At 24.4% G+C, this 112,679-nt stretch overlaps 9 protein-coding genes and 1 long non-coding RNA gene across 11 annotated transcripts; 3 read left to right on the top strand and 7 right to left on the bottom strand.

Annotated features, from left to right (window-relative positions):
- Window positions 1-19,024: 19,024 nt before the first annotated feature.
- LOC122512598 (larval cuticle protein 65Ag1-like) lies at window positions 19,025-20,419 on the top strand. The gene is made up of 2 exons (XM_043628519.1): window positions 19,025-19,067; window positions 19,739-20,419. The coding sequence occupies exons 1-2, from the start codon at window positions 19,059-19,061 to the stop codon at window positions 20,222-20,224; spliced, it is 495 nt and encodes a 164-aa protein (XP_043484454.1). The 5' UTR covers window positions 19,025-19,058; the 3' UTR covers window positions 20,225-20,419.
- A 1,097-nt stretch (window positions 20,420-21,516) lies between these two features.
- LOC122512563 (protein PFC0760c-like) lies at window positions 21,517-26,106 on the bottom strand. Its single transcript, XM_043628462.1, has 10 exons — window positions 26,080-26,106; window positions 25,365-25,829; window positions 25,045-25,279; window positions 24,672-24,955; window positions 23,903-24,451; window positions 23,234-23,758; window positions 22,327-22,956; window positions 22,072-22,146; window positions 21,864-21,953; window positions 21,517-21,776 (listed from the first exon to the last, which is right to left on the bottom strand). Exons 1-10 carry the CDS (start codon window positions 26,104-26,106, stop codon window positions 21,528-21,530), a joined length of 3,129 nt encoding a protein of 1,042 aa, XP_043484397.1. The 3' UTR covers window positions 21,517-21,527.
- A 3,422-nt stretch (window positions 26,107-29,528) lies between these two features.
- On the top strand, window positions 29,529-30,919 carry LOC122512600 (larval cuticle protein 65Ag1-like). The gene is made up of 2 exons (XM_043628522.1): window positions 29,529-29,571; window positions 30,213-30,919. The coding sequence occupies exons 1-2, from the start codon at window positions 29,563-29,565 to the stop codon at window positions 30,696-30,698; spliced, it is 495 nt and encodes a 164-aa protein (XP_043484457.1). The 5' UTR covers window positions 29,529-29,562; the 3' UTR covers window positions 30,699-30,919.
- Window positions 30,920-33,249: 2,330 nt separating this feature from the next.
- Window positions 33,250-34,600, bottom strand: LOC122512601 (larval cuticle protein 65Ag1-like). Its single transcript, XM_043628523.1, has 2 exons — window positions 34,558-34,600; window positions 33,250-33,915 (listed from the first exon to the last, which is right to left on the bottom strand). Exons 1-2 carry the CDS (start codon window positions 34,564-34,566, stop codon window positions 33,430-33,432), a joined length of 495 nt encoding a protein of 164 aa, XP_043484458.1. The 5' UTR covers window positions 34,567-34,600; the 3' UTR covers window positions 33,250-33,429.
- A 2,684-nt stretch (window positions 34,601-37,284) lies between these two features.
- Window positions 37,285-38,486, top strand: LOC122512569. 2 transcript variants are annotated; one of them, XR_006302641.1, is made up of 3 exons: window positions 37,285-37,461; window positions 37,792-37,804; window positions 38,336-38,486. It is a non-coding gene; the product is annotated as an uncharacterized LOC122512569 (long non-coding RNA). The 2 variants fall into 2 exon arrangements; XR_006302640.1 differs by lacking the exon at window positions 37,792-37,804.
- A 7,154-nt stretch (window positions 38,487-45,640) lies between these two features.
- Window positions 45,641-47,196, bottom strand: LOC122512579 (larval cuticle protein 65Ag1-like). Its single transcript, XM_043628489.1, has 2 exons — window positions 47,154-47,196; window positions 45,641-46,172 (listed from the first exon to the last, which is right to left on the bottom strand). Exons 1-2 carry the CDS (start codon window positions 47,160-47,162, stop codon window positions 45,687-45,689), a joined length of 495 nt encoding a protein of 164 aa, XP_043484424.1. The 5' UTR covers window positions 47,163-47,196; the 3' UTR covers window positions 45,641-45,686.
- A 3,487-nt stretch (window positions 47,197-50,683) lies between these two features.
- Window positions 50,684-52,982, bottom strand: LOC122512524 (endocuticle structural protein SgAbd-6-like). The gene is made up of 2 exons (XM_043628413.1): window positions 52,863-52,982; window positions 50,684-51,059 (listed from the first exon to the last, which is right to left on the bottom strand). Exons 1-2 carry the CDS (start codon window positions 52,872-52,874, stop codon window positions 50,736-50,738), a joined length of 336 nt encoding a protein of 111 aa, XP_043484348.1. The 5' UTR covers window positions 52,875-52,982; the 3' UTR covers window positions 50,684-50,735.
- A 3,713-nt stretch (window positions 52,983-56,695) lies between these two features.
- LOC122512642 (mucin-5AC-like) lies at window positions 56,696-62,066 on the bottom strand. Its single transcript, XM_043628587.1, has 2 exons — window positions 61,952-62,066; window positions 56,696-61,333 (listed from the first exon to the last, which is right to left on the bottom strand). The coding sequence occupies exons 1-2, from the start codon at window positions 61,958-61,960 to the stop codon at window positions 56,777-56,779; spliced, it is 4,566 nt and encodes a 1,521-aa protein (XP_043484522.1). The 5' UTR covers window positions 61,961-62,066; the 3' UTR covers window positions 56,696-56,776.
- A 6,205-nt stretch (window positions 62,067-68,271) lies between these two features.
- Window positions 68,272-72,791, bottom strand: LOC122512567 (repetitive proline-rich cell wall protein 1-like). The gene is made up of 2 exons (XM_043628467.1): window positions 72,593-72,791; window positions 68,272-69,776 (listed from the first exon to the last, which is right to left on the bottom strand). Exons 1-2 carry the CDS (start codon window positions 72,599-72,601, stop codon window positions 68,454-68,456), a joined length of 1,332 nt encoding a protein of 443 aa, XP_043484402.1. The 5' UTR covers window positions 72,602-72,791; the 3' UTR covers window positions 68,272-68,453.
- Window positions 72,792-81,727: 8,936 nt separating this feature from the next.
- LOC122512498 (mucin-2-like) lies at window positions 81,728-85,794 on the bottom strand. Its single transcript, XM_043628364.1, has 2 exons — window positions 85,683-85,794; window positions 81,728-83,795 (listed from the first exon to the last, which is right to left on the bottom strand). Exons 1-2 carry the CDS (start codon window positions 85,689-85,691, stop codon window positions 82,095-82,097), a joined length of 1,710 nt encoding a protein of 569 aa, XP_043484299.1. The 5' UTR covers window positions 85,692-85,794; the 3' UTR covers window positions 81,728-82,094.
- Window positions 85,795-112,679: the final 26,885 nt, after the last annotated feature.

Here is a 112,679-nt window from a genome sequence, read left to right as displayed (position 1 = left end):
TTTTGAAAATAAAATTCTATCAAATAATTTTCTAAAATTACAAACATTTTTTAAAAAAATTTTTTTAAATCTGAAATTATTCAAAAATGAATAAAAGAAAAAAAAAAAAAAAAAAATAATAATAATAATAATAATAATAATAATAATAATATAATAATAATATTGAAAAGAAATTTTTCCTAGCAAATTAACCACTTTTGCTTCTAATTTGAATGCCATTGTTTCTTTCTATTTTTTCTGAGCTTCGTCAGTCATAAGAAGAATCTTTATTTTTAGCTCAACAAAGAAAAGTAAAGAAAAAAAAAAATCTTTTTTCTCTTCATTAAAATAATCGTTATCGATTTGTTTTAGTTACGTTAGCAGACATAAATAATTGTTTTCTTGAAAAAAAAAAATTTATTTCCGCTGCAATTTTTCTCTTGTCTTTATATATCGAAGGCTATCAATTAAATCTCAAGAATTTTGAAAAATATCTTCACCATTATTTATTGTAAATTAAAGAAAATTTTTTTTTCATATGAAATAAATTATTCGTTTTTTTAATATTTTCATATATTCACTTATTAACTACATAATTAATTATTATTGTTTATATTTAAAAAAAAATTTTAATATAATTCTTTGCAAGAATTCAATTATATTTATAAAAAATAATAACATTTCTTTGAAAGAATTCAATTATTTTTATAAATTTGCCAAAATTTCTTGCAAAAATTGAAATTATTTTCAACAAAATTTAAATAAAATTTCATGAATAAAGAATTGAATTATTTTTTTAATTTTGAATATTTTTCAAAAAAATTCCAACTATTTTTTTAAATAGTAAAATCTTTGCAAAAATTCAATTATTTTTCAATAAAATTTAACGAAAGAATTAAATTTTTTTCTTAATTCGTGGTAAGATTTTTTAAAAGAATTTAATAATTATTTTCTAAAATTTTAATAAATTCTTCGAAATAATTCAATTTTTTTATAATTTGTAATTAAATTTTTCGAAAGAATTTCATTATTTTTTGAAATTTTAATAAATTCTTCGAAATAATTCAATTATTTTCAATTCAATTTTAATAAACTTGAATAATCAAATATTTAATTATAATTATTAACATACATGATTATTTTAAAAAATTAAAAAAAATTCTTTGTTTATTTCAATTATTTAAAAAAATTTTCATTTAAAATTATTCAAAAAAAAACTTGAAGAAATTCTTCAAAGGAATTTAATTAGGATTTTTTAAAAATTTTAATAAAATTCTTCGTAATAAGAATTCAATTATTTTCAAAAATAATACAATTCTTCGAAGGAATTCAATTATTTTGCGAAAATTCAATGATTTTCTAAAAATTAATTTAAAAATGGAAAATATTTAAGGAGAAAAATTATTAAAAAAGCAAACAACAACTAACTTCAGACTGTTATTATTTTTTTCTCCTTATTTTTATTGTTACTATAATTAATATAATTATTTTTATTATTGTTATAGTTATTATTATTATTGTTATTAACAATAAATAGTTGAGTTATTTTTTCTTTTTTTTTAATAGTTGTTTAGTCTATTATATTGATTTCCATTACAATTAAAATAATTAAATTGTAATAAAAAAAGGAGTGCCATCTTGTTTGTAAATCTCTATAACAAATCAGAATCGGAATACTGTGCACATATATTTAGATACAGTAATTTCTTATTATCGCACATTTAAATGTTAATTGGTAACGCCTATTGCATAGAAATAAATCTTAAATTTTAATATATACATCTAATAATAATAATAATAATAATAACAATAATAATAATAATAAATTACAATAAATCACACTCTGTAAAGTTCTATCTTCATTTAACATAGAATCACACATATAAATAGAAGGGAAAGGGAGCGAATAGTGATAGATTAATTCTGACATTTTATAACTAATTGAAGAAAAATCACTTTTATTCTATATATAGTGAATGATTATCTTGAAATTTATTCAAGTTTTATTTTAATCAAATTGTCAATATAAATATATAATTAAATGTATGCATATATTTCTTTTCTATTTACACTGATTGAGAAGAGGAGAAATATTTTCTATCATATGTCGTTTAAAACGACTGCGTCCTTTTCTAATTGAATTGATAATAAATGTAAATTAAGTTGATTTTCATTCAATTCAATTTCATTTCTTTCAATTCAATTTCATTTCATTCTATTCAATTTCATTTTATTCAATTCAATTTCATTCAATTCAATTTCAATTCATTCAATTCAATTCAATCCAATTCAATTCAATTCAATTTAATTCAATTCAATTCAATTCAATTCAATTTCATTTCATTCAATTCAATTTCATTTCATTCTATTCAATTTCATTTCATTCTATTCAATTTCATTTTATTCAATTCAATTTCATTCAATTCAATTTCATTCAATTCAATTTCAATTCATTCAATTCAATTCAATTCAATTCAATTCAATTCAATTCAATTCAATTCAATTCAATTCAATTCAATTCAATTCAATTCAATTCAATTCAATTCAATTCAATTCAATTTCAATTCATTTCGTTCAATTCAATTCAATTCAATTTCATTTCATTCTATTCAATTTCATTTTATTCAATTCAATTTCATTCAATTCAATTTCAAATCAATTCAATTCAATTCAAATTCATTCCATTCAATTCAATTTTATTTCATTCAATTCAATTTCATTTTATCCAATTCAATTTTATTTCATTTAATTCAATTTTATTCAATTTCATTTCGTTCAATTCAATTTCAATTCATTCAATTCAATTTCAATTCATTTCGTTCAATTCAATTCAATTCAAATTTATTCCATTCAATTCAATTTTATTTCATTCAATTCAATTTCATTTTATTCAATTCAATTTCATTTTATTCAATTCAATTTTATTTCATTTCATTCAATTTAATTTCAAATGATTCCAATTTCCAGAAATTCAATTATTTTCAAAAATTATAAAAATTCTTCGCAAAAATTCAAATGTGTTCAAAAATTTTTTAAAAAATTCTGATCAAAATTTCAATTAACTTTATAATTAATAAAATTCTTCTTCAAAATTCAATTTTTAAAAATTTTAATAAAATTCTTGGCAAAATTTCACAGGAATTCAATTATTTACAAAATTTTTAATAAATTTCTTCGAAATAATTCAATTATTTTCATAAGTACCTATAATAAAATTTTCATTTTTTATAAAATTCGTTGCAAGAATTCAATTATTTAAAAAAAATTTAACAAAATTCTTTTCAAAAATTCAATTATTTTTATAAATAATAAAATTCTCCACCGAAATTCAATTATTCTTATAAACTTGAATAAAATTAATTGCAAGAATTCAATTATTTATATATACAATAAAATTCTTCACAGAAATTCAATTATGTTCAAAAATTAAAAAAAAAAATATTATTGTCAAAATTTCAAGTATCTTTATAAATATTTAAATTCTTCTTCAAATTTCAATTATTTTTAAAAATTTTAATAAAATTCTTGGTAAAATTTCACAGGAATTCAATTATTTACAACATTTTTAATAAATTTCTTCGAAATAATTCAATTATTTTCATAAGTATAATAAAATTTTCTCACAGGAATTTAATTACTTTAAATACAAAGTTCCATAAAATTTTCTAAAAATAATTGAATTTTTTTCGTTAAAATTTATAAAAATTGTATCGAAAATAATTGAATTCATTCCAAGAATTTTTTAAAAATCTTTTTAAAATAATTGAATTTCTTTTGGAAATTTTATTAAAACTGTAATTGAAAATAATTGAATTCATTCGAAAAATATGTTTTTTTAAATAATTCAATTCTTTTGAAATGTTTTATTAACAAATATTTGATAAATAATTGAATTCATTCGAAATATTTATTTGAATAATATTTTTTTAAAAAAATAATTCAATTCCTTTGACAAGTTTTATTAAAATTTTCTAAAAATAATTGAATTTTTTTTCGTTAAAATTTATGAAAATTGTATCGAAAATAATTGAATTCATTGCAAGAATTTTTTAAAATCTTTTCAAAATAATTGAATATCTTTTGGAAATTTTATTAAAATTGTAATTAAAAATAATTAAATTCATTGAAAAATTTGTGTTTTTAAAAAAATTCAATTCTTTTAAAATGTTTTATTAACATACTTGAAAAATAATTCAATTCTTTCGAGAATTTTTATTAAAATTGTATCGAAGAGAATTGAATTTCCGCAAAGTATTTTATTAATTTAGTATGAGAAATAATTGAATTCTTGCAAATTATTTCGACGAATTTAATAAAAATTGTATTGGAAAGAATTCAATTATTTTCAGAAGTAATAAAATTCTTCGTAGAAATTCAATTATGTTCAAAAATTGAAAAAAAAAATTATTGTCAAAATTCCAAGTATTTTTAGAAATAATAAAATTCTTCGCAGAAATTCAATTATTTTAGAAAAATTTTAATTATTTTTATAAATAATGAAACTCATCGCAGGATTTTAATTATTTTTGATACAATAATTTAATCGAATTTCTCGAAAAATGTACCTAATTATTCTTAAAATTTTTATTAAAATTTGTCAAAAGAATTCAATTATTTATAAATTTGTTGATAAAATTCTTTATGAGAATTTAATTTTAACAAACATTCAATTATTCAATAAATTATTTTTTTTAAATTTAAATAATTCAATTCTTCTAGAATTTTCTAATAAAAATTGATTTAAAAATGAATTACCGAATAATCGATTTATTGTTTATGAAAATAATTTAATTCTTGCAACGAATTTTATTTTATTTTTTTTTTAAATAATTGAATTTTTTTGAGAAATTTTACTATGTATCTAATAATTTTTAGAGTGAATCAGAATATTCTTTAGGGTCAGGGAAAAAGTGGAAATTTTGTCTGGAAATCAGGGAAAATTAAGGGAAAAATAAAATTAAATATTTGTCGTAAATATATTACTATTTATTATAGTAAAATTTACTTTTTGCTTTCGAGTTAGTAAATTTTACTAATAAATTAGTAGAAATTGCTATTTATTAGTAAACTTTACTTTTTGCTTCTGTATTAGTAAATTTTACTAAAAAACTAGTAATAATTACTATTTATTAGTAAAATTTACTAATTAGTAAATTTTACTAATTAGAAATTAGTAAATTTTACTAAAAAAATAGTAATAATTACTATTTATTAGAAAAATTTACTAATTAGTAAATTTTATTAATTACTAATTTACTAATTAGTAATTAGTAAATTTTAATAAAAAAACTAGTGATAATTACTATTTATTAGTAAAATTTACTAATTAGTAAATATTACTAATTACTAATTTACTAATAAGTAAATTTTACTAAAAAACTAGTAATAATTACTGTAGTAAAATTTACTATAATTCAAAAGCAAAAAGTTAGTCACTAATTCAAATTAGTAAACATTTTTAGTGTTTAATAATTTAAATTTAGAGTTTAATGTGACTTTAAGAGCGCAGTACTTTTAATTGATTAATTAATTAACCAATTAGAATGAAGAATCAATTATAAACAAATACACGAATCAATTATTTTGATAATTATAATATCCACTATAATACGATTACAGTGATCTATGTGTAATGATCTTAACATATAAAATCATAAGAATTAGCTTCGTCAGTTTAACGACGATATTATATATAAAAAAAAACTTAATGTCATTCTGGATCAAACGAAATGAAAGGTGAACTATCATAAATTAGAAATTTGGTCCCATTTCTACAAAAAAAAAAAAAAAAAAAAAAAGTATTTTGAATATGAATTAAAAGTTGTAGATGTTTAACGCTTCCTGGATCTGCTGGCCTTGTGAATAGATTATATCATTAAGACAAGGGCATTAGGATTATAATATTAAACTATCATTATCATCTTCATTTCAAAGATTCCTATCAAGGAAAACGAGTTAATAATTCTTTTTTCTAATCCTCTTTATTTGTTTATTTATTCATTCTTCATTTTTAATATTCAAAACATTTATTTGTTCTTGTGTCATTACAATTTTTTTTTTTTTTTTTTTTTTTTTTTTTTTTTAATATTATAATTATATTGTATATTATATTTTTTTAATTATTCTTTTTTTAATGTAAGGCCCCTGCCTTACGCGACTAAATAGTTGCATGTGGGTCAGAAAGTATCAACTTTTTGACCTTTTATTCACAACATAAAAATATTTTGCTACTATTTTTAAAAATTACTAATAACAGTTATTTCGTTAAAAAAAACCCACTAATTCTACTATTATTTTAACTGAGATTTTGAATATAAATTTTATTAAAGAAATTTCTTTTAAGACTAAAAATAAACATAAAAAGAATTAGAAAATAAAAAATGGCAAATTAAAGTGAATTTAAAAAATATTTAAATCCATTAAATCCATTTAAATTAATTTTCAAACTCTTCGCATGTTTCAAATATAAACTTCAAAATTTTTAATAATTTCAGATTTAAAATTTTAATAAATATTCAACTTTGATAAAAATTCTTCAAATCAAGTTCAATTATTTTCGATATAATTTTTATAAATTTTTTCACGAAAGAATTCAATTATTTCTAATAAATTTTAATAACATTTTTCAAAATAAGTGATTTAAAGTGGTATGAGTGTCGATGACAAACAGCAGACGACTACGGGAAGGGGAAGACCAACTGACTTGTCACGTGCGCTGAAGGAAGGGTCTACAGCTGTATGCAAGATTGACACATTCTTATTGAAATCATCGCCCTCAACTCAACGCAAACGAAAAATAGACGAACTAGCGACTTGTGACAATAAATCTAAACGTATAAGCATATCGAAAGATAAAGAATTGAGATTTGATATGGATTCGCAAGAGATATCATCTTTAGAAATAAGAGACCAGCTCAAGGATTACATGGATGACGGATTTAATAGAGTTATAAGTACATTGACTCAACGCATGGACGCTGACCGTGATGCTTTTCAGAAAGAAATTACGGGTATGAAACAAGAACTTTCAAAAACGAATGCGAGACTTGCTGCTCTTGAGGCGAGACCAATTAGCATTGTGGATGCGGACGCTCAGCAACGCCTTACTCATGTTGAATCCTGGATTGATCCAAGAAATCCTGACGGACTTTTTAAATCGATAAACCAGCAACTGAATAAACATGCGAACTTATTGAATATACAGGAGCGTCGCAACCGGGAAAACAATTTGTTGATCAGTGGACTTCACGTCTCGAGAACTAAAATGAAAGAAGAACTTAACGATTTTCTTCTTTCTAGATTTGGATTGAAGGATCAGATAGTCGACGCAAAGATGGTATCGAAATCTGAAAATAAACCAGTGATAGTGATGAAATTACTGTCACGAGAGTCAAGGATGTCAATTCTCAGAATGAAGAGAGAAAAAATCTTCGAAAAACATATTTTTATTAACCCCGACTTAACCCCAGAGGACGCTCGTCTTGATAAAAAGTTAAGAACCAAGGCTCGTGAAGCTAGGGACGATGGGAAGACTGCACGAGTTAGAAATGGTAAAATCCAAATAGAAAACATCTGGTATACCTTAAACGAACAAACCGGACACTTAGAGTGTCAAGGCCGACCTTCAGGTGGAACTCAAGAAGAAATGTCAAAAAACTACTAGCTTCTGGAGTGTCAGTTTTCTTCTGGAATGTCCATGGATTGGGAAACCTAAGAAATGCAGAGGATGGTGGGCAGAAACTTTCTGATAGAAAATCAATCTTGGCGCTATCTGAAACATGGGCAGTTGCGGAGAATATCAAACCACCTACTGGCTGGACATCGAGTACCTGTATTGTGTCACCTGCTTTGAAGGAGCGCAACATGGGGCGAGCTTCAGGCGGTCTTGCGGTGATGTTTAACTCTAATTTTAAAACAAAAATTTTAAATAAAACTATTCATTGGCTTTTTATCGAAATAAAAGTAGAAAATTTTAATTTTATTTTAGGAACTTTATATTTTAAACAGTCTTTTGAAATTGAAGTCTTATTAGAAATGCTTCAACCAGTAATTGATGATATAAATTGTAACTATAAAGATTCACCAATATTAATAGGAGGTGATTTTAATGCAAGGATTGGAACACTTTCGGATTTTGATCAAATTGCGATTTTTAATTCGGGGTTGTTCAGTAAGAGACGTACCTGTGATATTTTTGTTAATAAAAGAGGCTTAGAATTGAATGATTTTATGAGTTTAAACGGATTTATAGTTTTGAATGGTCGCTCAAGGAGTGATGCTGAGGCTGTATATACGTTTGTCGGAGGAAATGGATCCAGCGTCATAGATCTTGCTTGGATTGATGTAGCTCATGCGGAAGTGGTTTATGACTTTATAGTACATTCATCAGTAATTGATTCAGACCATTTCCCTATTGAAGTTATTTTTAAACCTATAAATCAATTAAAGTCGCGAGATAGAAGTGCTGGGCCCATTCCTGAAGATAGATGTATTAATCGCTTATGTTGGGATTCAAATAAAATAAATGATTATGTTAATATTTTGAATGGTCCTGAATTTGCTCCCCCTGACTCTGATCTGTCTTCTGACGAGCAGAACCGGATTCTGATTGATAGCATCACGAAAGTGGCGAATCTTTCGGGTATGATAAAAAGAACTAATTTGAATTTTAAATCTAGATACAAGAAACCATGGTTCGACAAGCAATTAATTAAACTACAAAAAGAAACAAAACAAAAAGCTAAGGAATGGAAAAAATCAGGGTTTAGTGCTGATGGTAGGCTCTCTTTATGCGCATCGAAGGCAAAATATAAAAATTTGTTAACTAAAAAACGAGTAGGTTACGAGCAAAGTATTCAAGAAAGATTTGCAAGTGTAAGAGATGCAAGATCCTTCTGGTCTGCGGTAGAGATTTGTCGGAGAAAGGGGGGATTTGAATTTAGAGAGAATCCAATAACAATTGAAGAATGGGAGGGCTTCTATGCGTGTATATATCCAGAAAGAGTGAACACAGATGTGAGATATTTTAGTAAAACAGTCCCTGAGTTGGATGGAGAAATCTTGATACAGGAAGTAATAGCAGCGTTAAATAAAAGTAAACCAGGTAAATCCCCGGGTACGGATGGCATTAATGCTGAATTCTATAAGAATTTGCCATTATCTTGGATATTTTTTTTACATTCATTTTTTAACAAAATTTTGGATGAAGGGCGAGCTCCTGAGGCTTGGTCTCAATCGATTATTACTCTAATACATAAAAAAGGTTTAAGAAATGATCCTCTTAATTATAGAGGAATTGCATTGTGCAATTACATCTTAAAAATTTTTACTTTGATACTCGCTAAAAGACTTTCCGAATGGTCTGAAAAAAACTCGCTTCTCCCGGAAACACAAAATGGTTTTAGGTCTGGAAGAAGCTGTGTTGATAATGTTTTCACATTGCAGTCTGCCCTGCATCTTCGACTGAGAATGAGTAAGACGTCAGCGTATGCACTGTTCATTGATTTTCGTCGAGCTTTTGATTCGGTATCACATGCTTTATTATGGCAAAAGTTATACGACATGGGAGTAAGCGACAAAATAATTAAAATTATAAAATCTATTTATGATTATGCATCTTTTACCATTAGAATTGCTAATGAGTTTTCAAACCCAGTCGAGGTAACAGAAGGCGTATTGCAAGGTGAAACGCTTAGTCCCATTTTGTTTATATTATTTATCGCAGATTTTGAAAGAAAACTCAGGGACGCTGGAAATGAGGGTCTGAATATAAATGGTTGTGTGGACTTGCTTGTTTCACTTTTTGCTGATGATGCGGTTGTTTTGGCGAGTACCTCAGTGAGGATGTGTAAATTAATAAAAGATATAGAAAATTACTGCAATGTAAATGGTCTGAAAATCAATACCTCAAAAACGCAAATCGTTCACTTTAGAAGAGGGGGTAAACCATCATCGAAAAAATTTTTTATTAACGGTGATTCTCTTAAAATTGTAAATTCTTACAATTATTTGGGAGTTGAGTTTTCTAGCTCCGCATTGGGCAAAAAGGCAACTGAGTATGCAATCTCAAAATCTAACCAGGCTTTTGGGACGATAAGACAGATTATAAATAAGGGAAAAATAGATTGCTGGGAGGCTCAAAGTAAACTATACTATAGTATTGACTCGGCAACACTTTTGTATTGCGGGCACATATGGGGATTAAGGTACTTACAAAAAATTGAATCTGCACACACAACACACTTTAAACAATTATTATCCCTTCCAAAATGTACCTTCAATGCTGCCCTGCGTCTTGAGTTGGGTCTTATTAGTTTAGAAATAAAAGTTTTCAAGTCAGCTTATCTTTACATTGTGAAAGTTTTGTCAATGGACAATTCTCGTTTACCTAAAATATGCTTCGAAAGACAGGTGGAATTGATGCGATGCTCTGAGCCAACCTGTGAATATAACTGGGTGGCTCAAGTAAATGTTCTGTTGGAAAAAATTAACATGACGGAATTATGGTCAACCCTTTGCCCCCTCATTTGGTCTGAAAAATTAAGTTTAGCCTTGGGTCGTTATGAGAGGTATTTGAGGTTTTCGGACCTAATTAGGTATGAACAATCCAATTCCAGATTATGTAATTTAACAAGGACGTTAGAAGATAAAGCGGCAATCTATCTGTCTAGGCGACGAAAATTGTATTTAACGAAAATATTTGTGCAGTTAAGATTAGCCTCAAAACACTATATCAGATTTTCATACAAAGGTAATTTGTACAGCTGGAATCAACATGAAGTTTGTACAATTTGCAATCTAAAAAAGATTGAAACTTTAAATCATTTTTTATTTGAGTGCCCGATTTATGAAGGGTATAGAAATTTTTATTTGAAGAAGCTAGAGTTTGGATACGACTTGAGCCAGCTGTGCAATGCGCCTGACGAGAAAAGTTTAAAGAATATTTGTCACTATATAATAAATAGTTTACTACTGCGAGCATTTATGTTAAATGAATGAATTACCAAATAATAATTGTATAAGCGGAAATTCCTGCTACAAAATGTATAATTTTTAAAAGCAGAAATAAATAAATAATAATAAATAATAATAATATATTATAAAAATAACATATTTTTCCAATGAATTCCATTATTTTCAATTCTAATTTTAATAAAATTTCTAAAAAATTCCATTATTTTAAAAAATTTTCTATTCCATTTTTAATAAACTTAAATATTTAAAAAAAATGGAAATAAAATTTTTCGAATGTATTCAATTATTTTGAAGAAATTTTAATAAAATTCTTAAAACGATTTCATATTATTTTCAATAAAATTTTAATTAAATAATTCTAAAAAATTCAATTATTTTCAATTCCATTTTTAATAAGATTTCCAAAAAAAAATTCAATTATTTTTAAACAATTTAAAAAAAATTATTGAAATAAATTCAATTATTTTCCATACAATTTTTATAAATTTTCTTGAAAAAATATTATTCTGATGCATTCAATTACTTTCAGTTCCATTTTTAATAAACTTTCTAAAAAAAATTAATTTTTATAAAAAAAATTGTGAAGAAATATTATTCGCATGAATTCAACTATTTCCAATTACATTTTTAATAAACTTTTCTAAAAAAATAAATTTTTATTAAAAAAAAAAAACGTTAAAAATTTTTTTTTTTTAATGAATTCAATTATTTTTGAAAAGAATTCAATTATTTTCATAAAAAAATACTCTTCAGATAAATTCAATTATTTTTTATACTTTTAATAAAATAGTTCGCAGAAGTTCAATTCTCTTCGATAGAATTTTAATTAAAATTCTCGAAAGAATTCAATTATTTTTCAAATATGTTAATAAAACATTTTAAAAGGATTGGAATATATTATAAAAAAAACATATTTTTCCAATAAATTCAATTATTTTCAATTCTAATTTTAATAAAATTTCTAAAAAATTCAATTATTTAAAAAAAAATTTTTTTAACTCTTGGAAAGAATTGAATTGTTTTCGATACAATTTCTATAAATTTTCTCGAAAAATTCAATTATTTTAGATACTTTTAATAAAACTTGTAAAATGAATTGAATTGTTTTTATAAAAAAAATTATTCTGATGAATTCAACTATTTTCAATTCCATTTTTAATAAACTTTGTAAAAAAATGAATTTTTATATATAAAAAAAATGGTAATAAAATTTTTCGAATGAATTCAATTATTTTCAATTAAATTTTTAATAAACTTTCTAAAAAGAGTTAAATATTTGAAAAAAAAATTGTAATCAAATTCTTCAAATGTATTCAAAATAATTATTTTGAAAAAATTTTAATAAAATTCTTTAAAACGATTTCAATTATTTGTTTATTAACATAATTTTAATAAAAGTTCTGAAAAAAATTCAATTATTTAAAAAAAAATTTTGATACAATTATTCCAAGAAATCCAATTATTTGAAAAAGAATTTAACATAATTTTCCAAAAGAATTGAATTATTTTCAATGAAAAAATATACTCTTTGAATGAATTTTAAATTATTTTTATTATAATTTTAATAAAATTTCTAAAAATAATTCAATTATTTTAAAAATATATTTTTATAAAATTATTCGTAATGCATGTAGTTTGAACAAATTTTTGCTTCAAAGGGATTCCAATTATTTTCAACAAATTTTAATAAAATTCTTCAAAAAAATTCAATTATTAAAAATTTAATAAACCTTAAAAAAAAATTGAATTATTTTCGTTAAAAAATACTCTTCGAATGAATTCAATTATTTGCATAAAAAAATACTCTTTGGATGAATTCAATTATTTTCAATATTAATTTTTAAAAAAATTTCAAAAAAAAATTCAGTTAATTTTGAATCCAATTTTAATAAAAAACTTTTGTAGAGTTCAATTATTTTTGAAAAATTTAATTGAATTCCTTGAAAGAATTTAATTATTCTCATAAAATTCATCAAAACGTTTATTTAAATTATTTTCAAAAATTTCCATAAAATTCATCAAAACTTTTAAATTATTTTCAAAAAAAATTTTTAATAAAATTTTATGAAAAATTTTAATTATTTGATAATCAAAATTTTGAAAAATTACAAAAATTACAAAAAGGAACTATAAAAATTTATCAAAAATTTCGTGTTTTTAAAGAGAAAAAGGCAAAATAGTGAAAAATAAATTAATTTCTAAATTTTATAACAATAATATTATCACAAAACTTTTTCTCTAAACTTGTATTAGTAAAAATTTTAACTAATTAGAACAAAAATGATATGAATTTTCTAAAAATTTATTTTTTAATTCTACATAGAACAAGACATGAAATTAAATTTTAAAATTCCGTTTTTTTATTTAATATTAATTAGTTTTTCGACTATAATTTATAAGTAATTATTTTTACATTTTAGAATTTTAAATTAATATTATTAATATAGATTGAATTTCAAAAAAATGTTTCAAATTATTCAAATTTCATGAAATTGAATTCTGAACAAATGGATTTGAGAAATATTTTACTTGAATATTTTTTTAAATATAAATAATTGAATTCTTGAAGAAATTTTTCAAAAATTATTAAAAATAATTGAATTAGAGAAGAATTTTAGTTAATAATTCTAGAAAATAATAATAATGATTAAATATTTATTTTAAAAACTGTCGACGTTCGAAATAATTTTACATTAAAGATATTGAAGAATAAATGTATTACAAAAATTTTTTGTCTGGTGTCTAATTATTTTTAGAGTGAATTAAAATATTCTTTAGATTCAGGAAAAAAGTGGAAATCAAGGAAAAATAAAATCAAATTTTTATTATTATTATATAAATAAATAAAAAAAATAAATAAATAAATAAATAAATAAATAAAAAAATAAAAATAAAAATAAAAAAAATAAAAAAAATAAAAAAAATAAAAAAATAAATAAATAATAAATAAATAAAATTAAATTACCACAATATTTGTATGTATATATATAAACGATATGTCGATTATAATTTTCGATATTGAAAAAAGAAAAAAAGAAAAAAAAGAAAAAAATAAAATAAATAAAAAAAAATTAAATTAAATTACCACAATATTTGTATGTATATATAAACGATATGTCGATTATAATTTTCGATATCGAAAAAAGAAAAAAAGAAAAAAAAGAAAAATAAAAAAATAAAATAAAAATAAAAAATAATAAAATAAAAATAAGTAAAAAAATAAAATAAAAATAAGTAAAAAAATAAAAATTAAAAAAATTAAAAAAATAAATAAATAAAAAATAAATTAAATTAAATTAACCACAATATTTGTATGTATATATAAACGATATGTCGATTATAATTTTCGATATTGAAAAAGAAAAAAGAAAAAAAAGAAAAAAATAAAATAAATAAAAAAAAATTGAATTAAATTAACCACAATATTTGTATGTATATATAAACGATATGTCGATTATAATTTTCGATATTGAAAAAAGAAAAAAAGAAAAAAAGAAAAAAATAAAAAAATGAAATAAATAAAAAAAAAATAAAATAAAAAATAAATAAAAAAATAAAAAAAATAAAAAAATAAATAAATAATAAATAAATTAAATTAAATTAACCACATTATTTGTATGTATGTATATATAAACGATAAGTCGATTATAATTTTCGATATTGAAAAAAAGAATATTATATTGGTTTCTTTATATATAATTTATAAAATATGATGCAATCTGGAATAATGTAGTTTTCAGACGAATTAAACTTGTGTTACGAAAGGAGCCCAAGCCCATCTTCTCTTTCATCATCGATGATCGGAATCCAGATATTAGGGAACCTGTTATTCTTCCTTCACACGCTTCGTGAACCATGTGAAATTTCTTTAAAAAAAAAGAGAGAAAAAAAAATTTAATTTAAATCAAATATATATATTTATCACAAGATCTTGAGAGATATTAAATGAAAAATCAACAAGACAATTGGCTCCCTTTTTTCCATCACCTATTACGTGCGTGTTAAATATTTACAACGTCTATTTCCTTTTTCTTTTCATATTGTATACCTTCTTTTGTGTATACTCTTATTGTTAATTTATTGTTTCCACTCAGAATTAAAACTCAAATTTTAAATCTGATTTTTAATTTCCGAATTTAAATTTTTTTGGATTCGTTTTTATTTTTTTTTTTTTTATGCTTATGATTAATAATTTATTTTGTTCAGTACAAAATGGGACTTGGCCTAAATAAACAATTATTTATTTATTTCGATACAAGCAAGAATTGTCTTAAATAAATAATAATAATGATAATATTATATTAATAATTAATAATTAATAATTAATAATTAATAATTAATAATTAATAATTAATAATTAATAATTAATAATTAATAATTAATAATTAATAATTAATAATTAATAATTAATAATTAATAATTAATAATTAATAATTAATAATTAATAATTAATAATTCATAATTAATAATTATAAAACTGACAAAAATTCCATTTTATATTTTTTATTTTCCTGACTTTTTCCTAATTTTCATCAAAAATATTCACTTCTTTCTTATCCTGCTAATAAATTGAATTTCTACATTGCAACGAATTTTATTATTCATTAAAAAATTTAAATATTTATGAAAATAATTTAGTTCTTGCCAAGAATTTTATAAAACTTTTTAAATAATTTTTTTTTTTCGACTAATTTTATTGCAAATTCTAATTTAAATAATTGAATTCCTGAGAAATTTTTATTATTCATGAAAAAAATTGAATTCTTACAAAGATTTTTACAAAAAATTTTTTAAATAATTGAATTCCAAAAAAAAAAACATTTTATTATTTATGAAAATAATTGAATTCTTATAAACGATTATATTAGAATTTTGAAAAACAATTGAATTTTCATGAAGAAATGTATTACTTTTAAAAATAATTGAATTCTTGTGATGAATATTGTTAATTATGAAATTAATTGAATTTTGCAAAGAATTTTATTAAAATTCCTGAAAATAATTGAATTTTCGGAAATAATTTTGTTATTTATCTTTAATAATTGAATTCTTTCGAAGAATTATTTATACGTAAATAATTAAATTCTTGGGAAGAATTTTATTAAAAATTTAAAAAAATAATTGAATTATTTTTTAAAAATTTAATTAAAATTGTATTTAAAATAATTGAAGTCTTTCGAACAATTTTATAAAAATATTTGAAAATAATTTGAATTCCTGTCTAAAATTCTAATATTTTTGTAAATAATTCAATTCTTCTAAACAATTTTTAAAAAAAATATTTTTTTAAATAATTGATTTTTTTTTGAAGAATTGAAATTCAATTTTTATGAATAATTATATTTTTTGAGAAATTCCTGTAAACTTGTATTAAAAATAATTGAAATCCTGCGTTAAATTTTATTATTTATGAAAATAATTGAGTAGTTGAAAAGAATTTTATTAAAATTTTCAAAAATAAAAATTGAATTATTGCAAAAATTTTTATTAAAATGTTTAACAAGAATTGAATTTCTTTGGGAAATTTTGTTATTTTTGAAAATAATTGAATTCGTCATAAGAATTTTATAAACATTGTTTTGAATAATTAATTGTTTCAAAATAGAATAAATATTATGAAAATTTTATTTTAAATAATTGAATTCTTGTGGAAAATTTTATTTGTGAAAATAATTGAAATTATCGTATAATTAATTGAAAAAAGTATTAAAAATAATTTATATTTTTCGATGAGTATTATTATTCATGAAAATAATTGAATTATTGGGAAGAGTTTTATTAACAATTTTTTTTTTTATAAAATTGAATTTTCACGAAAAATGTTATTATTAGTGAAAGTAATCGAATTATTGTTAAGAATTGTATGAAATATTTGTTAAATAATTGATTTTTTTGAAATTTTTTTGAAAACGCTATTTTAAACTATGTGAATTCCTGTGGAAATTTTATGAAAATAATTGAATTTTGGATGTATTTTATTGATTTTTTTTAAATAATTAAATTTTTTTGCGAAATCTAGCGAAAATGCGAGATGTTGAAAATAATTGAATTTCGAATATTTTTTCAAAATAATAATTGAATCTTTTTAAAGAATTTGATTATAATTTTTGAAAATATTTTTTTATATTAATAATATTATTAATATTAATAATAGTTCAAAGTCGATTTTCCATTTTTTTTTTAAAAAAGAAAAAAAAAATAATAAAAATGCGAAATAATGAAAAAAGGTTTTCGATTCAGTTGCCTAGGTGACGGTAAAGAAAAGGAAAAAAAGAGTTTGAAACGAAACCTTGATGATTGGATATCTAGTGCCTCTATCCGAAAGCGAGAGTGTCATCCAGTTGCATAAGAATTTACCTAACGAGATTCGTTTCCCAGAAATTCCCTCCATTAATGTCGTTCTCTTTTGACTCATCTCCAAAGGAGATCGAAATACTTGATTGGTTCTTACGAGATTTTTCGCATTTTCGAGGCCAATCTCCTACAGACACATGAGTGACTGAGAGAGAAAACGAAAAATCCCTATTAAAAAAAAAAAGTCACTTTAATGTGTCTCCTTCGTGTCTCGATTTTCAAGGAGAAAGTGTAAAATTGTAAAATCATAGGTCATCGTCGATAGCGTCATTATGGTGTGCGACATGTGGAAGGCAATCGTTTTGAATAATTTTATCACACGGAATTAATATCTAATTCGACATTTTTTTTCTAATTCTCATCTTCTATCAATCAGTTAATATTATTAGGAATTTTTTTTTTTTTTTTTTTTTTTTTTTTTTTTTTAATGTGACGCACCTTACGGGTCCAAAATTAGCGTCGAGGCTTTTAGAGACGCAAATGTGACTGAATTTTGTATTTTTTTTATTGTGACGCACTCCAGGTCCCCGAAATTAGAGTCGAAAACTATTATTCGAGGCTTTCTAAAAAAAAATTCTACGAGGATTCAATTATTTAAATACAAAAATAAAAATTTTTTGAATAGTTGAATGATTTTCAAAATTGAATTCTCATAAAGAATTTTATCAACAAATTTTTAAATAATTGAATTCTTTTGACAAATTTTAATATAATTTTTAAGAATAGTTACATTTTTCGTGGAATTTCATTGAAATTGTATATTAAAAATAATTGAAATTCTGCGATGAGTTTCATTATTTATTAAATTGAAATAATAATTGAATTCCTAAAAATAATTTTATTATTGATGAAAATAATTGAATTCCTCTGAAAAGTTATTTGTTATTTATAAAAATAGTTGAATTATTGCTAAGAAATATATTAAAAAAATTTTTTAAATAATTAAATTCCTGTAAACTTTTTATTTTTTGTAAAAATAATTAAATGTTTGCGTAGAATTTTATCAATTTCTTTAAATAATTGAATTTTTTTGGAAAAACTTATTAAAATTTTTGAAAATAATTAAATTTCTGAAATCGCAATTGTAATTTCTTCAAAATTCAAAATTTTTAAAATGTTTTATCAAAAATTATGCTATAAATCCATTATTCATTATATCCATTATTAATTTATGTTCTTTAAAATTTCTAATTAAAAAAAAGACAGTGTAAATATTAATATTAATAAAAAAAAAAAAAAAAATAATAATAATAATAATAATAATAATAATAATAATAATAATATAAATATAAATTATAATAAATAATATAATAATAAATATTTAAAAAAAATATATAATAATAAATATTAAAAAGAAAAATAATAATAATAGCGATTAGCGATAGTAGTGATAATAATTGTAGTATTAGTAGTAGTAGTAGTAGTAAAAATAATGACTATAATAGTAATAGTGGTAATAATGATAATTTTTATCATAAAAAGAATTATAAAGTCCCGCATATAATCCGAAAAGGGCTTTCAAAATTAAAATAAACAGTTGCGATATTTATGTAGTAATCAAAATGTTCTGTTCACGTAATACGAATATATGTCTCATTATTATTTAACTATCATCCTCTATTGACTAAATTTGGAAATTAATAATCTAAAGGGCATCCCAAAAAAAGTGGTATATAAGCCGAGGAACATCTTTAGCTAATCATCAGTTTCAGTTTCCTCAAATCGTGGAAAACATCTTCTCTCATTTCACCATGAAACAGGTGAGAGTCCTAACAAAATATTCATATTTCGTCATTTTCTATCTAAATATTCAATTTTCTCAAAATTTTACACATTATTGATGTTGAGTATTAATGTTTCTTTTCTTTTTTTACTTTTAAAGACTCTTTTTAATACGGAAGGTACGATTCACGAAATTTTCGCATTCACTGCAGAAGGAAGTAGCTTAAAATACACTGTAGTCATTTTTAAGATATTTAAAACGTCTTATTTTTAGATCCTTCAACTTAAAGATCAATGCATTTTAAGATGTTTTTGATAACTTTTTCGAAACAAGTTAAAAGTGACTGCAGTAGTGTTTTAAAATTAGATGCCTTCTTTGTACAGTGTTTGCAAAAATTTTAGTGTAGCAAAGGCAGTTTCAGTGAGATTTGCAACACTTTCGAGTAGAAATTCAAAACAGTAGTATTTTTTGCATGTAACTAAAAAAAGTGGGTTATTATTTGTGGCGAAGGCGGACTTTCGGGGAAGTCCCGTCCATTGGGAGTTGGCCCCAGTGGCGGGGACTTTGAAAGGAAGACCGCTTCGTTCTGCGCTGTTTTCGGCCGAAAGTGGCCGGAAGTGTTGCAAAGGCCGAAGTTTCGGCCGAAAACGAGGGAAAAGTTGTTTGGTGGAGTTTTAGTGGTTTTAATGGCCGTTGTTTGCCTTGCAGTTCGTAGTGTTGGCAGCGCTCGTGGCCGTGGCCTGCGCAGGCCTCCTGCCCCACCACAGCCACCACCAGCACCAGCACCGCGCCGCAGCCTCGAGGCGAGTGGACAACTCGTACTTGGCGCCGGCCGCCGAGTCCCGAGTGGACAACTCGTACTTGGCGCCAGTCGCCGAGTCCCGGGTGGAAAGCGCCTACTTGGCGCCCGCCGAGAGCCGCGTCGCCCCAGCCGCCGTCGAGGCCGTGCTCGTCAGCGAGAGGCTGCACGAGAACAACGGACTCGAGGGCTACTCGTACAGCTACGAAATCTCCGACGGACAGAAGAAGGAGGAGACCGCCGAACTGATCAACCAGGGAACCGACGAGGAGGCCATCGCCGTCCGCGGCAGCTTCGAGTGGGTCGACCCGCAGACCAACCAGCACTTCAAGGTCAACTACGTCGCCGACGAGAACGGCTTCCGCGCCGAGGGCGACCACATCCCCAGGGCCTAACTCTCACCAATCTGTAACCAATCTGCAACCAATCTGCAACCAAACGCCAAATGTCAATAAAACACCGCAAACTCTCCTCTTAAACCTATTTTGTTTCTGTTCGCCCTCTTCTCTTCTATTCCTCTTCATCCACTAACCAACTTTGACCATTTTACTCATTCTGACTTCAATTTTGAGGTTACTTGTCATTCCCAGCTTTTTAGGCCTAGAGCTTAAGGAATAAAATTAAGACATGATATTCAATTAAAAAGATATTTTTGTTTTTATTCCTTAAGTTTATTTAAAATTCAAATATATATAATTAATATAATTTAATTCTTACATCTGAATTAAAAACAGTTTAAAATTGTTTTGTTGAACTAATTGTTTTGATTAATCAATACACTTGATTAGTTGTTTTACATTAAAAATTATTTAAAATTTTCTTAAGTTGTTTAAATTATTTATAAAGATAAACATTTCAATGAAAATTAATTTTATTTTTAATAAAGAGAAAGAACAATGTCATTGAGTATATGTTTATTTTTTTGGAACACGTAAAATTTTATATTGGAAAATTAATCTTATTTTGCAAAATATGCAATATGGAATTTAAATAAAATGGATATTTTTATGAATGTATATTTTATTTATTTCTTGCAAAAAACATTACACTACATTAATTACCTGGTAGTTTAAAAATTAAAACCAGTTTACCAAATTTTCTTGGAATTATGAGATTAATTAAAGTCTGTGTCAATATAACAATAGAATATCTCCATTGTTAAGGATGGCTATACTATTTTGTGCAAGGGTATTTGCACAAATTTTATGTAATTAAATTAATTAATATTTTTAAAAATTTCATTGATTTCACATTTGCTAATGAAGACCTCGCAGCTAGAACAGAAAACTGTCAAGTGATGGAGGACTTCACAGGTATAGTGACCATCAATATATAAAGTTTAATGTAAGAAATATCCAGGCATCACAAAAACAAAACATAAAGGCATCAGAAAGGTGGAATATGGAAAAAATTAACTTTGAGGAACTAACCCTGGCTCTAAACCATAGACAATGTGCCGTAGAGAGAGCCTTAGGCAAACCGTTATCAACAGTAAGATCTGAAGTATTGACTGAGATTACAATGGGAATAATCTATAAGGCATGCGCTGATGTAATCCCTAAGAAGAAAGCTCCTAGCTCCTAGACCTGTTTATTGGTGGTCATCCTAAATTTATTATTATTATTGTTTTAGCGTTTTTGTCAAAATTTTTAAGTTTTGGTTAAATAAAATATTATGAATAGTATGCAGAATAGTAGCTTATAGCTTTATATCCCAATCGCTAAATGAATCTTCAGAAGACTCATAGTCGTATTCGTCATCATCAGAATCAGAATCACTATCGTCTTCTTCACTATCATCATCATCATCATCATCATCATCATCATCATCATCATCATCATCATCATCATCATCTTCTTCTTCTTCTTCTTCTTCATCTTCTTCATCGCTTGAAATACATTTTCCATAATAAATTTTCAAATAATTACAACTGGATGATATTTGATTCTGAAAAAATATTATTTGTTATTACAGTAGCCCCGGCGATATTATCAATTTTCTTGATCTAAAAATACGAAATCACTATAATCTTACATCTGTCATTGGTCTCTTCTCTATTTCTGACAAATTTGCCTCAATTATTTGGGTATCCGGCAGTCGATCTATTGTATCCAATGTCGGTGTCTGTTAATTATCAAAATTTTTAAATACAATATAGAAATCGGTTTCTGTTAATTTAAAAAAATTTCAAATAATAGAAATTAGAATAATATAAATATAATTTAATAATTAAAGTTCTTACATCTGGCGAGGGACTTTTCGTTATTTCTTCTGGTGCTTTGAAAACTTTTGGTGCTGGTTCAGAGTCACTTGGTTTCTGTTGATTTAAAAAAATGTTTGAAAATAAAACAATATCATTGTAATTGTAATAAAATAAATAAAATTTATTCCTATAAAAGTTCCTATAAAAGTTTAAAAAAAATAAAAATATAAGATTATAATTTTTTTATTTATACTTTATATATTTATTCACAAAATTATATAATAAAAATATTACTCTTCTTGTCGTTGTTTCTCCTGTCTCTTCTGGAATTTTATCAGTTTCTTTATGTTCAATTTGGTTAGAAATGTTTTTAGTTTGATTATAATCGGAAGTTGAAATCGTAATTATATCTTCCTTTTTAATAGTCTCAATAATAAGTATCATTTTACTTTGCACTTCTATTAAATATTTTAGAAATCTTTTAGCATTTTCTCTATTAGAACATCGCCATTTTTCTTTAAAGAGATCATTTTTCAGTTTTTCTTCTACGTATTTTGTAATGCGTTCAAGATCCTTACCAAATTTAACACTTAAATTATTGTCATTTGTTGTTATTTTGTCAGTATCACAATGTGCTGTTAATTTGGAAGTTATATTACGAATTTTATCATGAAGATCAGTTAGATTTTTTTTTAAATAATCAACTGTTTCTGGTGAATTTGTATCGATGATTGTATGTGATATTTTGAGACTGTCTAGCATTATAGTGAAGGATTGTAGAGAAGCTTCGTGAATATCCAAAAGACTATCATTTTTGTAAGTTGCATTGCAAATTAATCGTTCGTAAAAATTTTTGTTAATTATTTTCGCTTCATTTCCAATGTCTTGAACAATGTTGATAATCGAAATTGATTTATTAAACATCTGTTTAAAAGAAATGAACAATTACTTTCAATAATTTAATCATAATCTAACGATTTCCAGTATGAAGTTGTACACATATGCTGTCCTTCTGGTTTGACGGAATGTTGAAAAGTCGTGTAATTTCTATCAAATATTCTTAGTTCGTGACGTACGAATGTTTGACCGAAATGACACGTCTTTTCAAAATTATACGTCAGACAGGAAAAAGAGCATACAAGAGCGTTTGAGTGTATTTGAAAATTTTTTTAAAAAGTATGCTTAAAAACAAAAGAATTACCTCAATGTTTGTCAAATCTTCTTTTTCTAACCTACTTTTTTCACTCTTCAAAACATTCTCAAATGCTTTTATTTGAAGTGAACCAATGTTTTCTTCAGTAAAGTATTTTTTTCCGTTACCGCGCACTACGCTTGACAAGTGATTAATAAAATCATTGATATGATCAGTAGTAATATTTTTGTTGAATTCTTCCGGTAAAAGACAATTGTATGCATCGAAATTTACAAATAATAATTTACTTATTTTCGTATTTTTACTATTATTATCATTGCAATCTGTATTGTTTATCAGCTGATCAAGTGATTCTTTAATAGCATATTTGCTAGATTGATCAGCTCTCTTTAAACTCACAGTACGTTCGAAAATAAAATAAATTAAATTAAAATGATTTTTGTCTTTTAAATTCGGATTCGATATTTTTGCTTCTGAAATATTTCTATAACATTCAACTAAAAAATTTAAACCTTTCCTAATCATTAAATATAAATCGTTTTGTTTCTTAAGATTTTGTTTCACATCTTGTTTCTGAAATAAGTTAAGAGCAGAATGAAAAATTTAATGTAATGAAATGTTAATCATTGAGTTATTTAATTACTATATTTATTTATTATTTTCAAAAAATATTTTCTTTTTTCATAATTTAAAGATCTTATATATTTGTTCTCCTACCTTTGGTTCGTCAAATGTTATTGATGATACTATTGTAATACTACTCAGCGTTTCTTGTAAAATTCTCTCTAGTTCAACGTCTTCAACTTGGTTTAATTTGTCTTTTGAAACTTTTATAATAGATTCAAAGTTTTGAATGGAATCACTTAAATTTTTGTTCTTTGCTAAGCCATTTACGTTATTTTTTAAAAATCTTAGAATATTTTCATTAATTGAATTTGTAGTGTTCTTAATAGTCACACCAAGTTCATTATTTGAAGAATTGCAGTTTTGAGTTTGCCCACTTGACAATTGAGATTTAGATACATTTTCAGTATTTGCAAGAACTGATGTTAATGTCTCTTTAATATCTTCAATTTTATTTTCTTCTAAAATTTTTTCTATATCAAGTACATTTTCATGAACATATTCCATGTACTCTTGTATCGCTAAATGTCTATCACCGCAATTTTGTATATATATAGAAAGTTGAAAGTATTTGTCGTTAATCAAACTCATAATAATTTTAAACATCTTTCTTCTCATATCAAGAAACTGAATATTTTGCAACTGTAAATGAAATAATAATATTAATTGTTAATAAAAATAATTATAAAATATAAATAGTAAAAATAATTTTTTTTATACATTCTATAATAAAGAAGGGAGAATTTCCTCTTAATCGAAATTAGCTGACTTAGAAAATTGTGGTCTTTAAAATAACAATAAAATTGCCGCCAATTTGAGTTTTGATGAAATTCTCCTGATTCTATGTGGATTTATTATTTACCTGTTGATAAAGTTTGAGCATTTTCGCAGAATCGCCAAATTCCTTCGGAAACATGATTTTTATATTATCGTCCTTTAATAAATCTACAACAAAACCTATTTTTCGATTTAAATGCAAATAGTCAGGTTGATTGAAATATATTAATTCCGGACTATCTTGCAATAAATTTTTCTTTTCAACAATCATTTCTTTAATAAGTTCAAAAAACTTGTGTAAAGTTTTGGCAAATTTATATTGTGGATTATTTTCTGATGATGATGATTCGTTCATTTGACAATTATCACCTTTTGTTTTTTTAAATTAAAAAATAGTTGATTAATATTTTCTGTTAGTGCATTCCTACTTGTTACATCTTTAACATTTTCAACAATACTTTTTGTCCTTGGATCAATTAGAAAAGAACCTAAATTAGCTATGAAGTGAAGAATATTTGTGTTGTTACGATAAGAATCAAAATGGTTATTAATTAGTATTAAATTTTCAGCACTTATATTGTAACAATTAACGACTTCCTTATATAATTTCAGTGTATTTAAAATATTATCCATAATTTTCACTGAATTTTTAAGAAAATTGTTAATATTTTCTTTGCTTTTTATGTCCTCCACCTGGAAATTAAAATTTATTTAGAAACAAAATCTTCTTAACAAAAAAGGGCGGAAAAAATAATAAAGTTACTGCTATTTTACTTACAGTCTCTATAAATTCAATCAGTTGATAATTTATAGCTTTTAAAGATTCAAGGAAATTGGGATCGTTTACAGCTTTATTTGTGAAATTAGACACTTTCGATATTTTTACTTCAAAATTCTTAATATCCAGATTGGGCCAACTTTTAGTATTTTCTGATGTTTCTAAGTCGTCAATGAACTTTTGTATTAAGTAACGAATTAAAATAACAAATCCGAACATATTTTTCCTCTTTTCTAAATTTTTATCGTTATTTATACAATTATCGTACGTTAATTCACAATAATCCTTTGTACTTTCAGTTGACTTTAGATTATCTTGTATTGTCCTTTCCACTTTTGCGATACCATATCCATTTGATTTTATGGGATTATGTTCCAAATCCAATGTAATTAAATTCAAATTTTCAAATAAAGAAATGTCATCAGTGATATTAAGGTCAATTTTATTTACAGAACAACAAGCTTTCTCCAATTTTAGTTTCAATATTTTAACAATTTTATCAATAACTTCCAATTTTTTTTTACTATTTTGTATCGTTTTTTCATACCACTGAAATATTATTAATTACTATTAAAATATATATATATATATATATATATATATATATATATATATTAGTACATTTTTATAACTTATAAAATTAAAAAAGAAATTTCAATTTCAAAAAATTATAAATAATGAAAAAAAGCAATTTAATAATATTTTAATTTCTTACCTTTTCTTTTGTCACATTTTGAGCCATTGCGTTTACATCGTCAGCATCTTTATCATCAATTTTTATTATGTGCTCTTTTCGTGTTAATACACTTTGACATAATGTAAAAGTAAATAAATAACTGAAAAACAAGAAAAAAATGGACCAATTATTAATCGCCATTTTATAACACTTGTTTATAACTTTAGTCTTGCAATAGCTTTGACAAAAAAATTTTGTTAACCTTCTTATATATTGCCATGATAATATGACTATCAAATAATAAAGGTAATTTTAAAATTGATTAAAAATTGTATTTTCAAACTTTTTACTTTTTCTCTTATCAAAAAAATTGAATTTTTACTTTTAATGTATTATAAATAACGATAAATAGATGTCACGTTTCAAGATATTTTTTTTCACTCCTTAAGTTTATTTAAAATTCAAATTTAATTATCTTACATCTGAATTAAAAAAAATATTTTAAATTATTTTGTTGAACTACTTGTTTTACGATAATACATAATTGTATATTTTCAAAATATACAAGTTAATTTATCAGTATAAAGAAGAACGTGACTTTACTAAATTGAAAAAAAATTGTTAACGTTTTAATGAAAATTTATCTTTTTTTTTTATTAAAGAGAAAGAACAATGTCATTAACTATATGTATTTATTCGATTTAAATTATTGTATATTAAAAATAATTGATATCTGCCGATGATTTTTCTTACTCATAAAAATAATTAAATTACTAAAGAAAATTTTATTGTTTAAGAAAATCATTGAATTATTGCGAGAAGAAATTCATAAAATATTTGTAAATAATATTGAATTACTGTGAAATTTTTATTATTTATGAAAATAATTAAATGTTTGCTTACAATTTTATTAAAATTTTTGTAAAATAATTGAATTCTTTTGGGAAATTTCATTAAATTAGTAATATATTGAAAATCAGTTGAAATGTGGAAAATTTTTGAATATAATTTAAATCGAAACCTATAATTAAATTTTGGCCAGTAAGGCATTAACTCCACAAAAATGATTCCCTTAAACGGCATTAAAGTGAATTCAGACTCTGGTCACGTGGTTACAGAGAATTGAATTGGATAGAAATGATCAATTTAACAATAGAAAAGGAATTCATTAAGATTGCGGACAAAAACGGAATTGGTTTGGAATTTAAGGGCATAAAAGTACCAATCCACTTTAATTCACCCCTTATTACTGGGAATATAAGTAGTTGTCTATATTGTCTGCAAAAACCAAAAAAAAAATTTTTTTCAATTTAATATTAATAGTTTATTTAATATTAATATACTATGTGGTAAATAAGCTTTTAAATTGATGTTATTTAAAAATATTTGTAAAACTCTATCTTAATTAATGTTTATATTTATAAACATTAATTAAATATAAAGAATAAAATTTTGAAAAATAATGGAAAAATTCAAATTTCTTATTATTATAAATCAGGGACCATTACGAAAGTTTAGTTTCGTTTTAGTTTCTGAGTTGTCACAAAAGTAAATTAACAAGCTGAGTTTAGTTTTGTGACGACTCGAAACTAAATATTAATAAATGGAATATAGTTTCGTGTTAACTCAAAACTAAACTAAAAAATCTAAATTAAAATTTTAAAAAAATTTAAGTTTTTTGGACTTAATTTCCGAGCCGACACGACACGAAACGAAATGAAACTTAAATTTCAAAAACAAAATTTGCACAATTTAGCAGTTTTTTTATTTAAAATATTTAAAAAATATATTTTTTTTCCATTTTTTGAACAATGGAAATATTGGTGAATAATTTATAGTTTAGTAAAAAGGCACGAAATATAATCCTACATATTTCATAAAAAATAAAAACTGCATGTAATATGTTATTTAAAAATTAAAATTCAGTTTACATATATTAATGATTAAAAAAAAAAAATTAATTACACACAATTGATTTGCATTAAAAATTGTACTTTAATTTATAAATTAAATTTAACATTCCAAAATATATAAAAATGTCTACTAAATTTTCTATAATAAAAAAACGTATTAATAAGTATGATATAAACTTTAAACAAATAATGATAAGGATTATTAAAATGAGGATGCAATTTTTTTCTTTATTATTCTCAAACACCAACACCACAAAACACTAATTCAAAAATAAACATTCATTTCCACGTAATATATAAGCAATTGTAAAACTGACACTACAATTTTTAAATTAAAATTGATATGTAAATTAAAATTAGGATGTAAACATTTAACTATGACATAACCTCATTTACCAAAAAAACTGTTACTACAATTGGTAAAATAGAAATTAAACATACTTGGTAGAAAGAATCCAATAGGTAATGTGTATATTACATTTTCAAATCTGGATGCAAGTGGCGATTTGGTAGCCGACTTGATACCTTTAGACTTATCCATCAGGCTATACAAAGGTTCGAGTCTGCTCACCCTCGCACGTTTAAGATTATTATTTTCGTTTTTTTTCATTCAATACAATTTTTTATTTTAGGTCAATGAAAAATATGAAAATCTCTTAATTTTTTAAAACTTTTTAAACAATAAATTTATCTACAAAAAAATTAAAATAAGTTTTGGAAATTTCTAGATAATTTCCAAGAAACTACCTTTGGTAATTTCCAAGAAGTTTACACGGGTAAATAAAAAGAAGTTTCCAAAGAGAGTTTCCAGCAAACTTCCAGGAAGTTTCCAGGAAGCTTCCGAAGGAAGTTTCCAGAGGCGGACATTGTTGTATTCCGGAGAAGCTTCCAGGAAGTTACCAAAGGTAACTTCCGAAGTTGCCGTGGGAAACTTCCTGGAAATTTCCTGGAAGTTTTTGTGCTATCTGGAATACGGTTTTATAGCTATTCAAAAAATCGAAATTGAAAAGTGTCCGACTGCTGTCTGCTTTTCCCTAAATAATTATAATTATGAAAAAAATTAATTTATAGTTTTAAGTAAAATGTTTGCTTATCCAACTCGGACTGGTTATCTTTTTGTCAGTCCGTATTTTTGAATACTTTCACTGGTTTCAGCCCCGAAATTAAAATAAACAATATAATAATATAATATAACAAATATTAGAGAAAAATAATAATAATAATAATAATAGAAATAATAATAACGATTAGCGATAGTAGTAATTATAATTATAATAGTAGAAATAATGACCATAATAGTAATAGTGGTAATAATGACAATATTTATGATAAAAAGAATTATAAAGTCCCGCATATAATCCGAATAGGGCTTTCAAAATTAAAATAAACAGTTGCGATATTTATGTAGTAATCAAAATGTGCTGTTCACGTAATACGAATATGTCTCACATTATTATTTAAATATCGAATCTATTGACCAAATTGTGAAAAAAAATTAATAATCAAAAGGGCATCCCAAAAAAAGTGGTATATAAGCCGAGGAACATCTTCAGCTAATCATCAGTTTCAGTTTCCTTCAATCGTGGAAAACATCTTCTCTCATTTCACCATGAAACAGGTGAGAGTCCTAACAAAATATTCATATTTCGTCATTTTCTATCTAAATATTCAATTTTCTCAAAATTTTACACATTATTGATGTTGAGTATTAATGTTTCTTTTCTTTTTTACTTTTAAAGACTCTTTTTAATACGGAAGGTACGATTCACGAAATTTTCGCATTCACTGCAGAAGGAAGTATCTTAAAATACATTGTAGTCATTTTTAAGATATTTAAAACGTCTTATTTTTAGATCCTCCATCTTAAAGTTCAATGCATTTTAAGATGTTTTTGATAACTTTTGCGAAACAAGTTAAAAGTGACTGCAGTAGTGTTTTAAAATTAGATGCCTTCTTTGTACAGTGTTTGCAAAAATTTTAGTGTAGCAAAGGCAGTTTCAGTGAGATTTGCAACACTTTCGAGTAGAAATTCAAAACAGTAGTATTTTTTGCATGAAACTAAAAAAAGTGGGTTATTATTTGTGGCGAAGGCGGACTTTCGGGGAAGTCCCGTCCATTGGGAGTTGGCCCCCAGTGGCGGGGACTTTGAAAGGAAGACCGCTTCGTTCTGCGTCGTTTTCGGCCGAAAGTGGCCGAAAACGAGGGAAAAGTTGTTTGGTGGAGTTTTAGTGGTTTTAATGGCCGTTGTTTGCCTTGCAGTTCGTAGTGTTCGCAGCGCTCGTGGCCGTGGCCTGCGCAGGCCTCCTGCCCCACCACAGCCACCACCAGCACCAGCACCGCGCCGCAGCCTCGAGGCGAGTGGACAACTCGTACTTGGCGCCGGCCGCCGAGTCCCGAGTGGACAACTCGTACTTGGCGCCAGTCGCCGAGTCCCGGGTGGAAAGCGCCTACTTGGCGCCCGCCGAGAGCCGCGTCGCCCCAGCCGCCGTCGAGGCCGTGCTCGTCAGCGAGAGGCTGCACGAGAACAACGGACTCGAGGGCTACTCGTACAGCTACGAAATCTCCGACGGACAGAAGAAGGAGGAGACCGCCGAACTGATCAACCAGGGAACCGACGAGGAGGCCATCGCCGTCCGCGGCAGCTTCGAGTGGGTCGACCCGCAGACCAACCAGCACTTCAAGGTCAACTACGTCGCCGACGAGAACGGCTTCCGCGCCGAGGGCGACCACATCCCCAGGGCCTAACTCTCACCAATCTGTAACCAATCTGCAACCAATCTGCAACCAAACGCCAAATGTCAATAAAACACCGCAAACTCTCCTCTTAAACCTATTTTGTTTCTGTTCGCCCTCTTCTTTTCTATTCCTCTTCATCCACTAACCAACTTTGACCATTTTACTCATTCTGCCTTCAATTTTGAGGTTAATTATCATTCCCAGCTTTTTAGGCCTAGAGAATGAAAAATTAGTTAGTTCTAATTCAAAACCTTCCAATTTTTTATTTCTCATAATAATTTCTTTTTAAAGAACTATCAAAAAATTATTACTTACCTTTAAGGTATTTCTCCGGCTGCTACTCTTGTAAAAATTGATTTTCGATAAATAATAAATAATAAATAATTATAAATAATAATTATAATAAAATAAATTTTTATAACATTCAAATAATGAAACTCCTGTGAAATTATTTTTATTTATGAAAATAATTAAATGTTTATGTAGAATTTTATAAAAATTTTTTTATATAATTGAATTCTTTTGAAAACTTTTATTAAAATGGCAGATATTGAAAATCATTGAATTGATGGATACTTTTGAAAAAAAGTGAATTTCAGCGAAGAATTTCATTACTTTTAAAAATAATAGAATTTCTATTTATAACTTGTCCAAAAGTTAATTTTTTAAAATGTTTTTAAAATAAAATTCGGCTATAAATCTATTATTCTTGATAATTAATTTAATGTATTAACAAATTTAACTATAATTTCAGAATAAATTTAAATTATTCAGGGTTGCCACAAAAAATTAAATTTCGTTTTCCCTGACTTTTCCCTGATTTCCAGACAAAATTTTGACTTTCTCCCTAACCTAAAAGAATATTTTGATTCTCAAATTTAAACCTTTTGAAATTCAATAACTTTTAAGAATATTATTATAAAACATGAAGATATCGAGCACTCCGAGTCTTCGACTCAGAGTAATCGTTATCTTTATGTTTTATAATAATTTAAATTTCTATAAAATTTAAAAAAAAAAAAAATTAAATTATTAACAAAAATTTTAATAAAATCCTTCGCAAGAATTTAATTATTTTTATAAATAATACAATTTATCACATCAATTCAATTATTTAGAAAAATGAAATAAAATTCGTTGTAAGAATTCAATTATTATCATAAATAATAAAAATTTTTCCTAGGATTTAAATTATTTTCAATACAATTTTAAATTAATTCCTCGAAAAATGTAATTATTTTCAAACTTTTTTTTGCAAGAATTCAATCACATTTCACAAATAATGAATTTCTTTGCTGAAATTCAAATATTTTTAAAATCTACTATTTTAATAAAATTTCTCAAGAGACTTCAATTATTTTCCTAAATAAAAAAATTCTTCACAGGATTTCAATTATTTTTAATAAAATTTTAAGTAAATTCTTCGAAAAATGGAATTAATTAAAAAAATTTTATTAAAATTCTTCGAAAAAAATAGATAAACAATTATCAATTATTTAAAATTTTTTATCTGAAATTCATTTTTAAAACAATTTTTATTAGAAAATTCTATGAGAATTCAATTATTAAAATACAAAAATGAAAAAATTATTGAATAAATGAATTTTTTTCAAAATTGAATTCTCATAAAGAATTTTATCAACAAATTTTTTAATTATCGAATTTTTTCGATGAATTTTAATAAAATTTTCAAGAATAATTACATTTTTCGAGGAATTCAATTAAAATTGTATTAAAAATAATTGTAATTCTATGATTAGTTTTATTATTCATGAAAATAATTGAATCTACGTAAAAAATTTTATTATTTATGAAAATAATTTAATTATTGCAAAAAAATTTATAAAAAAATTTCTAAATAGTTGAATTTCTGTGAAATGTTTATTATTTATAAAAATTTATTGGATTTTGGAGAAGGATTTTATTATTTTTAAAGATAATTGAAATTTTGACTGGAATTTTTTTTAATTTTTGAACAAAATTGAATTTTTGCAAACATTTGTAACTTCTCTAAAATACAATTTTTTTTTTTTTAGTGTTTTTAACTAAAATTTTTCTATAAACCCATGATTTTTAATAATTAATTAAATGTAATATTGAAAAATAAAAAAAAACTAATTATGAATCGTGCACAATTATTTTTTTCCGCAGTATTTTAATAAAAATCCCTGACTTGCCTGACCCATTCAATTTTCCCTGACTTTTCCCTGAATTCCCTGATTTCCCTTACCTGTGGCAACCCTGTTATTAAAATGTTTCAAAAATGTAAGTTCTTTAAAATTTCTAATTAAATGCATTCTAAATTGAAACTTTAACAAATTTCAAACTAATTTCTTTTAAAGTTTTCATCTATTTATGAAAATTGTAAACGCAACTCTTTTAAAATTAAATTTGAAATATATATAAGTAAAATTATTCATTAAACAACTTAAAGGTAAGTAATAATTTTTTGATAGTTCTTTAAAAAGAAATTATTATGAGAAATAAAAAATTGGAAGGTTTTGAATTAGAACTAACTAATTTTTCATTCTCTAGGCCTAAAAAGCTGGGAATGATAATTAACCTCAAAATTGAAGGCAGAATGAGTAAAATGGTCAAAGTTGGTTAGTGGATGAAGAGGAATAGAAAAGAAGAGGGCGAACAGAAACAAAATAGGTTTAAGAGGAGAGTTTGCGGTGTTTTATTGACATTTGGCGTTTGGTTGCAGATTGGTTGCAGATTGGTTACAGATTGGTGAGAGTTAGGCCCTGGGGATGTGGTCGCCCTCGGCGCGGAAGCCGTTCTCGTCGGCGACGTAGTTGACCTTGAAGTGCTGGTTGGTCTGCGGGTCGACCCACTCGAAGCTGCCGCGGACGGCGATGGCCTCCTCGTCGGTTCCCTGGTTGATCAGTTCGGCGGTCTCCTCCTTCTTCTGTCCGTCGGAGATTTCGTAGCTGTACGAGTAGCCCTCGAGTCCGTTGTTCTCGTGCAGCCTCTCGCTGACGAGCACGGCCTCGACGGCGGCTGGGGCGACGCGGCTCTCGGCGGGCGCCAAGTAGGCGCTTTCCACCCGGGACTCGGCGACTGGCGCCAAGTACGAGTTGTCCACTCGGGACTCGGCGGCCGGCGCCAAGTACGAGTTGTCCACTCGCCTCGAGGCTGCGGCGCGGTGCTGGTGCTGGTGGTGGCTGTGGTGGGGCAGGAGGCCTGCGCAGGCCACGGCCACGAGCGCTGCCAACACTACGAACTGCAAGGCAAACAACGGCCATTAAAACCACTAAAACTCCACCAAACAACTTTTCCCTCGTTTTCGGCCACTTTCGGCCGAAAACGACGCAGAACGAAGCGGTCTTCCTTTCAAAGTCCCCGCCACTGGGGGCCAACTCCCAATGGACGGGACTTCCCCGAAAGTCCGCCTTCGCCACAAATAATAACCCACTTTTTTTAGTTTCATGCAAAAAATACTACTGTTTTGAATTTCTACTCGAAAGTGTTGCGAATCTCACTAAAACTGCCTTTGCTACACTAAAAGTTTTGCAAACACTGTACAAAGAAGGCATCTAATTTTAAAACACTACTGCAGTCACTTTTAACTTGTTTCGAAAAAGTTATCAAAAACATCTTAAAATGCATTGATCTTTAAGTTGAAGGATCCAAAAATAAGATGTTTTAAATATCTTAAAAATGACTACAGTGTATTTTAAGCTACTTCTTTTTGCAGTGATTGCGAAAATTTCGTGAATCGTACCTTTTGTGTTAAAAAGAGTCTTTAAAAGTAAAAAAAGAAAAGAAACATTAATACTCAACATCAATAATGTGTAAAATTTTGAGAAAATTGAATATTTAGATAGAAAATGACGAAATATGAATATTTTGTTAGGACTCTCACCTGTTTCATGGTGAAATGAGAGAAGATGTTTTCCACGATTGGAGGAAACTGAAACTGATGATTAGCTGAAGATGTTCCTCGGCTTATATACCACTTTTTTTGGGATGCCCTTTTGATTATTAATTTTTTTCACAATTTGGTCAATAAATTCGATATTTAAATAATAATGTGAGACATATTCGTATTACGTGAACAGCACATTTTGATTACTACATAAATATCGCAACTGTTTATTTTAATTTTGAAAGCCCTATTCGGATTATATGCGGGACTTTATAATTCTTTTTATCATAAAAATTATCATTATTACCACTATTACTATTATAGTCATTATTTCTACTATTATAATTATAATTAATACTATCGCTAATCGTTATTATTATTTCTATTACTATTATTATTATTTTTATTAAATTGAAAAGAAGATTCCCTTTCGAATGTGTAATTTGATAAAACAGAAATTCGATCAATAGGAAGGTATAAAACATAAAAAGACTTATGTGTTTCTTTATCATATTATTATTATTATTATTATTATTATTATTATTATTATTATTATTATTATTATTATTATTATTATTATTATTATTATTATTATTATTATTATTATTACTATTATTATTATTATTACTATTATTATTATTATTATTTAATATTACCAACATTGTAGAGCATTAAAAAATGCTTCGATTGACCTATCTTTGAACTTAATTCGATCATAAATTTTGAAATTATTGGTATTTTAAAACCCAAAAATATTGTGGAAAATGATATTTTCTCAACTTTTTTTGTATGAAAACTTTCCTTTAACTATTAAACTATTATAACTATCTTGTAGGGTATTAAAAAATACATTGATTTATCCAAAATTTAATCACTTTTACCATATTTATAAAAATTCTTTTAATATTTAATTATAATGTACAATTTTAACTGAAATTCATTTTTAAATAAATTTTTATGAAAAAATTCTATTAGAATTCAAATATTTAAATACAAAAAAAAAAAAAATTATTTAATAATTGAATGTTTCTTAAAATTCAATTCTAATAAAGAATTTTTTTTACGAATTTTAATAAAATTTTTAAAAATAATTAAATTTTTCTAGAAATTCGATTAAAATTTTATTAAAAATAATTGAAAGTCTGCGATGACTTTTATTATTTTTTAAAATAATTAAATTCCTAAAAAGAATTTTATTATTTATACAAAAATAATCGAATCTCTGTTAACATTTTATTATTTATGAAAATAATTAAATTTTTGCGTAGAATTTTATTAAAATTATTTTAAAAATTGAATTCTTTTGGAAAATTTTATTTAAAATAGTAGATATTGAAAATCATGGAATAAGAGCAAAAATTTTTTTTTGAAAATAATTGAAATTTTGTCAAGAATTGTATTAAAATTTTTAAAAATAATTGAATTTCTTCAATCAATCATTTGTCTTGGTAAAATTGCAATTATATTCAAAAATTTTTCTAAGTTCAATGATTTTCAGGTCTGTGAAGCTGGCCGAACCACTTTTATAAAAATGAATTTAAATTATACCATTATTTAGTGCTCAATTAGTGCTCAAAGATTAACAAAATAAAAAATTTGTTGATTAATTATTTATTTAAAAAAAAAAAAATTATTCAATTGAGTGAGTAATCCGCTAACCGCACCATTGCGACAGACGCGTCGAAAACAACGACAAAATATTTATCAATAGCCTATAATTTAGTGCTCAAATAGTGTTCGCAGATTAACGAAATAAAAATTTTTTTTTATTAATTATTTATTTAAAAGTTCTGATCAGAGTTTTGTGAACCCCCAATAGTGTTTGATAAAAAAACCCTAATAAGAATTTTTTCAAAACCTAAAAACTACAGAACTACAAGACTTTAAGGTTTGAAATGAATTTGTTTTTGAATAACAATTGAATGAGTTCAAGCACTCAGTCATGTAAAGTTGGCACTACTTTTTAAAAAAAATCAAAATTTTAACAAAAGTTCTGGGCACTTTAGCAATAGTTCTAGAGTTCTATAACGATTATTATTTAAATAGTTCTGATGATAGATAACAAAAAAAGCGACAATGAAAAAACTTAGTGTTAACTTTGCATAGCACTATTATCTATGCAAAAAAGAGTTTTGTCCTCATATTCTGAAAGAGAATAAAGAGTTCTACAGTTCTCTACCAAAAGAACAAGAGTTCTGCAAAATTTCGAAAGTTATTAACAAATTAAGCCCTTGGCTGTTCACTGTTGAAAAATTTTTTAATGGATTTTTATGAACTTTGGTACATTAGTTTTCCAAAATTCAAAATAGCGGATCTAATATGGCGGACAACGAAATAAAAAATTGATCATAGATTGACTTGAAACTGAATACTTGGGTATTTTCAGAGTCGCCGATTACGAATATTGCAGGTGTACAATTTTCTATATTTTTAGCAGAGGACAATTTTAAGTTTAAAGCAAGATAAAATTATGTATTAAAAAAATTTGTTTTCAATATCAACAAACGTTGGATTGTATTAAAATTCACATTAAAAAATAAACAGAAACTGTCACGAAGTAGTTATTTATATATTATCGTGTCATAATTATCTTATTTTTCCTATAATTTTCAACTTTTATCGTCTTCGAGAGCAATATTTGAAAAGCAGGCAAAAAAATAAATAAAAGAATCGAAACATAACTTTAATGACATTTTCATTTTACATTTTACAGTTATATATTAAAGTAGGACATAAAACTCAGTGGTATATTTAGAGAAGAAATTTTCCAAACTTTTTCATTGTGCAAGAATTATTGAAACTTGGTTCAAAATAAAAATGAATAATTTTCGTGTTTTTTTTATTTTAATTGCCATTAGCATTATTGCTGAGGTTTATTGTGAATCCGATTCTTGGCTAGAGGTAATAATATTATTGCAACGTTAGAAAAAACTTTTGTCATTTTAATTAACAATAAATTTTTCTTTCTTAATATTATTTATTAAAATAATTCACAAACTTAATTGTCGAATCATAAGTGAACAATATTTACAGTAAATTTGACCATATAATTGACAAAATTTTAATTCACATTCAATTGTAAATGTAAATAGCATATGAATTTAATTTTTTTTTTAGAATAAACTCTATCACATGTTTTACTTAATTATATTAACTTTCTAAATTATAACTCAAAAATTTAGCATTTGATTTAAAGATTTTATATTATTTTTTTCTTTTTCAAAAACTAAGTAAAATATTCGAAGTAAGTACCTAATTGAAATGGACTATCATTATTTGGATTATTTTCCAAAAATATTTCTCATGAAATTTTATTTTGTTCCTTCTCTTTTTGAAAAAAAGAGAAATGATAATTGTAAGTGTAACATAAGATAAGCAAAAAAGGTTTCCAAATATAATTTAAAACTTTCTTCTCACATTATTCGTTTTATTGAGACTATTATTTCGCATAAATATAGAAAAGCTAAGAAAATTGATTTTACCTACAAAAAAAGTGTTTTTAAAATTTAATTTTCATTCAGTGATTACTCCTCATTCGTGGGTAGTTAAGTAACTGTTTTTTTAAGTATTCCTCTTAAAAAAATTAAACTGTCGTTTTCAAGGAAAAAATATTAAATTTTGTTTCATGTGTCGCTATAAATGATATAAATAAAGCCACGACATTCTTTCTAAAGTTTGATATAAAATCAAAATCTGAATGTTTCTATATTTTTTTTCATGTTTTCACATACATCTAAGAAATATTTTTAAAACTTATTCTAAAATTTAATTCCAGGAATCAAATGAAGCAAACGTTGAGAACAATTATTGTTTAATTTAATGATATGACCACCTAATGGAATTGTTATAAATTGGTTTTATTTTATAACACATTTGTAAAGCCATTTTTTTTGTCAAAACCTCAATAAACATGTACAATTGAAAAATGACGTGTTTCTTTTTCTTTTTGCTCAACTTAAACCTTTAGTCACTGCAGTTACAATCAGCAATAAGGCAAGTAAAGGCACTGCTGCTGCGAAAAAAAAATGATCTATTAAACATAAACTCAACTGAAAATAATTTCATGATCTTTTGTGACTCGCTAAGTGTCATAAAAGCCATACAGAGCCACAAAAATATGACAAGATCGCACAAAAGATCCAAGAACTATTAACAAAACTAATAAAAAAAAAATCATCATTTCAATATTATTTTGAAAAATTTTTCTAATTTCAATCAATACTATTTTCATAAATAATAAAAATTCCACATGAATTCAATTATTTTTATAAATAATACAATTGGGACGTATGATTATTCCCCAAATGTCATTTTTCCGAAATGTCATTTTACCGAACTGCACTTTTGCGAATAGTCATTTTTGCGAAAAGCCATTTTTGCGAAATGTCATTTTTACGAATAGTCATTTTTGCGAAAAGCCATTTTTGCGAATAGTAATTTTTGCGAAAAATCATTTTTACGAATTTTCATTTTTGCGAATTGTCATTTTTGCGAATCGCCATTTTTACGAATTGACATTTTTGCGAATCGCCATTTTTACGAATTGTCACTTTTGCGAATTGACATTTTTACGAATTGTCACTTTTGCGAATTGACATTTTTACGAATCGCCATTTTTACGAATTGTCACTTTTGCGAATCGACATTTTTACGAAATGTCATTTTTGCGAAAAATCATTTTTACGAATTTTCATTTTTGCGAATTGTCATTTTTGCGAATCGCCATTTTTACGAATTGTCACTTTTGCGAATTGACATTTTTACGAATCGCCATTTTTACGAATTGTCACTTTTGCGAATCGACATTTTTACGAAATGTCATTTTTGCGAAAAATCATTTTTACGAAATTTCATTTTTGAGAAATGTCATTTATGCTAATTGTCACTTTTGCGAATCGCCATTTTTACGAATTGTCACTTTTCCGAAAAGTCTTTTTTGCGAATTGTCATTTTTGCGAAAAATACAATAGTGAATCTATATATACCTACAAGTTTACTATTGTATTTTTCGCAAAAATGACAATTCGCGAAAATGGCTTTTCGCAAAAATGACTATTCGTAAAAATGACATTTCGCAAAAATGGCTTTTCGCAAAAATGACTATTCGCAAAAGTGCAGTTCGGTAAAATGACATTTCGGAAAAATAACATTTGGGGAATAATCATGCGTCCCAATACAATTTTTTAAAGGAATTTCAAAAATAATTTATTATTTAAGAAAATAATTGAATTATTGAGAAGAAATTTATAAAATAATAATAAATAATTGAATTTCTGTTAAATTATTAATATTTACAAAAATAATTAAATGTTTGCTTACAATTTTATTAAAAAATTTTTTTAAATAATTAAATTCTTTTGGTAATATTTCATTAAAATTCATGCCTTTTTTAAAAAATAAAATTAGCAATTTTAAAAATAATAGAATTTAAAAATTTTCTAATTTAAAGTTTTGTTGAAAGCACTATAAAAAAAAATTCAATTTTGGAAAAATTACAAACATTTGCAGAAATTCAAATATAAAAAAATAAATAACATTCTTTTTATAAAATTCAACTATGTTCAAAATTTGAAAAAAAAATTCAATTATTTTTATAAAGAGCAAAAAAAAATTCTTTGCAATTATTTTCAAAAAATTTTCTAATTTCAATTATTTTCAATAAAATTTCCCAAAAAGAATTTAATTATTTCAAAAAAAAAAGAAATTTAATAAAATTGTATCCAAACAATTATTTATTTTTATAAATAATAAAAATTTCACCAAAAATAATTTTAAATTTTAGAAAATAATAATTGAATTAAAATGATGAAAATAATTTTGATGTAGTTACAGTAACAATATTCTTATAATAGAAAACAATGGATTTTATTACTTGGTCATCTTTAATTTATTATAGAAAACATGATGATAACGATTGCTCCAAGTCGAAGTTTAATAAAAAAAAAAAAAAAAAGTTTAAATTTGAAATTTTTGAATGTCTTAATTTCTGTGAAAAATCCTGTTCCAAAAATAAGAACAGAAATTGTGCAAATATTTTACTTCTTTTTTCTAAAAGGAAATAATAATTTTGTTAAAATAATTGTAATTTACAAACAAAAATAATGCAAAATAAATAAATTTTCTATTTCACAAAAATAAAAAAAAAAAAATAAATAAATAAAATAAAATAAAAATAAAAAAAAAATAAAAAATAAAAAAATAAAAAAATAAATTTTATTTTTAATAATAATAATAATAATAATAATAATAATAATAATAATAATAATTTTTTTTTTATTTTTAAAAAAATTTTTTTTTTAAATTTTTTTTATTTTTATTTTTTTTTTAATTTTTTTTTTTTTTTTTTTTTTAAATAAAAAATAAATTTTTTTTTATTTATTATCACAGTTGTCGAACAATTTTCTAATTTTCCTTAGAAGTAAAGAACAAAAATCTGCATAATTTCAATTTGACAAAACAAAATTTTAGACTTTTAATGAAAAAAAAAAAAAAAAAAATGAGGAAAATTCTGATGATTTCTATTTGTCATTACAACATTGAATTACTTATAAAATAAAAATAATTATAACATTAATAATAATAAAGTACATGTTCCGGTAATCTGTTCGCACTTCAAAGTTAGTTGTTTGCTTTTTTGTTTCGTAACTTTTTTTTATAATTTTTCTTTTCAAATATTTTCAATTTTAAAATTTAATGTATTGAAAATCATCGAAATTGTTGCATAGAATTTTATCAAAAAAATTTTGATAATAATAGAATTCTTTCAAAGAATTTTATTACTTAGAAAAATAACTGATATTCTCGCGAAGAATTTTATTCAAATTGCAAAAAATCTTAATTAAATTCTTTTGAAGAATTTCTTTGAATTTTTTTTAAACTAATGGGTGTTTCCTTAATAATTTTTAATTGAATATTTTGAAAGCAATTGAATTTTATGAAGAAGAATTTTATTTTAATTTTATTTTGCAAATAATTGAATTCTTGCGAAGAATTTTATTATTTATAAAAATAATAAAATTGAATATTGTTCCGAAGAATTTATTAAAATTTTTGAAAATAAATTAATTTTATGTTAATATTTGAAAAATTAAATTCTTTCCATAGAATTCTGTTGAAAATTTGTTTTGAAAAGAATTGAATTTCTGCAAAGGATTCTACTATATATAAAAAATTGAATTAAAATTGAAATATTGCGAAAAATTTTACTGTTTATAAAAATAATTGAAATGTTTCGAAGAATTTATTAAAAATTTTAAGAAATATAAAACTAAAATAAAAATAAATAATATAAAAATTTAAAATAATGAAATTTTTTACGAGAAATTCAATTAAAGTTATTACGAAAATAATTGAATTTCTTTAAAGAATTTTATTAAAATTAAAGTTATATATTCAAAATAATTGAATTATTCATCACAAGAATTTTATTATTTTTTGAAAATTAATTGAATTCTTTCAATTTTTTTAAAGAATATAATTATATATAAAAATTGCATTGAAAGTAATTGAATTTTTATATAGAATTTTTTTACAAATATTTTGAGAATAATTGAATTATTTTTGGAGAATTTTAAATTCTTGTTGAAATTGAATTTAATGGAATTTTTTGAAAATAATTAAATTCTTTCGTGTGATTTTATTTAAATTAGATTTTTAAATGTAAATAATTATATTGATTAATATAAGTTGTTTATTGACAAAATTTGACTTAAAAAAAAAATGAAAAAAAAATATTAAATTCATATGCTATTTACATTTACAATTGAATGTGAATTAAAATTTTGTCACTTATATGGTCAAATTTACTGTAAATATCGTTCATTTATGATTCGACAATTAAGTTTGTGAATTATTTTAATAAATAATATTAAGAAAGAAAAATTTATTGTTAATTAAAATGACAAAAGTTTTTTCTAACGATGCAATAATATTATTACCGTCCAAAAACCTTGTTCACAATAAACCTCAGCAATAATGCTAATGGCAATTAAAATAAAAAAAACACGAAAATTATTTTATTTCAATTCTTTTATTTATTTTTTGTCTATTTTTCAAATATTGCTCTCGAAGACGATGAAACTTGAAAATTATAGGAAAAATAAGATAATTATGACACGATACTATATAAATACTTCGTGACGGTTTCTGTTTATTTTTTAATGTGAATTTTAATACAATCCAACGTTTGTTGATATTGAAAAAATTTTTTTTAATACATAATTTTATCTTGCTTTAAACTTAAAATTGTCCTCTGCTAAAAATATAGAAAATTGTACACCTGCAATATTATTCTTATAAAGAATTTTATAAACAAATTTTTAAAAATACTTACATTTTTCGAGAAATTTGATTTAAATTATTTTATATATTAAAAATAATTGACATTTCCCCGATGATTTTTATTATTTATAAAAATAATTGAATTGCTAAAAAAAATGTATTCTTTAAGAAAATAATTGAATTATTGCGAAGAAATTTCTTTTAGGAATTTTTTTTTTAAAATAGTAGATATATTGAAAATCATTAAACTTAGAAAAATTTTTGAATATAATTGCAATTTTACCAAGACAAAAATAATTGATTGTAGAAATTCAATTATTTTTAAAAATTTTAATACAATTCTTGACAAAATTTCAATTATTTTCAAAAAAAAAAATTTTTTTTGCTCTTATTCCATGATTTTCAATATCTATACTATTTTAAATAAAATTTTCCAAAAGAATTCAATTTTTAAAAACATTTTAATAAAATTTTACGCAAAAATTTAATTATATTTTCATAAATAATAAAATGTTTACAGAGATTCGATTAGTTTTGTATAAATAATAAAATTCTTTTTAGGAATTTAATTGTTTTAAAAAATAATAAAAGTCATCGCAGAATTTCAATTGATTTTTAATAAAATTTGAATCGAATTTCTAGAAAAATTTAATTATTCTTAAAAATTTTATTAAAATTCGTAAAAAAAAATTCAATTGTTTAAAAATTCGTTGACAAAATTCTTTATTAGAATTGAATTTTAAGAAACATTCAATTATTAAATAATTCTTTTTTGTTTGTATTTAAATACTTGAATTCTAATAGAATTTTTTAATAAAAATTTATTTAAAAATTAATTTCAGTTAAAATTGTAGATTATAATTAAATATTAAAAGAATTTTTATAAATATGGTAAAAGTGATTAAATTTTGGATAAATCAATGTATTTTTTAATACCCTACAAGATAGTTATAATAGTTTAATAGTTAAAGGAAAGTTTTCATACAAAAAAAGTTGAGAAAATATCATTTTCCACAATATTTTTGGGTTTTAAAATACCAATAATTTCGAAATTTATGATCGAATTAAGTTCAAAGATAGGTCAATCGAAGCATTTTTTAATGCTCTACAATGTTGGTAACCATATTTTTATTAATTTTACTTAAGTTACTTTTACACTTTTCAACAAAATTTTCAAAAAAGTCATATTTTGCATAACATAATAATAAATTGAATATCACGTTCTGCGCGTAATCTTTGGTAGCAATAATAATACAATCTATCTAAAGATAACAAAAAAGAAAAGTATAAACAAAAGACAACTTCAGACTGTAAGGAACAGGAAAATGTGAATGAATGAAAGAATATTCAAATTATTATGTATAGTTAATTGTAAACGGAATAATTGTCTGCTCTGACTTGCTGGTTTCATTAAATTTTTATACGCTCCTTGCAGAACTTTAAGAGGTGTGTACCAATGTTTAAATTGGGTTTCCACAGAACGCAGAATGACGAAAATTCCCGAAAATTTTTTGATAAATAGAATTTGTAAGGAGGTTAATAATTTAGGAAATTCATTACATCTCCTCGCTGACATAATTCAAAAATTTAAAGCGGCTGATTTTTGACATATTAGCTATGAAATGTAAAAACAAAACTAAAAGAGCGAATGTGTGTTTTAAACGTTGCTGGTATCATCAGTTGAGGTCGATGATGGAATCACTGGTCGTTTTTTGCGACTTGTCGGTACCAACACTCTTTTATAATTTCGAACCATCTTTGAACACTAAAAACGAAATTAGGTGATTAAAACCAAAAGAAATTACGAAAAACTTACGTTTTGACAACACACTTTAGCAATCCGGAATAAATAATTGTGTTCCTTATACACCCGCCGTTTATTGTGAATTTTGGTTTTTGTTTCTAAAATCTTACTGTAAATACAAAATAAACGTATTTATTACTTAGTGAACTCAATAAAGTTTCCCATAAGAAATACCATTAATAAAAAACAATCACTTTGAGATGTTAAAAATGAAACAACTTACATCAGCAATCAAATGTTTTCTACGCGTTTGAAACTGCACTAAAACACATTAAGTCACTTACAAGCTACTGTTGTTCACAAAATATTTAATAATCACAATTATTTCATTGAAAAGTGTTGCCAGTTACCGCAGCAACAATTTTTCAATAGCAAGTAACACAATTTATCGATAAACGGCGCCGATAGCATCAACTCCAACCAAAAACAGAATTTTGTTCCTAATAGCCCCAGTTTACGGTACTAATTTTTTGTATTACTTTGTTAAAAGCTGATACTTTCGTACGATTAAATAACATAAAAACATCGTTTTTTCCTGTTTCAAATGCGCATCATATTAAAGTTTGAAATGAATTCTATTAATTTTTGAAACAAAAAGTTTTTTAGTGTAGTATTAAAATTGTTAAGTTAAGTACATTGTACGAAAGGGTCTTGAACTAATCGTGAAAATAAAAATATTTAACAGACTTAGTAGAGAGGCTATACTGAACTTCCTAATTGCATAGATTCTTTTGATGACAATTTTACTAGATTTACCTAGATGCAGCATCTTGATAGCATGTTGACTAAATAGAAAATCCCACTAGTGAGAAATGGATAGACGTTTCTTCGTTCTTTTCTTACTAATGGGATTTTCCAGTTGGGCCACATGCCACCAGGAGTCTTGCAAAATGTAGGTAAATTATCTTTGGTAAAATTGAGAAACAAGGAAAAATGGGTAAGGTTGAGTGCAAAATAGACAAATACAGGTTTAAGAGGAGAGTTTGCGGTGTTTTATTGACATTTGGCGTTTGGTTGCAGATTGGTTACAGATTGGTGAGAGTTAGGCCCTGGGGATGTGGTCGCCCTCGGCGCGGAAGCCGTTCTCGTCGGCGACGTAGTTGACCTTGAAGTGCTGGTTGGTCTGCGGGTCGACCCACTCGAAGCTGCCGCGGACGGCGATGGCCTCCTCGTCGGTTCCCTGGTTGATCAGTTCGGCGGTCTCCTCCTTCTTCTGTCCGTCGGAGATTTCGTAGCTGTACGAGTAGCCCTCGAGTCCGTTGTTCTCGTGCAGCCTCTCGCTGACGAGCACGGCCTCGACGGCGGCTGGGGCGACGCGGCTCTCGGCGGGCGCCAAGTAGGCGCTTTCCACCCGGGACTCGGCGACTGGCGCCAAGTACGAGTTGTCCACTCGGGACTCGGCGGCCGGCGCCAAGTACGAGTTGTCCACTCGCCTCGAGGCTGCGGCGCGGTGCTGGTGCTGGTGGTGGCTGTGGTGGGGCAGGAGGCCTGCGCAGGCCACGGCCACGAGCGCTGCGAACACTACGAACTGCAAGGCAAACAACGGCCATTAAAACCATTAAAACTCCACCAAACAACTTTTCCCTCGTTTTCGGCCGAGACTTCGGCCTTTGCAACACTTTCGGCCGAAAACGACTAATTTGAATTACTAACCGAATTTTCCCTTTTGAATTAGTAAAGTTTTCTAATAAATTAATAGAACTTAATATTTATAAGTAAAATTTACCAATTTTGAGAAGATGATGAAAATTTACTAATTTAAAAGCAAAAGGCCAGTCACTAATTTAAGTCAGTAAAATTTAATTTAAAAAATATGGAATTATTAAATACTTATAAATTAGTAGAAATTACTAAAATAATTATAGTAATAATATGAATTAACATTAATTTATAATTACAGTACAATTTATTTTATTTGAATATAAATTTGAATAGAAAAATTATGAAAGAATTAAAATATTAAAAGAAAGTTGAGTTTATAATGTGGTTTTTATAATTTTTTTATCATTTCTTTTCAATGCGCGTTAGTCACGAGCGTTAAGGCGCTTTTAGAGTAATTTATCGTCCTGCGTTCGAATCTTTCTAGATTTTAATTTTTTTTTTATAATAATAATAATAATAATAATAATAATAATAGTAATAATAATAATAGTAATAATAATAATAATCGTAATAATAATAATTAATAATAGTTTACAATTATTATTAATAAGTAAAATTAACTAATTTCGAGAAAAAGTTGAAAATTTACTAAGTAATTCAAAAGCAAAAAAGTCAGTAACAAATTTAAATTAATAAACATTGAACTTAAAAAATTTTGAATTAGTAAATGTTACTAATAAATTAGTAGTGAAAATAACTATTTACTGGACAAATTAACCAATTTAAGAGCAAAAAGTCAGCCACTAATTTAAATTAGTAAAGATTTTCAACTAATTCGAAATTTAGAGCAAATGTTGTAAAAACTTGGCAAAATTTGAAAAAAGATGATTATTTTTTAGACTCTCACCTGTTTCATGGTGAATTCAGAGAAGATGCTTTCCACGATTGGAGGAAACTGAAACTGATGATTAGCTGAAGATGTTCCTCGGTTTATATACCAATTTTTTTTCTTTTGGGATGCCCTTTTGATTATTAATTCTTTTTTTTCACAATTTGGTCAATAGATTTGATATTTAAATATAATAATGAGACAATATTCAAATGAAGTATTGATATTACCTAATAAAATTTCACATAATGCTATGACAACTTTTTCCTGCAAGTTTTTTCTTATTAGAGTTCTTTCTATCATTTTTTTTTTTTTTTGGAATCACGAAACATTTGGAAATTTTACATATAAAATAGTCAAATCGTCTTCCACTAATTATTCACGTTTACATTTTACAATATTAAGATGCAATTGGGTAAGAAATTTTAAATGTTATACTCTGTTAGGGAAAGGTCTTTATTTGATTTGAATTCGAAAAGGAAAATTGCATAATTGAAATTTAATATTTATCTGATTTGAATTTGTTTTATGTTTCTATATAAATATGTATTTTGTATATTTAATATTTGGATATATGAATTGAAAATATTTTCGCAAGAAGAATTTAAAAATTGTATTATTTTCCATAAGTGGTTCTTTTTCTATAATATTACATTTTTAAAAAAAAAGTTTTCTTGAAAGTATCAAATTGAAACATAAAGTGTTTTAATTTGATACAAAAATTTAGATCAATTTTTTATTTGACTCACAGTTTGATATCAAATTGATACACTTTTAGTATCATTTTGATACTTCCAAAAAGAAATTTGATTTTAAAAGCTGAAATTTTTGTTATAAAAAAAATGTTATAATTTTCTAACTTTAATTTTGAATCTGGAATAATTTAACTCTTGCAGTGGAATTTTATTAAAATTTAAAACAATTTAATTGTTTCAAATTAATTTTATGAAAAACTTTTGAAAATTTGAAATAAACTTTATAAATTGAAAATAATTGAAATTTTGCTAATAATTTTATTTTAATTTTTTGGAAAGAATTTATAATAATAATTTTGATAAATAATTAAATTACTTTAGAAAATTTCATTAAAATTGTACTCAAATTCATTTCCTGCAAAGAATTTTAATATTTATGAAAATAAATAAGTTTTTACTAAGAACTTTATTAAAAAATATTTTTAAATAAATTGAATTTTTCGAAAAATTTTATGAAACTTTTTATTGGAATATAATTGAATTCTTCGAAGAATTTTAATTTCAATTATTTTTTCAAATTCTTACTGGTTTTACAAATTTTAATTATTTTCTAGAACTTTTAACTCTCTAAATTTTTCTATAAGTCAATTATTTTTATTAATTTTGAGAAAATTTGTCGAAAATTAAATTACCAGTTTGTAAAACAACTACTTTTTAATTACATTTAAAATAAAATTCTTTGAAAAATTTAAACATATAGAAAAAAAAATTAAATTTGAAGCATTTTTAAATTTAATTTATTTACGAATATCAAAAATCTTAGGTATAACTCTTTCAAAATTTAATTATTAAAAAGAAAATTAAAATACAATTCTCTACTAATTCAACCATTTTTTTCAATTTAAATTTTTACGTTGATAGTTGAAATTTTGCAAATAACTTAAATTTAAATTTTTTTAAAAGAATTAATAATAATTAATTAATTAGTAAGTAAATTTATTTTTAACTGAAAATTTGCAATTAATTCAAAAATTCAAATTAATAATTAAAAATAAAAATTTTGTGGGGTATTTTGCATCTTCCGAATTCTTTTTTTGAGGTAAATTTTTTTAAATAAAATTTTTAATTAAATGAAGTGAAAAATTTTACAATTTATTTAATTTGAAATAAAAAAATTAAATAAGAATTGAAATATTAAAAAAAAAGTTGAGTTTATAATGTGTTTTTTATCATTTTTTTCATTTCTTTTCAATGCGCGTTAGTCACGAGCGTTAAGGCGCTTTTAGTGTAATTATTCGTCCTGCGTTCGAATCTTTCTAGATTTTTTTTTTATTATTTATTAATCAAATTCTTTACTTTTTAACTCAAATTTTTGTTTAAATAAAGCGAATATTGTACAAATTATCTTATTTAAAAATAGATTTAAATAAAAGAATTTAAATAGAAAATTTGAATTTAAATTCGAGAATAAAAATTAAAATTTAGCGAATAATTTTATTTGGATTTTTTTACACAATACAATAATATTTAATTAATTAGTAAGTAAATTTATTTTCAATTTCAAATTTGCAATTTATTCAAATAATTGAAGTTGATATTAAAAATAAAAAATTTTCTAATATTTGCTTCTTCCTAAATTCTCTTTTTTCAATTTATTATTTTCTTACTTAAATTTTTAATTAAATAAAATAAAAAATTGTATAATTTATTTTATTTGAATAGTAAAATGAAATAGAAATCAGAATATTTTTTTAAAAAAAGTTGAGTTTTTAATGTGTTTTTTATAATTTTCTTTTCATTTTTTTAATGCGCGTTGGTCGCAAGCGTTAAGGCGCCATAAATATAATTATTCGTCCTAGGTTCGAATCTTCCTAAATTTGATTTTTTTATTATTTATTACTCAAATTTTTTACTGTTTTACTCAAAATTTTTATTTAACTAAATCGTAAATTATACAATTTATCATTATTGTAATATAAATTTGAATAAAAAAATTAAATAGAAAAATTAAAATGAAATTAAAAAATTAAAAATGATTGATTGAAATTTTGCGAATAATTTTATTTTAATTTTTTTAAAAACATTAATAATAATAATTAATTAGTAAATATTATTTTTAATTACAAATTTGGAATTGATTTCAAATTTAAAAATTTAAAAATTAATGTTGATATTATTAAAAAATAAAATTTTTTTGTAAATTGCTTGTTTCTAAATCTTTTTTTTTATTTTATTAGTTTCTCTCTCAAATTTTTAATTAAATAACATAAAAAATTATATAATTTATTTGATTTTAATAGTAAAATGAAATAGAAATCGAAATTTTTAAAAAAAAGTTTAGTTTATAATTTATTTGAAAAAAAATTTTTAAATTTCTTTTTAATGCACGTTGGTCACAAGCGTTAAGGCGCTCTAAATGTAACTATTCGTCCTGCGTTCGAATCTTTCTAGATTTTTATTTTATTTTTTTTTTTTTTTATTATTTATTAATGAAATTTTTTCCTTTTTTATTTAAGTAAATCGTATATTATACAATTTATCATTATTTTTAATATAGATTTGAATAAAAAAATTAAATAGATGAATTAAAGTTTATAAATTGAAAATAATTGAAAATAATTAAAATTTTGCGAGTAATTTTCATTTATATTTTTTGAAAAGAATTAATAATAACTAATTCACTAATTAATTAGTAAGTAACATTATTTTTAATTGCAACTAAATTTAATATTGCAATTTTATTTTTGATAAAAGCAATTGATTTTAAATTTAATTTGAAATTTAAATTGAAGTTGGTATTATTAAGAATAAATAATGTCATTGTTTGGGCAAAGAAAATAAAAAACGACAGAATTAGCAATTTTTTTTTTTTTTTTTTTTTTTTATTCAAGAAGATATAATTAATTTAGACACTGGGAATGTGAGCGCCCTCTGGATGAAAACCATTTTCGTCGGCAACGTAATTGACAGTGTAGAGTTGATTTGTTGCCGGATCAACCCAGGAGTAACTTCCTCGGACAACAATTGCCGCGTGTTCCGTTCCTGGATTTATCAAATGAGCCGATTCTTCACGTTGTTGTCCATCGGATAATTGAAAATTGTATTGATATTTGTCGAGTCCAATATTGTCGTGTAAAAGTTCCTTGACAAGAACAACGTCATCGGATCTTTTTTGCAAATTTTGTGGCGCACCAAAAGCAAGGGCCACGACGGCAGCAAGAACAATTGCCTGTAAAAAAGAAAAAAAAATAATTAAGAATTTTTTTTTTTTGAAAAATATTTTTATTTTTTTGTTAAATTTTATTTGGAAATTGTTTCATTTTCGAAAATTCGTCATTTGTTGTCAATTTCTAGATTTAATTATTCATGTTTCGGCAATAAATATTAGTTTTTAGGGGCGAATATTAAAATTTGGTTTGCTTTCTTTTTTAATGCGCGTTGGTCACAGGCGTTAAGACACTACGTGTAGAATTATTCGTCCTGCGTTCGAATCTTCACAATTTTTTTTTTTTTTTTATTTAAACTCGAATGTTTATTTAATGTAGTTTCTTCTTTTATTTTTACACTAATTTTTATTTAAATAAACCATAAATTATACAATTTATTTTTTTTGAAAAGAAAAATGAGAAATACAAGAGAAATTATTCGTCCACTGTTCGAATCTTCCTAATTTCACTTTTTTCGTTTACTTTTTTTTTATTTTTTACTGAAATACTTATTTATATTTTGTTTCTTTTTTTCAATGCGCGCTGGTCACGGGCGTTAAGACACTACGTGTAGAATTATTCGTCCTGCGTTCGAATCTTCACAATTTTTTTTTTTTTTTTTATTTAAACTCGAATTTTATTTAATGTACTTTCTTCTTTTATTTTTACACTAATTTTTATTTAAATGAAGTATAAATTATACAATTCATTTTGTTTGAAAAGAAAAATGAGTTAAAAATATAAATATTTAAAAAAATATTGTTCATTGTCTTTTATAATTTTTTTGTTTTATTCTTTTTATTATTTTATTTAAAAAAAAAAAATGTCAATTCGAATCTTCCTAAATTCTCTTTTTTTAATTTTATATTTTACTCCAATTTTTAATTAAATAAAATAAAAAATACAATTTATTTTACAGAAAATACTAAAATAGAAATAAAAATTGAAATATTTGGAAAAAAAATGTTGAGTTAATAATATATTTTTTATAATTTTCTTTCTATTTCTTTTCAATGCGCGTTGGTCGCGAGCGTTAAGGCACTATAAGTGTAATTAATCGTCCTGCGTTCGAATCCTTGTAAATTTTTTTTTTATCAAAATTTTTTCTTTAGTTTTTTTTCTTAATGTTTTTATTATTATTTACTTTTTATTTTACTTTATTTATTTTTATTTAAATAAAGCGCAAATCGTACAATTTATCTTATTTAAATATTAATTAGAAGTAGAAAAATTAAATAAAAATTGAAATATTAAAAAAAAGTTGAGTTTCGATTGTATTTTTTATAATTTTTTTTCATTTGTTTTCAGTGCGTGTTGGTCGCGAGCGTTAAGGCGCTATGAGTGTAATTATTCGTCCTGCGTTCGAATCTTTCTAGAAATTTTTTTTTTTTATTTATTATTTATTTATTTATTTATTATTATTTAAATAAAACAAAAATCGTACAATTTGTCTTATTTAAATATAAATTTGAACAAGAAAAATTTAATAGAAATCGAAAGGTTTAAACAAATGTAGTTTATAATTTTTTGATTTCATTTATAATATAATTTCTTAAGTAAATAAAAATAAATAAATAAATAATAAAAGAAGAAACTAGAGATAGAAGAAAAAATAATAATAAATGATAAAATTTAATTCTGCAGTTAATAGTAAATTTTTTATAATTTAAAAAAAAAATTTTTTTTTTTAAATTTAAAAAAAAGTTTTTTTGTTAATTTTTTGAGTACTCAATTTTTTTTCTTTGTAAATAAAAAAGATAATTTAATTTGTTAAATTAGTATTTTTGTGTTGAAAAAAAATATTTAGTAGCACTTTTTTTACACACCAATTTCATCATGATGAGTCTTTTTTTTAATTCTTTGTTTTTAAAATAAAACAAAAAAAAAAAATGTTTCACTTTATTTTTTGTTTGGTACAACAACAGTTGAAGAATGACTGATTTTTGGAGAAGATTCGCACGTTTATATACTATTTTTTTATTCAAATTTTTCTACCCCCCTACCCAATCATAAATTTTTTCCCACAAATGTCAAAGTCTTCTTTTTACCTTTTTTCTTCCAATATACCAAAAATTAAGTAAATATTTTGCATATATCCATATTACAACATAGTTTCGATTCTTCTTAATTAAAATTTCATAATCTTTCGTGTTTCACGATAAAAAAAAAAAAATTTTGTCACATAAGTGTATTCGGCGAAAAGAAGGAATCTCTATTTTTCTTGAAAAAACATTTTCGATTTTTATTCTACATTTAGAAATTCTTAAAGTATTTTGTAGATAAATCGTTTTTTTAAATTAAAAAAATTTTTTTTTAATTTTTAATTTTTTTTTTTTTTTGTTTTGAGCGAAATGATTTTAAGATTTAATTAAATAAAAGTTTTCTGATATTATTTCAAAATAATGATGAAAAACTTTTGTTTACGTTTTTTTCTCAGGTTATTTCTCTTTGAAAATAAAAGTTTGTGCGAATTGAGTGAATCTGCAAATTTTTTCTCATCAAGGTCAGTGGGAGATGTTGGCAAAAATTCTCACCATTTTACAAACTGACGTAACTGAAAGTCATTATCGTTGCCTAATTTTATCGATCATTTCTTTGACATTTTATATTAGAGAGAAATATAAAAAAAGAACCTTTAGGCTATCATAAAATTGATGTGAATTATCAAAAAAATAATTCTAATTATTAAAAAAAAAAAAAAAAAAAAAAAAAAAAAAATTATAGTAAATTACGATTGGCATTAATGTTTCAAATTTTTTTCTTTACTTCTTTCATTGTTCTACACTTTGATTTTTTTATTAATATTCTGTTTAATATACAAAAATTACTTTCAATTTTTTTTCAAATTTCTATTTTTTTTTCATTTCTTATTAAAATTCTATTTAATTTACAAAAAAAAAATTCCTTTTTTATATTTCAAACTAAAACAAGATTTTGATTTTATTAGACAATTAGTATTAATTATTCATTTACGTTCTTTATTTACATTTGAAAAAAAAAAAAAAAAAAATTTCAATAAGAAGATTCGATCGCACGACGAATTCTTCTCGCTAGTGGCCTAACGACCGCAACTAACGCGCATTGAAAAGAAATATTTAAATTTAATACATATTCTCCCGTTAAAAATTACTTTCAATAAAAAAAATTGTAATATTCATTTTAAAAATTGTCTTTAGAACCTAAATCCTCCCCCCCCTCGCTGTAAAAAAAAATTCTTAATTAAAAATTGATAGAAAAAAATAAATATTTTGAAAAAATTATTATAATCAAATTCTTTAAAAAACAATTCAATTATTTTCAAAAAATATTCAAAATTCAAATTTTCAAAATCTAGTATTTTCATGAAATTTCGCAAAACATTTCAATTATTTAAAAAATAAAACTCATTCAAAATTCAATTTTTTTTATTTATGGAAATAATAAAAAATAATAAAGATAAAATTCATCCTAAAATTCAATTTATTATTTTCATAAATAGGTAATAAAAATTTCGAAAAAATCAATTACTTAACATAATTTTTATAAAAATTCTTCGCAATAATTCAATTATTTTCATAAACAATCAAATTATTTGCAGAAATTCAATTATTTTTAAAAAATAATAAAATCCTTCTTAAAAATTCAATTATTTTTTTGAAGACAATATAATTTTTCGTAGAATATTAATTATTTTGGAAACTTTTATTAAAATTTTTAGCAGAAATTCAATTATTTTTAAAAATTTATAAAATCTTCACAGGAATTAAATTATTTACCAAAAGTAATTGAATTCTTTACATCAATTCAATTATTTTAAAAAAATAATAAAATTCTTTACAAGAATTCAATTATTTTCATAAATTATTAAAATTTTTCAAAAATTCAATTATTTTTAAAAATTTATAAAATCTTCACAGGAATTAAATTATTTACCAAAAGTAATTGAATTCTTTACATCAATTCAATTATTTTAAAAAAAAATAATAAAATTCTTTCCAGGAATTCAATTATTTTAAAAAAAAATAATAAAAATTCTTTACATAAATTCAATTATTTTCAGAATTTATTAAAAATTTTCGCCGAAATTCAATTATTTTCAAAAAACAATAAAATTCTTCGAAAGAATTCAATTATTTTTCAAATTTGTTAAAATTCTTCGCCGAAATTCAATTATTTTTAAAAAATAATAAAAATTCTTTACATGAATTCAATTATTTTTAAAAAATAATAAAATTCTTCACATGAATTGAATTATTTTCAGAAATTATTAAAATTTTTCGCAGGAATTCAATTATTTTTAAAAATTTATAAAATCTTCACAGGAATTAAATTATTTACCAAAAGTAATTAAATTCTTTACAGGAATTAAATTATTTAAAAAAAAAAAAAAATTCTTGCGTAATATTCTTCCCAATAATTCAATTATTTTCATAAATAGTAAAATTCATCGCAGGATTTCAACTATTTTTAATACAATTTTACAGGAATTTCTCGAAAAATTTAATTATTCTTAAAAATTTAATTTCAATTTCTTGAAAAAATCAATTATTTAAAAAAGTTATTTTTTAAATTTTTTGGAAAAATTCAATTATTTACAAAAATATTAGAATTTTTACAGAAATTCAATTATTTTCAAATATTTTAATAAAAATGTTTAAAAGAAATCAATTATTTGTAATACAATTTTAATTAATTTTTTTTTTAATAATTCAATTATTTATTTAGATTTTAATAAAATTCTTCCCAAGAATTCAATTATTTACATAAATAATTCTTCGAAAGAATTCAATTATTAAAGATAAATAACAAAATTATTCCCGAAAATTCAATTATTTTGAGGCATTTTAATAAAATTCTTTAACAAAATTCAATTATTTTCATAACTAACAATATTTATCATAAGAATTCAATTATTTTTAAAAGTAGTAAATTTCTTCTTGGAAATTCAATTATTTTTAAAAGTCCATTTAAAATTGTTCGCAAAAATTCAATTATTTTCATAAATAATAAAATGCTTTCTAGGAATTCAATTATTTAAAAAAAAATTGAATAATTACCACACAAATATTCAATTATTGTCAAAAATTTTTAATGAATTCTTTTGTTAAATTTAATAATTTTAAAAAAATTTTCGCAATTCAATGATTTTCAATATCTACTATATTTTCATAAAATTTCCAATCAGAATTCAATTATTTAATAAATTTTTTGTAAAAATCTTCCTAATAATTCAATTATTTTCATGAATAATAAAAATTTCTCATGAATTCAATTATTAAAATTAGAATTATTATTATTAATTATTAATTTATATTAGAATTTGCATAAAATTAGTCAAACCCCCGAGTCATAAATTTTTTAAGTAAATTGAATCAATTTTAAATTCCATCGTCCGCCATATTGTATCCGCCATTTTGAATTTGTGATTTAACGAAAAAACGGCTATTGAATTTTAGTTTAGCAAATAAAAGACGAAATAGTTCAATAAGAATTTATGAAAACTTCAAAAAAGTGAAAATACGGAATAGTGGAATAGAAAAAGGAAAAGTAGTCAAAAAGGAAATTTGAAAAAAAGGAAACAATAAAATATTTTTAAAATTTTTATTTATAACTTGAGTCTTGTATCACAGAATTTCAGTTGTAGAAATTAACTGAAATCATAAGTTTTATCAGACTTTAACAAAAATGGTAACAATAATTCGTAAAGATAACCTAAAAAATAGAAAACAAATTAACATTTTAGTTTATTTCTTTTTTTTGTTCAAACGCGAGGAATATGTTCACCTTCCGCGTGAAAACCATTTTCATCGGCGACATAATTCACCGTGTACCTCTTCTTTGACAGTGGATCGAACCACGAGTAGCTCCCTTTAACAACAATCGATTCACTCTTGGTACCTTGATTTATTAATTTCGCCGATTCCTCCTTCTTCTGGCCATCGGAGAGTGCATACTGATACTCGTAGCCATCGACACCGATGTTGTCCTGCAATGTTTCACTGACGACAGAAACTTGCTGATGATCAGAATCGTTCGCGATTTCTTCAATTGACGATATGCCGGAATTTATCTGCACTGGTGACAAGTTTGATGATTGGGGAAATGCCTCGGTTGGTGTGTAGGAGGTTTCGATTTTTTGTTCTTGTGATGGTGGTACATAGGAGCTTTCCACTTTTTGTTTTGGTGATGGTGGTACGTAGGAATTGTCGATTTTTTGTTTTGGTGATGGTGGTACGTAGGAATTGATGATTTTTTGTTTTGGTGATGGTGGTACGTAGGAATTATCCACTTTCTGCTTTGGCGATGATGGCACGTAGGAAGTATCCACTTTTTGTTTTGACGATGGAGCTAGGTAGGAGTTTTCCAATTGTTTTTTGGGGGCTACTGACGAATGGGAGTTCTGTTTGGATGACACCGACATCGAGGAGGATGTTCGGACCCTATTTGTTGACTTTGTCGCCACTGGGTCCAAGTAGGAGTTATCAATGTTCGCTGATGGTGTTTGTTTTGACGACACTGGAGCCAAGTAGGAATTCGGAATCTGTTTCGTCAGTTCAGGTGCCAAGTAAGAACTTCCAATTGACTCTGTTTGCTCCGGCACTCCGTAGAATTTATCAGATTGTTTTAATGACACTGGTGCTAGGTAGGAATTATCGAGAGTTGTTGTCTGTTTCGGGGCTGGAACTCCGTAGAATTTATCAGCTTGTTTTGATGACCCCGGAGCCAGATAGGAATTATCAGGAGTCGTTGTCTGTTTTGGGGCTGGAACTCCGTAAAATTTATCAGCTTGTTTTGATGACACTGGAGCCAAATAGGAATCATCAAGCGTTGTTGTCTGTTTTGGCGCTGGTACTCCATAGAATTCATCAGCTTGTTTTGATGACACTGGAGCCAAGTAGGAATTATCAATATTCGTCGATGGTCTGGGTGTTGTATGCTTTAACGCAGGTACTCCATAGAAATTATCGACTTGTTTCGATGACCCCGGAGCCAAATAGGAATTCGAAATCTGTTTCTCCACTAAAGATGCCACATAAGAACTCCGAATCTCTTCTTGTTGCTCCGGTGCTTTCTGGATATTCTCCTCCTGCTTTTGTCCTCCTGCAACTGAATCTAAATTGTGATTTTCCGATTCGGGTGCTCCGTACAATTGCTCAAACTGTTTGGTTGAAACTGGTGATCCGGGTGCCAAGTACGAATTTTGAACATTTCTCCTCGGTTGTGGAAGGAAATATTTATCTACATTCGCCACCGGAGTCGGTGGATTGTAGAAGACCTGCTCAAACCCAATTTGTTCCGGAACAAAGTAGGAATCTGCGATTGCATCTCTTGACGGAAATAGAAGATGAGAATTTTCGTCTGTTGGTGCGACTTCCTCTCTAGGGTCGAAGGAATATTTCTCGAAATCAGAGGGAAGGTAGAAATTTTCGACAATTGGTGCCGATGTACTGGTGGTAACTTTTTCGGTTGTCGTGGTAGTGACTATTTTCGTGGTAGGTGGCAAATAGTCCTGAACTGGGTGAAGTTTTTGAATAGGTGCTGGTGTGGTGGTACGAGATCTCTGCCTCTTTTGAACAGGTGGCAAGTACGAATCATCAATTGTCGGTGCTGCCGTTGTTCGTGCTTCTTGTTTCCTCGCCGTCGTCGTCGAAAACTGCGAAACTGATTTTTCAGTTGTTGCCGGTGGAAGATAGGAGTCGTCAACACTACCAGCAGTTGTCGTCCGGATTCTTTGGATTCGCCTCCGCTTTTGATTTCCGTTCGTCCTGGTACGTGGACGTGAAGTCTGTCTTGTTTCCACCGGAGTTGAATGAATTTTTTGCGATTCGAAATTTGTTGGAACTTCGGTTTCTGTTGGCAAATAATTTGGCGCAGGGGTTGAGTGACTTTTTCGTGAGTCGACAATTTCTGCTTCGGTTCCAGCCGGTAAGTAACTTGGCGCAGGAGTTGAATTCGTTTTCGTAGATGCAGAAACTTGTTTGCCAGTATCGACAGTTTTTCCTGATTCGGAAGATGTTAGCGAATCTTTTGTCGATGCTGGTGCCAAGTAGGTATTCGTCTTCGTTGGTTCAGATCCGAAATCTGAAGTTTTAGCTATCTTCGACTCTTCTGTCTTTATTGTCCTCGGTGGCAAATAGGAATTCTGGACCCTCTTTCTTGGAGCAGCAGCGATTTTTGTTGTCACAGGAGCCAAGTAAGAATTATCAAGCGTTTTAGTTTGTTCGGTTGCAGGTTTCTCAATCTTCGGCGTTGGTGTCGAATTGGAATCCTTTGTTGTCGGTGGCAAATAAGAATTCTGGACCTTCTTCCTCGGTGCAGGTGCCTTTATCGACACTGGATCCAAATAGGAAGTCTGGATCTTATATCTAGGCGAAGGAACAAAGTAAGAATTATCAACTGCCTTCGGTGGTTCAGGTGCATAGTAAGAATTCACTGGACCCAAGTAATAATTATCCAAAGTCTTCGTGCTATCCGGAGGTAAATAGGAATTCTGCCCCCTGGTTTTTTGTGTACTCTCAGTTCTCGTAGGCGAAAAATAAGTCGTTGGTGACAAATAAGATTGTTCGATAGACTTCTCCGTCGTTGGTGCAAAGTAAGAATTCTCATTCCGAGAGTTGATATTTGCTAGTACTGAATCAAGAGACTCAGGATTCTCAAAAGTTTGTGTTTGTTTTGACGCCATGTGTTTGTGACTCTTTCCCGAAGTTGCAGTCTCTGCATCACCCAGCTGAAAACTGTGGAATTCATTAGACTGTATAGCCGCCATATATTGAGGTTCAATTGAAACAGTTGGTTCAATAGGCGCAAAGTTTTTGTCACTCGTTCCACTCTTTCCTGGTGCCGAATACTGTTCTGACGCTGTAGATACTGGAGTCTGGCGAAATCGATCCATTGTTGCAGGTGCTGCATAATTAGCTGCTGGTGCGTAATTAGCCGAATTTGTCTTTGTCACTGGTGCATAGTTCGTATTTTTTGTTGGGGCATAGTTGCCATTGACAGCATTAGCAGAATTTGTATTAGCAAAATTCGTGTTTGTAGTTGATGCATAGTTTGTATTTGCTGATGGCGAATAATTATTGTTAGCATCAATTGCAGAATTCGTCTTCGTTACAGTGTTTCTCGTTACTGCCGAATTAAAATTTGATTCAAAATTCGTGGTTACAGTTGGGGTATAATTATTATTAGCATCATTGGCAGTATTTGTCGTTGTTGCTGGTGCGAAATTTCTGTTAGCATTTCCCGCGTAAGTTGTTTTGGCATCACTGGCAAAATTGGTCCTTGTTACTGGTGCAAAATTCGAGTTCCCATTTGTTGCAAAAGTAGTTTTGGCATTACTACCAGAATTTGTATTGAAAGTTGATGCAAAATTTGCGTTTACAGTTGGTGCATAATTCGTATTTGTTGCTGGTGCATAATTCGTATTTGTTGCTGGTGCATAGTTTGTATTTGTCACTGATGCATAGTTTGTATTTGTCACTGGTGCATAATTCGTATTTGTTGCTGGTGCATAGTTCGTACTTGTCACTGGAGCATAATTCGTATTTGTTACTGGAGCATAATTCGTATTTGCAACTGCTGCATAACTATTTTTCGGTACTGCTGAATTTGTCTTAATGTTTGCTCCCGAATTTGTTGTTGTTCCTGGTGCATAACTATTTTTCGCTACTGCTGAATTTGTTTTAATGTTTGCTCCCGAATTCCCACTCGCTACTGGTGCATAATTCGATTTCACAACCGACGCATAATTATTTTTAGATACTATCGAATTAGCATTAAAGTTTGATGCAAAATTCGTTGGTGCATAATTTTGTGTTGGTGCCGATTTTGTGTTGGTCCCAGATGCAAAATTCGCATTCCCTGCTGGTGCATAATTACCATTAGCATCATTAGCCGATTTTGTCTTGGTGACTGGTGCAAAATTCGTGTTCACTGCTGATGAATATGTAGCACTGACATCATTTCCGGAATTCACTTTCGTTGTTGTTCCAAAATTGTTATTTAATGCTGCATAGTTGCTGTTATAGTTTCTTGTTGCTGCAGGAAAATTTGTGCTTCCTGAGTTTGGCGGTGGCACTGGTAGATAAAAACGATCATTTTTCACACTGTGCTGAGGTGACGTGAAGGATTCGAGGATCATAAACGTTTCCGATGCCAAAGTAGGTCGTTTCAAAGCAGATGTTGCTGTATGAACTGGTTTCACAATAATCGGTTTGGTGTAATCGTAATTCACCGATGGATTTTGATGAGCATTGAAACCATTGTTGTGAGGAAGGAGCCCGGCACTGGCGAGGGCCACAAACGTACCGAATGCAATCAGCTGAAAAAGAATTTTAAAAATTTGTTAATCCGTTTCGAGAAGTGTAGTGAAAAAGTTTTTTTTTAAACTAAACGAATAATTTTATTTACTACATAGGTTAGTGAATAGTAGTAGCAGTAACAGTAGGAGTAGTAGTAGTAGAAATAGTAGTAATACTTGTAGCAGTACTGAATAGTAAATAAAGTTATTTGTCCCACTCTTTGTTTGGTGTCTAAAAATACGAATGTTTGACAAATGTTTTACAGAATTTTTATAGTTTTTATTTATTGTTTACAGTCAGTTTACTTAGGTACATCCACAATAGGCCCTTTTTACCCCTTTTTGTCGAACCCAACACAAAAATACAAAAGATTTCTTTGTATTCTTCCATTATTGTTCATGCAACAGACATAAAAAGAGCCAATTAAGAACACAACCTTTCTGTTAGTTAAGTTTCCTGTCAATTTCTTTCTTTTTGCTAAAAATTTCTCCTTTGTCAGTATTTTCGACCCAAAACGAACTTTTAACCTGTTGATGCTTTAACATTAAACATAAAAAAAAAAAAAAAAAAAAAAAAAAAAATTAACACAAAATTAACACAAAATTAACACTCGTTGAAAAAACAAAATCATTACACACCACTTTCATTGTTCTCGATACTTCTGCCCTCGTCAAAAAATTGGCGACGACAAGAAGTCACTTTCTTCCTTCGGTTCCAAAAATCGGAAACGCTCCTAAACTAATGACATGTTACTTTCCTGACCACTGGTATTTATATATGTTCTATTTGGAAATGCAGTAAAATCTAAATCCCCTACTACCAACTAATGAAAAAAGAGAAAAATAAAATAGGGCTTGGAAAAAAAAATTTCTAATTTGAATTATTGGAATTTCACTTGATGTATATAATATCATAAAGATGATCGAGAAAGTTGTGTGTTTATATATGTATTTTTTATTGCGTAACAACAAAACGCAGTTCCGCTGCCGAAAACTATGTCGAGAAATTGGAAAGCAAATAATAAAAAAAAAAATTTTCATATTTGAATATCAATGATGATTGGGAGACACCTCGGGTCATGTTTTTTTTCCTTCTTCTTGATACACACAAGTGCATTTGAAAAAAAAAAAAATTTTTTGAAAAAATAACGTTAAAGCAACATGAGTTTTGAAAAATGAAATACCTGGGTACAAGAAATTGTAGTGAGAGGGTTTCAAAAGGAATGATTCGTTTCGAAATTGGATTCTTTAAAAATTGAATCAGAATGTAATGAGTAGATGATGAATGTATTTTTAATTGGCTGCATGATTAATTATCTTGTTAGATTATTGCTCTCTAAATTCGAATTAGTCGAGAAAATAATAAAGTGATCAGTAAAAATTTGACTGAATTTTTTTGCTTTAGGAATTAGTGGAAAATAAATCATTTTTAGTAGAAAGTAACTAATGGTAGACAATAACTAACTATTAGAAGAAAATAACTAATTTTTAGTACAAAATAAATAACTATTAGTAGAAAATAACTAATTATTAGTAGAAAATATCTTGTGATAGAAAACATTTTGAAGTAGAAAATAACTCAAAATTTTTTTTTCAACTAATTATTAGTTATATTCTACTAATAATTAATAACATTCTATATTAATAATTAATTACATTTTGCTAATAATTAGTTATTTTCTACTAATACTAGTTATTATAGTAGAAAATAATTAATAAAAACAATTAGTAGATTATAATCATTAATTTCTACTGTTAGTAGAAAATAAATAAATATTAGTAAAATCTTGGTTGAATAAAAATGCAATTAGTAAATTTGTCAATTATTAAAAAAGAAATAATTATTAATTGAAAGTAATTAATATTAGAAAATAACTAATTAATAGTAGAAAATAACTAATAATAAATTATATTCTACTAGTAATTAATTACATTTCACTAATAATAAGATAATTTCTACTAATATTAGTTATTTTCTACTAATATTAGTTATTTTCTGCTAATAAATGGCCATTTTCTACTAATATTAGTTATAGTAGAAAATAACTAATATTAGTAGAAAATGACTATTTATTGGCAGAAAATAAGTAATATTAGTAGGAAATAACTAATTATTAGTAGAAAATAACCAATTACTAGTAGTACTAATAACTAGTAGGTAATATCTAGTAGTAAAAAATAACTAATAATTAGTTATTTTCTACTACTATTTATTTTCTACTAATAATATTTTTTCACTAATACATATTTTCTGCAAATAAATAGACAATTTCGACTAATATTAGTTATAGTAGAAAATAACTATCTAACTATTAGTAGAATATAACTAATTTTATTAGTAGAAAATATCTTGTTATAGAAAACAATTTAAAGTAGAAAATAACTTATAATAAAATATTTTCAACTATAATAACTAGGTTATATTCTACTAATACTAGTTATTATAGTAGAAAATAATTAGTAAAAACAATTAGCAAAAAATAATTATTAATTTCTACTATTAATAGAAAATGCCTAATTATTAGTAGAGCATACTAATAACTAGTAGATAATATCTAATAGTAAAAAATAACTAATAATTAGTTTTCTACAAATGATTAGTTATTTTCTACTAAACATCATCTATTAGTAGAAAATAAATAATTATTAGTAAATCCTCGGTTAATTTTTTTGTCTATGCAATTAGTAAAAAATAAATAATTGTTTATAAAAAGTAATTAATATTAAAAAATAACTTTATAATTAATTATATTCTACTAATAATTATTTATTTTCTACTAATTGCTAAAGCAAAAAATCAACCATAATTTTACTAATAAATATTTATTTTCCACTAAAAGTTAGGTAGTTATTTTCTACTATAACCAATATTAATAGGAAAAAATAATTATTTTTTAGAAAATATCTAGTAGTAGAAAATCTAATAATTATTTATTTTCTACTAATAGTTTGGTAATTATTTTCTACTGTAACTGATATTAGTAGAAAAGAACTAATATTAGTAGAAAATAACTAATTATTAGTAGAAAATAACTAATTTTAAGAGTAGTAAATATCTTTTAGAAATTTTTTTGTAGTAGAAAATAATTCATAATTATTTTCTACTAAAAATTAGTTTTATTCTACAAAGATTAGTAAATTTTGCAAATAATCAGTAGTTTCTACTAATTCAGAACAAAAAAGTTAATTACTAATTTTAAATTTTAAATTAATAAACATTTTTACTGATTCAAATCTTCAGAGTATAGTAGGCAATATCTACTATTATTTAACTAATTATTAGTAGAAAATATCTAGTTGTAAACAAAAATAAAAAAATATTTATTTTCTACTAATAGGTAGAAAATAACTATTTTCTACTATAACTAATATTATGTGGAAAATATTTATTTATTAGCGGAAAAAATCTATTAGTAGGAAAAAATAATTATTATAGTAGAAAATAAATAATTATTAGTAGTAATTAATTAATTATTAGTAGAAAACAAGTAATTATTAGTAGTAATTAATTAATTATTAGTAGAAAACAAGTAATTATTAGTAAAATCTGTTTTGAATTTTTTATTAAGCAACTAGTAGAATTTAACGAATTATTGCTAAAAAAAATTACATTATTAGTGAGATGTAACTAATTAATAATAGAATATAACTAATTATTAGTAAAAAAAACTAATAATTATTAAACAAATAACTACGAAAATAGTCAAATTTAACTAATTTAACTAATTTAGTTTTAATTTAGTCTTAATTAGTCTTTAGAAATTTTAGTGTTTTGGACAAAAACTAAATGTTGAATTTAAGTAATAATTAGTAATTATTATCTATATTTAATTAAGAGAAAAATTATTTTTTTAATCAGTGAATGATTTTTAGTATAAGAATAAGAATAATAATAATAATAACAATATTAATAATAATATTAATAATAATAATTTTAATACTAATAATAAAATTGATATTATTCGAAAAAATTGCGCTTTCGATTTCAAAAGCCGAACGGATCGAGGAATTTTTGGATCGTAATGTCGAAAATTAATCAATTTGAAATTTTCGGGAAAAAGGGAAAGTTAATTTACATTTACGAAGGGTGATCTAATTATGCTTTAATGTGCATAATAAAACTATAAATTATGATATTATTATTATAATGATATTATTATTTCTATATACATAGATATTATAAAATAAAATTAAAAAAAAAAATAAAAGTAACAATAAAAGTGAAAATTAAATAAAAAATTGTTTTTATTTTAATTAATTAGTTTATATCTCTTATATGAAAAGAAAATTTAATTAATTAAAAAAAATAAGTAAAATTTATTATTGTGTCAGAACAAATTTAAATATTGCTAGAACAACAAAATAAATATTTGTTTATTAGAATTAATTTATTATTATTAAATAATACCTATAAATAAATATATTAAATAATAAATAAAACAATAAATTCAATTGTTGAAATAACAATTATTTTTTTCCTTTTATAAATATGGTAATTAATATAATAATAATAATAATAATAATAATAATAATAATAATAATAATAATAAATAAAAAATAGTAAAATATGTATAAAACTCATATTCAAGAGTAAAAAAAAATTGTTTCTTTAAATAAAAAAACAAGTTAGATATTTATACAGAAAATCCAAATTTTATTTGAAATATACATAGAAAATATTTTAAAGAATCAGTTTAGAATTCTAAAAAGTGATAAAAATGATAATTTTGAATATATCCAGTTTTTTTCCTTATTTAGGATTATGAAATTACGTGAATGTGATTTAAATATTCATAAAGTAAATTTTATCTTCCAAAAAAAAAAAAAAAAAAATGATACAGGAAGATGATTTTAAATTATAGGAAAACATGCTTTTATAATCCAAAATGTTATAATATATTATCTTAAAAAAAAAAAAAAAATGCATATCGTAAACAATTTTTTTTGTTGAACGTTTTAGTATTTTATTTTTGTTATAACTTAAAAAAAAAATTTTTTTTTAATTAAAAAAATAAATTAAAAAAAAAATAATAATAATAAGTAATAATAATAAAATGACATAAAAAAAATGTTTTTGAAATTTTTTAATTCAGTTTTTTTAAATAATTGAACTTTTATACAGAAACGTAATTGAAAATATTTGAAATAATTGAAAATTCCCCTAAATTTTTTATTTTTATCAGATTCTATTTAATTTTTTAATTTTTTACTTAATTTTTTATCATTAATTTCCTCAATTTCTAAAAAAAAAATAATTGAATTTTTTAAGAAATTTAACGATCCTCTTGAAAATAATTGATTCAATATCAAAATATTTTCAATTAAAATTATTATTAATTATAGTTAATTTTAAAAAAGACTTAAAGTTAAAATTTTTTTAAAAAATTAAATTTTAAAAAGTTCTATTCAAAATTTTGCAAAATTAATTGAATATTTTAATTCTAGTTTTAAGAAGTAATCAAATTTTTATAAAAAAGATATAATGAAAATGTTCGGAATTAAAATTTTCTGAAATTCTAAAAATAATATATCAACTTTTTAGGAATTTTATGGAAAATTTTGAAAATAATCAAAGAATTATTAAATTTAATAAAAAATTCAATTAAAACTTTGTATTAATTAATTAATTAATTTCAACAAAAATTTAAAAATAACATTTTTTTTTTTGAAACATTAAAGTTTCGAAATATTTTTATTAAATTCTAAATATTTTTTTAAATTCTGAAAAATTAGGTTTTTCAAAATATTTCAATTCTACTTTTTTAAAAATAATTGAATTGTTTATAAATAATTGACTAATTACACAAAAATTGATAATTGAATGGATATGAACAGAAAATTTAAAAAATTAAAAAAATTTCCTTCGAATTCTGAAAAAAAATTTAATTGAATTTTTAAAGAAATTTATGGATCGTTTGGAAAATTGATTCAATTTCAAAAGATTTTCAATTAAAATTATTATTAATTATAGTTAGGTAATTTTGCAACGATTATAAGTTAAAGTTTTTGTTAAAAATATTAAATTTTCTAAAATTTTTATTCAAAATTTTGCAAAAATGAGGTTTTGTGAATATTTAAATTCTATTTTTAAAAAGTAATTGAATTTTTATAAACAAGTAATTAAAAGTAATTGAAATTTTCTGCGATTTAAAAAAAAATAATTGAATTTTTATAAGCAAATATTTGAAATTTTCTGAATTTTTAAAACAATAATTGAATTTTTATAACCAAGTAATTGAAAATAATTGGGATTTTTTGAAATTTTATAAACAAGTAATTGAAAATAATTGAAATTTTTTGAAATTCTAAAAAAATATTTGAATTTTTATAAACAAGTAATTGAAAATAATTGAAATTTTCTGAAATTCTGAAAAAAATAATTGAAATTTCATAAACAAGTAATTAAAATTTTCTGAAATGTAAAAAAAATAAACAAATAATTCAAAATAATTGAAATTTTCTGAAATTTAAAAAAAAAATTGAATTTTCATTAGCAAATAATTGAAATTAATTGAAATTTTCTGAAATTTAAAAAAAATAATTGATTTTTTATAAACAAGTAATTGAAAATAATTAAAATTTTCTGAATTTCTAAAAAAAAATAATTAAATTAAAAAAAATTTTTTGAAGTTTAGAAAATAATCGAGAAATTATTCAATTTCGAAAGATTATTGAATAATAAATTTTTTTATTAATTTGTATTATTAATTGATTAATTTTTATTAATAATAAATGAACGTCGTAAAAAGTATTCGCTAAAAATAGAAAAACGAAAATTGCAAAAAAAAAAAAAAAAAAAAAAAATCGAATGGTAAGGTTTTTGAAAAAAATTAATGCTGATATTTTTAATTTCTAAAAAAACATTTATTTTCATTCAATTTCCAAACAACTATAGATTACAAAAAAGAAAAACTTTTTCTAATTAATACAAATACTTTTTTGCATTATATAAATGGCACTAGTAATTAATCTTGACAATTTTATCAAAAAAGAAATATACATGACCAATATTTATCATTTCGTTTTTCGATAATTTCTATTTATTTATTTACTAATTTTGAAATTTAGAAAAAAAAATCATGTTCTTTAAAAAAAATTTTTGTTTCACTATTTTAAAATTTTTTATTTACACAATTTGCAATTAAAAATCAAATGACAGCGATGGTTTTGGATATTGATAACCGTCTGGTTTCACTACTTTCGGTTTCGTTTCGGTTGGCAAAACAAGTGGTTGAGCTGGTTTCGGGTACTGGTAACCGTCTGGTTTCACTACTTTCGGTTTCGTTTCGGTTGGGAGAACCAAAGGAGCCGATGGTTTCGGATACTGGTAACCGTCGGTTTTCACAACTTTCGGTTTCGTTTCGGTTGGCAATACCAATGGAGCAGAAGGTTTCGGGTACTGGTAACCGTCGGGTTTGATTACTTTTGGTTTCGTTTCGGTTGGCAAAACCAAAGGAGCCGATGGTTTCGGATACTGGTAACCGTCGGTTTTCACAACTTTCGGTTTCGTTTCAGTTGGTAGAACCAAAGGAGCAGAAGGTTTCGGGTATTGGTAACCGTCGGCTTTAACCACTTTCGGTTTCGTTTCGGTTGGCAAAACCAATGGAGCCGCTGGTTTCGGATACTGATAACCGTCTGTTTTGATTACTTTCGGTTTCGTTTCGGTTGGTAAAACCAAAGGAGCTGATGGTTTTGGATACTGGTAACCGTCTGCTTTAACCACTTTCGGTTTCGTTTCGGTTGGCAAAACCAATGGAGCCGCTGGTTTCGGATACTGATAACCGTCTGTTTTGATTACTTTCGGTTTCGTTTCGGTTGGTAAAACCAAAGGAGCTGATGGTTTTGGATACTGGTAACCGTCAGCTTTAACCACTTTCGGTTTCGTTTCGGTTGGCAAAACCAATGGAGCCGCTGGTTTCGGATACTGATAACCGTCTGTTTTGATTACTTTCGGTTTCGTTTCGGTTGGTAAAACCAAAGGAGCTGATGGTTTTGGATACTGGTAACCGTCAGCTTTAACCACTTTCGGTTTCGTTTCGGTTGGCAAAACCAAAGGAGCAGAAGGTTTCGGGTATTGGTAACCGTCAGCTTTAACCACTTTCGGTTTCGTTTCGGTTGGCAAAACCAATGGAGCTGAAGGTTTCGGATACTGGTAACCGTCGGGTTTGATTACTTTTCGTTTCGTTTCGGTTGGCAATACCAAAGGAGCCGATGGTTTTGGATATTCATAACCAGATTTTTTCACTTCCGGTTTCGTCTCAGTTGGCAAAGGCAAGGAATTTTTTGGTTTTTGATATTGATATCCACTGAAAGACTGCTTCACATCGTTGATGTTGTTGTTGTTGTTGTTGTTCGTTTCTTTCACCTCATTGGTTGTTTCGTAATGAGGTGGTAATGGAATTTCGTTGATGTCACTGAACAGTTGGCCACTGGCCACGGCCACGAGAGCCGCAAATGCGAAGAACTGGAATTAAAATAAAAGGAAATTAATTAGCTACTTAATGACACTCGTTAAAGTTAATTTTTAAAATTAAAATTAAAACTAAAACTAAAAAAAAAAAAAAAAAAAAAAAAAATACCTAAATATAAAAATAAAAATAAAAAATTGAATCGAAAAAAATTAAAATAAAAAGGATAACAAAAATTAAACTAAAAAGGACTAAAAAATAAAACTAAAAAGGACTAAAAATAAAACTAAAAGAAACTAAAATTACTAAAACTAGAAAAAAATATTAAAAAAACTAAAAAACTAAACCAAAAACAAAAAAAACTAAAAAAACCAAAACTAAAAAGTACTGAAAAGAATAAAACTAAAAAAAAAACTAGAAATTAAAATGACTAAAACCAGACAAAAATAAAACTAAAAAAACTAAAAATAAAAAACATTACCGAAAAAAAATAAAACTAATAAAAACCAAAACTAAAAAGGACTAAGAAAAACTAAAAAGACTAAAATTAGACAAATGTGAAACTAAAAAAACTAAAAATAAAAAACGTAACCGAAAAAAAATAAAACTAATAAAAACCAAAAGTTAAAATGACTAAAACTAGACAAAACTAAAACTAAAAAAATTAAAAAATAAAACTAAAAAACTTAATTTTTAAAAAAATTTAACTATAACTAAAAAGGACTAAAAAATACTAAAATGACTAAAACTAGACAAAAATAAAACTAAATAAACTAAAAATAAAAAAACTACAAATAAAAAACTTAACTGAAAAAAAAATAAAACTAATGAAAACCAAAACTAAAAAATTAAAATGACTAAAACTAGACAAAACTAAAACTAAAAAATTTAACTAAAACCATCAAAACTGAATAAACTAAAACTGAAAGAGTAGAACTAAAAAAATGAAAACTAAAAAAACTAAAATAAAAATAAGTAAAACTAGACAAAAATAAAACTAAAAATACTAAAAAGAAACCTAAAATTAAAAAAAAATAAAAATAAAAAAACCAAAAGTAAAAAACACTAAAAAATAAAACTAAAAAAACTAAAATGATTTAATGTAGACAAAAATAAAACTAAAAATAAAAAAAAGTAAAACTATAAAATGAAACTAAAAAACATAAAAATTAAAAAAAAAACTAAAAACTAAATTTTAAAAATAAAACTAAAACAACCAAAACTAAATAAACTAAAACTGAAAGAATAAAACTAAAAAAATAAAAACAAAAAAACAAAAATTAAAATAAATAAAACTAGACAAAAATAAAACTGAAATATAAATGAAACTAAAAAACTAACACAAAAATACAAATAAAACTAAAAAATTAAAAATAAAACTAAAAAACTAAATCTTAAAAAAATATAACTAAATCAACCAAAACTAAAAAAATAAAACTAAAGAAACCAAAACTAAAAAAATAAAACTAAAGAAACCAAAACTAAAAAAATAAAACTAAAGAAACCAAAACTAAAAAAATAAAACTAAAGAAACTAAAACTAAAAAAACGAAAACTAAAAAAAAATTTAAATAACTAAAACAATAGAACTAAAAATAAAAACCTAAAACTTAAAAAAACATTAAATTAAAAAAAAACTAAAACTAAAAAAGGACTAAATAAAATAAAAAATAGAAAAAAATAAAACTTAAAAAAACCAAAACTAAATGAAACTAAAATAAAAATGACTAAAACTAGACAAAAATAAAACTAAAATATAATTGAAATTGAAAAACCAAAAAAAAAAAAAAAAATACAAATAAAACTAAAGAAACCAAAAATAAAACTAAAAAACAAAAATAACTAAAACTAAAACAACTAAAACTAAAACAACTAAAAAAACTAAAAGAAACTAAAACTATAACAACTATAAATAAAACTAAAATATAAATGAAACTAAAAAACCAAAAAGAAAAATACAAGTAAAACTAAAAAATAAAACTATAACACAAAAAAACTAAAACTAAGAAAACTAAAAAGACTACAGTTAAAATAACTGATACTATACAAAAAGAAGACTCAAAATAATATAAAAGAAGGAAAAATAAAAAACTAAAACTAAAAACAAATTAAAAGAAAAAAAACTAAAACTAAAAACAAATTAGAATAAAAAAAACTAACACTAAAAAGGACTAAAAAAACTTAATAAAATAAAAATACAAAAAACTAAAAATGAAACTAAAAACTAAAACTTAAAAAAATCTAATTAAAACAAGCAAAGCTAAAAAAACTAAAATTAAAGAAACTAAATCTAAAAAAATTAAACTAAAAAAAAATAAAATAAAAAACCAATACTAACAAAAATTAAAATAAAAAAAACAAAACTAAAAAGGACTAAAAAACTAAAATAAAAAACAAAAAATAAAACTAAAATAAAAATGAAACTAAAAGAATAAAGCTAAAAGAAATTAGTATACAGAAACTAAAACTAAATCAAAATTTAAATAAAAGAACCTAAACTTAAGAGGACTCAATAACTAATAATTTAAAATAAAACTAATAAACTAAAATTTAAAAAAGTTAAAAAAAAAAAGTAAAACAACCAAAACTGAAAAAACTAAAACTAAAGAAACTAAAACTAAAAAAATTAAACTAAAAAAAAAATAAAATAAAAACTAAAATAAAAAAACTAAAACTAAAAATTACAACTAAAATAAAAATGAAACTAAAAAAACTAAATCTAAAAAAAAATTAAAACTAAAAAACTAAAAATAAAAAAAAATAAAACTAAAAAAACTAAATCTAAAAAAAATTAAAACTAAAAAACTAAAAATAAAAAAAATAAAACTAAAGAAATAAAACTAAAAAACTAAATTAGTATTTTTTGCACGCACCACTTTCATGTTTATTTTGTCCGGGAGAAAAATCACTTTTTTCTCTCTTGTTGTAAAAATAAACTTTTGTTTATGTTTTTTTTCCTTTGATTTTTTTTTGTTTTGTTTTGTTTATTTGTTTATTTTTTTATTTTTTTTTTTTTTGCTTTTTTTATCACCACACCAAAAAAAAAAAAAACTGGGTGATGTTTAACCGGAATTGGAAGTTGAGAAAATGACTAATTACCTAAACTGTGTTTGGGGTTTATATACCTGTTCGAATTCTAGTGATCTAGGTGTCCCTTCCAGATATAATATGGATACATAAAAAAAAATTATTCCAAATTTCCAAATTTTTTTGACCATGAAATTCACGACGATCGCACGATGACGCCTTTTTTCGTTCTTTTTAATATACAAAAAAGTTGCTTCTTGGACATCATTAAGCAAGCCAATTTTGTTTTTTTTCCCTTTCATCGTCAAAATGTATGCGCAAGAGAAATATTATTTAAAGATATATTCAGAAAAGTGCAAATTTTTATGGAAATCGTTAAAATATTTATTGAAAGAAAAAAGAAAGGAAAAGGAAGTAATAGATTTAGATTTTAATTTATATATCTTATTGTATTTGTTAATTAGAAAAATGTAATATTTTATTAAGAAAAAAGACCTTTTCATAAAATGTTTCAAATAATTATAAGGAAATAAAATCAAAATATTAAAATTAAAATGAAACTAATATTAAAATTAAATTAAAATAATATTAAAATTAAATAAAATTGAAATTAAAATTATATTAAAATTAAATAAAATTGAAATTAAAATTAATAATAACAATTAGAATAAATTTAACACCAAAACAACAAAGACACTAATTTTATTATTTGCATTGTACGTTATTCAAACTTTTTCTTTAAAAAAAAATCTTTTTTTTAAACTCTTTTTTTTAATTAATAATATTTTTCACATTATCAATAAAATGAGTAATTTTTTATTATAAAAAAATTATACAAATAATTTATAATTTTTTTTTTTAATAATTTTAGTGAAATGTATATATTATAAAACTATTTATAAAGGTTTGGTAATATGGCTGCAGGGCGTAAGGCGCGCGTCACTCTGAAATAAGAGCGCAGCGTTCGAATCCTGCCTCGAGTGGATTTTTTATTTGAGTGAGTAAATGAGAGAGGGGAGGGGGGCAGTAATTAAATTTAATAAATAAATTTTAAATTTTATAAATAAATATAAATTTAATAAATAATTAACAATAAATGATATAAACTATTATATAAACTAAAAATAAAAATAAATTATAAAAATATAAAAATGACTATTTATGAGGGAACGAAATGATGATTAAAAATTAATTACAAATATTTGATAAATTATAAAACATACGTAAATTAATTATTATAATAATAATATAACAAAAGCAACAACAACAACAATAATAATAATAATAATAATAATAATAATAATAATAATAATAATAATAATAATAATAATAATAAACATAATAATTATAATAATTATAATAAAATAATAATTTAACACTCATTCAAATTAATTTTAAAAACTAAAATAACTAAAAATCAAAAAAAAAAAAAAACTGAAACTTAGAAAAATAAAAAAATATTACTAAAAAAATAAAACTAAAAATAATAATAATACAAAAATAAAATTAAATTTAAAAAAACCGAAAGCAGGACTTGAACCCTGGACCTTATGCAGGAGAGTCAGGAAATAAACCAACGCGACAAACTTAATTGTTAAATTAAAAATAATTCTTGGAAATTTGAAACAAAATTTAACAAAACTTTTAAAACAAATTTATTAGAATATTCTTTAATAGAAATTATTATTTGTTTTTATTTCTTTATTTTTTCGACAATAATTCTAATTTAAAGTATTTTTTCCTCTTTTTGTTTCAGGTGAGTTACAAATATTACATTTCCTGGTGGACTTTATTTCGTGAGTAAATATAATATATTGAAATATATTTTCTTAATAATAATAATTATGTATTATAAGAAAAAAATTATCAAAGGAATAATCAGAAAATTCTAAATCGTTTATTAAACAAAAAAAAAAAAATTTTTTTTAGAATTGCAAAAAAATTAATTAAATTTAAAAAAAATATTTCGGAAAATACATTTATTGCTTTTGCAAAATTTCTTGAGTTTCTAAATTATAAATTTTAATTATAAAAATTGAATAATTATAATAATAATAATAATTAAATAATTAATCGAGAAAATCTGTCCTCATGTGAAATTAGTGTTTTTTTATTCTAATTTTTTTTTTACAGTTCGAATTGTTATGTCAAAAGTTTAACAGTTAATTTGTAAATAAATAAAATAAGTCAAAAGTAAGAAAATTCCCGAAAATAATTTTTAAAAAATTGAAACAATTAAATTTTTGTTAAAATTTTACAAAAAAAAAATTTTTTATATTTTAATGAATTTAATTTCTTTATCGTTTAAAAATTATTATCTATAAATAAAATTGTATTTTTAAAAATACATTATTTTATAAATTTACAAAAATTGTATTCCATTTAAATAATTCAATTCTCGTTGGTGAATTCATAGTTGAATATTAAATTTTAAAAAAATTTTATTCAAAATTTTGCAAAAATTAGGTTCTTTGAATATTTAAATTCTATTTTTAAAAAGTAATTGAATTTTTATAAACAAGTAATTGAAAATAATTGGAATTTTCTTTAATTTTTATAAACAAGTAATTGAAAATAATTGAAATTTTCTGAAATTTAAAAAAAATAATTGAATTTTTATAAACAAGTCATCGAAAATAATTGAAATTTTCTTAAATTTTAAAACAATAATTGAATTTTCATAAACAAGTCATTGAAAATAATTGAAATTTTCTGAAATTTAAAAAAAATAATTGAATTTTTATAATTATATTTATTTTTATGTAATATATAATTTTTAAAAAATTGAAACAATTAAAAATTTTGTAAAATTTTACAAAAAAAAATTTTTTATATTTTAATGAATTTAATTTTTTTATCGTTAAAAATTATATTATCTATAAATAAAATTGTATTTTTGAAAATACATTATTTTATGAATTTACAAAAATTGAATTCCATTTAAATAAATTCAATAATTCTAGTAGTTAAATTCCGATAGAAATTGATTTTAAAAAAAATTTTCAGTTAAAATTTTAGAAAATAATTGAATTTTTAAAGCATTACAACAGAAATTTTAGGAATTATAATTATATTTTAAAAGATTTTTAGGTATTAAATTAAATTTTTTTGAAAATTTAAGGGAAGCAAAAATATAAAAATATTTAAATTTTTATTTTAAAAAATTATTAATTACATTATTTTTCTTTAACACTACTTATTCTCTTAAAGTTTTGAATAATTTTATTAAAAAAATTCTTTAAAAAAATAATTGAATTTTGGAAGAATAATTACAGTTGCAATTTTTAGAAATAATTAAATTTCAAAAGGTTTTTCATTGCGAAAATTATTTTGAAATTTTAATTCCTGTGGAAAAAAATAAATAAGAATATAAGTTTTTAAATTTTTGTTTGAGAAAAAGTATTGAATTTTTTAATAATTTAATTTAGAAATTCCAAAAAAATTTGTTTCTTGAAAAAATGTAATTAAAATTTTTTGAAAATAATCTTATTTCCGAAAATAATTTTAAAAAAATTGAAACAATTGAAAAAATTTTGTCAAATTTCATTGAATTAAATTTTATATATTTTAATGAATTTTATTTGTTTACTTTCAAAAATTATTTTAAAACACAATTGCATTTTTTTATTTTTATTAAGTATTTATTATTAACTTGTATTTTTTTATTTTTATTATTTATTATTTTTTTTTTATTTTATTTATTTTTTTTTATTTATTTTTTTTACTTTTTTTTATTTTATTATTTTTTTTAATTGTATTTTTTTTGTTTTCTTTTTTTTAATTTATTTTTTATTTATTTTTTCTATTTATTTTTTATTTTTTTTTTATTTTTTTTTTTTTTGTTTACAATAGAAAAAAATTAAAATTTTTTTTAAATTCCGGTAAAAATAACGTCAAAAAATGCTAATTTTCGATAAATTTGGAAAAATTGATTACTTTTGTTTCTATGTGAATGAAGTTGATTTTAAAAAATTTAGAAGGAATGTCAAGGTTTGTATTTAGAGTCGAACTTGAAATTTATATGTTGCATATGAAGGTCGCAACATTGAAAACTATTTTACTTATCTTCTTTGGTACTACATATGTATATGCATATTTGAATACTAGAGGTTAAAGCTCTCTCGTAACTATTTCTATTTTTGCTTTTATAATTTTGCAATTGCCCTTAAGTGTCTTCATAAATTATTTAATTATTTAAAAAAGAAACTAACGATTATTTGATTATTCGATATTTATTTAATCAAAATTTATTCTATTTGTGACATTTATTAATATTTATATATAGGTACCATATGGTGTTTTTATTATTTTTGATTTTTTTCACTTTATTTCATAATAGTTAGTATTATAATAATATAATATAATATTTAATATATAATATTAGAGTTTGTTTATAATATAATTATTTTTTTTATTTTATTGTTATATTTTCAAATGAATAATAATTGTTCATTTACCAAATTTAAAAAAGGTTCAAGACAAAAATATTAAATTTTTATTTATTACTTTTATTACCTAATTATTACACAATAATTCAATTACTTCGACTAATAATAAAATTTTTTATAAAATACAATTTAAAATACAATTAAAAAAAAAAAAAAAAAAAAAAAAAAAAAATTTGATAAAATTTTAAGCAAGAATTTAATTATTTTCATAAATAATAAAACTCATCAAAGAATTTCAATATTATTTTTAATACTATTTTCAATTAATTAATCAAAATTCAATTATTTTCACAAATAAAGATTTCCACATAAGAATTCAATTATTTAAAATAAAATTTTCATAATATTTATTATATTTCGAAAAAATTAATTATTTAAAACAGTTGTTCATAAAATTCTTATGAAGAATTCAATTATTTAAAAAAAAATTTTTTTTTACAGAAATACAATACTTTTTTTTAAAACATTTTTATTAAAATATTATTATATATATTTATTAAAATAATTCAATTATTTTCAAAAATAATAAAATTTTTTGCAGGAATTCAATTATTTTCAAATATTTTATAAAATTGTTCGAAAGAAATCAATGATTTTAAATATAATTTTAATTGAATTTTTTTTTTTAAATAATTCAATTACTTTTTTAAATTTTATTAAAGTTCTTCCCAGGAATTAAATTATTCACATAAATAATTCTTTGAAAGAATTTAATTATTAAAAATAAATAACAAAATTATTTCCAAAAATTCAATTATTTTCAGGCGTTTTAATAAAATTCTTTGCAAAATTCAATTATTTTCAGAAAATAACAATATTTATCACAAGAATTCAATTATTTTTAAAAACAATAAATTTCTTATTGGAAATTCAATTATTTTAAAAAATTCGAATAATTTTTTTTGTTGTAATTTAATTATTTTCATAAGTATAATAAAATTTCTACAACAATTCAATTATAATTTAGAATAACATTTTTAAAAACATTTTGAAAAAAAATCAATTATTTAACAAAATTTTTATAAAATTTTCCATGGAAATTCAATTATTTAAAAAATTTGTTAATAAAATTCTAAGCATGATTTCAATTATTTTCATAAATAATAAAACTCATTGCTGAATTTCAATTATTTTTGCTACTATTTTTAATTAATTGACTGAAAAATCCAATTATTTTCACAAATAAAATTTTCCTCAAGAATTTAATTATTTAAAGTAAAATTTTCATAATATTTATTATATTTCGGAAAAATTAATTACTTAAAATAATTGCTTATAAAATTATTATAAAGAATTTAATTTAATTAAAAAATTTGTTGCAAAATTCGTAAGAATTCAATTTTTTTTCCATGAATAATAAAAATTTATCAGGAATTCAATTATTTTAATTAGAATTTGCATAAAATTAGTCGAAAGAAATTAATTATTTAAAAATTCTTATAAAATTCTTGTCAAGAATTAAATTATTTTTATAAATATTTAAATTGTTTTATGAATAATAAAATTCGTTGGTAAAAAAATACACAGGACAATAAATAAATATTTAGATACAATTTATTAAGTATTTTCTATTTACAACAACGGATTCAAATACATTTTTTTTATTTATTAAATTTTTTTTTGTAAAAAAAACTTATGAATTATGAATTAAAAAAATTCTTCTCTTGACACTTTTTCTCAAATTATATAGTAAAAGAAATTTTACTAAAATCTATTTTTTTTTTATTCGAATAGAAAAATAAAATTTTGATCGAAGTTTTCACTTGAAAGAAAAATGAATTTATTCTCACAGTAACATTTTTTCTTTTGATTAAAAAAAATTGTTTGAGGGATAAAATAATGGTGGTTTAATCTCTCCACTTGAGAACGCCGAAGGTCATCACCAGGTGGCGTGGAATTTGATTTTATCGACTCAACTGCCATCTGGCGGTGACCTTGGCGTTCGCAGGTGGAGAACAGCAACTCCATTGTTAATTCTCAAAAATTTTGGACAATATTTATTATTTTTATTATTATTTACAATCAGACATTGAATCTAGAGAGTTTGACAATATTAATTTAAATGGATTTAAATTTTCAATTCACTTTAATTTGACATTTTTGATTTTCTAATTCGATTTTAGGTTTATCTTCAGTCTTCGAATTCATTTGTTTACTAAATAAATTACAATTGTCATTTATTTTATTAATATTAATATTGAAATTATTTTATTAATATTAATATTGAAATTATTTTATTAATATTAATATTGAAATTATTTACTATTTTTCTCAATTTAAATATTTTTTTACTTTGAAAAAATTCTGCCCTCCGCTGGGGATCGAACCTCGGCCTTCTCTTTACAAGTTGGACGCCTTGACCACGTTGCTACGAACCCTTGTTCGTATTAATTTTTATTTATTTATTTTTTAAAATAATAATAATATAATTCAAATTAATAAAAATTAATAAAAATATCATTCAAATTAGTACAAATTAATAAAAATATAATTTAAATTAATAATAATTAATAAAAAAATATAATTCGAATTAATAAAAATGAATAAAAATATAATTTAAATTAATAAAAATCTTATACAACCTAAAAATTATTTTTAAATTCTGAAGGGTTGCGGTTATATTATATATAATGTTATACAACATTCCTTCATAGAAACCGAGAGTGTGTTATAGATTTATTGGCGCATTCCTTTAGAAGGAAAAAAAATAACTTCAAAATTTCTTCGTTAGCTGTTTATTTTAATTAAATATGCCCATAAATTATTATTTAATGGTTCAATTTTTAGAAACCTGCTCTAAAATTATCCAATCGTTAATAAATTTATGCGACGGAAAAGGTGAATAATATATGTAAAAAAAATTAAAAAGAAGAAGAAGAAGAAGGTTAACTTCTTGGGACCAAAGAAATTAGAGGTTATTTTTTAAGTATCTTTTTTATGCAAAATATGTTATTTAACTTTACAAAGAAAATTTTTTAATTTAAATTAACTAAATAATATTATTATTATTTTTATTATTATTATTATTATTATTATTATTATTATTATTATTATTTCAAAATTTTTTGACAAGTTTTCAAATTAATAAGTACTCCAGATTATTATTATTATTATTAACTAAATATTATTTTTAGAAATAAAAAAGTAATAACAAAAAATTTACACTGAAAAAAACTTTACTTGATTCAAATAAATTCCATTTAAATCAAATTTTCAACTAAATTTAATTAATTTATATTAATTTTATTAAATTTATTTTCTCATTATTTATTTATTATATTTATTTGCTTTATCAATACATTTATTAAAAATGTATTTTACAAAACGTAAAAATGAAAATTTTTTTTTTATTTATTTTATTTTATTAAAAATTGGATAATAAATATTTATTTATTTTATCGCTGTGATGATAAAAGGAAATTATTTAAAGTCGAATTAAATTCAAATAAAAGAAAAGACAGAATTTTATTAAAATAATTGTTTTTTTTTTGTTCTTTTATTTTTTGTTATATATTGTTTTTTATACAGTCATTTGTTTATTTATTTTGTATATACAGTTTTTTCTATTTAAAAAATGTTGCAAACAAATTTCACATTCATTATTTTTTTTGTATTTTCTTTGTAGTACAAACAACAAAATTTCTCTTAATTTGCTATTGGTTTTTCTTAGTACAAAAAACAAAGAGATTTCTTTTTCTATTGATTTTTGTTTAGTAGCAAGGATAGTTTGTAAAAACAAAAAAAAATATTTATTTTGCTATTGATTTTTTTTTGTACAACAAAATTATTTTTTTTTAGTTCAAACACAAAAAATTTTTTTTGCTACTGATTTTATTTTTGCACAAACAACAAAATTGCTTTTGCTACTGTTCTTTTTTAGTACGAATAAAAAAAATTGCTTTACTACAATTTTTTAGTACAAAAAAAAATTCTTGTAGTACAAACAAAAAAATTTTCTTTTTTGCTGATTTTTTTTTAGTACTAACAAAAAATTGCTTTTGCTACTGTTTATTTTAGAACAAACAAAAAAATTGTTTTTGCTATTGTTTTTTTGTACAAACAAACAAATTTCTTTTGCTACAAAATTCTTTTAATATAAACAAAAAAAATTTTTTTTGCTACTAATTCTTTTAGTAGTAACAAAAAATTTGCTTTTGATACTGTTTTTTTAGTACAAACAATATAATTTTTTGTGCCACTGATTTTTTTAGAACAAAAAAATTGTTTTTGCTATTATTTTTTTGTACAAACATAAAATTGTTTTTGCTATTGTTTCTTTGTGCAAACAAAAAAATTGCTTTTGCTATTGTTTTTTTGTACAAACAAAATTGTTTTTGCTATTGTTTTTTTGTACAAACAAAATTGTTTTTGCTATTGTTTTTTTGTGCAAACAAAATTGTTTTTGCTATTGTTTTTTTGTACAAACAAAATTGTTTTTGCTATTGTTTTTTGTACAAACAAAAAAATTTCTCTTGCTAATAATAATTTTTTTAGTACAAAAAAAAAATTGTCTTTGCTATTGATTTTTACTTTTTGTAACGAAAAAAAAAACATTTCATTTGCTTTAAATATTTTTTAGTACAAATAAATTGTCTTTGCTGTTGATATTTCATACTAACAAACAGATTTTTCTTTTTTTTTGCTTCTAATTTTTTTAGTACAAAAAAAATTTCTTTTGCTCTTGACTTTTTCTTTTCGTAACAACAAATTTATTTTTTTTTTGGTTCTATTTTACGGAGAGGATTTTTTTTGTCATTCTAAATAACACAAAAAATTTAGTTTTGTTTCTTTTTTTTTCTAAAAAATTATTTTTTAAAAAATTATTTTTTTCTTTTTTGCTCTTGCGGAAAAAAAATAAAAAGATTTTTTAAAAACAGTTGTGTGTACAATTATTATTTAATTAAGCACGTGGTAAATGATCTCCCTCGGCTTGAAAACCATTTTCATCGGCAGTATAATTAACTTTATATTCCTGTCCGGTTGTTGGATCAATCCACTGGAAACTACCGCGAACAGCAACAGATTCATTTTCCTCGCCAGGATTCACAATTTCAGCTGTTTCCTCTTTCTTCTGTCCGTCGGATAATTCATAACTGTACTGATAACCCTCCAAACCATTATTCTCGTGTAATTTCTCTCTCACAAGGACAATTTCACTATTATCAACATTGGCGTATCTATTTTCGACATTTTCACTCGCAGCTGGTTCCAAGTAGGAGTTATCGATTTTCTCACTGGCAGCAGGTGTCAAGTAGGAGTTATCAATTTTTTCACTACTAGCAGGTGCCAAGTAGGAGTTATCGATTTTTTCACTAGCTGCAGGAGCTAAGTAGGAGTTATCGACTCTCCTACTAGCAACAGGTGTCAAGTAGGAGTTATCAATTTGTTCACTGCTAGCAGGTGCCAAGTAGGAATTATCAACGGCGCTCGGTGAGTGATAATCATTATCTATTCTAGCGTCAATAGGCGGTAAGTAGGCGTTGTAAGCCCTCTCCGAAGTCGTTGGCCTCCTAGTAGTAGTAGTTGGCTTCCTAGTAGTCACAGGGGGCAAATAATTAGGTTGTTCTACAATCTTGATAACAGGCCTCTGCGTTGTAGTAGTAGGTGGCAAGTAGGTACTCTCAATTCTCCTAGTTGTTGGTCTCCTAGTAGTGGTAGTGGTAGTAGGTGGCAAGTAGGTACTCTCTATCCTTCTGGTAGTAGTAGGCCTCCTAGTAGTGGTAGTAGTAGTAGGTGGTAAGTAGGTACTCTCTATCCTCCTGGCAGTAGTAGGTCTCCTAGTAGTGGTAGTAGTAACAGGCGGCAAGTAGGTATTTTCAATTCTCCTAGCGGTAGTAGGTCTCCTAGTAGTTGTAGTGGTAGTAGTAGGCCTCCTAGTAGTAGTGGTAGTAGTAGTAGGTGGCAAGTATGTACTCTCTATTCTCCTAGTAGTAGTAGGTCTCCTAGTAGTGGTAGTAGTAACAGGCGGCAAGTAGGTATTTTCAATTTTCCTAGCAGTAGTAGGTCTCCTAGTAGTAGTAGTAGGCCTCCTAGTAGCACTAACAGGTGGCAAGTAGGTGGTCTCTATCCTCCTGGCAGTAGTAGGCCTCCTAGTAGTAGTGGTAGTAGGTCTTCTAGTAGTAGTAGGTCTCCTAGTAGTGGTGGTAGTAGTCACAGGCGGCAAGTAGGTAGGAGGCAGATAAGTAGGTTCGACTTTCTTAGTAACAGGCCTTTGAGTAGTGGTGGTAGTAGTAGTAGTAGTAGGTGGCAAGTAGGTGCTCTCAATTCTCCTAGTTGTTGGTCTTCTAGTAGTGGTCGTGACTCGCCTAGTAGTTATCGGCCTCGCAGTAGTCGATGGGGGCAAGTATTCACTTTCAATATGTCTAGAGGGCGCGATTATTGGTCTCCTAGTAGTAGTAGGTCTAGCAGTGGTTGGCCTCCTAGTAGTTGTCGGTCGCCTTGTTGTCGTCGGGGGTAAATAGGGATTCGCCGGTTTTGGATAAAAATAACCCTGCGGTTCGGAACGTTCCTCCACAGAATAGTAATTTCCAGTTATGTCTGCTATGCTCTGCGGAAATTGTGCGGCACTAGCGACCGCCACTAGGGCCGCTATTACGACGAACTGCAAAAAAAAAATTTGTTGACTCCTTTTGATTTTGTTTCAATATTTTTTTTTTATTTTATTACTTTTTTTTATTTTATTATCTTGTTACTTTTATTATTTTCTATTTTTAACAAATTTTTTACAAACATTTTTATATTTTAATGCGAAAATAATTTTTTCTTTTTTGAATTTCCCGCCAGAATTTGCGAAAGGAGGGGAATTCCCTAAATTATTATTGCAAATGGAACTTTTAATACTTTAATGAGAAAAAAAATATTTTTTAATTATTCAATTTTTTTTTTTTTTTTTTTTTTTGAAAGGAAATAAGGGGAAAAAATACTTTTACTTTTTCTTTTTTATTTGCAAAAATATTTGTTAAAATTAAAATTTTTGGAAAAAAATTGCAGTATAAAGGTGAATTCACAACTTCACAGATAAAATTCGTTTAATTGTATAATTTATGTTTGCAAGAAAAAAAAACGAAAAAAATATTTTTCTTTGCAAAAGAAATTTGTTAAAAATAAAATTATTGCAAAAATAGAAATATTAAGGTGTATTCATAACAAAAATTAATAAAACAAAATTAGGAAAAAAAATTCTTTAAAAGTACAATTTAGTTTTTCACGAAAAAAAAATATTTTTCTTTGCAAAAAAAAGTTGTAAAAAATAAAATTAACGTAAAAATTGAAAAATAAAGGTGAATTCACAACAAGAATTTCAAAAGAAAAAATGCTTTTAATTGTATAAATTGTTTGCAAAGAAAAAAAGGAAGAACACATTTTTCTTATTTTTATGTTTTTGAAAAAAGAATTTGGAAAAATTAAAATTAACGCAAAAAGCAAATATTAAGGTGAATTCACAACAATAATTTGGGAGAGAAACTTCTTTTATTTGTATACTTTGTGTGTAAAAGAAAACCGAAAAATATTTTTTTTTTCGCAAAAAAAAAAAATTTGTTATAATTAAACTTATTGCAAAAAAAAAAGAAATATTAAGGTGAATTCACAACAATAATTTGTGAGATAAATTTTTTTTCATTGTATACTTTGTGAAAGAAAAAATATTTTCTTTTCTTCGCAAAAAAAATTTGTCATAACAAAAATTATTGCGAAAAAATAAATATTAAGGTGAATCCATAACAAGAGAAAAAATGTTGTTGATTGTATAATTTGTTTGCAAAGCAAAAAAAATATTTTTCTTTTTTTCTTCACAAAATAAGTGTTGAAAAACAAATTTGTAAAAATGTTAAATTTTAAAATCGTAAAAAAAAATGAAAACGAATTCACAATAAAAAATTTCAAAGAAAAAACCGCTTTTAATTCTACAATTTGTTCGCGATGGAAAAAAGGCAAAAAAAATATTTTTCTTTTTCTTTCATTGCAAAAAAAAATTTGTAAAAATAAATATCGCGAAAAACACAAATATTATGGTGAATTCACAACAAAAGTTTCAAAGAAAAAATTCTTTTAATTTAACATTTGTAAAATTTTGTTTACTAAAGAAAAAAAAAAATAAAATATTTTTCTTTGCAAAAAAAAAAAATTTTGTTAAATTAAAATTTATTGCGAATAAAGAAATATTAAGGTTATTTCACAACAAAAATTTCTTTTAACTTCCAAAATATTTTTGTTTTCAATAAAAATTTTTTTTTCTTTGCAAAAAAAAGTTGTAAAAATAAAAATTAACGCGATATGCAAATATTAAGGTGAATTCACAACAAAAACTTCTTGCGCAAAATTTTTTTCAGTTATAAATTCCTTTCTTTCTCGCTCTTCAATTTTATGAAACTATTTTTTCTTTTGTCCCATTCACAAAACACAGAAAAAAAATAAAAAAAAAATTTGTAATTTGCTGCTGAAAATAAAAAATCACAAAAATAACACTTTTCTTATTTTGCACACGCACCATTCGCATGATGTTCGTCGGCGCGAAACTTAATTTTTTTTTTTGAAGGTAAAGTTATTCGTGAATCCTGATCTTGACTAGAATTGGGAAAAGGTGAAGACTGATTTTTTTCATCGCGGTCCAAGCGTTTATATATGCCACACATATATTGAATTGCAGTAATCAATTCCCCTTCATTAGGGACCATTGGACCAAAATGGAAAAAAAAATTGTGATGACACTTTTTTCCATTTTTTAATTCACCTTTTGGATTTTTTTCTCCTTCCATCTTTTACTCTTTTCTTTTTTTTTGAAATTAAGCATAATCATGTTTCTAAACAGATTTTATAATGAAGAAAAAATAAAATAAAAATGACGAATAATAAAATAAAATTAACGAAATATTACATATATAGATATTTATGTATATTAAAATCGGCACCTTGAATTACGAGGAGAGGCAAAATTAACAATCGCGATGCCTCTCCAATTATACATTAATTTGCATTTATTAGAATGATTCAGAAAATTTATTTCTCCATAGTAAATAAAAAAAAAAATTCTATTTGATTTATCGCATTAGTTTTTATTTTTTTTTATTTTAATTTTTGTTAATGTAAATACATTTTTGGTTAATTTTTAATTTATTTTTATTACCATTTTTAGTTTTTTTTTACTATTCCCTTTGATTTTGATTTTGATTTTTATATTAATTTTGGTTAATGTTAATTTTTTTTAGTTTATTTTTACTACTATTTTTAGTTTTTTTTACTATTACCTTTGATTTTTATTTTTTTATATTAATTTTTGTTAATGTTAATTTTTTAGTTTATTTTTACTAAAACTTTTTTTGTTTTTACATTTGTTTATTTATTTTTACTACAATTTTTGTTGTTTTTATTACATTTGTTACAGTTATACATTTGTTTATTACATTTTTATCGTTTTTCCCCTTTTCTCTAATTTTTATTTTTAAATATAAAGTTTTTATAATTTTTTTTATTTATTTTTTATTAATTTTTTTTTTATAATTATTTTAATAATAAATTATTATATATTACTCTTATTTTTTAATTCATTTCTCCTTCTTTCTTTATTTTTTAATTTCTTTTTTCAATATTAAATTTTAATAATTTTTTTATTAATATTTATTCTAATAATAAATTATTATTTATTTCTTATTTTTAATCGTTCTTTCTCTGTTTTTTAATTTTTTTCAATATTAAATTTTAATAATTTTTTGGAATATTTATAAGTAATTCTTAAGTAATTATTAATTATTTATAATTTATTATTCTATAAACAATTATAAATTATTTAATTTAATTTTATAAATTATTTATTACTCTGATTTTTAATAGTTTTTTCTTCTTTTTCTGTTTTTCAATATTAAATTTTCATAATTTTTTTAATATTTATAAATAATTCTATAAACAATTATAATTTTTTAAAATTTAATTTTATAAATTATTTATTACTCATATTTTTAATCGTTTTTCCTTCTTTCTCTGTTTTTCAAATTTTTTTTTAATATTAAATTTTAATAATTTTTTTAATATTTATAAATAATTCTATGAACAATTATAATTTTCTTAAATTTAATTTTATAAATTATTTATTACTCATATTTTTAATCGTTTTTCCTTCTTTCTCTGTTTTTTAATTTTTTTTTATTCTAAAATTTTAATAATTTTTTTAATATTTATAAATAATTTACAATTATAATTTTTTTAAATTAAATTTTATAAATTATTCATTACTCTTATTTTTAATTAGTTTTTTAAAGCAAAAAGTAATATTAAAAAAGTTAAAAATAAACAAAATTATTTAATTTCACTTCATTGGGATTTATTCTTATTAAAGTTTAAAGTTTTTGAATAATAAATTAAATTATTATGTAAAATAGATAAAAATAAAACAAAATGTGGACAAAAAAAATTTTTTTATTTTATATTTATTATAATTTTTTATTTGTTATAACAATTATTTATATTTCTCATTTATATTTATAGTCACTCTTTTATTTTTTTTCTTTTATTTTTGTATTATTTGTTTGCAATTTAAATTATTTTTATTATTTATTTGTTTATTTAGTTATTTATAACTTCATTTGTAACAATTAATTATTTTATATTATTGTTTTTATTGCTTTTTATTTATTGTTTCATTTATAATATTTATTTTCTACTATTTTTTATTTAAATATTTATTTATGTATTAAGAAAAATCTCAACCGTGCGGGGATTCGAACACCTTCTCTCTTCTCTCCCATTGATTACGAACCGTGCAACTAACCAACTGAGCAAATTCATCATTCATACTTTGTTATATTTTTATTACATTTCTATTGTTTTATATTTATTATTTTAATTATTTTAATGATTTTTTTGCTTATTTTTGATTATTTTTTATCACTCCTTATTTATTTTTTTACAATAATCAATTATTTTTTACTATTTTTAAAATTATTTTTATTATCACTATTTATTGCTTTATTTTCAGTAATTAATTATTTTCTACTACTTTTCTTTATTATTTTCTTCATTATTTATTTATTTATCCAAAAGTTTATTTATATAATAATTTAGTAGAAATAAAAAAAATCATTAATAAATACTTTTTAAATTTTTTATTTATTATTATATTTTTTCAATTTTAATTATTTATTAAATAAATTATTTCGTCCATAAATAAACAAAGGAAAATGAAAAATAAAATCACTAAATTATAAAAAATTATAATGCAAAACTATTTCAAATGAAAATTATAAATTGCAAAAAAAAATTGTAGTGTAAAACTCTTTATGAAACAGAATTTTTTTAGTCGAATTTTTATTCGATAGAATTTTATTGTTTAAACAAATTCGAAAATTAACCCGAATTTCTACTTAACAAAAATTTTTTTTTTTTTATTGTTATTTTTGTAATTGAATTATTTATTCGACAAAATTTTAATTAAAAGTTAATATTTTTTTATTTTTAAGTTTTTACAAATTAAAATAATTGCTATTTTTTATTAATTATAAGGCCGTTTTTTTTAATTTTATAAAGTATTCAATAATAATAATCATAGTAATTATTATAATAACAAGTTGTTAATTATTATAACAATAAATTGTTAATTACAAATTGTTAATTATTATAACAATAAATTGTTAATTACAAATTGTTAATTATTTTAACAATAAATTGTTAATCACAAATTGTTAATTATTATAATAACAAATAAGACTAATAATAATCTGAATTACTTAACATTAAAAAAAATCCACTTGAGGCAGGATTCGAACGCTGCACCTTGATATATCAAAGTGATGCCTTACGCCCCGCAGCCAATACCAAATGTAAAAATAATGCTATTAATACTAATAATGGTAATAGTCAAAAAATATTATTATTATTATTATATTATCATTACTAATCTCGGAGAGGTCTTATAAATAAATAAAATGAAAACAAATTAAAATTTTCTTTTTCTTTTTTTATTGCAAAAAATTAAAAAACATCTTTTGGTCGAATAACAAAATTAGAAAAAAAAAATTTTTTTTCTCTTTTTTTCCCTGGTTTTTTTTTATTAAACAGTTGGAATGTGAGCACCCTCAGCGTGGAAGCCATTTTCATCGGCGACATAATTAATTCTATATTCCTGTCCAGTTGTTGCATCAGTCCACGAGTAGCTACCTCTAACGACAATAGCCTCATTTTCAGTTCCAGCGTTAATTAATTCGGCGGATTCCTCTTTTTGTTGTCCATCGGAGAGTTGATAGTTGTATTGATAGCCATCGGTGCCAATATTGTCGTGTAATCGTTCAGCGAGAACAACAGTCGACGACTGATCGCCATTTTGTTGTTGTTGACGATTAATATGATGATAGTGATGATTATTGTTGTTTCGTTGATGATGATGACTGTGTGGCAGTAGGCCAGCACTGGCAGCGGCCACGACAACGGCTAATACAATCAACTGTGAAAAAAAAATTTTTTTTTAAATTTTTTTTTATTTTTTTTTTTAATTTTTTTTTTATTTTTTTTTATTTATTTCTATTATTTTTAGTCTTATTTATTATTACTCTTAATTATTATTATTACTACTTTCTATTGTTATTGATATTATTTATTACTATTTGCAACTATTATCATTAATTTGTTTATTAACAAAAAAAAAGAAATTTAATTATTATTATTACTACTTTCTATTATTATTGATATTATTTATTATTATTTGCAACTATTATTATTTATTAATTTGTACATTAAAAAAAAAAAAAAAAAAAAAAAAAAAAAAAATACTATTATTAATATTATTTATTATGGTTTAGTATTATTCCTATCATAACTATTATTTTAATTTTTATTATTTTTACTAAAAATACTGAATAACAAATACAATTTATAAACATCAGAAATTTTTTTTACCACTTTCATGATGAGGAATGAAAAAAAGAGCCGAATATTCAATTATTCGCTGGAATTGAAGAATTGGAACTGATGATTTGAAGATGAGTTCAGTGGGTTTATATACTTGATTCGAATTAGAATAAATAATAAATATTGACCTTTTCGATAATGAAAATTTGTGTAAAAAAGGAAAAAAGTTTCCAAATTTTAACTTTTACAGTCAATATAATATTATATTTCTGTTGACGTAATTTCTAATGCAACATTATCCGTTGGTGTCTTTCACGCGTTTTTTATGAATAATTTAAAATGTAACACATGACAATTTTTATATCATTAACATATTCTTAGTTTACGTGAATTTATAACGAATCTTCTTTTTTTAAACTTAGTGCTAAAAATTTTATTGATAAAAAATTAATAATAATAATAATCATAATAAAATAATTATAATAATAATAATAATAATAATAATAATAATAATAAACTATTAATAATTAATATTAATAATTAATAATAAAATAATTATAATAAAATTTTTACAATTTTTTTTAATTTGTCCTTATTTACTATTTATTTATTCAGATTTCAGAAGTTTATTTATAATAATTTAGTAGAAAGAAAATAAATTAATTAATAAATATGTACTATTTAAATTTCAGATTGATAAATTAACAAAATATTTAAATTATTCCAAAAAAATAGAATAGGAGATATTGGAGACTTGTAGACCACCTGCATTATTTATTTATATAATATTTACAAGTTTGATCATCCAATTTTATTTTATTTTCTTTTGTTCGTCCAAGGCAAATTTTTCATTAGCATTTCATGAATTTACAACGCCTTACAATTATCTAAAAACTGTAAACAAAAATCACCTGAAAAATTGCATTCAAATATTTATTTTGGGCATTCATGTTTTTATTGTTTGTACAAGGAATTTCAAGAATTAATTATGGAAAATATTTTTTTTAATTATTGTGTCTTATTGGTACTTTGACTTTAAAAAAGAAATTTTCCATTAAATTAAAGTGAATAAATAATACAAAGCTTTTTGTAAAATGAAGCATTTGAGGAATTGTGGGACACTTTTTGGGTAAGTATTTGTTGCTTGCGTTTGGTAAAATTTGTTGACTAACAATTGTTAGTTAGCAGAAGATAAAAATGGCTCAAAAAATAATTTTCCATCTTCTGCTGATTATCGGCTAAGGTTACTTTTTACGAATTGTAAGTTAAATTAATTTTGATGACCTGGATATTAATTGGAATTGTTCTTGCAATAGTTTGGTACCAGTATAAAAGTTTTTGACTAACAATTGTTAGTAAACAGAAGATAAAGTTTGATAAAACTAATTTTTCATCTTCTGCTGATTATCGGCTGTGGTTACTTATTACGAATTGTAAATTAAATTAATTTTGATGACCTGGATATTAATTGGAATTGTTCTAGTAATAAGCTAGGACCAGTAAAAAAATTATTGAATAAGAATTGTAAGTAAACAGATGATAAAGTTCATTAAAAAAAATTTTTTCATCTTCTGCTGATTATCGGCTGTGGTTACTTTTTACGAATTGTAAAATAAACTAACTTTGATGACCCAGATATTAATTGAAATTGTTTTAGCAATAGTTTGGTACCAGTATAAAAGTTTTTGACTAACAATTGTCAGTAAACAGAAGATAAAGTTTTATAAAACTAATTTTTCATCTTCTGCTGATTATCGGCTGTGGTTACTTTTTACGAATTGTAAAATAAACTAACTTTGATGACCCAGATATTAATTGAAATTGTTTTAGCAATAGTTTGGTACCAGTATAAAAGTTTTTGACTAACAATTGTCAGTAAACAGAAGATAAAGTTTTATAAAACTAATTTTTCATCTTCTGCTGATTATCGGCTGTGGTTACTTTTTACGAATTGTAAAATAAACTAACTTTGATGACCCAGATATTAATTGAAATTGTTTTAGCAATAGTTTGGTACCAGTATAAAAGTTTTTGACTAACAATTGTCAGTAAACAGAAGATAAAGTTTTATAAAACTAATTTTTCATCTTCTGCTGATTATCGGCTGTGGTTACTTTTTACGAATTGTAAAATAAACTAACTTTGATGACCCAGATATTAATTGGAATTGTTCTTGCAATAGTTTGGTACCAGTATAAAAGTTTTTGACTAACAATTGTTAGTAAACAGAAGATAAAGTTTTATAAAACTAATTTTTCATCTTCTGCTGATTATCGGCTGTGGTTACTTATTACGAATTGTAAATTAAATTAATTTTGATGACCTGGATATTAATTGGAATTGTTCTAGTAATAAGCTAGGACCAGTAAAAAAATTATTGAATAAGAATTGTAAGTAAACAGATGATAAAGTTCATTAAAAAAAATTTTTTCATCTTCTGCTAATTATCGGCTGTGGTTACTTTTTACGAATTGTAAGTTAAATTAATTTTGATGACCCAGATATTAATTGGAATTGTTCTTGCAATAGTTTGGTACCAGTATAAAAGTTTTTGACTAACAATTGTTAGTAAACAGAAGATAAAGTTTTATAAAACTAATTTTTCATCTTCTGCTGATTATGGACTGTGGTTACTTTTTACGAATTGTAAAATAAACTAACATTGATGACCCAGATATTAATTGGAATTGTTCTTACAATAGTTTGGTACCAGTATAAAAGTTTTTGACTAACAATTGTTAGTAAACAGAAGATAAAGTTTTATAAAACTAATTTTTCATCTTCTGCTGATTATGGACTGTGGTTACTTTTTACGAATTGTAAATTAAATGAATTTCGATGACACAGATATTAATTGGAATTGTTCTAGTAATAGTTTGGGACCAGTATACAATTTTTTGAATAAGAATTGTTAGTAAAAAGCTGATAGAGTTCACTTAGAAAATAATTTTTTAACTTCTTCTGATTATCGGCTATGGTTACTTTTCATGAATTGTAAATTAAATTAGTTTTGATGACACAGATATTAATTGGAATATTGTTCCAGTAATAAGTTAGGACCAGTTAATAATATTAAGTTAGGTTACATAAATCTGGAAAGCGAAGGAAGGGTATGTCGATAAAACTTGATTAAAATCGGGCTTGGTGCTCTATTCGGAACTTTATCCTTTTTAATGTCTTTCAACAACTGTCAGAAGGGAGCTATTTCTATTTTTTTTATTTATCGCGACGCCAAATAAATTCGCATAAATGATCAGCTAAGTTGCTCTTACAAATCACAAGTCTGATTTCATTAAAGTCCTAGGCCTATAATAAAATCACTTCTCGGGGCATGGCTGTAAAATGTGACTTGTGATGTTTCGTGAACAGGTTTTTATAGAGTATTTTTTACTCTTCGAAATAATTCGAACTCTTTAATTAATATTTAACTATTTGCAATAATATGTATTTGAGTCGTTTAGTGTAAGTTATAAAAATTCGTCTTACTTTCTTTGCCGTCGTACAAACACTGATTTTCTTATGAGCAGTTTGCGCTCATAACTGTTTGTTCCTACAATTTTTCCTTAATTTGTTGGGGAAATACCCTTGTGTCCCTTTTCTACTCTAATCGACTATATTCGTCAAAATATAAATATGAAGAATCGCGCATTCAAAATATATTGGAATTATTATAACGTTAGAGATACTCGACATGATATTAAAGGTACATTTTCAGTCCGTGAAATAACACTTTTAGTGCCCACGCGATGCTAAAAAAGAAATGAAACACTTTATCCATAAAGAGGACGAATAATTGTGAAAGAAGAAGTGTTTCGACTATTTAAAGAATGTTTTCATTCTTTATAAATATACGGAAAAAAGTGATCCCGGTAGATGAACGATTAGAGATAAAGTAATCTATTACTCAATGGCATTATTTCTACAGTCGGTGTTTGTAGCCCCACACAACATAGTTATGTATGGTATCTTGTCGCCTTCGCGACGTGGTCGGCGATCAAAAAGAAAGATTTCCTTGCGTAAGTGGCATCAAAGAGTAAATATATATTTGTATTGGTTTGTATGTATCTGCGACTAAGAGAGGAGGTCGTGCTTCTTTCATGCGCCTAAATGCCACCACTGTCGGCACTAAGTAAGTCTCGGTGCTAAGTGCGCACTGTCTTTATATATTGTATCCACAAAGAAACACACATAGACAAATGCACAATTCGAATGATAAAGTAGGGTGGGGGAGAAAAATTACAGGATTACGAATTTGCCCTTTCGGCCCGACCCAACCGTGTGGTGTGGTGTGGTGTGTTGTGTTGACCGACCGATCCGCGATGTCAGACGTTGATTTATCTTCCGGTTGTCAGGACACAAAAAGAGAAAGAGATAAAACAAACAGAGAACATCGATTCTCAATCATATGTTAAACACATTTACAATTGTACATTTGCGTGGAATATCACCTTTGCGAATTATTTCGTCAAAATTACCTCTCTCTCTCTCTGATAGTTTCTGCAATTTTTAATGTCAGTGACAATTTTTTTAAAATTTAAAATAAAAAAAACGTGATTTAGTTACAATGAAAACGGACCTTGGGTAGAATAACAATTCAGAGAAATAAAAGATTTTGTGATTTTAGGGATATTTTTGTAATGCATTACAAAAATATAATAAAAATCATCATGATGAGACAATAATTTAAGAAGTAGAAGAAATAGTGGTGGAGAAGGAGAAATAATGAATAAAACTGAACAAGATTTCGATGAATTCATATAAAAGTTGGGATTTGAAGTTAAAGGAGTAAAAAAGGATTTTGAAAAAGTATGAGAAAAAGGATATATCAGGCTTTGCACTCATCTACTAAAACTTACTATTTAGTACCTTTTTTTTAAGTTATGCTACTGTTTGGGTACTTTTTTTACATTTCAGCCACTAAAAGCTACTATTTCTGTTTTTTTAGGAGAATTTCCACTACTTATATCGCTAATACTAAAAAAAAAAAAAAAAAATTTCGAAAAAATTTTAATCAAATTCTTTAAAACGATTTAATTATTTTAAAAAAATATTCGAATTTCAATTATTTTCAAAAAAAATATTCAAATTTCAATTATTTTCAATATCTACTATTTTCATCAAATTTCGCAATAGAATTCAATTATTTAAAAAAAAAAAAAATTTGATGAAATCCATCCTAAATTTAATTACTTTCGTAAATAATAAAAAATTTCCACAGGAATTTAATTAAAAAAGTTTTCAAAAAAATTTCGATAAAATCAATTATTTAACAAACTTTTTATACAATTCTTCACAATAATTCAATTATTTTTACTAATAATAACATTTTTCATGGAAATTTAATTATTTAAAAAAAATTTCATATAATTCTAAAAGCGAGAATTCAATTATTTTCAAAAATAATAAAACTCATAGATTAAATTCAATTATTTATTATATTATTTTACATAAATTAATCGAAAAAAATTCAATTATTTTCACAAATGGAATTTTTCAGAAAAAATTTAATTATTTAAAATAAAATTTTCAGAATATTTATTATATTTCGAAAAAATTAATTAGTTATAAAAAAAATGTTTATAAAATTCTTATGAAGAATTCAATTATTTTTAAAAAAAAACAAAATTTTTTACAGAAATACAATTCTTTTTCAACATTTTTAATAAAGTTTTACGGAAAAAATCAATTATTTTCATAAATAATAAAATTCTTCTCAGAAATTCAATTATTTTTGAAACATTTTTAAAAATTCTTTGATACTATTTAATTTTTTTCATAAATAATAAAATTCATCTCACAATTTCAATTATTTTCAATACAATTTTACAGGAATTACTCGAAATATGCAATTATTCTTAAAAAAAATTAAAATTCAATTTTTTTTTTTTTTTTTATTTGCAAAATTATCAAACCCACGGTCAATTTCTCAAAAAAAGAAATTATTTAAAAAAATGTTTTTTAAAATTCATTGGAAGAATATAATTATTTACAAAAATATTAGAATTTTTCACAAGAATTCAATTATTTTCAAATATTTAATAAAATTGTTCGAAAGAAGTCAATTAATTCAAATACAATTTTAATTAAATTTTTTTTAAATAGTTTAATTATTATTTTAGTTTTTAATAAAATTCTTCTCAAGAAGTCAATTATTTATATAAATAATTCTTCTTAAGAATTCAATTATGTGAATAAATAACAAAAATTTTCCCGAAAATTCAATTATTTTGAGGCATTTTAATAAAATTCTTTGCAAAATTCAATTATTTTCACAAAATGACAATATTCATCACAAGAATTCAATTATTTTTAAAAGTAATAAATTTTTTTCTCGAAAATTCAATTATTTAAAAAAATTCTAATAAAATCGTTCGCAAAAATTCAATTATTTTCAAAAAAAATTTATTAAAATACAATAGACATTCAATTATTGTCAAAAAATTTAATAGAATTATATGTAAAATTTAATTATTTTTAAAAACTTTTCGTAATTTAATGATTTTTAATATTTACTATTTTAATAAAATTTTTAATAAGAATTCAATTATTTAAAAAAATTTTTGTAAAAATCTTTGTAAGAATTCAATTTGTTTCATGAATAATAAAAATTTCTCTGGAATTCAATTTTTTAAATTAGAATTGACATAAAATTAATCAAAAGAAATGAATTATTTAAAAATTTTACTAAAATTCTTCGCAAGAATTAAATTATTTTTATAAATTTTGAAATTCTCTGATGAATAATAAAATTCGTTGCAGGAATTAAATTTATTAGCAGTAGGATAAGAAAGAAGTAAATATTTTTTATGGAAATTAGGAAAAAGTGAGGAAAATAAGAAATATGGAATGGAATTTTTGTCACTTTTGAGAAGTGTCTAAAACGAATTTTTTTTTGGTCTTCAAGTTTAATTTTTCGATAGCTACTTTTTTACTACTTTTTTTTAGTTTGAAATCTTTTTTTTTGATAATTTTTTTTTGTTTGGAAGATACTTTTTGCTAATTTTTTTAGTTTGAAAATTACTTTTTGATACTTTTTTTAAATCCAATTATCGAGTGCGAAGTCTGATATTCAGAAAAATCTTTATGCTACTGGATACCGTCGAAGATGGTACAATAGATGTTGTAATAGTTCACATACCAAATAGGTCGAATTCTATCTACAATATTTATGCCCGCAGCCCATAATGTTGATAAATATAAATAGGTATCTATGTTTAGAAAAGGGTTCAAATCCGCACTGACAGGTCACATTGTAGTTAGTATTTAATCATTTTAATCCAAATATATTTATTTTATACCAAACCGACATTAACATTAACATTAACATTAACATTAACATTAACATTAACATTAACATTAACATTAACATTAACATTAACATTAACATTAACATTAACATTAACATTAACATTAACATTAACATTAACATTAACATTAACATTAACATTAACATTAACATTAACATTAACATTAACATTAACATTAACATTAACATTAACATTAACATTAACATTAACATTAACATTAACATTAACATTAACATTAACATTAACATTAACATTAACATTAACATTAACATTAACATTAACATTAACATGAAGTATAGTATCCAAGGTAGGAATAGCAGATTTTTCAAAAGTCCCTAAGCACGAAATAATAATAATAATAATAATAATATAAAAAAGAGAATTAGGGGTCTATAGTCTTATGACACCTTGCAATTTATAAATACATGCCATAATACTCATTCATACCTTTCGGTGCAATAGGAATATTATACAACTCATTAATTTCATCATCTGCCGCAACATGTGAAATTAGATATGCACCACAACCATGATTAGTAATAATGTGTATGCATTCCGAATATATATAATATGTCAGGTCTTTTTTATAAAGTTTATAATCTACCTATATATACAGAAAGAGAAAAGATGAAGAAAAAAAATTTCTAATTATAATCCCTCGTAGCGTGCGTCAAAAAAGTGTCAATCATATTATATGTATATAGAAATCTCCAAAGTTTGTGATATAATGAAAAGTTGACAGCTAGGTTACATGTGTATGAGTATATATATTGTGTATATGCGAATTTGAAGAGATCTGAAACATGCGGAGAAGGTTAAAAATCTTGAGCTATGTGAACCTGCTTGAATAAGTCAAAGGTCCCCTAAGTAAATGTCGTGCTTTCACCGATAGGATACTTGGAGAGTGCGGCGTCGGCGGTCCACAGTTGAATCCACATTCTCCATGATTGTCATGTTAAAATATAAAATCGCTTTTCGGATCATGACTTGTTATTACAAGTCATCTTCCCGTATTGTTGTTTTTAGATTTTAATTATTTTCAGTTAGTTTTTCAAGATGCTGCATCTCAGAAATACATCTGGTTTTTGTCAATTGTCAATTGGCAGTCAAAAAATACTATTTTTGACTAAAAATCGGGTTTTTTGTCCGTACCCCCAAGGTAATGTAGCTTCAGCTAAAATTTGTTTAGCCTAAGTCTCGATCCATCCACTAGAACCCATTCCGAATTTTTGGTTTCTAAAATCAAGACTTTTCAACTAAAATTTTGTTAGGCTAAGTCTCGATCGACCTACTAGAATCCACTTTCAATTTTTGGGACCAAAAATCAAGACCTTTCGGCTAAAATTCTTTTAGCCTAAGTCTCGATCGACCTACTAGAATCCACTTTCAATTTTTTGGACCAAAAATCAAGGCATTGAACTTGGAAAAATAAAAATCGTTGGTATTAGAATACTTAGATGTACGCGGACCACTTAGGGTACTTAGGATACTTGGGGCACCTGTATGTCATTTCTAATTACCAATAGGTTCGCGATAAATCATTGTTGTATTGGAAAGGTGATATGCTGTCGATCCAAATGGTATACAGCATAAGAGCATATTATCGGAGGATTTATTTCATTCTCGGCGAAGCAGGCACGATCGACAATTAATATACAAGCGCCGCACTTTCATTCATGATCGCGGTTCAATGTATATATATTGTGTGGATATATTATTAAACTTACCAGACGGCGCAAAAATTGTTGCAACACACGGAACACTTTTGCGTCTGCAATTATTGTATCGGGACAACTTGTGACGTTGCGAATTATTGCAAGGCATAAAAGTATTCTCTTCTTCTGGTGTAATTATAACTTCCTTCTTTGTTCATCTTCGATTCATACCCTTTTGTATTTTTTGTCATTAGTCGTTGTTCTGCCATACCACTCGACTATCATAATATGATACAGTATAGATATTGTTATACACAAGTAATCTTGAATACCAAAAAACTTTCATATTTACATGAAAAATTTATTTTTAAAAACAATGTTGCTTCTAGAGTTGTGATGTGTATCCTAATTTACTTATGATACCATCACATTGAACTGAACGATATAATAATTCTTTCATAATAACTATAATTAATTAGAGCTCTTCCTAGCTCTATTACTGCTTTTGAAAGTACAAAAACTTTAAAGCTTAACTATTTTTATTAGATGAGTAGAATCTAATCTTGTCATTGATAAATTTTTGATGATTTGTAATATTGCAGATTATTTATCCTTTGACATTTCCTTAAGTTTCACATAGAATAAGGACAAAAGCATTTTGCATCGTCACTGATATATTTATAGAAAATTTCTAAAATGACAGACACAGGTGTTAATTTCAATGACGGTAATAATCATCATAATGATCATAGTACCATGTTTGCAAAGAATAAGAAAAAGTATTTCTTTCTTTTAGATAAAAATCAAGTGACATTGTAATTTGTATCGTAATTCACGCTTTTATATAGAGAAACAAATAAAATGTTGCGGAGATGTTGGATGATGATAAGAAAGAGGGAAATAATATTCCAGAATCCATACTTTACTTATCGCACTGGATTCATCAAAAGAGCATCACGGGAGCCGTGATGCATTTCTATATATTTATAAGCATAAGTACAACATTTACCAGTGCGTGGGCAATGTGGGTCATGACCCTCACGACTTCTTCACATTCTAAATCGTTAGGAAGGCCGTATGAAGGTAAAATTGACAATATAATTACTGTAGGTTTGAGTAATGTTTATAAACTATTATAACCTAACATAATTTTGCTTGACATAACGTGCAGCTTAACAGCATAGGAAGTAGGGAAGTTAAGCAGTTCCTCGAAGAATAAATTTTAAAGATAAAGGTTTGCAAATTACAAAAATTATTTATGTCACTGCTGGAGCTCGTAAACATTTCAAAAATAGATTTAACATTGTAAATCCATATAATTACAAACAAGCCTCAAGTTTATTAGCCATAGTGTTTAAAATCTTTTGATAAGAGTTATTTCTTATTATATTTATTTTAAACTAGACTGCCAATCATTGTGGTATGGCCAATCATTGTACCGATTACCCTAATTTTTTTTATTTCATGCATTGTAATAGAAATAATAGCATTTTGAAAATAGAGTTTTTTCCATTAGAAGTATGAGGTTGTCCATTTAACGTAGAATGCCCCACATATCATTTTCGTCCAACAACACGCAACAAATATAACACATATTTTTTCTACGCATTAAATAAAGGTCGTTAAAGAAACAATTTTATCAACAAAAAAAGTAATATACTTGGCTAATAAACAAATTAACTTGAATGCCCTATTAAACTATATATCACGTCCCTTCGAAAATAAAAAAGGTTTCTTAAAATAATGAAACTATAATCAACTAGAAAAAATACTTTCGATTTTGGTTCAATACTCGGCAGTAATTTCTTGTCAGTCCTAGTAAATGGTTGTTAATATGAAGTTTATTGGGTATTTTATTATTTTTATTTTGTGGAAGGAAATTCTTGCAGAGCGTTCAGCAATTAGTCTGGAAAAACCTGCAAGAACAGATTACTTCGATGGACTTGTGAATTATCTAAAACACGAATCTAAACTCTATCGGGTTGTGTTTATTCTTGAAGATCAATCCGAAAATCGAGATCCAATGCTGAATTCGCTAATAAAACAAGTCAATCAACATTTTCCATCTTTCAGCAGCAACTATAATTCCACTTGGACTTGGCGTGATAGGTATAGTTAAAGAATTACCTCAAAAATCACAAGACTAATTATTAAAATTACAGTTTTTCTAAGTAAATAATGCTTTTTACTTTTTTCTGTTATAGAATATTTAAGGAAAACTTTGAAGGTCAAATGAATTATAGAAGTTCGACTTTATTTGTCTTTGAAGCAAACAATCATTACACAATGACTTCAATTAAACGGCACCTTGAAAATATAAATATTGGCACCGAATCCGCACTACCGAGATGTTTAATTATGAATTCTTTTAATTCAACTCACGAATATCTTAACATTACCTTGCAGTCCTTATGGGAATCTCATTATTTAGATATAACAATTATGACGTACAGTCAAAATCACGGTGCGAAACCATTTTTGAGTCACATAAATCCGTTTACAAAAACTTTCACTGCTTTCGAGATAACACCCAAAATTCAATGGTTTCCGGATAAAATAAAGGATCTAAAGGGAGAAAGATGGGACGACTTCTATTTCGACACTAATACTCTTTACTATGATAATGAGCAAGAACGGTGGATGAACGAAAGAACTTTGCAAATCTTTTCCAAGGCGATGAATTCTGAACTTAGAAGAAAAAAGCCAGGTTATGTAGAACCACATTTTAGTTCAAATTTGCAATTCACCGTTTTACGCTCGAATTATACTTATATTTTACGAATTCAAAAAATTGATGGCGTTAAAGCTGTAATTCCAAGAACGGAAAAAATGTCAAACGAATTTGTTTTTTCACCAGAACTTTTCTATATGATAATGATAACTATTTGCATGATTGTCATTATTCTACTGGCAGCCTTCTTCTTGAATTTTAATAAAACCACATGGTCGCCTTTAAACATGAGTCAAATTATAATTGGAATGCCCGCAAATCAAGAACCAAATAAATGGTTAGAAAGAATTGTATTCGGTTCTTTATTGATTACATGTATTGTTTACACAGGTTATTTCTATTCGGTAATTTTGGACATTAGTCTACAGCCGGTACCGGAAATTTCGACTTTGGAAGAATTAGCTGATTCGCCTTTAGTATTGTTAATGGATTATTTTACTTATTTCCAAATAAAAGAATTTTTTCCGGTTCCATACTTTAAAAAAATATTTTCTAAATCTGAAGTTTTCTACAATGAAGGTGATTTTAATGGGATACGCTGTTTAGAATACTTGGATAATTATAAAAATATAAGCTGCATTCTTCCTGATGCTGAAAATCATGTTAATGAATATTTCTTATTAAAAGGAAAAGCGTTGAATGTTAAAATATTGCCAGAAATTATTATCCATCATTATTTCATGTGGGAAAATTATAATAATCCGCCTTTTACTGATTTTTACAATAAAATAATTCAAAGAGCCACAGAGTCTGGATTGTTTGATAAATTTTATTCTACAAGTAACGTTCTGCCTGGAAAAATTTTGCCTCCAGAAGAGATTAAAATGGAAAAACTGTTTCTTATAATCTCTTATGTGTTGGGTATTGGATACGGTTCTTCAATAGTCTGCTTTCTATTCGAATTGTTTATAAGAAATTTTAGTGACAGAGTGTATAACTTGTATGCGAGATTCATATTAGAAAATTGAACAGGTATATTTCTTGTGATATCAGTATGACTTTTTGTACCTGTCTAATCAGTGAGAATGTTCCCTGCAAGCTTTCTCATTAGACGTGATGTAAGTTTTATTAGTGAAACCTTTTTAATCCGAAGCCTTTTTAACATGTCTCCAATAATAGTTCTATAAGAAAACTAAACTTTTATGGATTTCTTTTAACTCTCAAAAATTTGTTTAATTTCGTGGCAGAAAACACAATATTTTTTCAATCACTGTATGCAATTTAAAACATTTTTCGACTTCAGTTTTTTATATGATAAAAATGTTTAAACTTTGTCTTTAATTTATTACTTCGATAAACAATCAAATATTGGCTCGAGTTAAATGTGAAAAATCAATTTCACCTCCGAACCGTTCTTAAACTTTATTAAATGATTGAGTATGCAAGAAAAATTGAATGAAATACTTTGATGATAATGTAAAATTGCGGTATAATATTTGTATATTTTACAAAAAAAAAATTGTGTTCTAACTTGAATAAATATTGAATAAAATTTTATTTTTCAATCCGATGACCTTTATAGATTTATATTTTAAATCGAATTGAATATATTTGGTATTAAAACAGGCACATCAGAGACCGTTACGAATGTTTAGTTTGGTTTCAGTTTCTGAGTTGGCATAAAAGTAAATTAACAAATTAGATTTAGTTTCGTGTCGGCTTAAAACAAAACTAAAAAAACTAAATTTAAAAATAAAAAAATTAAATTTATTTTAGTGCAGATCGAAAACAAATATCTGAGAAACCCTCAATTACATTTCCGAATTGAGTCAATGTTTTACTTTATACTTTGAATCAAATATGAATAATTTTTTTTTTTTATGAATACTTTTTTTTTATACAAATATGAATTTTAATTTTATGATTAACATAAGCAAAAAACGAAATCTAATTATTCGTCTTAATGAAAAATTTCTATTTAAGGCAATTTTAAAATCTTGGCATCAATACTTTCGTCAATTTTAAGTTAGAAAAATTATTGACACCAAGAATTTAAAATTGCTGTAAATAGAAATTTCTGGCTGAGACAAATAATTAGTTTTCATTTTTTGCTTATGTTAATCATAAAATTAAAATTCATATTTGTTACGATACATAATATGAGGTAAAACATTAACTCCATTCGGAAATGTAATTAGTAAAATAAATTAATAAAATAAATCAATATGAAAACTTTATAGTTATAGAATTTACTTGGTAAACTTTTATTTCAGTAATTGCTTGGACAATTACAAAAACTATTATTTGGCGGAATTTTTTGCATCATACATACAATACTAAATAAAATACAAAAAAAAAATAATCTGCAACATTTGTATTATATGTAAAAATATCATTGAATCAAAAAACTAAAATAAAAATGGCTGACAAGTTGAAATTTTGAAAAAAATAATTTAAATACAACTCTTATTACTTTCTAAAAACTCTTCAATTCGATCGATGAGGGGAAAGATAGTAGATATATACATTTTTTTAATTTTTATTCCGTCAAGGTAAATAAATATTACTAAATTCGATACATTAAATATGTATTTAAGAGTTTAGCAAACGCTTCCTGCTTGACAAACTTTTAAATGTATATAAAAATTTACGACAAAGTACTTCAGGTGAATATTAGAGATAGATCACTATAGCAACGATTTTATCAACAAAAAAATGCTGATTCATCTTTAAAATTGCAAATGGATGAGTATGCTTATGGCCAACTAGCAACATATACTTCCATTCCAAACATTGAAAAGTTATTAGCTAAATCTGAAACTTTCGACGATAATTATGGGGTTTCATGGGTTACGCTGTTTAGAATACTTGGATCGTTATAAAAATATAAGCTGCATTCTTCCTGATGCTGAAAATCACGTTAATGAATATTTCTTATTAAAAGGAAAAGCGTTGAATGTTAAAATATTGCCAGAAATTGGCCGTCCAGTTAAAATATAAATTTAATAAGAAATAACTTTTATCAAAAGATTTAAAAAATTATAGTTATAATAAACTTGATACAATTGAGCAACGATTTTTATAATCAGGATGATTTTGCCTTTCATTAATAATTTAACTTTAATTATGTACTGATGTTTTCCAAATACATGTAAGAGAACACCTAAATAAATAATTAAATTAAAATTAATGATTAAAGATAACATAATTCTAATCGTAAACATCGTTGCTCAATTAAAATCTTTTGATAAATGTTATTTCTTATTATACTTATTTTAAACTAGACTGCCAATCATTGTGGAGTGTCCAATCATTGTACCGATTACCCTAATTTTTTTATTTCATCCATTGTAATAGAAATAATAGCATTTTGAAAATATAGTCTCTTCCATTAGAAGCCCCACATATAATTTTCGTCCAACAACATCATGTAACAAATATAATACATATTTTTTCTATGTATTACATAAAGGTCGTTATAGAAACAATTTTATCAACATAAAAAAGAATATACTTGGCTAGTAAACAAATTAACTTGAATACCCTATTAAAGTATATTTCACGTCCCTTCGAAAATAAAAAAGGTTTCTTTAAATAATGAAACTATAATCAACTAGAAACAATTCTTTCGATTTTGGTTCAATACTCGGCAGTCATTCCTTAACAGTCCTATTAAGTGGTTGTTAATATGAAGTTTATTGGGTATTTTATTATTTTTATTTTGTGGAAGGAAATTCTTGCAGAGCGTTCAGCAATTAGTCTGGAAAAACCTGCAAGAACAGATTACTTCGATGGATTTGTGAATTATCTGAAAAATGAATCTAAACTCTATCGTGTTGTGTTTATTCTTGAAGATCAATCTGAAAATCCAGATCCAATGCTGAATTCGCTAATAAAAGAAGTCAATCAACATTTTCCATCTGTCAGCAGCAACTATAATTCCACTTGGACTTGGCGTGATAGGTATAGTTACAAAAAATTTATTTTCAAAATCACAAGATTAATTATTAAAATTACAGTTTTTCTGAGTAAATAATGTTTTTTACTTATTTCCATTGTAGAATATATGAAGAAAGCTTTGGAGGTCATATGAATCATAGAAGTTCGACTTTATTTGTCTTTGAAGCAAAGAATAATTACACAATGAATTCAATTCAACAGCACCTTGAAAAGATAAATATTTACTCCCGATCGGCACTACCGAGATGTTTAATTATGAATTCTTTTAATTCAACTCATGAGTATCTTAACATTACCTTGCAGTCCTTATGGGATTATCATTATTTAGATACAACAATTATGACCTACAGTCAAAACCACGATGTGGAACCTTTTTTGAGTCACATAAATCCATTTACAAAAACTTTCACTACTTTGGAGATAACACCCAAAATTCAATGGTTTCCGGATAAATTAAAGGATCTAAAGGGACAAAAATGGGGCGACTTTTATTTCAAAGCTACTAATGAAAATGGAGATATTAATCAAGAACGGTGGATGTACGAAAGAACTTTGCAAATTTTCTCTAAGGCCATGAATTCTGAACTTAGAAGAAAAATTCCAAAACATTTTGAACAAAGATTGCATTTATCATTGCAATCCACCTATTTACATTACGATTGTACTGATATTTTACGACTTCAAAAAATTGATAGTTTTAAAGCTGTAATTCCAAGAACGGAAAAGATGTCAAATGAAATTGTTTTTTCACCAGAACTTTTGTATATGATAATGATAACTATTTGCATGATTGTCATCATTCTAGTTACAGCCTTCTTTTTGAATTTTAATAAAACCACATGGTCGCCTTTAAACATCAGTCAAATTATAATTGGAATGCCCGCAAATCAAGAACCAAATAAATGGTTAGAAAGAATTGTATTCGGTTCTTTATTGATTACATGTATTGTTTACACTAGTTATTTCTATTCGGTAATTTTGGACATTAGTCTACAGCCGGTACCGGAAATTTCGACATTGGAAGAATTAGTTGATTCGTCTTTAGGAGTGCAAATGGATGGGTCTACATATATTCAAATAGTAGACTATTCTCCTACTCCATTGATGAAGAAGCTATCAGCTAAATCTAAAATTTTCGACTATGATGGTGATTTTTTGGGGATACAATGTTTAGAATACTTGGATCGTTATAAAAATATAAGCTGCATTCTTCCTGATGCTGAAAATCAAGTTGATAAATATTTCTTATTAAAAGGAAAAGCGTTGAATGTTAAAATATTGCCAGAAAGTGTTTCCTATCATTATTTCATCTGGTCAAATTTTTATAATCCGCCTTTTACTGATTTTTACAATAAAATAATTCAAAGAGCCACAGAGTTTGGATTTTTTGATAAAGTCTATTCTATAAGTAACGTACTGCCTGGAAAAATTTCGCCTCCAGAAGAGATTAAAAAGGACAAACTGTTTTTTCTAATCTCATATGTGTTGGGTATTGGATACTGTTTTTCAATAGTCAGCTTTCTATTTGAATTGTTTACAAGAAATTTTGGTGACAGAATGTATAACTTGTATGCGAGATTCAAAATAGAAAATTGAACAGTTCTAATATAAGAAAACAAAATTTTAATGGATTTCTTTTAAGTCTTAAAAATTTTTTGACATTCGTGTTAAAAAGTACAATGTTTTCTCAATCAGTGTATGCATTTTAAAAAAATTTTCGACTTCAGTTTTACATATGATAGAAATTTCTAAACTTTGTCTTCAGTTTTATGTTAAAATTCATTCACGACGATTAATGATATTTATATATTTTAAAAACTTCCTAAATGAAATTGTAATGCGTATTAAAATAAAGCTTAGAGTCTGATGTTTACTTTTATTATTTATAAAAAGGAGAGAAAATATTGCTTTTATAAACAATCAAATTTTGGCTCGAGTTAATTGTAAAAATTTAATTTCACCTCCGTATCTTTGTTAAATTTTATAAAATGATTGAGTATGCAAGAAAAATTTAATTAAATACTTCGACGATAATGTAAAATTTCAGTATAATATTTGTTTATTTTCCAAAAAAAATTGTGTTCTAACTTGAATAAATATTGAATAAAATTTTATTTTTTATTTCCGAAGGCCTTTATAGATTTATATTTTAAATCGAATTGAATATATTTGGTATTAAAATAAATAATAATTCATACTTACACTTCTACTAATAATATATTATTCATGGAAGTTTGAATTTTTTGAAAAAAATATCGTATTCGTAATCAGCGACCCTAAAAACCACCGAGTAACAAAATCATGGTCAATTGCATAAAGTAAAAATTTGTGTTCCATATTGGATCCGCCATTTTGAATTTCTTAAAAATAACATTGAATTTGTAATCAGCGACCCCAAAAACTCCCGAGTAACAAAATTTAGACGAATTTAATAACATTTTGGTATTTTGAAAAATAGTGACCAAACCTTTCAGTTTCTTTCATATTTGACGCCATATTTGGTTCACCATCTTGAAATTACTATAATATTATATTAACACCATCGTTAGGGAAATGTCAGGGAAACAAAATTTTTGGCAAAAAAGAAAGAAAATGTCAGAAAAAAAAATTTTTTCAGAAAAATTAAGAAAATTGAAACTTTTTTCGACTTATTTTAAAAAATTACGACTTCCATGTAAGACCAAAAATTTAAACTATGACCCCCTCCAGTTTTTACATTTGTTTAAATAAATTAATAATATTTTGATATTTATAATTGTACCTAATAACACTACTGTTTGTGCAAACTTTTAACATGATCCCAAACATTTCAAATTTGGACCCGAATCACTTGAGGTGGAATGCCACACAGATGTTCGAAAAATTTTAAAGAATTTGTCGTTAAAGAGGAATTTACTAATGGATATTTACGTATGTCCCGCGTGTAAAATTAGACTCCAAATTGATCCGCATCTTTCAGGATTTACACTACCGTCCGTGAGTATCAAGACGCCCTTTTTTTCATGAGTGGAAAAATGCTTAAAACGTAGAAAATAATAATGACAAAAATTTTTCGTAATTTTTTCCTGAAAACTAATGAGATTATGAAAAGACTGACACCTGATGGAAGAATTTTCGTTGACTATTGTGTCAGATACAGAAAAAATACTGGATTTTGCATGCTTTTCGTAATTTTTTAATTTCTCGAAAACTAATTAGCTTTTATTAGCCCTCTTGGTCTTGTTTAAATCTCTATTTAATGTAGAATCTAAATTATTAACTGGTATTGTGAATTAAATTTTTCCAAAAAAATTTGAATCCGTAAAAGTAGGATTTAAAAAATTCAAAAAATTATCATGAATATTAAAGTGTCAAAAAGGTCAATGTAAAATATGTTCATTTAATAGATATAATAAAATTTAAAAAAACTTTTTAATTAATTAATTATTTAATTAAAAAAAAATTTTTGTTGTTGAAAAAGTGTCAATCTATTTTTCAAAATTTTTTTATCCGACTTTCACAGATTCAAATTTTTTTGGAAAAATTTATATCACAATACTATTAATTAATTTAGATTCTACATTGAATAGAGATTGAAACAAGACCAAGAACGCTAAAAAAAAGTTAATTAGTTTTCGAGAAATTAAAAAATTACGAAAAGCATGCAAAATCCAGTATTTTTTCTGTATTTGACAGAATAGTCAACGAAAATTTTTCGATCAGGTGTCAGTCTTTTCATAATTGTATTAGCTTTCAGGAAAAAAATACGAAAAATTGTTGTCATTCTTATTTTCTACGTTTTAAGCATTTTTCCACTCATGAAAAAAGGGGCGTCCTGATACTCACGGACGGTAGTGTAATATTTTGATTAATAATGATCATGAAATGGAACACGAAGTATCAAATGAGCGATCAAGGGAAACAAAACACATTACTCTTCAAGAGGAGTTAACTAATAATAATAGAAAATCAACTGACTTAGAAATTTTTGACCAATTGAAAGAAAAGTTTAATGATCCTTCAATGTCAAAGGCTATGAAAATGATAATTCTTTCTTGTGTACCTAAGTCTTGGAGTGAGAATAAGTTTGCACAAGACTTAACAACATCCAGAAGGCAGGCGAGAAACATAAAGGAATTAGTTAAGTGCGCAAAATAAAAAACGGTAAAGTTCCGTGCGATGGACTTGGAGGAAACCATAAACGTCTGACAACTCGAGCAAGTCACGTTTATTAGCCACAGTGATTAAAATCTATTGATAAAAGTTATCTCTTATTATAGTTATTTTAAAATAGACGACCAATCAATGTAGAGTAGCCAATCATTCTACCGATTGCCCTAATTATTTTATTTTATGCATTATAATAGAAATGTAATAGCATTTTGAAGGTAGAGTTTCCTTCATTGGAAGTATGAGGTTGTTACATTTTTAATGGATGTTAAAAGAAGGTCGATATAAAAACAATTTTATCAACAAAAAAAAGTAATATACTTGGCTAATAAACAAATTAACTTGATTGCCCTATTAAAGTATATTACACGTCCCTTCGAAAATAAAAAAGGTTTTTTAAAATAATGAAAGTATAATCAACTAGAAATAATACTTTCGATTTTGGTTCAATACTCAAAAATCAAAAGATTAATTATTTAAATTACAGTTTTTCTAAGTAAATAATGCTTTTTACTTTTTTCCGTTGTAGAATGTATAAGGAAAATTTTTATGGTAGAATGAATGATAGAAGTTCGACTTTATTTGTCTTTGAAGCAAACAATGGTCACACAATGAAGTCAATTAAACGGTACCTTAACATTATAAATACAGGCGCCAGTTCGGAACTAGCGAGATTTTTAATTATGAATTCTTTCAATTCAACTCATGAGTATCTTAACATTACCTTGCAGTCCTTATGGAAATCTTATTACTTAGATATAACAATTATGACGTACAGTCAAAACCACGATGTGGAACCTTTTTTGAGTCACATAAATCCATTTACAAAAACTTTCACTGCTTTGGAGATAACACCTAAAATTCAATGGTTTCCGGATATATTAATGGACCTAAAGAGACAAATATGGGACGACTTTTATTTCGACGCTACCAATTTTTATAATAATCGTGAGCAAGAACGGTGGATGAACGAAAGAACTTTGCAAATTTTTTCCTAGGCCATGAATTCTAAACTTATAAGAAAAGATTTCAAACTTATAAGACCACAATTGAAGTCAAAGTTGCATTCCATCGATATAAACACGGATTATGCTAATATTTTACGAATTCAAGAAATTGATAGTTTTTAAGGTGTAATTCCAAGAACGGAAAAGAAGTCAAACGAAATTGTTTTTTCACCAGAACTTTTAATTATGATAATGATAACTGTTTGCATGATTGCCATCATTCTAGTTACAGCTTTATTCTTGAATTTTAATAAAACCACATGGCAACCTTTAAACATGAGTCAAATTATAATTGGAATGCCCGCAAATCAAGAACCAAAGAAATGGATAGAAAGAATTGTATTCGGTTCTTTATTGATTACATGTACTGTTTACACAGGTTATTTCTATTCGGTAATTTTGGACATTAGTCTACAGCCGGTACCGGAAATTTCGACTTTGGAAGAATTAGTTGATTCCTCTTTAGGAGTGCAAATGGATGGGTCTACATATATTCAAATAGTAGACTATTCTCCTACTCCATTGATGAAGAAGCTATCAGCTAAATCTAAAATTTTCGACTATGATGGTGATTTTTTGGGGATACAATGTTTAGAATACTTGGATCGTTATAAAAATATAAGCTGCATTCTTCCTGATGCTGAAAATCAAGTTGATGAATATTTCTTATTAAAAGGAAAAGCGTTGAATGTTAAAATATTGCCAGAAAGTGTTGCCTATCATTATTTCATCTGGTCAAATTTTCATAATCCGCCTTTTACTGATTTTTACAATAAAATAATTCAAAGAGCCACAGAGTTTGGATTTTTTGATAAAGTCTATTCTATAAGTTACGTACTGCCTGGAAAAATTTCGCCTCCAGAAGAGATTAAAAAGGACAAACTGTTTTTTCTAATCTCTTATGTGTTGGGTATTGGATACTGTTTTTCAATAGTCAGCTTTCTATTTGAATTGTTTACAAGAAATTTTGGTGACAGAGTGTATAACTTCTATGCGAGATTCAGATTACGAAATTAAGCAGGTACATTTTTTGTGATAGCAGTATAATGACTTTCTATACCTGCCAAATCAGAGAAAATATTTCCCGCAAGCTTTCTCATCAAATATTGGCTCGAGTTAAATATAAAAATTCAATTTTATCTCCGAAGCCTTGTTAGATTTTATAAAAATATTGAGTATGCAAGAAAAATTTATTAAGTTACTTGGACGATAATTGTAAGTACTTATTCTAATCTTTAAATAACACGGTACAAGGTCCGTTTATTTAGATCGAAGGCGATTCGTGCTTTACCTTTGATAAAAATATTAAACTTGTTGACGAAGACAGGATGAGATCCTGGTAGCGCCGATAATGAGCAAAAAGTAATTAAGGCGACAGGATGTGATCCTGGTTTCACGTCATGATCGTTAAATTATTGTTTAAAATTAATGTACGCTCAACTGTAACTGATATTAAATTGTAATCGTAAGTCGAATTTGGGAGTTGTGTAATTCTACGTTGTATTGTGTTATAGATACATATATCTCTCTCAATAAATAAATAAATATTGTTTTCCTTCTCCATCAGACCTTCAACCGCACTTCCCATTAAATAATTCCAATGAGCTCCAGTTGATATCAATAATGTAAAGTTGCAGTATAATATTTGTATATTTTCAAAAAAAATTGTGCCCTAACTTGAATAAATATTGAATATAAATTTATTTTTCATTTCTAAAGATTTTATAGATTTATATTTTAATCAAATTGAATATATTTGGTATTAAAATATTCCAATCAGGAACCATTATGAAAGTTTAGTTTCGTTTCAGTTTTTGAGTTGCCATATAACTAAATTAACAAACTGAGATTAGTTTTGTGTCATCTCAAAACTAAATTATTATTAAATTTGATTATATATTT

This window comes from Leptopilina heterotoma, unplaced genomic scaffold, assembly GCF_015476425.1.
Source record: "Leptopilina heterotoma isolate Lh14 unplaced genomic scaffold, ASM1547642v1 Lhet_123, whole genome shotgun sequence".
Taxonomy (NCBI): Eukaryota; Metazoa; Arthropoda; class Insecta; order Hymenoptera; family Figitidae; genus Leptopilina; species Leptopilina heterotoma.
The sequence above is the reverse complement of the archived record's forward strand: the minus strand, read 5'-3'. Positions and strand labels throughout refer to the sequence as shown.

What these genes read in the sequence shown, in the direction of transcription:
- LOC122512563 (XM_043628462.1), bottom strand. Translation starts at nt 26,106, where the DNA reads ATGGCTCAAAATGTGACAAAAGAAAAG. An exon ending in TGATTGAATTTATAGAGACT is followed by an intron (nt 25,280 to 25,364) that starts GTAAGTAAAATA and finishes TTTAATTTCCAG; the next exon opens with GTGGAGGACATAAAAAGCAA. An exon ending in GAGAAACAACGACAAGAAGA is followed by an intron (nt 22,147 to 22,326) that starts GTAATATTTTTA and finishes TTAAATCAACAG; the next exon opens with AAACCAAGTGACTCTGAACC.